This window comes from Strongylocentrotus purpuratus, unplaced genomic scaffold, assembly GCF_000002235.5.
Source record: "Strongylocentrotus purpuratus isolate Spur 01 unplaced genomic scaffold, Spur_5.0 spur5_scaffold_3, whole genome shotgun sequence".
Lineage (NCBI taxonomy): Eukaryota > Metazoa > Echinodermata > Echinoidea > Camarodonta > Strongylocentrotidae > Strongylocentrotus > Strongylocentrotus purpuratus.
Genome location: NW_022145609.1, coordinates 7556627 through 7682986, shown reverse-complemented (window position 1 = coordinate 7682986; position 126360 = coordinate 7556627). Strand labels below are relative to the sequence as shown.

Genomic DNA, 126360 nt, shown 5'->3' with positions numbered 1-126360 from the left:
AAAACCAGGGTTATACATGTAGGATCATCAATGCTGTAAGCCAGGTCATTGTCATTCAATTATACCCTTACCTTACTTCCGCTCTTTTATTGTTGGGGTTTATAACCATGACAACAACCTTTACATCCGTCAACGTTCTTTGTTCCTCTTACGTAACTAAGCTGTGGGATCATGGGCCAAAGACAAAGATATAGCTCTTTTCACATATTCTATATAGGTCCCAAATACTTGCAGACATTTCTGTGTCATTTGTATTTGTACGTACTTTGTCAATTCATACTTACAAACTATAATTGTCAAAATTAGCCAATATATTCATACATATTGATATTAAATAGCGCCTTTACATCAAACATGATTAAAGCGCTTTACATTAGTAAATAAAACAGAATAATTATTTTGCTCTCTAGGCAATACTTCCGAACTATTTCGTTTCCACTATATCATCTTCCGCTCTAGATCCTATCCTATCTTGTTTATATTTATTTATTGTGTATTTGTCCTTGTCTCCCTCTCCATTATTCTTCTGTTTTTGAAAGAGAAAGTTTCATTCTTTCTCTTCTTTCTCTCATAATGTTATCCACCTACTTCTAGATGACCCTTTTGTGGTAAAGTATAATGTCCGATGTATATTATTTCCGTCGATATAATGAACGTTTCATTTTATTTTGATGCAACAGAGATTTACATTCAAAATCAAAACTTTTACTTTCTATAATTTGTGTACAGTAATATTCATTTTGACATTATCAGCCGCTCGTTCTCTATTTTTGTTCCCTAGTATTTAAGATGTATGTTTTCATCATTATGGATATGTTATCATAATTTATCTCAAAGAAGGAATGATGCCGGCATACAAGCAAATGGCGGAACAACATTGGCAGATAGAGAGAGAGAGAGAGGGGGGGGGGAGGGGGGGGGGGGGGGGGGGGGGGGGGGGGGGGGGGGGGGGGGGGGGGGTGAGGGGGGGGGGGGGGAGAGAGAGGGAGAGAGGAGGGAGATAGAATTTGGACGTAGTCTGTACTGTATTTTATTATTATGCTAGTTGTCTATCTGATCAACCCCCCCCCCCCCCGTTCAGAACGTTTCTTTAGTTCTTTAAAAAAAAAATTAAAAAAAAAAAAGTATAATGTCCGACCAAGGAGTTATTTCCTTCGTCCGACGTATATTAGTTCTGTCAAAAAAGATTGTTTTATATTAATTTTTTGCAAAAGAAATGTTTTTATATCCAAACTCTTACTTTTAACAATTCTTATTTATATGTCGAAACGTGCTTTCGGAAATCGCGGAACAGAAAACAGTATGAGAGAGATGAAGTATAATGAACGGTTTTTATAGAGTGAGAGAGAGAGAGAGAGAGAAAGTTGGGCACATCGTTATATAGTCTGTACTGTATTTATTAGTATGCTATTTTGGCTCTCCTTTCACCTCCCTCCCCCCCCCCCCCCCCCCCGTTCTGGATTCTTCTTGAGTTTCATTTGATTATGTTTATATATTTTCGCAACATTATATTGTCCGACGTAAATTATAACAGTCAATTTTGTCTGATAAACTATTTCAATTAAATTTGATGCAACAGAAGCTTACATTGAAATAGTTTACTTTTTATAAACTGTGTATTTTCTCATAAAATCGAGTATCAAAATAAAAAGAGATAAATAAGAAGAATAGGAAGAAGGAGAAGAAGAAGAAGAAGAAGGATGAGGAATAAGAGTGACAAGGAAAAAAAAAGATACGGAGGAGAAAAAAGAAGAACAAAATAAGTAGGTAGAAGAGGGAAAAAAGATAACGAAGAAAAAAAAACCTACAGTACGGAAGAGCTGAAAGAACTTAGAGCACGACAGATTGCCAAATGATCTGCGCATGCGCTAAGTTCCTGCTCGTCGAAGCGACTGGCCAGGCTTTAGGTCGCTTCAACGCACACGCATTGTTCCGCGCGCTGAACAGTCGCTCGGTATTGTACGGCAGCGAAGGAGTCGAGTTTTCGATTTTTAATCTCGTTTGTGGGGTGGCTATCAGGCTGAATAATTTCGGAAGGAACGGGTTAATGTGTGAATACATATGCCTTATGCAGTGTGAATATGATATATGAGAAATCAGCTATTTTTGGAATGTGCCTATAGAAATATTTGTAAATATCTGTGGTATAATATATTAGGTATATCTAATTTGAAGAGGAAAAAAAAAGCAACAGTGTATACAACTATAAATAGTTATTAAATAAGATTGTTTTATTCTTTTTGCCTACAAGTCCATTTTGCTTTTCATTTATTGTATCAATGGGTTAATTCTCGTGTGTTGCATTTTCAAATAGAAGATATTAACATTTTAAACTATACTATTAAAAGTGCCTTAAAACTGTCTGTATGTGAAAAGAAACAATTTAGATGGTCTTGGATGTTTAATACTCCTGTGAAAGAAACTAAACATGGTTAGGTAATTAGAACACCAGTCATTAAAACGGAATCTATTAATGTACTGATGCAGGCTGGTAAAAAGAGAGTATTGAATACAGTATTTGAGAATGTTTGTGAATGTGTTATATTGAAGCAGATAGAGTACACAGAAATGATATGAAGAAAGTATTTATAATAGAATTGTCTATTTAGTAGAGGGTGTATTTTGAGTTGGTAATTTATGGAAGGAATTGATATACATGTACCTGTATGTGAATACTGTTCATGTATTTATTTTGACTGTGTATGCTGAATGTATGTTTAGGTTATCCTAAACATAAGTTGGGTAAAATACAGGGCATTGTTTGTCAAGTGATGGCACATTTTGATACTTAATTCAAAGTAATTACTGTGTTCATGCCAGACAGTGTAGTGCAACTGGTCATTATTCATTAATACCAAAAATCAATACAATACACTTTCAAATGTATAGGAGAATCGGCTTCAGCTTCACAGATATGAGAATACAAATTTGTATCCTGTGAAACATGCCCGATGTTCATTAATTTACTAAATAACTTATTTTGCCAAAGGACTTTCATCTAATGAATTGAATTTAACATGACTAAACATGATTAGGTATTTGATAATATTACCCTCATGATTTTATTTTACTTATGTTAATAGTTTCAAAGACTTTGAAATTTCACATGTTACAGTCATATACTAACCTGCGATCTTGAAGGGATATCTGTTTTGTATGGAGGTAGATCTTGCCAATTTATTTCTCTAATTCAATTTTTGTCTCACAAAAAACAGTCACACATGCATTTAGTAACCCAGGTATATTATCTTGAATTGAGCTTGCTGAATTCCTTTCTCTCTACATATTTATGATGATGTTTTATCTATAACAATAACATTATACTAATGCTAATGAGAACTTTGACTGTTCATTATCTTTTATTGGTGGTGCAATTTCGGTAACGATTCTAGTATAAAAGAAGCATTTTATGCCTAGCATAGCATGTTACACAAAGATACATTCCAAAACAAATGAAATTAAAGCATGTATAACACCCAAGTACATCACAAGTTGTATCAAATAGAAATAGTGACCCATTTTAGCATTGCCTATGTTTCATAATTTAATCCATAATAAGGGTATGCTGGCACTATAACAATGGGTCAAAGGTTAACAATGGGTCAAAGGTTGTATCCCTGTTTAAAAAACAATGTTTACTATGTGTTAATGAAATACATGTGGCTGTACTCTGCAAAGCAGATGGTGTTAATAATGATTTATCGGTTTCTCCCTCAAGATGAGAATGTGTGCATGAAATGATTGTTGGTTTAGTGTAGGATTCATGATCTGATAATCCAGTCTATAAGATATTAAAGAGACTTTGGTACTACAACATTGAAGAATAGCAATGGATACAGACATTCTGAAGCTTTTTGTCTCACACTCATCAGAGTTAATCGCAAGATTGAACTGAAAGCCTAAATCAAATGATTTAAAAAGAAGCTGGGAACATATATAAAAGGCTGTGATTAGCTGCTAGAAATCACAAGCAAATAGACTTAATGCCAGTCATTCATTTATGCCATCTACTCTGAATAGTGCAAGATAAAAAGCTTTAGTATGTCTGTATTTGTTGCTTTTCTTTGAAAGATATTAATTCTACATTTTAGTATTGTTTCTCCTACCCCCTTGCCAGAGAATACGAATGAGTGTTTTATGTGAATAAACACAAATGATGGTGCATTATTTAGATTTGCAGTGGTGATTACTCACAAAGAAAAACATTACATTTTGGCTTTTAAAAATCTATATATGCATGGTAAAATATGTTTGTTGATGTAAAGTAAGATTGCACAGCATGTATATATGCACTATTAATGGGGCACAACACTTAAGAGAAGATTACATTTTGTGCATTAAAGATTATATATTTTTAAAACAATCATTTAAATTATTGACATACAATTAATCATACATGGATGTAAACTTAATAAAAATTTCTGAAGTAAGGTCATATTAATCCTTATAGCTTACATTTCTGTTTATAAAACAAGGAAGTGATTAGTATCAGAGTGACCACGATAAACTTTGTACATGCCGGTGGTTTGTACTATGATATACAAGCCCTCTAACAAATGGATATAATTTGTGCACACTTTAAATTGATAACCAACTTGTAATTTTTAAGAAGGGTGATAAAATATTATTATTGTGACCAAGGTAACTTAGTGATGGCAAACAATGCGGGAGTAGTGTGTATATTTTTCCAGCTGTGAGTAGTGTTTTTCCTTAGTTAAAAATAACCTTTATTTTGATATAAAATTGGAAATATTTGGAGTAGGACTAAGATTGTTATTGTACTAAGGTTTACATGTGGTTACAGCAAGCCCACCTTTCTTAGGAGTTAGTGAATTCTGGTTTCGAATTTTCTTATCATTTCGATATTAACTTAAGGTTTGAACCGTTAACTGTTTAGTTTGAATGAGTGATTTCTTTATGAATTATGCATGAGAAAAAACATTAATTGTGTAATAATGTTACAATTTTCTTAAACCCTTGAAAGCTTGTGTTTCATGTGCTTAGAGCTTGAAGGGAAATAACTTATGTCTTATATACTTCAGTTTATTCCCTTCCAGCTCTGAGGGGGTAATATGTCACGTAAAATATGTTGTCTTTCTGACTTTAATTTCAGAATTGTTATGTGTCTTTCTCTGTTTCCATTCCAAAGAAAAAGCTATCCTTATATGAAATACCACATGTTAAATCTCACCTTAATTAAATGTAGGGCAATGCTCTTTTGCTTGAATGGTAGGCCTTTTTTAGTACTGGCTATTGAAAAGGAAACTTTGTTAATACCAGAGTCACACCGCAAGACTGAAGCCAAACTGCTGACATACTGTACAAAAGAAAATGACGTAATACAACATGTATGCCTACAGCCAACAATCTGTCGGTTTGTAATCGGTCTAGCTTCAGTTTGGCAATGCGATTGAAGTATATAAATTCTTATTAAATATGACTGCTGTGCAGTTTGTTAATCCTGCTTGTTTTGTGATGGTGTTAATGAGACGGTGCTCTTCATACTTAAACTGGTAGCTCATAATTTTAAAAAACAGTGTGTGTTCTCAAGTTCCCCTCTCAATATGAGTCAGTGTTATAAGTTTGTAGTCCGGACTGTCTGTATATTTTGATTTATACATTTTCAAAACATTTCTTTTTATTCTGAAATAGCTACTATTTTTGTCTGGAAATTAGAAGATAGGATGGGGTAATAGCCTTAAAAGATTTCTCAATTTGAGAAGTATAGCAACGCATACAGATATACTATAAAATATTTTTTCGTCTTGCACTCATATCTGAGTATTAAATCACAAGAATTTTAGAAGTTGTCTGAAGTATAATTTAAGTTTAGCATCAGTAATTGTATCATTTTTCTGTAAAAAGATTAAAACTTACAAAATGAAGCTTGATTTTAACCTTGTTCATTTACAGCCTCAGCTCATCTGTTGCAATAGGTGGTTGCAGTTATTATTATTATTTTTTCCTTCAAAATCTCTTCATTAGATATATAATACCTTTGTTTTTCGTTGAAATGTCATAGACAAACTACATGTATTTAAATGTCTTGGTGCAGAGCATGATTTATGCTAACGCCAAATGAAAAATCTGAATAAGTATATATTAGAGAATTGTAATATGAATATTTCAAGAGCTACTTATTGCTTCCAGCATAAGAAGTTGACGAATAATTTGTCGTGAATTGTTGCGATGGAAAGATTTTTAAATTGCTTGATCGGAGAAGTTGACATGGCATTGCACTTGATTATTGCCTCTTGTGTATAAACTAAATAAAAACTGATCATACTATATTGTGTGTGAGAGGGTATGATGATAATATTATATGTGCAGAATTCTAATAAAATTGCCTCATTACATTTGTCATTGCAATATCTTCTTTTATTGAATTTGAATTGCTCTGCATGTATGCAATGAGAGCTCGAGAGGGTGGATGGTTAAGTAAGTTTGACAATTGATGGTGTTCATGGTGATTATGATGGTGATGATTATGATGATGATGATGATAATGGTGATGATTATAGGACGATGGTACGAAATTGGTGATAATGATGTTGATGATCATATTAAGATTCAGGGCAAAACATTGTGTCCAGATAGGTGTAATATTTCATAAACCTTTAAGGCTAAATTTATAAATGACGATCAACTAAATGGCGGTTGATGATGCAAATCCCCATAATCTGAAGCAAATAATAGTGACAGCTTTATTGTTGAGCGTCCGCAGCATCCCTCTCGTACCATACCGCTTTATTGTATTCCATGGGAAGGGGAATAATGTAATAATAGTCCACGCAAAATCCTTCTAACATTTTTGCAAATTTCTTTAATTGGAGGTAGAAAAATGGCCGGGGGGGGGGGGGGGAGGAGGGGGCATATACTTGAGCGAAATTTCAGCTGTTTAGCTATTAGTAACTTGCATCCAATGCGCATGTGTGAAGCAAATATAGCAGAAAAGTTTGAATGATCCAAAACGTAAAAGCCAGGCGCCAGGCTCAGTTAGCGCGAGCAGAAAAGGCGAATTAACTTAGTTTATACTACTCTATTGACAGCAAGATGTCACTATTAGAGTATGAGAATGAGATGTTTCTCAATGCATTTCAAGAAGATGGATTACTAGTGGTTGCAAGGTAACTTTTTCTGTAATTTATTAACGTATTTTTTACATTCAGTCCCACATCGCTGTAAAAAATGTTGGTTCATCTACGTGCTCGACATTACCGAAGCTACCGAAATCCCCTGTAGAATCCCGCCGCGCTGCGGGGCCAGGCCGAGCCGAAAATCCGATGCCATCAGGTGCGCGTTTCGCATTATGTGTGTGTGTGTGAATGTGACTGACGTGTGATCGACAGGGTGGGTTGGTTGTTCATTTTTGTTCAATGAATGTCATTTGTTTAAGATAATGCCTTATCTTAGGCTTACTATTTATTTAGGCTTGCTTAACTTGTTAAAGATAAACTTGAGTTCTGGTAATGCGATTGCATTGTGAAAGAAAAGGTGTGGAATGGATCAGAAAAGTTGATCATAGATCTAGACAGCATGTAAGTAGATGGTGTGTAATGCAAGGTTCTGGAGTCATCAAAATCATCATAAATTTGGCAGAGTCTTGGTAAAGTAACAATCACTTACACAGAAAGATGTATATGGGACAACAGTCATGGTGTCGGGGCTAGTACTACCCTGATTTCCTTATCTTTCTATGCTCATTACTCAGCCAGTATACATTTTCTTCCATAATTGTTTGGCACATGACATTTATTTGTAATCTTGAACATTCAGTGTAAGTTTTGTTAGATTCTTTGAGGATTCATTTTCTTTTTTTACCAGAACTCAAGTTTATTTTTAAGAATGAGGATCGTCCGCATAAACAAAGGATATCCTCATAAACGCAGACAAAATGCACTTTAAAAATAAGGATCGACTGCAAAAGTGGATTTTTTTTCATCGACGCTCAGCGGATTTCGGGCTCCCAAACCGGGTGCTGGCAATGCCTTTATGCCTTATGGGTTGTCCGCTTTCCAGAGGATTTATCGCTCACAATTTCTCAGACATATAAAGTCTCTGTACAAAGTCGATGTAAAATCCATCAAGAAAATCATTGGGGAACCAGTTTTTTGCAACGCTAATGCGTGGCTCGAAAAAAAATTCTGTCTGCTTTTACATAGATGATTCTCGTTTTTGCAGATGATCCTTTTCTTGGACCAGCGCCCCTATACTGATACTTTTTAGCTGATTAAAGAAGATCTGCCTTTTTATGGAAATGGGGAATTTAATGCTGTTCAGGTTTTTACCCAATCCAGGGGGGGGGGGGGGGGGGGGGGGTACTCGCCTAATACTGTATGAGGGGATGTGGTTTTTGCAAAAATCCCTAAACATGGAGTACGATTTTGTGCTGCAAAACCACTTTAAGTATCCCCACTTTTGGCCTTAAACATGGGTCACTATTTTCTACAGGATAATATCTCACCCATAACGCGCTTATACTAAAACTAATTACATGTAAGCCTAACTGAATGGAAGTCCCTAATAATGGGTACCACTTTCTGCCAAAATTGCTCTTAAAAATGGGTATGGGTTTACAAGATTAGCCGCACACCCACATCCAAACCAAATCTGAGTAACTGTGATACTGTGTGTATGTGATTGTATTGTTTGACAGAGGCCTGGGTATTTCTCGACTGATGCTGAATTTCCTCAAGCTCTACTGTGATCCTGGGAATCTGGTCTTGGTTGTCAACACCAACGATTATGAAGAGGTAAGCTTTTATTCTTGGCATAACAAGTTGCTTGAAATCTGTTAGCCATAAAGGACCAACAGGGATTAATAAACTTTAGAGGCTACTATTAGGCCTGTCTTTATCAGTCCGAGTTGGCCAAATAGCCTGCTACTTCTGAACCAGGAAATTAGCCAGATCACGCAGACGCAAAATAGCGGGCTATTTGCTTGAGAAATCTTCCCAAGATAGCTTGTGCTAGCTTGCAAAATATGGTCTGTTTTCACTAGCCCTCAGAGAAGATGTCTCAATCCCGGCATGCAAGTTCATTTTTTAGCTCGAAGGGTCCATCTCGCACTATGCATACGCTAACACTAAGCAAATTTCTCGAGACGTGATTTGTAACTTCAGGCTAATTACCCAGATTACAAAATAGAGGGTTATTTGGCCAATTTGGGCTGATGAAAACAGACCTATTGAGCCAAAGTGTTTTGATACAGTACTTCAACCTGTTGGTGGAACTAAATCAATGGGTTTCCAATAGGCCTGGTTTCCAATTTTATTCATGAGAGAGGATGAAACATCCTCAGCTTCTGTCTGATCTTTGTCTGCCTGCCTGTTCTTAATTTTGTCTATTTTGTAAATACATCCATTTCTGTCCCTATTGGCCGATAACGAGAAGAAAAAAATAAACAATAAATTATTACGTGCCTACTGGCCTTTGTATGAGAGGTAGGAGGGAAGAAGTGAGTTGAAGCAGGAAAAGGAAAGAAAAGGAAAAGATGGTAGAGGGATGTTTTCTTTGTTTCTACAGGAAGCAGAATATTAATTATCTTTTTTGTTCATTTGCTTTAGAATTATCTTATTGAAGAACTGGATAAACTGGGCATCAAGCCCCTTCCAAAGATCATCACCAACGAGTATGGAACTAATGAAAGGTAAGTGATCAAAACTTATGATTTATTTTAGTTCTTTGAATTTGCAGTTATTTAGGTATACAGTCGAGAGGATCTCTAAATATAACCATGAAGATTTGGCCATTGTTGTCTTCCTGGCAGAAAACTCTAAACAAAATTGTTGTTGTGAGCACATTTATTTCAGACAAGAAACTCTTTCAAATTGGGACCTCTTGCAAAAATTGTGCAGAAGTTTCTGGTTGTACTACAAAGTATTGATCAATGTATCTTTTTGTTAATGGTTGCTGTTAAAAAGTGAAATTACTTTGGAGGTATAATGGCTTTAGTGGCAGACCAAGATTCTCAAACCAGGTAGTTCCTAGGTTTGAAACCAAGGCAATGGGCTCATCCCCTTTGGTAAGGTATTAATCCTCATTACCAAGTCCCTAGCTAAGAGGACTTAAAGCCAACAGACCTGTAGTTGCTTACTCACAAGCTTGCACACACTTTCTTAGCAGTCAGGTCACTCAGGTGAAAACAACAAAAGATCAACTTACATGCCCATTGCGGGTATCACGATTATCCAATCCGCTGTTTTTGATCTCCTGCAGGACAGGTGTGTACATGCAGGGAGGAGTTCTCTTTGTATCATCCAGGATCCTTGTGGTTGATCTCCTCACAGAGAGACTACCTGCTCATCTTGTTACTGGTATCATCGTCAACAAGGCTCACAAGTAAGATACCGCATCAGCTGTTTAGCATACAAAAGGGTTGACTAATTGGTAGCATAGATCACATTTGAGATGTTGATGGCTGTTATTGAAAGGTAGTTTTCTTTGTTGTACTTTTTCCTGTTTACTTTCAAGGATGGAGAGGGGTTATTATCTGGTGATGAAAAAGTATTCACTCCTCCATTTCTTGTCATTCATTTTCATCTCCATTTTCCTATTGTTTTAAGCACTAGTTATGATGGATGTGATATTGTGAAAATATGAACATAATGTTTATCAATTTTTATATTCATGTACTTCAATCAAAAAATTTCTGTTACTTGTTAAAGTATAATTTGGTCATTTTTGTGGTAATTACAACCCTTTAACACATACGTTAATGACATTCAAAATTCCATGAAGTTCAGAGGTGAAGAATTTCTATATTAATTGTGTTGATTTTTAGTAGTTTGTAGATATTTTTACCAGTCACTTATCCCTCATCCTCAGGATCATCGATTCCTGCCAGGAAGCTTTCATCCTCCGTCTATACCGTCAGAAGAACAAGATGGGATTCATCAAGGCTTTCTCAGACCAACCCCAAACCTTTGCTGCAGGGCTGTGTAAGCTAGAGAGAGTGATGAGAAACCTCTTTGTCAGAAAGCTCTACCTCTGGCCCAGGTGAGGTCTTCAAGCACTTCTCGTTGCGCCCTGAGAGTTGCAATGGTCTATTCATGTTTTGTCTCTGTAATATTGATAGTGGGGTGTTTCAGCATAATTTATGATATTTCCGATCTTCTTTTCTGTTTGGGGCACTAACTTCTGATTATTCATCATGACTAGCGAGTAAATCTTGATGGGAAAGATTAAAAAGAATTTCTTGTTTATTTTCACCAATATACTTGCATCTGGTTAAATATTTGATGAACATTACTGGAACTTGGAAGTTTATTGAACAACCATTGAATCTAAGGCAGTAAAGATTTAAGAATTGCATATTTATGTAAATTCTTTCAAAACTGTTACTATGTTATGAGCCAAGTTATGATAATGATGCATTAAAATTTTAAACGTTCGGCAGGTTCCATGCAGCAGTACAGGCATTGATGGAACGACACAAGGTATAGTAGCTCAGTCAATCTCATTAGTCAGTCGGTCACACAATCAGGAATGATTCAAATTGTATTCATGAGCAAGTATGTGCAGTCAACTTTTATAATTCTCCACCCTCTGTTTGATACTAAAGTTTGTCCATTTTCAGTTTTTGAAATGTGTGATTGAGAGCAGATGTCATGCATCCTTCTGTCTCAAACTCTGCACTTCTCTTCTATATAGATTTCATGAGATTTGCCCAAAGGCAGCCGCTAGAATAATAATAATAATATTCAGTTCTTGTATAGCGCATAATACGTTATGAAATAACACCTCTATGCGCTTCCAAAGAACTTTGGAAATTATTACCCTAGCTTTAGCGTTATCAGCGCACAGTGCATTTCAAGGAATAATCTTACCAAGTACCCATTTACCCCACCTGGGTTGAGTGTGGCAAATGTAGATCAATGTCCTGCGGCGGGAGTCGAACCGCTGACTTTGTGATCGACAATCCGGTGACATATCCATTTGACCACATCACCTCTATGTATTCCAAGCATTCAAATGCGAGTACAGATGTACTGTACAGTATTGACAAGAAAATTTACCAATATTTTCTACCAATATTTTTTCTGCCCAGCAACTTCTTGTATTCCCACTTTTGTCTTCTCTTGTTTGCTCATGTCCAGCCTGAGGTGATAGAGCTGCAGCTGACGATGACCCCTGCCATGGTCTCCATTCAGATGTCCATACTAGATATCATAGGAGCATGCATCAAAGAGGTCAAACAGGTCAACCCATCAGTAAGTCATTCTTGCACATCACCTTGTCCTTGTCTCAATACTAAGATCAATTTGCTTGTTTAAAATCCTGGTTGAAATTTATTTTGTTCAACTTGATGATTGTGAAACACCATGGTTTATTGTTTAGTTCACTGGACTTCCATAGTGCCGTAATGGTTGCCGGTGCAATGTTCAGCACCAGGTCCCTGTTCCCCATAGCTTAGCAATTTATCATACAATTTTTTGTTGTTGATTGATTGCATCGATCACTATTTGCAATCAATCATTAAAAACCAAGTGTATGATCAATTGCTAAGCTTTGAATTGTGAACCCTGAAATGTCACTTCTTGGCTGACATGGAATTTACAAGAAGCCACTTGTAACTGATGGTTATACTAAACCTTTAGAGTGCAGTAAGTTGATTTGACTTGTAGTATTACTGACATATAAAAGTCACCTTGTAATAACCCTCTAATGTTTCTGTGTATCCTGATAGTTGGACTCTGATGATCTGACCGTTGAGAATGCCATTGGTAAGAAGTCTCTAACCAATGTCATTAGAAGACAACTGGATCCTATCTGGCACACACTGGTTAGTATACAATCACTTCCATAGCCAATGTCTGGAATTCAATACCCCAACAGCAATTTCATTCAAAAGGAAAATTTGTGTGTTCAATTAGAATAAGACATTGCAAAAACTTAAAATGTAATATACTTCTTTGTGGTACTACATACCTCACATCTCGTAGAAAAAGAATCAGCGTTATGATCAGAGTGGCCTTAATTATCTCGTTTAGAACATTTTATGTAGAGTATTACAAACCTCATACATCTTCATGTTAATTATGTGCATGAGCAGAACTAGGAGGTGAAAAGAGATTCAATAAAAACCCACCACAGTCATAGTCACAGGTAAAACTTGGTTTGTTTGAAATGTCGCTGCTGCTTTGAGTTTGTGTGTGTTGTGAGGTGGAGGAGGGTTTAGTTAAATATTGTAGAATCATCCTGTTGTGATAAAAAAAGTCTTGCATATTCTTCCTTTCTGTTTTTACTCAGTCCTCCAAGACAAAGCAACTTGTCAGTGATTTGAAGCTCCTACAGATGCTTCTATTGTAAGTATGATAGTTTTGGAGGGGTTCTCATTTAATTTCCATTTCCATTGTGTCATTAATTATTTCTAGCTCAATAGTCACAAGGCAGTCCTATATGCTTGTTGTAAGATATGCATATAGATAGTAAATATTCTGTGAAGTAGAAGTAATGAACTGAAAAATATCATGAATCTGAGGAAAAGGGGAAAAAATAAGGAGAATCTTTCATTTGCCAGGGGATGTGTTTTTTTCTTCTTCAGGCTGGGAGGTTATTGGTACCTGTATGAATATATTTTATATGACATGGGGGTGTTTCACAAAGACTAAGATTGACTTTAAGATGGATATAACTATAGCAGGCCATTCATGCCACTGTTTGCTCTCACCAATAGTACTCTCATTAGTCTGTCAAGGGAAGTACAAATCATGGTCACAAACTAACAGAATTTATATGTTTTGATAATTCATTATTAAAGTAAAAAATATCTAAAAATCATAATGGTGAGGACAAAAAGTGGCATGAACAGCCTGCCATATTTAAGTCCAACTTAAAGTTGATCTTAGTCTTTGTGAAACACCTTCTTGGTCTTATTGCTTTTAACCTTATTGAATTTGTTTGACTTGTGTTTTATGCTAATTCAAAGAAAGCTAACATGATTATCACTGTTCATTTTTTTTTGCAGCTATCTGACTCAGTATGATTGTGTGACGTTCTACAACTTTCTCAAGACTCTCAGGTAAAACTAAGAACTATGTGATAAAAAATTCAGCCACTTGCCCTTTGCAGATATAATAATAATAATAATAATAATAATGGGTTCTTGTATAGCGCTCATGTGAGTCAGATTTGACCCTCCTGAAAGATATAAAGAGCAAACTAGTTTTGTTAAAGTATAATCTCAGATGCATTATACATGCACCTATTTGCATTGAGTGGTCTGAGAGAATCTTTTTATAACGGTGACAAGAAACAGTAGCCGGAAGAGATGAATGTACATGGTCTGCTTTCTGAGTGATTCAAATTATTCTTTCCTTGCCAATTAATTTATTATTGCTTAGCATGTTATGTTAACTTGTGAAATGTAGCCATGATTGAAATGCTTGTAGTTCAGGATTTACTGACCACCGGTAGCTGGTCTGCAAAAGAGAAAGTCTACATCACATCAGAAAGAAACAGGGGGGGGGGGGGGGGGTCTCATTCCCAAGTTTCAAGAGAGGTTAGATGAACAGATATTATTTCTTTTGCAGATCATGACATTCCCGAAGGTCAATGGCGAATTGCCTAAGAAGTAGGAGAGCAAATTGTCAGAAAATTGGTAAATAAAACTAATCAAATGTCATCATCCTTGTGTTTACAGGGGAAATGAGCGTGCTATGGCTAACAATACAGGCTGGTTGTTCTTGGAAGCTGCAGAGATGATGTTCGTGGTAAGGATTCTGCTCATCAGCATACTTCTACCCTTGGGTCTACATGTTGCTCAGAGTTCACTTGCATCGTCCTTCTGCTGTTTGCAGTCCTGGGCCCCCTTCTTATAAACAGTTGCGATTGATCGAAACTTAGTCGTGATTGGTATCAATCCCAACTGTGTACATAAGAGATAGGGCACTGCACGTATGATTAGAGGACTTGCGATGGATTTGGATAAATCCAAGCTCATTATAAGACAGGGCACTGATTTAAAAACCAATGTGATGGGAAGAGCAACTTTCTTGTGCCATGAAGGCAATTTTTTGTTTTATGCAGATTTGCTTGCTATGTCTCATTCCCCAATGTTTATAATACAGTACATTTAATTTTAATGAAAAGTGGGAAAATGGTTTTTCTCTTGGACTTAAAGTCACAAAATCCCAACCCAATGACTCACTCATAAGATCATTGGATTTAATCTATTAATTGTATGTAAAATGTATATCTGAAAGAAATTGATGTCAACACAAATCGAGTAGCTGCTGAACAAAAGCCAGGTTATGAAATTCAGTGTGGAGAGATATTGTAGTCCATAGTAAATAGTGCTCCTTTTCTTATGAGTGAGTTACATGTTATCATATAAAATTGGTATGTACCGGTACATGTACAGCAATATATATTTTTGTACATCGGCAATAGGATTCTTGACGTGAACTAAATATAACAGTGTTGTACTTCCTTTAGTAACGTAATGCCTTGTATGTTTTACCTTACAGCATGCCAAGAGGAGGATATATGGAGACCCATCAGACACTAAAAACAAGAAACAAAAGACAGACAAGAAGGAGACTGCTACTAACACCAAGCAGACACAGAGAGGTAACAAGTAATATTAATAGAACAAATTTCTGAGGGATGTTTACAAATAAGTATGGCCTGTTGCACTTTTCCTTATGATGTCTATACAATCTATCTCTCTCTCTCTCTCTCTCTCTCTCTCTATCTCTCCATCTCATCTGTCTTCCACACACACTCTCTCTCTCTCTCTCTCTCTCTCTCTTTCTCCCTCTTATCATCTCCTTTCTCTCTTTCTCTCGCTATCCATATCTTCTATGTTTCTTCTATCTGTGTTTTTACAGCATACCGTAATTAACGTTGTATATATATATATATATATATATATATATATATATATATATATATATATTTAATTTTTTGCCGACTCTGTCGGCAGCAAGCCAGGTTCGTGTTAAAAAACCCACGCGGGAAGGCCTTTCATTTAACTGGGAGGTGCAGCTGAATGTTTAAGATCATTGATGTAAATTAAAAAAAACAGTAGAGGACCTAGAATAGAACCTTGTGGTACGCCATGTAATGGAAGAAAAATTGGAGGAATTATTATTATAAACTACATATTTAGATCGATTAGAAAGATTACTTTCAAACCAAGATAACAGACAAATTTGAGTGTTGTTCTAGTTTCCGAGTGGTAAGTCAACACACCGATTACTAAAACTTGAAGACATTGCCAGGCATAGCGCCAAGTGGAGGGGCATAAATTGAAACTTTTTTTTTGGTGTACCATGTAAAAGACGCACCCCCGACTTTGATTTTTTTTTGGCGGCAAAAAAGTGCGGTTAATACACCGTTAATTACGGTAATTGTATCTCTTCATTTAATCAAATCAATCATTTACATGTATCTAATTGCATGTCATTGTACTACATGTATACATATGATTCTCTGCATTGACAGCATTTTTTTTGCTTGCAAAAAGTGTCTCCTCTCATTTCATTTCATTTCTTTATTATGACCATAGAGGATAATTGTTCATATTTACATTTACAATCTTGCTTCACAGTAATTTCACAGGAACAACATATAATTGACAATCATAAGTACTTAATTAGATACATGTGAATTGTAAACACATACTTCAAGTTTTGTCTGAATGTTGTTCAACCTCGCTTTTGATTTAGTCTCAAGGCCCTGTTTATAGTATACATTAAATATACATAATCATGATGAATATACTTTGACGTATGTGTGATCCTGCTCCATATAGCCCTTTTAAGAGGGTTCTCTGTTTGACCTATTATTCTGGTGTTTCTTTCAGGGCTTCTGTTAGAGGAGAATCCTAAGTGGAGGATGCTTTCTGAGGTCCTAGAGGAGATCAGACAGGAGAATACAGGAGGTATGTCTTTAGCAATTATCTTTGAATTGGTATACAGGGGGGTTTTGTTTTAAGTTGATAATTCTGTCTTCCTTTCATTGTAACTAAAGTATATTTTTTACCTTTCATTTGATACTTGTGGACAGAAGTATTAATTTTTGACCAAACATCAATTTATTTCTGCCATGAATATTTGTGCAACTCTATTCAGTATTTGGTATTTGTATGAGGAGGATCACCAGCCCAGTGGTGAGGCTAGTGCTTTTAAACAATTTTGAAACCATGTTGATAGAGTCTTATCTAAGGCATGGAAATTCTCAATTACCTAGTCTCTGAAATAGAAGTCATAGACCCAGTTGATATACAGGTACATGACCTTGTAACATTTTTAGTAGCAAGCCTGGTAGAATAGGGACCAACTAGAATATAAAATCCATTACTTAGTTTTCTTTTTGAAAGTTTTATGCCACCTTGATGATTTGTATCTTCTGATCATTAGATACCTCAGGGCGTGTGTTGATCTGTGCCAGTGATGATAGGACCTGTGCCCAGCTCAGGGAGTACCTCTGTGATGGTTCCTATGCTCTGCTACAGAGACTCTATCAGAAGACACTTGGAGCAGGGCAGCCATTCACTGCTACTGCTGCTCAGGTAAGTCTCCTCCAATGTCCTAGTTTGGAGGGCTAGTCCAAGGTCCCATATTAACAAGTATTATTGAATTATGAAATTTAAAAAATATATATTTACATAAATTTATTTTTTTATGTTTGTCTGGTTCAAGCTCTAGAAAGGCTATGTATATATAAAGCTTGATGCAATAATTAGATATACTGAAATGTTAGATGTGGTCAATGACATAGCTTTGAAAATAGCTTGGACTGGTCCTATAACAGACAAAATATATTTGTGAATTTCATGGGAATCCAGTGTTAAAAATGTAGTTTGTGTGAATTGGTTAGTGCTTGCAATCTCTATTAATAGCTAAAATAAACACTATGATAAACGCTTTTTTTTCCTACGATCAATCTACCAACATATAGATTAATGGTCACTGAATAATATAAAGCTGTTCTTTTCAAAAGGGTTTTATTTTAGCAAATTTCGCAAATTCAGTGTAACATAATAATGAGCTGGCGATGCATATGCAAACATTCATCGTAAGCTGCCTGTGATGATTTGAGTGAGAGCAATAACTCGAAAAATATATGTGTCCTTTTTATTCTCAAAAGCATGTTCTCATGAAAAGGTCAGCTTATAAGTATTAAATCCTGAAATGAGAAAAAAAAAAGGAGATCTGCATATAGATATGAACAAAACCACCACTACCAACAACGACAAAAACTTCAAAAACAAGACAGAACAGTAGGGTATTACTCCTTTTTGTGCTTTCTTACTATCAGGCCTCTGGCTCATCAACCTCCAATGTAGGAGGGAGGGATGCCAGAGGAAGGGGCAAAGGTGAAAGGTCAGGATTAGGAAAGGTCAAGAGGAAGCGGGAAGATGATGAAGTGACCCTGACCCAGATAGCAAGGAAAGTCGGCCATCTCCAAGGCGGACAGGATGAGGACGGTGAAGGTGATGAGGTAAGCACAAAGGAAAAATTGCTGTGTTCCTGGCGGAAATGTTCAATTGATGCGCAGCCTATTAATGTACATTTCTAGAAGTTGTTTTTTATAAATAATGTTTTGACTGTTCTGAGAGTACTAGCACACAACACATTCCAAACATCACTAAAGGCTCGCTAACATATGCCACAGTTTTTTTGTATACTACATGAACGGCAGTGGAGATTTTTTTTAAGTAGCACATGCAGTGGTACTATGCTTACCCAATTGTCTGTGTGTTATGAGATATTATACAAATGATGCATGCGCGTGAGTTCATTATACGATCTATCCGCACTCGAGTTGAGGCTGTGTGTATCTATTGCACGGCGCCGTTAGGCTGAGTGCGATATATACACACAGCATCAACGAGGGTGGATAGATCGTATAATGAACGAATGAAAACATGCATCATTTTTATACAACGAAACTCCTAGATCCTTGTTATTTGATGTAGGTAAAAATAATTAATTCAAATTTGTTTCGTGACAGTATGGCTGACAAATAAATCTCAAGTTTAAGGCTTAATTTAGCGCACACATAGATATAGCAAGTGCACTTACCTCTATACCCATTTACGCATATTGCTGTGCAAGAATAGGCCCATGCACACACAGCATTAAGCGCTAACCTCTACGCGCACTACTGCGCATCATGTACATGCACTAAAAAGGCGTGAAATAGAACGTGCAATAGGCTCAGTAAATGAATCACACGTGACCGTGCATGACCAATCATTTGATAAGGATCTGGGAGTGAGTTGTATCAAACAGTTTAAAGTGTAGAATGCCTAAAACGCTTGAAACACTTCTCCGCCGAACTGTGGTGGTTTACTGCAGCATAGTATCATATAGATACTGCTTTCCTTTCATCCTTTCCGTGTATCATCTACACTTGTATTTATGTTTTTCTTTCAGGATGATTCTCAGAGAGCTAGGATACCTAGTACCAGATCAGTGGATGTTGATGATGAGATAGAGCTATCATCGATTGAAGCATACTACAACATTGAGACCACACCCATCACTGTCATACACCCTCTCCATGGTTGCAGGTAAGCTCTTACTTAAATCAGACATTCAATTATATTCATGGTTTGAGAATGATCTAAAGCCATATACATACCTGCATTCTGTTTTTGGAGAGTTGAGGTATTGTGTGCGTTTAATGTCTGCAGTGCATGATCGAGCAGCGAATTTGTATTCGCTCTTTGGTACAGATTTACCGAGTATTTACCGCTTATTGCCAGGTACACTGCCGCTGCAAGTGGGATTTCTCATTTTCGAAGACATACCGTGCTCAAAATTCCTAATTCTTATTTTCAAATGTTGGCAGGTATGCATATATGCCAAAAATTGATGAAAGTAGTCTTGCCCACTGGCTGACCAGTGGATTTGCAATGTTTGACCGACAGTTCATATGCATCATGCATGTATCCTTCATGACTTTCTTGCATATACCGTGTGAGTCAAAAAAAAGTTTACACCTAGAAAATTGCTAATTATTTTTAAAATTATCTATGTACAGTTAAATTATTGTATATCTTATGAAAGAGTGTTTTATCCCTAATCATTTGATACCATTTCTGTGCAGTATGTGTTCACGCTTGGATGAACAGGTTTGTTTAGAGTTCAAAAATCGACTTGCGCCAAAGTGATGCCTACAGTATGTATTATGTAAGGATTAGCGGAGTGAGAGAATGAATTGAATGTATCAAATGAAATGCATTGCATATGCTTTTTGCACACACGCACGCACACGAGCGCACAAATGTTCATTGATATTTGATATTTGATATCTGATATGTGTGGCATGATTAATTTAAAACATCACTTAAGCAACTTTGGCGCAAATCGATTTTTGCATTCTCGCAAACAATGCCTCCTGTTCATCCAAGCATGAACACATACCACACAAAAATGATACCAAATGATTTGGGATAAAACACTCTTTCATAACATGTATAATAATTTACTGATCATAGGTGATTTTAAAAATGATTAGCAATTTTCTAGGTGTAAACTTTTTTTTGACTCACACTGTATTTACCAAGAGCAACACAGTTAAAGGATCTGATCCTTTCTCCATCAACAAAACCAAATATTCATTTTGACAAGCGAGAATGAATCTACTGACCACCTTATTTTAGATCTTTCCAACTTGCCTGCAAGTTTGGCCGTGCAGGATCATATTTATGTCCACCAGTTCATCAAGACTTTCCATGGATGAACGTTTACAGCAGGTAGTAGAACTTGAGTGTCTTGACAGACCTAGCAGTGGAAAACATGCTAATTGTTGTTTTTTTATATCATTTCAGAGATCCCTACAGTTTGACTAAGACCCTACACGAGCTAGAGCCAAGATATGTTATCCTGTATGATGCAGAGATACAGTTTGTTAGACAACTAGAGGTGAGTGAAGCAAAAAACTACCATATAATGAAAATGATTTCCAGTAATAAAAAACCAATAAGGATTTAATAACAGCAGGTAGTTTCCTGTAAAATAAAGAAAGAAGGGAAATCATGTAAAATTATAATTGTAGCAACTTTTTTGTTCCCCCCGTTCATAACCACCTGCATCAGGGTCATTCTCCCATCCAACTTGCCTCCACTTCTCTCATCATTTAAGTGTTAATTACTTCTATTTTAACCATTTCATTATCTATCATCAACTACAATCACAACTTTTAAAGCCCCACTGTACTACTTGTAGCTACTTGCGCCCTCTCTATAGCAAACAATGCATTAGCGGTGCCCATTTATCCCCCGTGATCCTCTTTTTCTTATGTTAATTGAGAGCTGATTTGATGAGATAACCACCTGTTAGTGACCTTGCAGGGACGTCTATACCCTCCTGGCCAAACTTGTGCAGACAGACTTTAAGAAGTACCTGCCATGTCTACAGATCTCAGCATGGTGTGTAGATAAGCTAAGTTTGTCAGTGTAATCATTATCATCATTACCACTTTTGTGCCTAAAACAAATTTGTGAATAAGCGTTACATGTATCTTGTTTGTTTGTACAGGTATTCAAGGCCTGCAGACCTAACCATCCTCTCAGAGTATATTTCCTCATCTACTCTGGATCCACTGAAGAACAGAAATACCTCACATCACTCAGATATGAGAAAAGTGCCTTTGAGAATCTCATCAAAGAGAAGTCTGTGAGTAATACACTGTTTAAGTGGCTAATGGTACAGGGAGGAAAATTGTTCTGATGTTTTTCTTGTCAAAATACTTAAAATACAAACTTGATATCTGTAACCCTTTGGATGAGCTTTGCAGACATCTGTTTTATTACATGTATACATGTATACGTTTTGCTGGAATAGCAAGATTTTCCTTAGTTTTGACACATACATATTGCTCCAATAAGCTGATGAGAAGCTGATCAAGAAACAGAAAACTGCTTGCCAAAAGGTAACCCTAAAATGGATGCAAGGGTTCTTATACTTATGGAGTTGTTGTGAGAAATTGACAAGATGTGGGATGTCTACAAATTGTTATTCTCTTTGTGTAATTTAGGGCCAAGTAAAGGAGTAGTTTCTTATCCTAAAATTTGAATGCACAAAGGAAGGATGGCTGATATGAATGGGGATGGGGTCTAGAGTGGCCATCAATCTTCCAACTTTCTTTCAAACCGAGTGTCCACTTCTGGCTCTTTTTATGCTGGAATATTTCTTTTCTTTAAAGATACTTTTTATTATTTTCTCTCAAATCAAATACATATTGTATAAATCATTCTTAACAAAACTGGATACATTGTACATTGATAGTTTGGATTAAACGTAAATTGCAATAAAAAAAATTTAAAAAGGTACATTTTCATAAACTGTTTAGAAAACATTTTCATATATATGATCAAGAATATTAAAGTAAACTTGAGAGAATTTTTTTTGGAATATAATGAGAATATGATGAGATTTTTCATATCTCATATTTTTGTGTCTTGTCTCAGATTTTTTTCATCATTTATTTGAAATGGTAAAATTAACCATCCTATTATTACACAGACCATGGTGCTTCCTGCAGATATAGATGGGAAGGACGACAGCGCTCGTGAGCTATCACGTGACCCGGCGTTACCGTCGGCGTCTAGCTCAAGGAATGCAGGGGGTCAAGCGATGGTAACGCAAGGACAGAAAAAGGTTTGTGCAACCTAATTTAGCACTGGGTGCTGTTCTAACTTGAATAATTAGACATAGTGACAATCAATTGCAGTTCACTTCACCATTTGCTCCAGGTGTTTAGTATCCCAAAGTTTTGATTCGACAGATGTTGTCAAGTTTGTGCAAAATTGACTTTTTGACAAGTAGTCTTTTCCAGATGTTTTACATCTGCACTGCGTGAATGCTTACTTTAATACATAGATCTTATCTACTGTGTTTGTTTAGTATATGAAGTTTGAGATTAAAATTCCCAATCTGTAGGGGACAGTACCCTTCGCATATCAAATCAATGCAGTAGATAAAAAATGTGTAAATCAACATTTGCTATAAAATCATTAATTATACCAAATAGTCAAATGTGTTTCCTGCACTATAAGCTTTAAAAAAATGAATGGATTTTGGTATAAAACACAATTTCCGTAGATTCCAGGATTATGGTATAGAACACATTTTCGATAGATTCTAGCCCGAGTTACCTTTCAACAGGGTAAAACTTATTTTTGTTGATTGCAGATTATTGTTGACATGAGAGAGTTCCGCAGTGAGCTGCCATCTTTGATTCACAAGAGAGGTATCGACATCGAACCAGTCACCATAGAGGTAAGTCCAGTAGCTGTCATGAATTCATTCTTGATTGATATTTATTGCAAGGCATTTAAACATCTCCGGAGATCCAGAACAATTCATGGAGAAGGGGGTCGTAATGCACCAGGCATCTGTTTGTGATTGATGTACATTGGTCTTGAGGACTGTTAATGGGTTTACCTTGTTGGAACTGTACAAACTAAAATATGCCTTTCTCTATGTTCAGGCCCTGTGATTTGTTTCCTCAAAATAACATTTAACCTATAAATACAGGATTTAAAGGTTTTCACATAGAATAATTTAAATTAAGCAACTGAAACAAAATCTTCTTTATTTCCACTTTGATATTTAGTAAAGCAGTATCCCTTTCCCGATTAATATCAAGTCAAATTTCCTAATTAGAATGTTACTATCAAGTCAAATTCAATAATTTCACCACTTTTCATATTAGAATCCTATTATTAGTAGGTATTGTGAGAAAGACCCTGGTGTAAGTTTTGTCCTTTTTGAATGTCCAGGTTGGAGACTACATATTGACCCCTGACATCTGTGTGGAGCGTAAGAGCATCAGTGATCTGATTGGTTCGTTGGCCAATGGTAGACTCTATAACCAGGCTCTATCCATGACACGATTCTACAAGAGACCAGTACTACTCATCGAGTTCAACCCTAATAAATCATTTGCTCTCCAGGTTTGTATGGACACTTTTTTTAGTAACTCTGTTTAGTGTGGATATAAGGCCCTATTTGATACCTTGGTACTATAAAAGCAGCTCTATAAAAAAAAAAATTAGTAAAAGTGAGCCATGAGATTAAAAATTTGAAAGGATGAACATCAAAGATGGAATGCCGTGGCACAGATAATCTGACAAGATTGAAGAGCACCATCTAAACAACAACAACAACAACATTTTGGCTCCTTTTATGTTTGACTTGGTATATTTGAATAGTTTTTGTGAAATGTTTAAAATGCAACAGAATTATTTTTTTTAAGCTGTAGTTTTTCATGATTTCGAAATTTGCAGTGCATATACAGATATTTCAAACATGTTTTTAGTAGCTGCATGTGGGTGTAATGAACCCTGTTGGTCATACTTCTAATTTTCTCTCTTTTACATCATAAATGACAATGAATTGAAATTAAATCAGTTTCTTTTTATATAATATTCTCTATATCTTACTAGACCCAGTCTACCATGTCCAATGAGATCTCGTACCAGAACCTATCCTCCAAGCTGACGTTGCTAACGCTTCACTTCCCTAAGCTTCGTATCCTGTGGTGTCCCAGTCCACACGCTACAGCAGAACTCTTTGAAGAACTCAAGGTAGAAAGAAACAAAGCTCTACTCTATTTTAGTTATCTTCCTATCTGCCATAGCCCTCATGAATTCTCTCTCTCTCTTATGCTTTTTAATCTGGCTCTCATTTGTATCTCATTCCTCCCCCCCCCCCCCCTCTCCACCTTGTAGTCCCCTTTCCCTTGTAGTCCCCTTTATCTTTAATGTTCCCTCTCCATGTGTGCATAGTCGTTGGTCTTCAAATTTTCTAAGGTTACAACATTCCATTTTTTCCCAATGTGCTGAAATATTTATCCAATTATAGCATTAATTTTGTTTTTCATGTATATTTATAGATCACAAAATGAATACCTGTTAGTCTAATAGTCTTTAGAGTGTAAGCAAATTTTGGTTCAGTTATATGGGCATTGTTTCAACTAGTTATTATACTTTGCTTAAGGGTAACCTTGTAGAGATAGTTGTGGGGAATACTCCAATAGCATGCTCTAGCAAAATTCTTTTGGTGATAAGCGCTTTATAAGCACCGTTTTTATTATTATTATTATGAGAACACTTCATACAATTCATATGTTCACACTTGTGTAAGAATTCCTTCATTTCACAAATCAGAAAGCGGTGACTGTATTTTCATGTTTTCAATATTCATATGAATTGAACATTACATTCAAGATTCTAAATCTATCGTTTTCAGATTGGAAGATCCGAGCCTGATGCTGCCATAGCGGCTAGCATCACAGTTGAAGAGGAAGGAGCAGGAGAAGGGGGTGACGAATCATCCCCTCTCACCAAACAGATGTACAACCATGCTCCTTATGATATGCTGCTTAAGCTACCAGGCATCAACATCAAGAACTGTTGGTAGGTAGTACGGGCAGTCATAGAAAGCCATACATGTAGTATGTTATATTTCAGATTTGGTTGGTAAGCAAGTCCAGAAGTAATTGTCACACTCAAATTTCATGATTTGGTTGATTGGGACCAGTATTACTTGTCTTCTTCCTCCATGGCTATGGGCCCCTTACCCCTTTTAATGAAGTAAAGTTTGTTAAGGCCATCACAAGCCTTACAACTTGACTATGTAGGAATGTTTAAATTGATGGCATTAGGAATTTCATCAAATGTGAATTTTCTTACTGCTCGAAGTACAGAAGTGTCATATAAATAGTAACATAGAATTATCAGTGGGTTTTGAGGCCGTTGGTTAGGAAATGTAGTGACATAAGGAAGGCATACTTCAGTAATGATCTACACGTCCATTGGGATCTTGGTCAGATAAAACTTATATTTTCAAAATTCTGTATATTATCTAATTGCAATTAATCCCAAAATCCAGTCATAGTCATGCCGTAAGGTGTGCATTTGTTTTATTTCTTAAAAAACTATGTTTATTTAATTGTTTTGTATTTTGCAGGCGGATCATGAGGAACTTGACGGACCTGACCGAGCTGGTCTCGCTGTCTCAGGAGCGACTAGGTGAGATCCTAGCCCATCAAGGGAATGCCAAGTTCCTCTGGGAGTTCCTGCACAAGGAAGGAGGAGGCGAGGCAGAGGGGACCACCAACAAACCAGGTGGTGGAGGGGGGAAGTTTGCAGGGAGGGGTAGGTTTGGGAGGGGCGGGCGAGGGTTTGGCGGGAGTGGAGGGAGAGGGTTTGGTGGGAGTGGTAGAGGGAGGGCAGGAAGAGGAGGACGAGGAGGGAGATGAAACTGGTTATCTCTGAGATAATGAGGTGAATGTTTGGCCAGGTTCCCCATCTTCATCATTCATGTGATACATGCGCAACATCAGATGCAGGTATCTGTCGATCAATGAATTAATGCAATATGATGCAAGAAGTTTTTATTATTCTGTGACACCAGACACCATAAGAGTGCACCTTGATACACAAATCCTTTCACAACTACATGTATGATGATGAATTCAAAGTCTTTCAACAGATTATAGCTCTTCATTGAATTGTATCTCTACACCTTGAAAGGCTAAGTTTACAAGAGCTTTTGTATTAATATTTGATAATTAACTGTACATGCCAGGAGAAAATGTAAGTATCAATGGATCCAAGTTGTATTGATATTATTGTGTATTTAATCAGTGGATCTCATATTTATCAATTGTACAAATATAGAGTACCATACATTACTAGGTTCCAGTACCAGTTGCGCATTAATACAAGGTTTGCTCTATTTTTCTGCTATTCATTCATTCATTCATTGCCCCCCCCCCCCCCCCCCCCCATATTGTCTAGGTCATTGGAAATACTTGCTTTTTGTTGTTTTTCCCCAGTGTATGAATAAATGACCAACACAGACACACGTTTTATTGACTTATTCTAGAAACGTTGGATAATCTTAAATTTATAGTATAATTGTTTATTTAGTAAAAGAAAATGATTGTAATATTTATCTTTTATTGTTTCTAAAACAAGCTTTTATTTCAACACAATTTGTAGTATCATACATATAATTATGCAAGTATGATAATGAAATGATGTATGATTGTGTTCGCATAGATTAATAAAGTATATTTTCTTTGAATCTTTGTCCCTTGTCTGCATTACATAATTTTATCAAATGAGAGAGAGAGAGAGAGAGAGAGAGAGAGGGAGAAATAGATAGAGAGAGAGAGAGAAAATGAGACAGAGTGTAAGAGAGAAGCAAGATGTGGGTGGGGGGGGGCGGAGAGTAAGAGACAACATAGGAGAGAGAGGAATGAAATTGGGAATCCAATTAATTAACAAATATGCTGCTTGCCATGCTGCATAATTGCACCACAGTGCGTGCAAATTGGAAGTTACATGTAAATAGCAGGCATTGTGTCAAAGGTCACATTGTCTGTATAAGCCAAAACACATTCATTGCATCAACAAACAACCAAGAGAAACAGATGATTAGCATGTGTCCCTTTATTCCGTAAGATCACTCGTATCACACATCCAATACATTGTTGCCGTTACCACAGGCTCTGGTACAAGGCTTACAGAAAAATAGAGCGTTTTCTTCGAAATGTGCACCACAATGACGGCCATTTTGGAACCTCGTTACTACAAGCAACATAAATTTAGAGATCCACTAGAAGGGGAGTTATAAGCTCTAAAAATCATTCCAATCTTTCCAAACATACATGCTTTTGTTTTCTTGTTTTTTTTCCTTCTTTTATACACTAATACAATGGTGACAAGTGGCATACTCGAGGCTTGGATACATAAACATTAAAGCTCCTTCATCTATGAAAAAAAAAAAGAAGCCTTCTGATCTTAAGGTACTAATTACAATAAATTACTAGTGATTTTACGAACCAAGAAGGCACCATTTTTTTTTTTTACTTCATACTCGAGCCATCTATGAGATCACTTTGCAAATCATTTGAATAACGAAACCTATACAGTGTATGTATTCTCCTTCTAACTGGTCACCATATTTTCCTGTGGATATCCACATTTGTAATCTTTCTTTCTCATATCTCTCTGTCCTCACCGTTTTTATACATCAGACTTCTTTCTCTGTTATACATGTATCTTAGCAAAGACACAGTCATCGCCCGCCTTATTTGCCTAACAGATTTATCAATTACACAGTTCTCACATGTGGAATGTACTATTTAAACTAAATAAGATGGAAATTTGTTACAAGATTTATAAAACTAGTGCACTGGACGAGTATAGATCACTAACATCAAAATCAAAATAAAACCAAGGCATATATCTTCGCCTGGGTGGCAGAAGGGCATAAGTTTGAAAATCTCTGAAAATAAATTGTAGCCGTGTTCTACTGTAACATTTCTATTAGTCTTTAAGTTTAAACCAATTTTTGAGATGGAAAGCAGTTTAAATATAAAACAAATCTTTCAATGCAAATAATTTGAAAAGTAGTTTAAGAGTCGCTCGCGAGCTAACGCCCTTCTGCCAGCCAGCCCTTCTGCCAGTGACAAATGACAGTTTTTGTTATAAGCTAGTGAAATCCTAGCTTCTGATTGGTTATCAGCAGATTTGTCATTGAAAAGAGGCTTTGTGAAACGGTTCCCTGGTAATGAAGATCAATACATGCTTTAAACACTTTTTAAACAAGATGGACATAAGGTAGAGATCAAATGGCCAGTGTAAGCTCGTTTGCAAGAAAGGAATAAACTAACATGGGTTTTATTTTATAATTTAAATGTCAAGAGTTAACATAGACCCGTAGGATTTCACTGACAACTCAAGCTAGGATTCTGCAAAATTGTAGAAAAAACAAACTTCTTTTACCTGTCTAAGAATGTTCCTTTTTGCCTTTACTTGTTTACATCTATCTAATTTATAATTCCTAACATAGCTACTTTGTGAAAGAACTGATAGAAAATGATTGTATTGACATCAGGTCTTGACTAAATCATTAAAACACCATGCACTACCAATACAAAAAGAATAATGACATCACTAAATAAAAGGACTATTTACAGATGAACATGTAGGTTTGTTTATATGATGGAGTCTGAAATTGACTGCTCAAGAAACTATTTCTCACTTGCAGTAACCCAGCTCGTGTAAACATTAATAATTTCCAAAGAAATAAACACTAATAATAAAAAAACAGGTAATAATATAAGTTAATTTGCAAGTTCACAAAGTTACCTCCCCAAAATTGTTAAAAGCTGTCACACTCTCTTCTCTCTTGCTCTGAAAGATATGTTCTCCAATCATCGTAACTTACTATACAAAGATTACATGCATTCATCATTTCTTGCCTGTAACGGGGGATGCACCCCCTAACTACCTACAAGACTAGATTACACATGTTTTTACATTGCTCCATTATCGTTTCTTGCCTGGAGCGGGGGACGCACCTCTAGACGAAGCCCGGGATGTATCTGGCGTGTTATCATCAGCATCAGTGTCTGAATCGGCCTGTAATGATAAATTGAATTTGTTTATGTCAGTGATATTAATGCTGCAACAGTATTTTTATGTTTTTAGGGTGATTACATGAACCAAATAAAGAATTACCAAACAGAATCAACAAAAAAATATTCATCTCTATTTTTGTCAACAAATTTAAACAAAAACACGAGAAGAAATTTAGCTCCATGAACAGTAAATGATTTACCATAATATGCTGTACATCAAATGGTCTTGTCTAAATGATTTCAAGCAACACATTAATTAAATCTCCAAATACATTTCATATTGTACTTTTTGCTACAAATATGCAGAGCTATGGTAAGTAGAGTTTATATATCAGTGTCCAAAAGTAGAAAGAGGTAGAATATCTGGCGCATTATATCCAGGTATACCCAACAGCTATTTCTACAGCACCCTCGGCCATGCACTGGCCATGGAACGTTCGTGTTTCATGGCTGGGGGAGCTGTAAAAATAGGGTCAATATTAAATTGTTAGACAAATGATTATCAATATGATTAGCTTTCGTGCATATTTTGGATGATATCATCATCACCTAGTTACTACTCACATCATCACTTTGTTGCTGGCTATCCTGATCAGACTTGCCATTATCATCAGACTTGCCATCATCGTCATCATCATCGTCGTCTACCTCATCGTCACTATCATCATCACTGACGACGGCTTTGCGTGGTGGACGACCTCTCTTGGCAGGTTTCTTGCCCTTGTCTTCTCCTTTGCCCTTGCCACCTTTAGTGGTCTTGGGTTTCTTTGCTTCAGCTGCAAGGTTCAGATTAATACCAATTGGAAATGTCAATACTTGTCGGTACATGTATACGTACTGCATCTAGGGGTAGCATTCACATGAAGTACCAAATAATTACAAATACAACAATTTTGACAGGCAAAAAAAGAAGGAAGAAAAATATTACTTATCCTAATTTCAGACACATGACTAAATTGTCTTCAGGGAATCATGCAAAAATGAATGGTAATAATACTACCAATAATAATAATAATAATATAGTATTAAAGGTAATACAAAGTTTTGGTATGGGGTCATGAATTTGGTTCAAATGAACGTATTGGAAGCATATGCGATCATTCAGTATTCAGTGATCGTTGTCGCGGTTGAAATCGAGTCTAAAGTTATAAAATTATAAATAATAAACTGTTTATGTTGTATAGTGCCCTCTCAAGGCCAAGATATTAATTAAGCTATAAAACAATGTTTCTTGACTAAAATCGACCGATAAGCTATTCCCGGTCGGTAGTTATATATAAAAACTACATAATTCTGAAGTTTTCAGGGTCGCAGCTACTATTGTACGGCCGTATTCCACGTATCAGCACGGCTCGCCGTATGCACGCGCGTCTCGACATTACCAGGGCGCTGACATTTTGCGCACTAAATTTCACATTTCTGTGCGTGGATACGTTCTTTTTCTCTTCTCATCTCATGCATATTCATTCCCCCCTGAACAACTGTCGAATCGATAACCAGGATTTTTTATTGTACCTCTAGGTTCAGTTAATCAAGCTCGTTCCAAAACTATATTATTTGTCCATATTTGTTTTTGCCAAAATATTCTAAATGCGATCTGAAAATGACCTTATTTGTCACTTTACGACACTTAAAATTCAAGGTTTTTTTTAAGTTGTCATGGCAATAAAATACAATTTTTTTTAATGATCTCATGTATATATTTTGATTGCTCATCATTTTCTCCTCAAATTGATCATTTAGTTTTACAAGTCTCGTTGGGCAGATTTTAAGCTACGAGTCCTCAAAGATAAGGTAATTTTTTCCAATTTCTCCTAATTTCACACCTTTCACCCGAAATCGTAGTACATTATTGAATATGGAGCAAGATACGAGAATTGATAGTTATCATACAATTTATTATGATATTTCTGATGATTTAATTACCTAGTTTTGCAGATTTATAACGTGAAACAAATACTAAACTGAGTTTGAAAATACAACAAAAGCAGCTGATTTATATATTTAGCGTGTACGCGAACACGTGTAGCCCGCTTCGGTCAGTGTAGTGTAACGCCACCCTACCGTTGTGTGAACAATCCCACATGCAGATAAATGTGTCTTGCGCACATTTGGAAGCATAAACACAAGTTTAAAAAAATATTAAAAATCGCTCGAATTGAATTTTATCATGACATTTTTAGATTATGTTTCTTTAGAATGTTGTTTTTAGATATGCACATGTCACAAGATTTTTTTTCTATTAGATTAAAAGAAAATCAAATATTTCTTGGGCATGGTCAGGGGAAATTTTTTATCGCCTGATGTGTGTTATGTTATTAACTGAAGCTGAGCCAGGTGTAGACCGAAAGCTTCAGTCTCTATAATCGTCGGTTGTTCCACTGAGACTACGTCTGGCTCATTATTAAGTATATATCTCTATGGTCTGGCTCCACTAGATAACCGGAGGTCTAGTGGAGCCAGACGTAGTCTCAGTGGAACAACCGACGATTATAGAGACTGAAGCTTTCGGTCTACACCTGGCTCAGCTTCATTTAATAACATAACACACATCACTCATCAGGCGATAAAAAATTTCCTTATCTTTGAGGACTCGTAGCTTAAAATCTGCCCAACGAGACTTGTAAAACTAAATGATCAATTTGAGGAGAAAATGATGAGCAATCAAAATATATACATGAGATCATTAAAAAAATTGTATTTTATTGCCATGACAACTTAAAAAAAACCTTGAATTTTAAGTGTCGTAAAGTGACAAATAAGGTCATTTTCAGATCGCATTTAGAATATTTTGGCAAAAACAAATATGGACAAATAATATAGTTTTGGAACGAGCTTGATTAACTGAACCTAGAGGTACAATAAAAAATCCTGGTTATCGATTCGACAGTTGTTCAGGGGGGAATGAATATGCATGAGATGAGAAGAGAAAAAGAACGTATTCACGCACAGAAATGTGAAATTTAGTGCGCAAAATGTCAGCGCCCATCTAATACTGGCCGTGCCGATACGTGATTCGCTATTTGAAATTAATCAAAATTTACCGGGAGCACCGGTAAATTTTTATATTCAATTTTTCTCGAAAGCAGAAGTGTTTTAGGAGCTAATTTTTTAGTACTTATAATACATCCACAGGGGCATCCAAATATATCAAAATTGTAAAGATTCACTATTCACCCAATTTTCAAAATTTCCCAAAACTTTGTATTACCTTTAATGACTGCTTTGAGAGAAATAGTTGTTTTTATACGCTCAAGGGAAGGTTAGAATTGTGCTATTACCCGAGGCGTGCCGAGGGCAATAGCCCAATTGTAACCTTCCCGAGAGCGTATAAAAACAACTATTTCTCGAATATTAAAGCATTCATTAATACTTTTATATGCCAAAAAAAAATAGACTAAAAAATAAAAAATAAAAAACAAAAAAATTTTGTCGAAGATGGGATTCGATCTCTTGCGTACAAAAGGTGATGTAACTAAAATCAGCGCCTTAAACCGCTCGGCCATCGCGCTCTGTCACCATATCTAGCAGTTTTCTCTAATATATACATTAAAATGGATTGAAAACGGCTTCGCGTGGTGGATGCTTCGCCGCTGCTCCATTAAACGGGCCCTTCTTTTACTTTTACTTTTGCAATGCATATTGGCACGAACTTAGATCAAGATCTATCGGCAGATGTTGTTTTTTTTGTTTTTGGAAGTTTATTTTCGTCTTCATGTCAACAATGCAAGATAAAATTGTCGGTAAAATCGATCGAGATTCAATTGTATTGAAATTACCGACCAATTCTTCGCACACGTACGGTATCCTCGATCGCTCAGACCATTTTTTAACATGTAAACCTATGGGGTAACCATGGAGACTGAACTATTTTCCCGGTAACCATGGTTACTGGGATTTTAGAACTGTTTTAACCATGGTTACTGGGAATTTTACAGAAATAGTTAAAGTTCATGAATGCAATTTCTTAAGTGAGGTATATAATATGTCTTGTTTACCCAGGGTAGCCTCATTAGTATTGATACTGCTCTTCCTGAGAGCCCTGCAATCTTATTATTACTCCTGCTTTAGCCGAGCTACCATGAAAGGTGCTCAAGCATTCAAGGAATTTCTTTCATCCTTAGAATATAAATAAGGGTGAAATACTTATTTTGGAAGGAAAAACATGTTTTTAGTACTTCATAACGTAAGCCTTGGAGAATTATTCCTTGATAATAAATGTTTAAATTTCTAAAAAATGTCAACATTCATAAAAGTCTGAGTCATTTGAATTTCTCTTATCTCTTTTAGTTTTCTGATCTAAAGATCTTCCACTCCCGGCACCATGCTACAAAAGTTGATTTCTTGACTTACGTTCTTCATTGTCATCGGTGTCACTTTCACTCTCACTCTCTGACTTGCCGCCCAGCTGAGGAGGCAGTCTACCAGTCTGTTCTAGACATTTGCGAGCCGTGGTGAAGACTGAGTGTAGCACTATGGAATCATCGTAGATCTGAAATACAAGAAGTCACAACAGTCATAATATGACATAGAGTGGCTGCTCACTTTCACAAAGGATATCACACAAGTAGACACGGACTCACCATGGAAATCCACAGTAACACCCATACATTGATTGATTTATTGATGATGATGACTAATTTTATATTTGTTGTTATTTAGCATCACCTGTGCCTGGGAGGCAAAAAAGCATACTGAATCAATATAACCCTTGGGGTGTGCAGGTGGACCACTACACTAGGGTCCATACATGAGCCATTCATGGGTCTATATTTATTGAAAGTCCAATCAAGGACTTGGTTTAAAAGCCTTGGGAAATCTGTTTCAAAACAACTATGGTGTCCACTAAGCTCCTCCTGTACATATAATTTAAAGTAGATCTAATCACAAATTGAAATTCTGTAACAAGTGTGTAACACATATTTGAGAAGAAGAAGCATAAAATGATATGCAGATATGAAGACATTTATGTTTTTACAATCAAAGAATGAAAATGAATTGATCCACATGGTAATTGAAAGTAGAAGCATGATTCAGACAAATGACAATGGCTACTGATATAGAATCATCAATATCTTACCTGTGATCCCTCCAGGTTATAGATCTGAGCATTCTGGAACATGAGTACGGTGTCCCTCTCCAGATCATCCAGACAGCGATACTTATGCTGCCTGATCCTATCCTTGATCTTCTTGAGATCCATGGGCTTGGTGATCAGCTCGTAGTAATCAGGTAGGATTCGCTTGGGAGGGAGCTGCATGAATGGATGGGCCAGAGGACGACCAGTACTGAAAGGAAAGAATAGCGATATAAACAAAGATGTTATTGCTTCCAATGTTACCTTAACTTGCAAGTTACCGATTCAACCAAACATGTACAGCTGTTTAAAGTATTCTCAAAGATTACTTGGTCTTGTATTTTGCCTGAATGAGATATTATGTTGTTTATTCTCTTCTTCATACGGAGCCCGGCACGGCTTGACCCTACATTCAGGACACCAACCCTGCACATTCCTTTGTGGGGGAAGGGGGACGGTTGACAAAAATGAGATGTATTTGCTTTGCTGGTTCTTTTCACTTCAATCAATAATAATATACCTTTTTTAAATATGTGTGATAACAAAAACATGGAGTACTTACTTGTGAACATGAGACCCCCCCCCCCCCCAAAAAAAAAAAAAAAAAAAAAAAAAATCCATTCATAATGTCAAACAATAGAAAGATTTTAACAAAAGAATAAGAGCATGCTGCATGAACCTACTTGTCTTTGTACTTGGACATGACCTCTACCAGTTTCTTCATGAGTTTGGTGAGATGCGGAGGATTAGGGGACGGCTTCTCTGCTGGAGGGCGCCCTCTACGTTTCTTGGGTTTCTCAACCTCAGGATTGTCCCTCTCTTGTTCCCTCTCCACCTCTCTCTCCTGCTCTCTCTCCACCTCTCCCTCTTGCTCGTCATCGTCGTCGATGGGACGCTTGCGCTTGTAGCGACGCTTCTTCTCCTTCTTGCTCTCCTCAATCTCATCCAAGTTGCCATCTTGGATTGCCTGCCGATGAGAAGAAGAAGACAACATTAATCAATTTGTTCAATGATATTCACAGCTTACAACACAAGTGTAAAAGAAACTGCAACTGATATTATCAAAGGTAGCCTAAAAGCCCTAATGCAAAATGTTTAACATTGGAGTGTATCAAAAGATAAATCACAGGAACTTATTGCCTAGCTGCTCACTGCAGTCAGTTAGACTCCAATGATCAATATTTGTTTTCTTTTCTATCACTCTAAATTTTGCACGACCAATTATTTATCTTTCTTCAAGCACCAATGAATTTGCAAATATATTGTGATTGTTTAGCCTCCCATAAGTGCAAGGTAAAACAAAATAAAAGAATTATTGAGTGTTCTGATGCAAAAACACCTAAGATGGTCCTCGTGATCTATCTTACCCGAAGGAATTCTTTCTCTGTGAGTGTATCACTGTAGTCTACATCCTTCCTCTGTCTAGAGCCCCGTCCAAACAGCTTCTCTTCCTCCTCCTCAAAGGTCAGTCTCTCCACATCCTCCTCATCCTTGACCAGCCAGCTAGGAAGCTCATTCACCTCCATCAGACGTGGCTTGCGGTTCGGGTCACGGGCCTCGTTGCGCCGACGCTCGATGTCCATCCGCTGGTAGATCTCAAATTCCTCTTCGGATCGGGCGATCATCTGATTGACTGTCTCATCATCAGGGACTTCATTCTCCTCCTGCAAAAGTACAAAGTATCTCGATGTTACGCAATGGTGCTAGACTTTACCTCTGATCAAAACATTTCCGTGCTAGAAGAAAGGTCATCTTTCACAGACAATAAATTGGATAATTTCCTGCCTGACACAGTGCAATATTATTTTATGTGATTCCCAAATAACAAGCTAAGAGACCAGTATGTGGCTTATAAAGTTCTACCTTCATATCTTCCTTCCAATATGTCAAAACGATCAGTCCTAGCTATTCATTCCCTTATTTAATAAAGTGCTTATGAGAACCATAACTCAAGAATACATTGTAGTTTCCAGCTACAACAATGTATTCCAAGTAATAAAAACATCCTCTGCTACATACTATACATTGAAAGACTAAATTACAGACTAATAACACTACAAATGTTTGAACAGGAAGACATCATTAGCCATAAGAGGGTGTTCTTACATCGTCCTGATCAGCATCCCTCTCCAGCAGAGCTCGTAGGTACGCCCTTCTCTCGGAGTTGGTAGACTTCTGGTCAAACATACCAGCCTGGATGATCTTACTGTCCATGTTCATCTTCCACCTGGCTGCGGCCAAGATCTTCTCCTCCACGCTCTGGACGGTCATCAGACGCAGGACACGGACCTCGTTCACTTGACCGATACGATGTGCACGGTCCTGGGCTTGGAGATCCTAGGAGGCAACAAAAATTATTCTCATTATCAGATCAAGTCCGTGTTTTTTTTTTAATATCAATGAAACGAAGGGATGCCAGTTAGAATTGAAAATCACCTAGAATAATCCTAAACTATGGTCTGAAAATAACTCGCCGGGGCCTGAATTCAGGCTATTGCCTGAAAACTGGCATCCCTGTAGATGAATACGGCAACAACAAAAATCATCATTGAAAATAGAATACTTTGAGGTAACTGCACTAATTTATTATTTACATCAACTCTGAGAGGTATTTTTTTAAATTTCATTGAAAAGGTTGAATTTCATGTGCACCTTATGTCTGACACCTCACAATTCTTGAAGCACAAATTATAAAGAAAACATTCAAAGATGCTTTAATATGCAGTAGAAAATTCTAAAGTTACCTGAAACACTACTTATGTATAACTCAATTACATGAAATTATCACTTGTATGGTCTTACAAGATGACAAACATTGAATTGAACACATGGGACTGACCCCAAGACCATGAGCTATTGAGTGTCTACCTGATGAGGATTCCAGTCACTGTCAAACAAGATGACAGTATCAGCAGTCTGAAGATTGAGCCCCAAACCACCTGCCCTGGTACTCAACATGAAGATGAAGTACGGGCAGTTAGCCTCGTTGAAGGTCTGAAGAAGTATGCCACGATCATCAGCCTTGGTCGTACCATCCAAACGCAGATACTTGAAACCTGTTGGATAGAAATAACACTCGTTATATTAGCTGGTCTAATCAACCATCTACAGCTCAGTGGTAAAGCAGTGGTCTCATATTCAGGAGGTCCCAGGTTCAAAACCAAGTTGAGGAACTAGTGCTCTTTGGTTTGGCATTGAGCTTCATTATTTAGCCCCTTGTTGCAGCCAACATCAAATTCTGTACAACTTTGCAGGAATTATGAACATGTCACGTATGTCCTTTCTGTTAAATTTAAATGTTAGCAGTGTCCTAATATTCAAAGTATGCTAGGAAACCTGTTTACTTTCTAGAATTCACTGACAGACACTATTGAGTGACTGACTGACTGACTTTTTCTTTGGTAAGTTTGGTACATAAAATGAGCTGTAAAGGGTACATTGAGCATTTGTCTACATCAATAACCCACTACTTGTAATGGCCAAAATCAAACGGTTTGAATCTTTGTGCAGCAAAAATTTACGACCATTCTGTAAAAGGGTCTGAAAATCAGACTATCACTTACGTGATTGCAATCACTTAAGTCGATTTGACAACTATTGGTTGTTATTTCCAACTAAAAGCCATTTTCAAGCCCTTTCGTTTCTAAATCAGTATTGTCGTTGGAATTTAACCTTTTCATTTTTTTGGACAGCAAATGGGACCTTTAAAGCAGTCAGTCCCAGGCTGTTTCCTTACAACCAGACATTTGCTTTCTTAACAGTAATATAAAACAACGTACTTACAAACCAAATCAAACAAACATGAAAGATAGAAACTGCAAAGATAAACAATTTTAAATGAATAGATATATCCTTCTCTTACCTCTGTAGACAAAGAAGTCTTCTAGGATGGTCATCAGAGTGGTCATCTGACAGAAGAGCAAGATACGATGACCAAGAGCCTTCAGCTTGGGCAGGATGCGGTCAAGCAGTTCAAACTTACCGCCCACTCTGTACAGGTCAGGGCCAGAGATGATGCCACCGGTCACTCCAAGATGCTCAGAGAAAGATTCCTGGGGGAGAAATAGCAAGATAATACAACAGGGTAACAAATACTAACATGTACTAACGCAAGTGTGGAAATGAGTACTAGAAATACACATGATCTTCTAAGTTCTTTACATCGTCCACTGTAATCTATAAGACGGAACCTTTGTTTTTATTACCAACACAAAACCACAACAAATACTCTGTATATTACATCTAAATGTATATGAACAGAAAAATATAAGTGTGATACAAGGTTATTTCATTTTATGCCCAAAAGACTTGGGTGAAATTTAGGTTCTTTGTATATCCAGTTTATAAAATGTATTAACATAGGTCTGAGTTTATGTTTAGACACTGTCAAATTAAATCAATAGTACCAAGAATATCAATATTTTTTCATTAACGAGAGATTTCTTACCTCGATATGTCTGAACATGAATGGATGGTTACATATCTTCCTGAGCTGCATGATGGTGTTTGTCAGCGCCTTGGTACCACCACGTCCCTGGTTAGAAAAAACAAGGAATTAAACCATCTCATGAGAATCCTTCATTGCTACTAACACTACACTCCCATTTTCATAGTTTGAAACTAACTAGTGAATAAAACCCCTGTATGATCACTTTCACCATCCACAATGTGGTATATGGTATTGCATTTTGAATCATAAGATTTACACTTATACATAAGGTTACAAAGTCCTTCTCACTTTTGAACCCCCCCCCCCCCCCCCCATTCATTCTTGCGGTGAAATTTGGCAAAAGATTGCATGTAAGCTTAGCATCTTGAGCATGTCTCCTAAACATATGGCTCTAGGTGTATCCAAAATTCTGGAAATGATGTGTTAAACAGAGACAGAAAATTGTTGTCCCTGATATTAATGTATAGAAGTGTCGTAGTCGAGTGGTTTAAGCACTTGACTTGAAATTCAAAGGTTGTGGTTTGATCCCCGACATGGCACTAATGTCCTTTGGCAAGGCATTTATCTTCATTTGCCACACTAGACCCAGGTGAGGTAAATGGGTACCTGGCAGGAATTCATTCCTTGAAATGCTGGAGTGCTGTAATGGCAGCTTGGCTAAAGCCGGGGTAATAATAAATGCGCCTCGGAATAGAATTTTTAGATAGACGGCGCTATAGAAATGCCTATTATTATTATTATTATTAATAACCATACAAGGCTAGAACTATCAACAGAGGACTGAATAGTGATCTTCTCATCCAGATTTCTCTTCGACAAAAATGGTTTCTCTAGGGATGAAATACAGTTTCAGCAACCAGTAACTGTGTCTAACTTTGTCTTTATAGTTTGATGGTTTCTAAATAACTGGTAAATCAAAATCCACAAACCTTCTTGTCTTTCTCTGAGCCATCAGTCAGCATGATTCCCTTAGTCTGCATGTGTCTGTACAGTAACCTCTGCAGAGCTGACATGTCACACTTGATCACATACTCAACCTGTCAATAAGAACAACAGAAATGGAAACATAAAAATTCTATTCAATGTCAATGTATATTTATATCAATGCTAGGGATGGGTTCTAGATGATTGAGAGCATCATGTACCTATATTTCATAATACTTAAAATTAACTTGGCACAATGGGAATTAGCCCTGTGGCATTAGGCTGTATTCATTATGGCGGGATAAGAGTTAATGTAAAGTGCATAGAGAATAAATTATTAATTATTATGCGCTAAATAAATCGAAAGATATTATTATTATTTTTAAGCCATGAATTCAATTGTGACAAAAGGATTGATGAATTGTGCTAAAAAAAGGTCTCACTGATGCCACACGATGGTGTCATATTACTACTCTGATGAAAATAATAATAATAATGGGAATTCCATGCTCAATTTTATGTTTCCTCAAAGGCTAAACGCTGATCACGATGAGCACTGACCTTCTCTGGGAGTTGTGATTCCACTTCCCTCTTGAGACGACGCAGAAGGAACGGCCTAAGAACCTTGTGAAGACGACGGATGATCAGGATGGTCTCTTCCTCATTCAGCTCAACCTATCAACAGAATCAAGAGATGAAATCAAAGTTGCAGACAATTCACAGAAATAAACACCGTTTTCTAGATAGTTAAGTCATCAGGGTAACTTTTCCCTTACTCAACTACACCTAGCAAAACCTGGACGTTTAACGATGTTAAATCTGAGATCCATGACCCTACATGTACGTGTTATCAGTGTCTGTGATATGGTTTAATATTGATGCCCTAAAAAATTGCGCTTCAAAATGATCATGAAGTGCCTCAAAAAGTAAAAATCTTTGAGTGACCGCTTTTACCATACTCATTTCCCCAATAGACTGTAGTGTTATAAAAAAAAACGTTAGGAAAACAAATTTTGAATTTTGATTTCCAATCATGAATATCTTGATAATCAGACAGGTGATCGGCTTGTAAAAGTCATGGGATTCCTAACAGACCTAAAGGTTTCTTTATGATTGCAGCATGGGCTAAATCCAGGATTTTATTTCTAGAATCTGAGGTAATGTTACCAAGTCACTTTAAGTCATCAGGGTAACCTTTTCCTTACTTAACTACACCTAGTAAAAACCTGGAAAAAACATTAAAGTTGGTCTTGAGTACACTTTTTTAATACATACAGAGACTCATTCCCCATCTTACCTTTTCTCCGGTAGCTGCAAAGGGAGCATTGAACCACTGCTCAAAGGTACTGCAGGACTTGAAGATGCTTGGTAGCAAGAAGTTCATCAGGGCCCACAACTCGGGCAGTTTGTTCTGCGGAGGAAAACAATTAACTTGATGAACACTGGTAATAGTTACAAACTCAGCAATAATCAATTTGTTACGTCCATACTAAGTTAGCAAGATATTGTAAATCCTGACAAAGCAACAATTGGAAAAATAGAATCTTATATGAGTTTACATTTGAAACAACTCAAACAGTTTAGAAAAACAAAGTTAGAAGCTTCTCTTGCATTCACAATTAATGGCAACATTGGTGAATAATCTACATCAGGAATTTCTGACATTTGCTCCTTGATTTGACAAGAGATTTCAAATAAATAAAATAATTGCATTCACAATTGATGGCAACATTGTTGAATAATCTACATCAGAATTTCTGACATTTGTTACTTGATTAGACAAGAGATTTCAAATATATCGATCAATAAAAATGTGGGAAAATGTTACCTTTAAAAAAAAACATTATAAAGAAATTCATGTTTAGGTAATCCTTTCTTTAAAGACCATCAACACTACAGTGAGGTCACTGACAGGTGGCTATCTCATTAACTCAGCTCTCAACTAACATAAGAAAAATAGGATCATGGGGGACCAACAGGCACCGATTGGGGAAGTTTTCTATATAGAGGGAGCAAGTAGCTACAAGTAGGACAGTGGGGCTTTAAGAGCTGCAATCTTTGCAGGAGGTATTACCAACGATGCTTAACATAAAAGAAGAAATATTTAAAGTCTGTCAGGCTACCTGTAATGGAGTACCAGTGAGTAAGAGTCTATGATGAGAGCTGTAGTGAGTGTTGAGAATCTGAGTCAGCTTACAATGATGGTTCTTCATACGATGTCCTTCATCAACGATCATATGCTTCCAACGGAGCTGAGTGACAAAGAATGGATGGATGCCAAGAGTAAAGTAACATGTACAAATTACCATCATCGAAAAATGTCACATTTTGTTGTTTGGGAAATAAATATACCATGTGCATGAGCAGAAATACACAATTACTTAGCAAAACTTGTGCCACATTTTTCATAATTATTTTTTAATTCAAAAGTTTAAAAAGAAAAGCAAATTTCAAATCTGCAGATTGGCACATCTTTACATCAACAATCTCAATTTAACAAAGAACTTAATTAATTTACTATTGAATTTTTTCCCCAAGGAAATTCTGCATATGAACTGTTTTAAAAATACATGATTTGAGATAGTTCAGAGTGTCAGTAAAGCTCCAACAGTGTTGCCAATTTGAAGAAAAAGTGATTCATTAAACATTGAAAGATCCCTGTCACTGACGGGTGAAGAATTTGTATTATTTGTCAATATTCAGAATTGGGTTTTTAGAACTTCCCTTTTCCATTATTGTTTAATATTTTAATGTACTTATATATATTCTAGCAAATGTATGTGTTCTTGTAATGTGATTTTTATGGAAATGAATAAATTGAATTGAATTGAATTGAGAAGATTGTTAATGATTGAGTCACCTTGGAGAGGAAGCTTTTATCCTTCATGACGTACTCATAGGTGGTGAGTAGTACGCTGAACTTGGTTGATCGCAGGGTGAGGGCAAGAGTACGTCGGGTTTGAGGAGAGCCCTTGTAGACTATCTTGTGGACCGTCGGTCCCCACTTATCAAACTCAAGCACCCAATTGGACAAGGTTCTGCAAACAAAACAAGGCAAACAGAAGTACTGTGAAATTAATCTGTTCTAATCTTTTTCATTCAGTCCCAAGACTCCGTTCTAATAACAATTATCTCACTATCAATGCTATCTAAGAAGACTTGGTATTTACTTCTGGTCATGCGATTGCATTGTGAAAGAAACGTTGTAGTATTGGTGTGTACTGCAAGGTTCTGGAATCATCAACATAAGAAATTTGGCCCAGTCTTGGTAAACATATTCTTTCACATGATTGGTAATAAGAGCTTCCATTTCATTTTTTGAAAGGGGGGCGTTTCCAAAACTGGTCTTTACCTTTAATGAAACACAACTGGCTATCTTTCACGTCAAATGATTTTGTTATCCATCCAGTTTTACCCAATGCACATCAGGTACTTCAGCTTATGTGCTGAGAGCCAGATTTGCTGTCTCACACCAAAGAATAATATCTGTCTTCATAGATCTACTCACTATCTTTTAGTTCATTTTTCATCTGATATTATATATTTGACTTTCTTATTTCATCCCCAACAAAACTGCCTCTTAGTAAAGAAGTGATAGTAGTAGGAAAAAAAGAGACAATGGCAGGAAATAGAAAGAGTAAATATATACAGTTAACTTTGCAAAGTCAAATCTGTTGGGACCACAAAAAAAAGTCGAAGTTTGACTTAGGAAGTGTATTTCACGCGTTTTGCATAGTTTGGTCAACAAAATATATTTGATTTGATTCATGCAGAATCAACTGTGCTAAGAAATGACAAAGACAGATGTAGTGGTGTTGACTTACGAGAGTGGTACAATGACGAGGAATGGCCCCATGACTTTCTTCTTCTCAATCAGATGACATACAAGAGCAATGGTCTGGATGGTCTTACCCAAACCCATCTCATCGGCCAGGATTCCATTCAGATTGTTGTTATACAGAGATACCAGCCACTGAAGACCTTTCACCTGCACGATGGTGGTCAAAGACACAAGCAAAACAAAATACAATGATAAACAATTACATATTAAACAAAACAAAAAGAAAATGCAAATAAACCTACAAATTACAATACATATGAAATATACATCAATGTGAACAAAGTTAATCATCAAAAGTAATTTTGAATAAATGTGTCTTGAGACAAGTTTTGAATTGGTTAACAGTCTGGCAGTTTTTGACATTTAAAGGTAGTTTGTTCCAAATTTCAGCAGAAGTTTTGCAGAAAGAGCGATGACCATAAGAAAGAGTTGACACTGAAGTAGACACAAGGTTAAATTGTGAGGATGACCGGCAGTTGTCAGGTACCCTCGAGTTGAGAGTTAAGTGAATGAACTAGTACACAACAATTGAAATGGTGCGAACCTACCTGGTATTCTTTGAGTGTACCATTGACAAGCATCTCAGGTTGTGTGGTCACTATCTCATTGATGGAATGGGCCATGTTGTAGTAGCCAGCTCCACCAGCCTGTTCTATAGACTTGTACTCGTCATCGCCCACTGAAGACTCCCTGAAGAAGAAATATATATATATATATATATATACAGAGGATTATACATATATTCTTTGATAAAAAATTAACAAGTTATGTAGTTACGAATAATGCACTTACTGTAAAAAAAAAAGACTTTACTGCCCTTAAAGGTAAAGGCCAGTATTGGAAATGCCCGAATTTCAAAAAATGAAATAGAAGCTCTTATTACCAATCATGTGAAAGAGTATGTTTTGACTAATACATGATGATAAAAAAATTGCTGGGAAACCGCCTACTAATTGATATATTTGGTAAATTAGTTTATTTATTGGTGTGTGAGAGATAAACGCACGTGTCACGCACGTGTGCGTAGTCCCATATACATCTTTCTGTGTACAGTGCTTGTAACTTTACGAAGACTGGGCCAAATTTCTTATCATTCTGATGATTCCAGAACCTTGCAGTATACACCAATACTTATGTGCTAAATGATCAACCTTTTCTGATCGATTTCACAACGTTTCTTTCACAATGCAATCGCATGACCATAACAGGTCTTTATCTTTAAATACAAAGTATCATTTCATTACCAATGATCTAGCTAAGCTTCCTAGATAAATTATGATAAATGTTTTGCTAAAGAGATTTCTTTAGAGCTTAAAATTATCCACTGACACAAATTGTGATCATATTCCCAAAAGGACCAAATCCTACGGAGAAACATGGCTCAAAAAAATTGAAAAAATAGAGAAGTTGACTGAACTTACTGTATAATATCCTTGGCTGTTTTGCCGTAAAGGTCAGGTCTAATAGTTTCAACAGGAACTGGTACCATCACCTCTTCTTTCTCCTCATCTTCTTCTCCTTCGTCCTCTTCCTGAATCAGACAAACAGGAAAACTCATGTTGAATGAAGAAATCTTTTTGATAAACATGTAATTAAAATACGAGATGAAATAATAATCATATACCTAAAATACAAGCAACAATTTCACATAGGCCACTTTAACATATTTCCCGAATACAAAATATGAAAAGTAGAATATATCTTGTGAAGTTGCGGGTCATTAATAGCAACTATCTATATCTCAACTTAGTGGCCTTTATAATCATTTTCTGATTTTTTCCTGCAAAAAATTATAAAAAGATTCATAATCTAAAACTCCGCAAATTGAATATCTACACCTGACAAGGTCGAGGTGGCCTGAAATTGGAATATATTTTTGAGACTTCCCAATAGAACAATTGGCAGATTTCACATTTGTACAACTATGAATGTAATATACAAAAACATTAATATCATTTATGGTAGTGCCCCATCAGATCCTCCAATTTGGGGTCATGTCTTGTACTTGTATCACACTTAATTTCACCAATCTAGACAGCAAAGGAACAAGGATGAAAATAGGCCTGTCTTCATCAGCTCGAGATTGCCAAATAACCCGCTATTTTAACTATCCCGATCATGAATAATCAAGCTAATTTTCGTCTTCATCAGCCCTCAGTTAAAATTAGCTGGATATTCGGTGAAGATAATCATCCCAAGATATCTTGGGCTATTTTGCAAAATAACCCGCTATTTGTCCGGTGCGTCTTCACCTGACCGAAGAATCGCACTATACGCGAACGTATCTTGAGCTAATTTCTTGAGGTCGAGTCTGGAGTTGATGAAGACGCGATTAGTAACTTCAGGCTTATTTCCCAAATCTGAAATAGCGGGCTATTTGGCAATCTCAAGCTGATGAAGACATACCTATTGACATTTGAGGTGGAACCAACCCCGCCCGCCCACGACCCCTTTCCTTACATCTTCAGATCCACTCTCCTCATCATCGGAACCTTCATCTCTAGGAGCTACAGCATAGCCAGGATTCATCTCAAGCCAAGCCTCTAGCTGACTGGATCGAGGGGCAGCCTCACCCGATAGCACCTGACCAGTCTCTTGGTTCATCACAGTCACTGGCATGTCACTCGATTGACTGCTTTCATCAACCAGCTATAGGGATGCAAACCATTCATACAAACAATTAAAATTTCATTTAGTTTGTGAGACAATCAATTCCTTATCACGTTTCAATCAATTTACAGCTTTCTTCTATTTGTACCTCTCGTTACAATAAGCCCCCTTCTGACATCTAGTATTGCCAAAAGAAATATGAAGCTCTCCATCTCCTAATGTCTTCAAATCCAAATTAAAAACATATTTGTTCAATTGAGAGATTCTATTTTTTAGAATTTAGTATAAAAAAAGGAGCTCTGAACTAGCACAGCTGAATATATTTTGTATAAAAGCTGCGCTATATAAATTTATAATTATTATCATTATTTTTACAACATTAATGGTATACTATAGCATAATTTCTTTTGCTTTTGTATCCATTCCATTCTTGTTACGTTGTATAAATAACTGAATAGGAATCATAGCTCAATTAAATGAACATAGCTTCTTGCATGCCTTGTCTCATTGCTTTGTTACTAATACACCACAAATCTCACAGACTGTCAGGTTTGGCATAATGTTCTGTTCTTCTCCTATAACAAAAGTGGTGATGTCACATGGAATTTCAGGAAGCATTTCAAATATCTCACCATCTTTAAGAGACCTTTCTTACAAATGTTCCAGACAAAAAGAAATTATAATATATATATATAAAAAATATGTTTTTATAGTTCATATTTAGATGAGAGATATATTCTACAAATCTTCATTATATGACAATACAACATAACAGTAATTGTGTATTCAGAAGTATTAGAAAGAGAACAAATACATGTTAATTGAATATGATGCTAAGAAAAGCCCACAAAGCAACTGAAGTTGAAAAGAATTTGCAGAAACTATGATCATGATTTCATATATAATTAAGGTATATTAAGAGTACTTCATAGAATTTTATTATTCCTATATAAATGTACACACTTTTGACTAAATAATAATAATAATAATAATAAATAATAGTGAACATTTATAATGCGCCATGTCTGTCAAAAATGACACTCCTGGCGCAGCTGTGTGGAAGTTGTATAATTGTGGGCAAGAATTCAAGAAAGAAAGTAAAATACACATAAGTTACATAATGGTGTTTGTTAAATGACTAAAGGAATGATTTGTTAACGAGTCAGAAGTAAAATGGTCAATTGAAGAAATTCAGAGAGAAAGTAGACGTTTAAAAAAATTGAGTGGAGAATAAGAAGAAAATAGTAGATAAATAATTTGAGCAGAGAAAAGGGATGATGTTAAGTATTTTCATGAAGAATTAAAAAATGAAGAGCAAAGGTGGTACGCAGTATGCATATGTACATTCAAGAGAGTTACACAAAGTATTACTAAAGATGCAGATAGATGACTGTAGAGAGCAGTGTATAAATACATATATATATATATATATATATATATATATATATAATATGATTATGATGCAAGTACGTTAAACGTCATTGTACTTTCGAGTAAAGACATTCAGCTACTGACCAAACAGCAGGCTCAGAGTTAAAGGGCCAGTGCAGAAATTTAAAGTCTTTTTGGATTCTTATATTTATTGCAAGATCAGAAACTTTCCAGAAAAAATAACTACCGGTAGTGCCATATTCATGGCAAGATATTTTCTTGACATGCAATAATTCAGTGTAGTTTTGCAGCATGAAGCTGAACACAGATATGACACAATTATAAATTGTGATAAATTCTGGTTTGAGAGTAATTTCTAAGTCAGTCAAGCGTAAAGCAAGCCTCATAAGGATGATGTGAGCATGAAATTTGAATACATGTGTGTTTATATGAGATGGATGGAGAAGTAGCAGGAGATTTTGTGATGTATGAACTCACCCCTTCTTTGAGGGCTTCACTGGTAGTTGGTTCCTATGGTAACAAAGGGAGGGGTGGAGGAGGAAAAACAAGTGTGGATGTGTTTGTGTGCAAATGCTATCAACAGGACATGAAATGAATTCAATGTTCATTCATTAGGCCTTAATAAATTTGTATTCAAACATGTTTTAGTTGTGTATTTAGACTCATAAACCAAAAGAATAAAAACAAATTATGAAATCAAACAAAAAAGTAAAACCAGTGATGGTCAATGGCTCAAAAAATATGTGCACTTTCAAAAGCAAGAATAGTTAATTTAGTTACTGCTTCATTTGAATAAGTGACTCAGGCCATCACTGTGATGTAGATTGAACTAGAAACATATATTTTAAAAATAATGAAATTCTTGGCACAAAGTAATCTTTTAACATTTTAGCACCATGACAAAAATTAAAACAAATTTATTAAAATGATATTTCACTCATTCATGAGGTTCATTCAAAAGAAAAATTTACACACAGCAAAAATTCAAAGTAACAAAAACACGTGTGCCAGTTTAGCATGCAAAATCTGATCGGGAATAACATGAAATAATATAAAAAGTTTGCAGCATAAAGGCTGTAATGAAATAGGGGGCAACTGCCAACACATTTTTACATGAACATATTATAATTGTTAAAACAATAGCAACTTCTAATTTTAAGTCATATCAAACGATTGATTTGAGAGAGACAATCTGCTCTTTTGTAACTGCTATTTGATAAGTGTTAGTATGTCTAAGAAATTATTTTCATTATCCCGCAATGTCAAAGCAACTTCGTACAAAGCCGGATAATTTACATCCACTAACTCGCTTAAAAAATGACAATTAGGCTGGAAGCAAATTAAACAGAATAGTAAAAATTACAATCTTTAAACAAAATTGGGACATGCCAGAAGAATTAACCTGTATTGGACTACCTACATGTAAGTCTGAAACATTATTCAATAGAAAAACAGAAATTCTACACTGTGCTGAATAATGAAAGGACATTAAATATTCCAAAGTTCATGAATTTTGAAGGAGTACTACAATGAAGAAATGAAAGTGAGAGAGGGATATTGTACCTTCTTCTTCTTCCTTCTCTTCATCTTCTTCATGACGTCCTGATGCTGTCTGACCAGCTGGGTCAAGCTCTCGATGTACTGGTCAGTCTGGGTCAGCAGGTAGGCTAGACGCTTGTCTTTCTTCTCGTCAATAAGCTTTCTGTAACCTTCTTCATCTTCAGCCTGTGGTAATAGAGCACAGATAATAAGGGTATCAATAATAGGTGTTCCCACCAACACTTGGGGTTTGTAACATGACATTGAAAATGGTGACAGGAAATAGACTGGAATAAAAAAAGACTTCGTCTATCCTGATGGACCTAAAAATCATCCATCAATGTTGTTGTTTTAGTCTTAAAGGCATGTGTCATTTATTATGAATATTTACGAGTACAGCATAGACTTAACTCAAGAAGTCCTGTTACATCTCTTGTAATGTTCAAAATCATTAGCAATTTCCTTTCCTTAAATGGAGTAATTTTTCTCAGAACATCTAATACTCAAAATCATTTCAAATTTCTTTCAGGGTAAAAATCATTCATTGCATTTATAATCAGACCAACTGACATTGCAATTCTTATTGCAATTTGTATTCTGTTCTAATTGATAGTTTTCTGTTGGCTAGAGGTTTACAAATTAAGGTGCTAAATAGTTGTTTTTTCCCCGTTACACACCTTCTTTTTGCAGTATTGTGTTAACTGTGTACTTCAAATGTAAAACATAATTTTTGAGTTATCTAACCTCAGGAATAAAAAAAACAAGAGGATATAATGTGAAACGTAGTCTTACCATGAGGCGGCGCATACGCTCTTTCTCAATCCTCTCGCTCTCCTTCTTCTGTTCTCGCTCCGTGTTGGCATGGTACATCATGACAGCCTTGTTACACTTGGAGATCTTGGATTGTATGCCACGATGGAACTCACGGAACTCCTTAGCATGCGCGATAACACAGCTCAAATATTCCTGTGAAATCATAAATAGAGAATTGGCTGATCATCTAGGTATTCAACAAAAACAATTCAAATATTCCTATTTAGGAATAAAGAAAGAGGTGGCTTATCTATGCATTCATCACAGTAGTGTTATCTACATTTTCGTGCAAATCTGTCAAATAATCATGAAACAGACTGTCTGGTTATTATCTTATCCAAGGTATTCAACAGAATAATTTCATCAAGAATCCATGAATCTAAAAGTAAAGCAGCATTCACTGCAAATGTACTTTACTATTTAAAACTGACCTATAATTGAGCAACAGTCAAGGGTTTTGACAAAAGATCCACAATTATGTTATCTGTATAAATGATTACATTTTAAAGCTTTTTACAATAGCATCTAATACCAAGCTATAAGCATTTATACAACTCACTCCCAGATCCTAATCAAATGATTGGTCATGCGAGATTGAGATGCGCCTATTGCACTCATTTTCATTAAAAAGGAGTGCAATATTTTCCAGTACTATTTAACTTGTTTTCAGAGCGTGCAGTAGTGCGTGTAGAGGTTAGAGCGCTTAATACTGCGTGTGCATGGGCCTATTCTTGCGCAGCACCATGCGTAAATGGGTGTAGAGGTAAGTGTCTCCGGCTATATTTATAATTATGTGTGAGCACAAATTGAGACATATTAAAACTTGAGATTTATTTGTCAGCCATATACTGTCACGAAACAATCTTGAATTAATTTTTGTTACATCAAATAACAAGGATTTAGGATTTTCGTTGTATAAAACAAATGATGCATGTTTTCATTCGTTTATTATACGATCTATCCGCCCTCGTTGATGCTGTGTGTATCCATCGCACTCAGCCTAACGGCTTCGTGCTATAGATACACGCAGATCTCAACTCAAGTGCGGATAGATCGTATAATGAACTCATGCGCATGCATCATTTGTATAATACCTGTCACAAGATATTGTATTCCAATGGTTGTATTGTAGGATCCTAGTATACACTAGGTACTCCTTGTATAGTGCAACAACTAAAGGAGAGCTGTGCATAAACTTTTGAAAACATTTGTTAGCTAGTCTATCATACAAACCTGGTGTTTCTGTCTGCGCTTGCGTTCCAGCTCCATCTTCTGCTGTCTCTCCAGCCTCTCTGTGATGCGGGCTTCCCTCAGGGTCTGTTTCTTAGAGCGCTTGTAAGCCTTGATGTTTAGAGCCGACTCTAAAGTGGTGTCCTTACGCATGCAGGCCACTACATCCTGGCGAAGCTGCTTCTGGAAGTTGAGCAGACGAAGGGCTCGGAGCTCTATGGTGGCCTTCACACGCAGGTCCTCGGGGAGGTTGCCGGGAAGGGTTTGCAGCTCCGTGACGCGGTATGAGATGCGGGCAGCAACTCTGGAAAAAGACGCAAAGTTTGAAAAATTAATTTACTTCTTGAAAAACTGAAACTGAAATATTCTGTTATGATAATAATAAAGACTAATTCATCTACCACAAAATAAACTAGAGAGTCTCGCTATGACTTGATAACACTACATGCTGCTGAAAGCAGATATCACGCTATTCTTACCAATATCAAACGACACCAAATTATCAAATTAACAAGAAATGTTAAGAGCTAGAATAAAATACACACTGACTTGAGAAATTCTAGTTGAATCTTAGAGTGGTTTACTAATGAAAGAAATGGAAAACACTATTCCCTAATATCTATATTTGATTGAGATTATGAGCTCCAGTAAGACTTCACCTGTTCTCTCTTTCCTGAAGGATCTCCACAGGGTCTAATCCCTTGGGTTTGGCCACAGGCACCTGTCTGTTCTGCTTAGCCAGCAGCATCCCTACAGTGGTGATGTTTGAGTTAGGAGGAGGGAGGGGCTGCTGTGTCTGAGCGCTGCCTCCTCCTGGCTGCTGCTGCCCAGGGAACGCTCCTGGAGCACCCTGCTGCGAATGCTGCTGCTGCTGTTGCTGCATCTGTTGAGGCATCCTGGGGCTGGATAACATGTCACTCATGTTAGACGGGCCCTTGCGGTGTTGCTGATTGCCTGGTTGCTGTTGGTTGCCCCAGGGTTGGTTGTGAGATGACATGTGCATCTGACCTGGCTGACCAGGCATAGGACCTTGGCCACCTCCTACACAGAACATAGAACAACAATGTCTTTAGAGGTCCTTTCACGTCCGACAAAATAGTGTCAATCTCTATGTTTACTGTCTTCACTGAATGTTATTTCATGCAGTTTATAAGGTCACAGAGACCATGTTACATCATAATACAGTAGCTACTATTTTAATTATTATTATTATTATTATAACATAATACATAATACAGTCAAACCTGTCTATAGCGACCGCCCAAGGGAAACACAAAAAGTGGTCTTTGAAGACAGGTGGTCTTTGTAGAAAGGTTCCTTAGTAGATGTTTCAATGAGAACCCATTTTCAAGAGGAACAAATACTGTGGCCATTGTAGACAGGTGGTCTTTGAAGACAGGTGGTCACTAAAGCAGGTTTGACTGTAGTGTCAATCTCTATGTTTACTGTCTTCACTGAATGTTATTTCATGCAGTTGATAAGGTCAGGGAGACCATATAACATCATAACATAATATAGCAAACATTCTTAATTGGTAACCAGTGAGATGTGTGATAAGATATACCTCTCTATAGAAACAAACCTAAGTCACTACCGTATTTTCCGGCGTAAAGGCCGCAGTATTTTCGGGTGAGAAAAAATCAAAAAGTCGGGGTGCGGCGTATACGCAACAACAACAAAATTCAGCGGTCAAAACATCACGTCCATTTGCACGTATGGGACTATAGGAACGGTAGCATGACTAGACAACGGTACAGGACAATTCTAGAATAACTCCACACAACTTACCGACAAGTTTATGTTGCATAGTTGACATGAAGACGAAAAAACTTATTTTTCTAATAAAATCTGCCGATAGATCTAGATCTAAGTCCATACCATTGCATCTCCAAAAAGTAAACAAAGGGACAGGCCGTTACTTACGGAGCTAGCTGCCGCGCAACGCAACTGCGCAGGTCGAAAAATGCTATTTCAGATTACACCGCACATCGAGGAAGGGGTATTGTAGGATACCAAATCTGCTTACGATACAGTACTAGCTTAAAAGTCGATGAAGATCTGCTAAATTATGATCATTTTTTAGGTTAACTTCTTGTTGATTTATAAGAATATTGATGAATTTGGTATAGTTTGTAAAAAAAAAAGAGTGTTCTACAAGAAAATTACGATCATTTTGTTTGGTCCATTTTTTTTTTCTCTTTTTTTTTTTTTTTTGTTGTTGTAGTTTTTTTTTTCCTCTACGAAATGTCAAAGTTGGGGGTGCGGCCTATACGGCGGTGCGGCCTTTACGCCGGCAAATACGGTACAACAAAACCAGATATGTGGGTTCCATGTGTTAGTTGTTGGAACCTTTATGTAGCTACAATAACCATTCTATCTGTTACATAGCCATGAAATATAAAAATTCAGAGTATTTAGTGATTAGAGAAGTGAATAATGTAGGAGACATTATCTAGTAGGACTGCGACGAGTAGTCGAATGCTCGAGTACCCGCACTGTTGACAACTACTCGAGTACGATTTCTCGTACTCAAATATTCGGCCGCAAAAAAAACACAAAAAAAAAAACGCAACTAAATATAAGAGCAACAACAACAACTATGATTAGTATTTCATCTTACTCATCTGCTGTTGGTACTGTCCTTGGATGGCCATGCGCAGATGATCAGACAGAGGTTGGTTACGTGAGAGGAACTTGTAGCCCATGATCTGTGCCTTTAGCTGCTGGAGCTGGACCGGTGTGAAGGGGCTAGGCCTGGCTCGCTGGGGTCCGCTGTGTTGCTGGTAGCCTGATGGGGGCATGTTACCCGAGCCCTCCATATAACCTTCAAGGACACAGATTAGAATAGAACGTGACATGATTTACAATGAAGTACAGATTCATTTTTTAAGTGCAATCTAGAAGACATACCTAGTCATGGCATGATCAAGTGTGTCAAACTACTAGAGTAAAAAGTAAACTGCCAAATTCCACAAAGTTTCTAAAAATTAAAACATTATGCATTGTAATGCTTTCCTCATCTGATGTGTGCATATTCTACCAGTAAAAAAAAAGGTACATATCCATGACTTGCAAAAGGTAATTACAATTTCCTACCTATTCCGATTAAATGATGATACGCCTATCTCTTTGATATTGTTCACTCTTCAATTGACTCTTTATTCGCACATGAATCTAAACCCCTGGACGGCCTTATCATTTAATAGTAAACTGTCCTACATGTGCCCGATGTCGACTGTGACAGACCCATTTGTTCCATAGGTTCAACAAAGACAGTGAAGAGTTTAACTCTTTAGACATCATTACAGAATCTCATAATTCATAAAAATGATGGAGAAGATATGTTACCTCCTCCATTTCTGCCTGGTGGTCCGCCCATATTGCCCGATGGGGGCATGGACTGCTGCTGCATGTGAGCGTACTGCTTAGCTTTGTTAGCCATAGCAACAATCTGTGGGTAGCGAGGGTCGTTCTGTAACCCCTTCTCTTGCATCGTCTCCAAAGCCTGAACGTAATGGATAAAGGAAAGTCATCAAGACAGTGCTGTGTAATGCATTATGATGTTGATTTACTGATTTACAAGAGAATATTTTGTCTTAATGGGTGGGTATATAGTCGTTCGTGAAGTAGGCAACTTGGCGAACAACACACAACACCGAGCCAACAGGAATTACACTCCCGTTCGTAGGTCTGTGTGCTGCCCTCTATATACCCACGTATGAGCAACTTTGATGGGGTTAGTATAAGAGAGCTTGAAGTAAAGATGGCATTGTAGTATGGAACAGAATACTCTGTATATATATACAGATATTTAACCATTTTTATTAAGATTTTAAAGACAATTATGCAGAGTTTATGAAATTTCAAAAAATGTAGAACTAGGAATGACACAGCAGTCCTCAAAGGATACATCTGTAATTCATGAAAATATATTAACATGCTCAACACCCACTGTATCTAATGGATAGAGTGTACATATAGATAACTCCTGATGTAATTCACCTTGATAAAATGAACAGTTAATGGAATAAAATGACCAAGAAGTGGCATAAAAAGCTTGCAAATCAAAATACAAAGAAAGGAAATATGCATCAATATCACAGAGTTCTTACTCTTTGTAGCATGGTGTAGTTGTTAGGGTTGTAATTCTGGTTCATCTGTTGAGACTGTGATCCATGTGGGCCTTGTCCTGGTCCAGAGCTCTGCATAGGGAAGTTCTGAACAGGGCTTGGACCTCGTTGGCCATGTTCAAGCGGGTTCTGCATAGGCCCATGACCAGGCATGCTCCCTTGGCTTGGCATAGGCTTGGGACCCTGGTGTGGTGGTCCAGTGTGTGGACCAGAAGGAACTGGCTGTCCTCCCTGGTGAGGTCCAGGACCAGAGTGTGATGTTGGCCCCTGATGAGGTGGGCCTTGGTGACCACTGGTTGGATGTTGAGGTACCTGGTGCTGTTGCTGGCCCTGTTGAGCCTGCATAGGTGGACCTCCTTGATGGGGTGGTCCTCCTTGATGGGGTGGTCCACCCTGGTGCGGGCCACCTTGATGAGGGGGTACCTGATGAGAGCTAGGTACCTGATGAGGTCCACTTTGATGAGGAGGACCCTGGTGCGGCGGGCCCTGGTGCGGCGGGCCCTGATGTGATGAACCCTGATGGGGTGGGCCTGGGTGAGGCCCCCCTTGATGTGGTGGGCCTGGGTGAGGGGAACCTTGATGTGGGGGGCCCTGATGGGGTGGCACCTGGTGGGGTGGTCCTTGATGCATAGGTCCTTGATGGGGTCCTCCTTGATGCATTTGGCCTTGGTGAGGAGGTCCCTGGTGTGGTGGTACCTGGTGTGGAGGCCCCTGGTACTGCTGCCCAGGACCCATCATACCATGTCCAGCCACAGACCCACCTAAGAACAAGAAAGACAGAAACACATAAGAAAAGAGATCAAATCACCAACATGAATGCTGGGTTCAGAACGTGTTCTGTGACTGACAGCCATCTCTGTGTCCAACTGATCACTCAGGAAGGGTTATTTTTGTGATTATATATTCATGTTCACAAAGACACATCACAATCCTAATAGCTAATGAGACAACAATGAATCTATCTATCCATGCATTCCATCTCAGGTTATGCAATTTTTTACACACATGGAACAACTGATCCTTTCATAAATTCTGTTTTTTTTAAATAGAATGCATGTGCTTTTATTGTAACCGGCTATGATATGCTTGGTATATTTCCTAAAATCCATACAGCAATCAGACCTATAATATATTATGAACTATTTTATTGACCTGTATTCATTCCCTGTCCACCATGTTGACCTCCATGTTGACCTCCGTACTGACCTCCCATATAGCCCTGGTTAGGAGGGGCCATTGGGTTGTGACCAGGGCGAGGACCTAGAATGGGTAAAATGATATGCCATAAGACAATTCATTTAGAACCAGATGTCATTATCATAGTCCTAATATTCTTGAAATATGTGGAACTTGCCTAGGAAAGTCCAAGGTATAAGATCAATTAGTCTCCCATACATGACAAAGACTTATGATGTTATGAACACAACCGACATCAGAAATATCTTTTTCCTTGATATTTCATCCAATCCATTCAGTAAGAACCATAAATGGGGTCTGTCACAAATGGGACAAATTAGCTTGCCAATTTACATTTAAAGTTGAAAACATGGACATGGCTGATGAAAACTGAGCCTCTACTGACGAAACATGACAAGAGTGATCACGTACCTTGATTCATCATCTGTGACTGGTATGGTGGCATAGGTCCTGGACCAGACGAAGGTGCGTGACCTCCCATGGATGGTGGTCCCTGAGGGGGCATCATGTGCCCCTGACCCCCCTGCATGGGGCTCATCGATGGTGGCATCATATTACTATCTCCCATTGGGCCTGGCCCTTGCTGCATGCCACTGGGGCTAGGACCGGACATTCCAGGGCCTGGACTTGGTGTCATCATTGGGCTATTGCTTGGTCCTCCCTGCATAGGGCTTGGCATAGGTCCTCCTTGTGATTGCATTCTAGGGCCTAGAGATTTTAAAGAATAAGAGGTCATTACAACAGAAACTCTTTTTTTGGAAGAGAAAAAAACAAGTTGAATGGTTCATATACATATAACAATATACCAGTTGATTTCATTTCAGAAAGGAATTAACAATGTTTCAAGAAAAAGAGAACAAGTAAACTAAATGTATGTGATATTACAGAGATATAAATTAGTAATAAGCTTAAAACTGGCAGTAATTTTGATGAATAAATATAAAGTGAAATAATTGAAACTTTGAGTAGTAATGCATTCATCTCAAATCATGAAGGTTAATAATTTCACTTGTTTGTTCTACAATAAATACGGTAGGTGCTCTGTTGACAATTGATCTGGCAACCAAAACTAACTTCAACCCTGAACCAACTACTATACCTAACCTTAGACCTACCATAGCCTAAACCCAATCGCAACCCTAACCCTACATGTATATATCTTTGGTGAAATAATGCCCAGGGCAAATGTGGGATCACCACAATAGTGTGTACCTGTTCCTCCTTGCTCGTAGCCCTGCACTGGTCCTGATCCTGGTGGACCACTGGGTCCTGTTCCTGGGTGATTCATGTCTGAACTCATGTTGTTGTCTGCTATCTGGTTTGGTGCAGGCATTGGGTCATCAGCCATTGCTCAGCCTGCAAAATAGGCATATCCCAATCAAAATCAATTATACAAAATGAAATGATCCAAGATGACTTTTATATATTTTTTTAAAATCAAAATAGAATAACTTACATGTACATGTACAAATAAGATGGAGGTTGAAATATGCATTTTGTGCCACTACAAGTAGGGCATCTAATCGCGCACTCGGTTTTGTGTGCTAAAACGCTTACCATAGAAAGTGCTTGGATCCCTATGCAGTCTATGTGCATTGTGCATTCATGCAAAATTGGTCAATGTTTTTATTACCAAATTGTGATTCAAACCTACATTCTTTGTGATGCACAACAAATGAGGTGTGATATGAAAGAGCAGGTTTGTCTTCATATGCCCCAAAAGGGGTCATCTCGGAACTCTAAATATATCTTGATCAAAACTGCAATTTAAACATTGCTTACATCGTAGCTCAGAGATTACCCACTTTTGAGAAATGACCTCCTGAGGGTTAAGTAGTTCCAGCCATAATGAACATACATGTTGTATATCTATACGCCTATTTCTTTGCTAGCCCCACACATACAATTAGTTTGAAAATACCCTTCCCCTTGACTCTGCTCAGCCCAAAACCATGGTGACAGTGCGTAGAACCTGCACATGCAACCGATCATCGGATCGTTGGCCGCTCATGTGAAATTGGATAATAAATTCTGATCGCCGATCAATGAAAATGATCAGTGATTATTGTCAAGTTTTTGGCTAACCAAGAATTTTCTAACCGTTTTTCCATGAAAATAAGACATAAAAAGACAGGATTTTAAAAATCAACGCTGAAATGGTATAATTATATAGAGCTGATTCATTGCTTCGTGACAATTTACATTCACCTCAAATGTAATTAAATTGCAATAATAAAGTTGGGAAAAACAAGGAATCGATCGGATCAGTTTTTCCCAATTTTTATCATAAATAATGGTCTGTTTTCATTCAAACCTTCAAATTATCTTTCATTGTACATCAAGCATTGAAGTCACTACCTTAGCACCATTTGCTCTCATCTGAACAATGTTACTTTGTCCCTTTAAAAGAGGAAAGAAGTAACCTAGAAAGTAGAAAGAAGCGAACTTTGAAGGGAAAGCCGAGTTTATTTTTGCCTCATTTTTGTTTTGCTTTTCGCAATGTTTGCTTTGTGAGAAATAGGATAGAGGTAGGGTGTCTGAACGATTTTTCAATTTTCAATTTGGGATCGTTTTTCACCATTTTTGTTTGTTATTTGAATAAAAAATGTAATCAGAATAATACATTTCAAATTTCAAGTCTCACCGATGTTTCTATCAAAAGATACAGCCCCTCCAAAACACTGGTATATTCATATCATTTTGGTCAAAATCGACGAAAAAGACGTCCACGCAGAGTGTTGTTGTTTTGCTAAATTCAGACAAACAGCTGTATCGCGTGATATGCAAGCGTATGCATATCGTATGCATGTTGCTAAGCCAATGCGAGACTTGCAGCTTGAGCCACGCTGTCTTCGCGATATGTGCCATTGACTAGTACGTTCGCGCCATAGAACCCGAAGGGGAATACACGTTGTAGTCAATGGCAATATCGCGGAGACAACGTGTGTTGTCTCCGCGATATTGCCATTGACTATAACGTGTATTCACTTCCGGGTTCTATGGCGCGAACAGCTATCCATACTTTCATTCACTATTCGCGCAGATGTTACGCGATGTAACCATGGTTTGGACTGAGCGGAGCTCACGCCTCCCTAATTAGCTGATTCCAAAAATGTGGGAAGGGTATTTTTAAACTGTTGGGGCGAGTGATCTCTTGGGGCTAGCGAAAAAATAAGTGCATATATATTTTCCTTACGTCTAGCCGGACATAGGCCCGGGGGGCGCAGCTCAGGAAAGTGGCAAATTTTGGAGCTAGGATGCAAACAACATTTAAATCGCTGTTTTGACCAAGATATTTTTAGAATTTCGGGGTGCGCCCCCTTGGGGAATATGGAGAAAAACCTGCTCTTTCATATGACACCTCATTTATTGAGTTTCACCTTCAGGATCACAAGCCCCAAAGGTTTGAATTTCAATTTTTTTTCATAAAATCATTGACCAATTTTCATGGTCGCGCAATGCACGTAGACTGCATAGGGATGTGTGCAATCTCTATGGGAAGTATTTTAGCACACAACATCGGGTGCACAATCAAACACCCTAATATAGATTCTAGGTCTACTATTACTAGACTATGTACACACGTGAGGCTTTGTTTATAATACATCACACTTCACGAAGCAAATGGGTGCAAATTAAGGCATATCACCAAGCTAGCTTGACTTTATTTTTCATTGCTCAGCTCAACTCAGCTCAGCTCAGTCCCATTCATTCATTCACTCACTTTTCCAGCTGTCCTCTGCACTGCAAATGCAATGCTAGTTGCTCGCATAACAGCCATTCGCACTCGACTCACACACACACACATTAGCCATAGACTTTTTCAATGTCACAGACACACATTCACTCGGCTTTGCCCAATCTTACCATTTTCAAACACGGATCATGCCAAATCCTTAAACATTTGATAGATATTACCTCCAAATTTTGATTTTAGCATATACAAAGATATATATCAGGGTACTTTAAATTGACAAAATATCTCTTACCGATTAAAATCGACTTTTAGCTGCCCGCGACCCGGATTTCTCGCACAAACAATCGCAGTGGCCGCAGCCTTTGTTCAGTAATTGTTCGGAATATCCAGAAACAAGCGGATTTATGTCGGAATTTTTCGGCAATTTTCGGAAACGTAATAGCCAACGTGCCAATCTAAAGATCTGCAAGTGATTTGTTAAAATTATTTAAATAATAAAATAAATACTAAAAGTGATTATGAGATAAAGAGCCAAGGAGGTATAGATCTAATTATTATGTGTGTTTTTAATTAGTATTCGCAGTCGGTTTAAATCTGATTTCAAAGAACCTCGAAAATATGAATACATGTTTGTCCCCCATGGAAGAGGCATACTAAAGTGTTTTCCACCATTTTATGTTACTTCCATATTGTTCGTTTCAAAGGTAAAATATGTCCTTTACTCATATTTTTGATCTTTTTCCGTGCACATTTAAAATTTACAGACATGTAATATGTGATTGGTATATGTGATTGGCATGGTGAAGTGATTGGTATCATAGGAGGTTGAAAGGAATTAAAAAAATTAAACAAATAAATAAACTTGCTGATTTAAAGTTATGGCACTGGATGGCATTTTATGACCCTGTTTTGCTTTCTCAAATATTGTGAAAGAAAAACAGGTAAATACCTGGGGTTTTTTTTCATATTAAATATGAAATTTATACTGAGGGAATCGATCTCTTTTTGATTTGTTGAGATATAATTCAAGATTTCTAAATGAAACTGTGTAATAATCCTACTTTAATATTTTTGGAATAGCTATAAACGCACATTTATATATGTCCTTTAATTTGTTCCATTTCATTTCAATTCATCTCAAGTTTCACCTTCTTGATATCATTTGTCCACATATCTTCGATAACAATTTAATTTTAAATTATGATAGGGCAATATAACAATATGAATGCATTTGAATTAAAAAAGTTGAAATTTATATTTGGAATATGTTTGCTCGCCCGTAAGAATAATCTGAGTCATGACAAATTATTACTATTATTATATCATTTTTTATTGATCGGTAATCAAATTCTAATTTGTGTCTATGTTTTAGTGTCTTATATGTTTATATTCGGCACCAGCCAGTGAGGAGAGCCTCTCGACAGGATTCCAAATCCTTTTAGACAATCCACAGGCTGGTAGGCCTACCCGTTATCTTTTTCTCTGTATTATACCGATGTCTGTGTTACATTGTATTCTCCTGGATATTAAATAAAGTTAAAGTTAAATTAAAATCAATATAATCTTGTAAAACATTATTTACTTTTAGAATTACATTTCAGATTATAGTTTATTGACCATTTTCAAATAATCATACAGAAAATACATGTACCGTTTCTTGTGAGAATAATGTGTTTCATAAACCTCAGTAAATTTCACGATACACGTATAACACCAGGGGCGTAAATCCGTACCGAGGAGTGGGGGGGGGGGGGATGATCGGCGATAGCCATCACATACTAGCACGAGCACACGCCCACACTAATTTACGCAAGCGCGCGCGATCGCGCACGCACAAACACACAACACACACACACACACACACACGCAAACGCACGCACACACACACGCACACACACAAACGAACAAACAACAAACAATATTAGAGAAAGAAGACGATTCGTTATACCGTTCTCGTCTCTTAGTCCTGGTCTGAATTCAGTTCCCCCCTCCCCTACCGCGCGAAGCGCGGAAGCTATAACGTTTCATTAAATCATTAGAGAAAGAAGATGATTCGTTGTACCGTTCTTGACTTTTAATCCTCATCTGAATTCAGTTTCCCCCCCCCCCCCTCCCTCCCGCGCGAAGCGCGGAAGCTTTTACGTTTCATTAAATCATTAGGAAAAGAAGACGATTCGTTGTACCGTTCTAGACTTTTAATCCTCATCTGAATTCAGTTTTTCCCTTCCCCCCTCCTGCGCGAAGCGCGGAAGCTTTAACGTTTCATAAAATTATTGGAGAAAGAAGACGATTCGTTGTACCGTTCTCGACTCTTAATCCTCGTCTGAATTCAGTTCCCCCCTTCCCTCCCGCGCGAAGCGCGGAAGCTTTTACCTTTCATTAAATCATTAGGGAAAGAAGACGATTCGTTGTACCGTTCTCGACTTTTGATCCTCATCTGAATTCAGTTTTTCCCTCTCCCCCCCCCCCCCCTCCCTCTCGCGCGAAGCGCGGAAGCTTTTACGTTTCATTGAATCATTAGAGAAAGAAGACGATTCGTTGCACCGTTCTCGACTCTTAATCCTCATCTGAAGTCAGTTTTTTCCTTCCCCCCCCCCCCCCCCCTCCCTCCCGCGCGAAGCGCGGAAGCTTTTACGTTTCATTAAATCATTAGAGAAAGAAGACGATTCGTTGCACCGTTCTCGACTTTTAATCCTCATCTGAAGTCAGTTTTTTCCTTCCTCCCCCCCCCCCCCCCTCCCTCCCGCGCGAAGCGCGGAAGCTATTACGTTTCATTAAATCATTAGAGAAAGAAGACGATTCGTTGTACCGTTCTTGACTTTTAATCCTGAATTCAGTTTTTCTTCTTCTTCTTCTTCTTCTTCTTCTTCTTCTTCTTCTTCTTCTTCCTTTTTTTTCTCTCTTTTTTTTGTAATATCAGGGGGGGGATAATTGTACAGGCCATCCCCCCTACTTCAAGCTAGGGGGGATGCAGCCCCCCCCCCCCCTCCATCCCCCGGGATTTACGCCCCTGCATAACACATGGCGGTCCCTTTTCCTTCGACAAATTCCCATTTGTCTTTGCAATAAGTGTCCATTTTCCATTCTCATAAGGGCCCTTTTTAATCTCTAGTAAGTGCCATAGGTACGAGGTCGAGAAGTGCCTCATTTCACTTTTGATTAGTGCCCCCTTTACCTCTGATAATTGTCCTATTTAAATCTGAGAGATACGTGCCTCACAAGTGCCTTTGTGAGAAGTGCCCCTTCCCCTTTTAATAACTACACCCATTTTAACTCGGATAAGCGCGCCTTATATTTTCACATGTGCCCCTTTTCCTTTCTAATAACCGCCCCTTTTCCCAATGATAAGTGCCCCATTAAAAAAATCCCCTCCCCCTTCTCATAAGTGCCCCTTCTCTTGTAAATGACTCTTTTCAGGTACAAGAAGTTACTCCTTTTCACTTCAGATAAGTTCAAGTTCAAGTTCAAGTTCAAGTTCATTTATTCAAAACCACACAAAACATGATATAATCTTTTACATGAAAAAGAGACTGGTAATAGTACATCATTAAGTGAATGGTTTTAGGACCCCTGTAGAAGCTAAGCTTGTGAGCGGGGCCCTATAGTCAACAAAATACATACATTAACGATATGGCAAGGTGAATAAAAAGAATATAATGTTTATACAAGGGATGGAAACAAACTAAGCTACAGAATATAGAACACACAAAAAAATATTCACACACACGCGCGCACACCCACACACACACACACACAGTCCTTAGTGGTCTATAAGCATTTGAGAATGAGAAATTATTAAGATACAAAGTAGAATTATGTCAGTCTTCCAAGTAGGTACGTTTTAGATAACCTTCTAAACCTAGAAAGAGTTGTACTATATTTTATATCATCAGGCAAACTGTTCCATTCTTTGATGCAAGAGATATGGAAAGAGGTCAGAGTGATATTTGTTCTTGCAAAAGGCTGATGAATAAGACCCCTTTGACGTGTATTATAATTATGAATTTGTGAGTTTGTACGGAATAAATCTTTTAACGTACATTCATGAGGCATAAACTGAAGTTTATACATAAACAATACGCAATTGATTGACACAAGTCCACTTAGTGGTAACATTCTTAATCGAAGGAACAATGGAGAACTTGGATGTCTATAATTAGAATTAGTAATAAGCCTTATTGCCTTCTTCTGCAATACTCTTAACTTATCAAGATATGACTTAAAAGTGTTTCCCCAAGCAACATTACAATATGTCAAATAAGGAAGAATAATACTATTATATAATGTTATCAGCACTCTTTCAGGTAAGATAAATTTCAATCTAAAAATGACACCTACACTTCGAGACAACTTAGTGCATACAACATCTAAATGATTCTTCCAAGATAAATGTTCATCCATAGTTAACCCTAAGAACTGAACATTTTCACTAAGCGCAACATCATGGCCTCCAACATTAAGAAAAGTAATACCATCTGGAAGCTTTTTACCCTTTGAGCGAAAAATAACACATTTGGTCTTTTGAACATTCAACAATAACTTATTACAACAATACCATGCATACAGTTTCTGAATCTCTTGATTTGCAATTAGTAATAAATCTTCAGCCTTCTTATCAACCAGCAGCAAGCTGGTATCATCAGCAAACAGGGAGTATGAGAATAATGTTGACGAGTGTATTATATCATTTATATAAATTAAAAACAACAGGGGACCAAGAACAGAACCCTGAGGTACACCATATTTAATAGAAGCAAGTTGGGAACTACTACCATCCACCACAACAAATTGAGTCCTGTCAAACAAATAGCTTTGGAACCAAGACAATGCTACACCACGTATTCCATAATGCTCTAGTTTCCTGAGGAGGATACCATGGTCAATGGTATCAAACGCCTTAGATAGATCTAAGAACATCCCCAGACAATACTTGTCTCTATCAATAGCTTTTATGATATTACTTAATAAATTAAACACACCCATTTGTGTGGAGAAGTGCTTACGAAAACCGCACTGCTGAGGAATCAAGATATTCTTTTTAGATAGAAACTCATTTAAGCGTTTATAAATTATAAGTGCCCCCTTCACCTCCGATAAATGCCCCTTTAAAATCTGATCGGTGCCCATTATCTTTTAACTAATGCACATAAGAGGACCCTTTTATTTTTTTTGGTGGGGGGGTCTCGAAATTTGACAATTTGACATTTTGTTCCGTTGGGGGGGGGGGGCAAGGTCACCTTTTTTAGGTCAGCCATTTTAATTAAAAAAAAAAACTCAAAAGGTTTTTTTCCCAAAAAAAACATAAACATAAAAAAAACTCAAGGGGGGGGGGGTAACCCCCACCCCCCTGCGTACGCGCCTGCATTCAGCTATATATAATTATTCAATATAGGGATGTACTTGATAAAAGTGCAAGAAATTAGAAGATTTAATTATTTTGGTGTTGTAAGAGACATATCCCCCCCCCCCCCACCCCCTTGTGCAAAACTGACCGTATAAGTAGCTAGGAATACATGTCACTCAAAGAAAAGGTGTCCAAATGGGCAGGCGCGTACGCAGGATTTTTTCAAGGGGGGGGGGGGGAGGTTAACAATTTCAAATCGGGCCGATAAATTAGAGAATAAACTAGTGATAAATTAGAGAATGGTTTTGCCACGCGTACCGCTCGACTGTAGTTCATCAAAACTTAGTCGTATTTTATGGAGGTACAAGCAAAGTCAAAGTGAGTTTGAGGCATGAGGGCACTGCCATAAATAGTTTTAGTTCCACCTGATGCAAAGAAGACTTCAAATTGGCAGCCTCAAGCAAGACGTTTATCAAAAAACTGAACAGAAACTTCAACTGATCGGAATTTTCCGGCGTTTCAAGTCGCTTTTGTAAATTTTACTGAGCTCTCATAGTTATTTTTTAAAAGTATATTTATACACTTAGTTAGATTCATTACAAACATATAAATTTTAAAAATTTAATCCGTGAAATTGCTATCTATTCTAAAATATTTGATATATTAACTTAAATTATTCGATTTATTACTTTTGACACCCGCATTAATAAATACAACTCCTGGAAAGGATTCTAGGCTCACTTTATAGAGACTGTGCTCCTTTCTCAAATTACATTTTATACACGAAAATGCAACTTAGATCACCTAGCGAGTGGTTACAATCTGTCACATAGAGTTATTATGATATGTTTACAAACTTTGAAACGGACCAGTTTTAGTCATCGAAATGGCTGCCTTTAAATCTTGTGACACACTTTCTAAGGAAAATGTTATGTATTGGCTGAAAATGGCAGAAGAGTGGGCTTCAATTAAAATGTTGCCGAATATGCAGAATCACGCGAGATCGTCGCTAGCAAAGGAAATTTCCCAAAGCAATGACCAACTTGGCCTCTTCCTGTCATCGGTGCACAGTCGATTGAGTGCCGTGAGTATCCGCGATTCGAGGCTAGCCGAGGGATGCATTCCCATTTGCCATTGGCATTGGGGCATGGATGCATTTGGATGCATTTGGATGCAGGGGGTGGCTCACACAGGCTCGTGAATGCAGTGGCAGACAGGCATTGCCGACACATCTCAATCAGATGCTGGAAATTAGTCATGAGCTGTCAAGTTCTAATTTATTATTTTAAGATGATGAATTTAATAATTTGTTTTTAAAGTCTTAGATCTAAATAGTAAAGACAAAGAAGTTACTGTCTTGAGTTACTGTAAATGTGAATGCCAGATAATCTTGATCTCGGGTGAATGACAATGACATGTCAAAACTAAAAACTGGAGCAATACTTAATGAGAAATAAGAGATTGACAAAGGCTCTGTTCTGCTTTATGCTCTTCTTGGAAGGAAGATTTTTGCCAAGCCTAGCTACAATTAGACCGAATTTTCCGTCTCTTTCGTTCGTTAGCCTCTTATTGGGGTAGGGTCGGCTCTCTCTTTAGAGACGGAAACCGTCTATACACATTCCCTTGATAACGCCACGGCCATTTCAGGTCGTAGCGTTTTGCCCCCAAAATCCCCCAAAATGTCATTTTACCTTGTGCATATCCACATGTAAATTAGGCCTAGGCTATAATACATCGGTTCCACTTAACAACTTGACTGAAATAATCAGTTTAATAGTCCCTTTTTAGGAAATTACGGGTCAAAATCGAAATCCATTTTGAAAATCTTTTTCAACATGGATTTCGATTTTGACCCATAAATTCCTAAAAAGGGACTATTAAACTGATTATTTCAGTCAAGTTGGTAAGTGGAACTGATTTATTATAGCCTAGGCCTAATTTACAATATAACATGCACGAGGTAAAATGACATTTTGGGGGATTTTGGGGGCAAAACGCTACGACCTGAAATGGCCGTGGCGTTATCAAGGGAATGTGTATAGACGGTTTCCGTCTCTAAAGAGAGAGCCGGCCGACCCTACCCAAATAAGAGGCTAACGAACGAAAGAGACAGAAAATTCGGTCTAAGCTACAATGAGCAAATAATTTGACCTTGATTGTAGAAATCAAAGTATCCAAGACTTAGATTGTTTTATTTACAAACAAGGAGCTTAACATTTCCATTTTCTGACTTTTTTTTTTGTCTCTTAGGATGGCATATCACAAGTTTTAAAGAATCATCCTAAACTAGGTCATTTACTGGGTCGTCTCTTTTCTTGCCATCATCTCATAGCTGAAAGTAAGTTGCATCATACTACATGTATCTATACATAATCTATCATTCACATCAAAGCAACCACCAAGAACTATACTTTCTATGTAACATGTAATCTTTGGGTTATTTTATCCAGATGTGATATTCATGGGATACTTTTGAAGAGATATAATAGAGCTTAGCCTTTGAGAACCTATACCATTTCAAGATGAGACTGATTTTTCCCCATTGATGTCGGGCACTTCATGACTTACAATAGACACGAGAGATTAATTAATATTGTGTTTCGTTTTTCCATGTGAGTGTTACTGTGTAGTTACATGCTTTTTTATAACAAGGAAAGTAATTTTACTGAATAAAGCAAAGTAATAGTAACAAAGACAAGAGAATTTCATATCAAGATTTTGTGATTTGATTTTTCAAAGTTTTTATCAAGTGAGTTTTTAATATTTTGCAGATTGTGAAATGTACAGTAAGCTCCTTAGCTGTGTGCAATCACTCAGAGCCCACCATCCCCAAGATGGAATGGAGAAGAAGGCAAAGGACTGGGCAGAGGTAAATTTGAAAGATTTGTTTTGCTATTCTTTTTTTTCTCCTTGAAAAGTATGTATTTGCTTGTACACTCTAGATATGTGTATGTAATCTGGGGCCTAAAGATTTATGCCCCATTCAATGGACTAGGTAATTGAGTATTAATTTCTTTTGAGAGAACACTAGCCCAGCCTAATTGACTCAGTTTTTAACCTTGAATCTCCCAGTTACAATCTAAAGCTGATGCAATCTTGTAAGTACAGCCAAACCTGCATTAGTGACCTCCTGTCTACAAAGACCACATTGTTTGTTTCCCTTGAAAGTGGTTTCTCATTGAAACATGTACTAAAGGAACCTGTCTACAAAGCTGTCTACAAAGACCACTTTTTGTGTTCCCCTTGGGCGGTCGCTTTAGACAGGTTTGATTGTATGTTTTATGTGTCAATAACGGTAAAGATTTTTGTATCATGAACTTTCTTTTCCAGTCTCAGATCAGACACTCTGCATCCTATTACCATCAAAAGAACCCTGCTTCAGATACTGCTGAGTCATTGGGATACTCTGCATTCGAATACAATATCATGTCATCTAACAAGGTAGCAAACATGTTGATGCTTTAGTCATAATTATCATTATGGTTAGTGATGTGAGCATTAGCAAGCTACACAAAAATCACAATCATTATTCTGAATCCATAATTACTAAATTTGATGTCTCATAAACTAGTATTTTGGGCACTTTATGTTTTGTTGAATATTGAATACGGTAAGGAGGCTCGTTTGAAAACCTGACTTTGTTGATGTTTTTCCGTCGGTTGTGTTTACCATAGGGTTAGTTTTCTGTGGGTTTCTTGTAAAGTTTCGTCATCTATAGCCAAGTAGTTGTAGAAGGCAAGCCCCCCCCCCCCCTCCCCTCCAACAAAATTAAAAAATGAGATTATCATAGCAAAATTGAAAAAGCAACCAACTTGCCATTATGTCATGTTCATATTTTTACATATATTACTACTGTAGTTAATACTTCTGTTATGTTCAATTAAAAGAGTTTCTACCCCTGTTTGTTTATGCTTTGTAATTGACAGCTGATTGAATCAATTCAAAGAGATCTTGATCATTTGATAGCAGAGCAACATCATTACATCCATAGGTAAGACAGACCAAGAATATCTTACTCTCTTCTCCCGTAACATCTTAGCAATTTTATATTACTTGAATTTGATTTAGTCCTCTAGAATTACTCCTAGTTCAATCCAGTCCCTAATGTCTACTAGTTGTGAATGCAAGTTATTGTCTGTTTAACAAAATGACAATATTTTGATTGGTTGAAAATCAAATTGTGTTTAATCTTTTCAGTTGCATTTGAATGTAACTTTTTATTCAAGAGGGCCAAGACTAAGTTTTAAAGTTGTTCCGTTATGATGTCTGACTTATATGCATAGTTAGTAAACCAAAGACCTCTCTACTCACTATCAGTTCTTTTTTATTTGTGTTGTATAAAAGAATAAAAGATATATACTGCAGTAACGTGTCAGAATACTGTTCCTTCTTATTACATTTACCAGAATAACACTAATTTCTAGGCTATTTTTTTTAAAATTTATTCACTTTTCATCCCTTCACTTGAAACCAGTATCCAGGATGATGATATAAGTATTGCAGAGCTATCAGACATGTGCCTTCCACTGGTAAGGAATGCATCCTCTGTGGGACTGGTAGACAGGGTGCTTCTGCTGCACCCCAGGTCTGCAGATGATCAGGTCTCAGATCTTTTCTTGGAGCGGGTCACCCAAACACAGGCCTGCGCTTATAATGCAGGACAGGAAAATGGTTGGTTGATTGGCAAAATCTTAATCATATGATTCTACTTAAAAGTTTGATTCATAGGCCTGAATTCACAAGATTTGTATTCAAACTGTGGTCTAAACTATGGACTATAGTCTTCTCCATAGACTAAAATGAGCATATATATTCCCCATTCATAGGACCCACAAGCACAAGATTTTATTGCTGTATTTTTCCCTTGTTTTCACATTGTTTTAAAAGAGTAAATGAATAATTGAATTGAAATGAGGACACACATGTTCTATGCTATTGGATATTTAGACCAGAGGTTAAGATAAAGCTCCTTGAAGAATTCAGGTCATATACAGTAGGTCATTGTAATGCATAAATTGGATCTAGATGTTGAATGTTTAAAGCAAGGAGTATTGATAATCCATGTTAGTTTCCTTTGATTTTTAGTGCATGAATAGCAAGATGTACATAGTTCAAAACAGCTGTAAATTTTGTTCTTGTATAGTTGAGGAATAAGCAAATTAAGAGTGGAAGCTTAGGTAACTGTGTTGACATTCTTATTAAATATTATTTTGTTCTTATCTTTGTAGTACTACCTGTCGCATCGTATCACTATCGACTTCTATATCAGTTGATCTGTTCATTTTCTTTTGTTTTCTTCATCTTTTCAGAGTTCTGTCTGACAAGAGAAGCTCTTACATCACTATGGCTGCAATATCTTCCAGCTCTGGAACAAGAAATTCTTTTACTTCTACAAGCTTTCTGCCAGCATGCTTCTAACTTAGCAACAGCTGATGCTCTGAAACTCATTCACTCCAGAGACTTGGTGTGTACTAGCTTGCCTTCAGATGTTAGATTGTTACCTTTTTTACATACAGTTTGTGAAATAATTATGTAATGTTGTTATGATTTCAAAGAATTTTGTTTTTAAATTTGTGGTAGCTGCCTAGTTTCAATGTTAGGTATCAATTTTTCAGTGGGTTACATTTTTGAGGTGGTAACTTCTTTTGATGGGTAGCTTTTTTCAGTTGGTAACTTTTACAATATGTTACCACTTTTTGAGTGGCATAATAAATCCAAGTATAATACCATGTAGGTCATCTCATTTCTTTTCATTAGATCATTTTCTGACAGAATTCTTTTATAATTAGATTTTATGATAGTGACATGAATATCATCTAGCAAAGTGTCCCCTTTTATTCACTCACCCTATAGCCCAGAGCCTGTGCAGAGCACAAGATCATATATGAAGCTGTAGACTCCTGTGTACAGCAAGTTCTTTGGCAAACAAATGGTAGCCATACTGTGATCCAATTTGTACACTTGTTTCAAGTGGCTGTCAATGAGGCTATTCAAGAGTTGAAATCCCCCCAGGTAAGAATAGAAATATGTAACTTGCCTTTTTTTTCAGAAGTCATCAATATTGCAATCAGAATTGGCTTTGATAAATTATCTTGCATTTGCATGTGTTGAGAACAAACTTGGAAAATCCATAAAATTGTATTTAGATCCATATGCAAATGAAATTACGAAAACTCGTCAGTCAATGTTGGACAATAAATATAGTACATCTAGAACTACTAGTACAAATCTTACTACACGAAAAGTCTTGAATTTTCCGTACTTATTTGGTCATGTCTGTGTATGGCCTCTGTCAATTACATGTTTTATTGATTTTTCCCGTTCAAGAGAATGGACAATTAGATAACAAATGTACAAAACATGAGGATTGGTACTTGCATGACATTACAGTAACCACTTTGACATTCCAAGCATCACTATTCTTCAGTTCTTACATCTGTTCACCATTTTTAGTACCTTTTTTCTCATTCTCTTCATCTAGTATTCAGTGCACAGACTGTTTCCACAAAGACTGTGTCCATTGGTGAACCTCCTGACAGTAGACCCAAGAGGTAGGAAGCATTCTCAAGTTTGACATCATAGTTGAAAAAAGAGATACATATACTGTCAAGGTTACTTATGAAGTAAATTAGAAAGTACTGTAAAATATGGTACATACAGTTTAAAGGTAAAGACCAGTATTGGTAACGCCCCAATTTCAAAAAATGAAATGGAAGCTCTCATTACCAATCATGTGAAAGAATATGTTTTGACTAATACATGATGATAAAAAATTTGCCGGGAAACCGCCTACTAATTCATATATTTGGTAAATTTATTTCTCTCATGGTCGTGTGAGAGAGATAGGGTAGTCCCATATACATCTTTCTGTGTATAGTGCTTGTAACTTTACGAAGAATGGGCCAAATTTCTTATCATTTTGATGATTCCAGAACCTTGCAGATGCTAGATGCTAGATGATCAACCTTTTCTGATCGATTCCACAACGTTTCTTTCACAATGCAATCGCATGACCATTACTGGTCTTTACCTTTAAAGAACAATGATACTTTGTCAAGATTGTGTTCTTGAAACTGGAAAGTCCATGGTTGGAAATTAGTGCACTAGTTTTGGAGATACTGTTCTAAGAGAACTTGGTTTCTTACCAGATCCTTACATCAACGAATCAAAAGAATAGTGATGAAATTAGTACCATTAACTTTTATTAGGGGGCTTGTCATTCTTTTTTTTATAAAGATTAATAGATTCAAGGAACTAGTGGAACCATAAGTATAAAGAAAAGTGGTCCAGAGCAAAAATTCATTCTGTGTAAAGAAAATGGCTTATGGTATAAAGAGGAAGATACGTGGCATCAGCCTAAGGACTTTACTTATAAATTTCTCGCTGTGTGCACTACTGCATGTTCATTCTATGTTCAATTAATCAATCATTCAATCATTCAATCAATCAATCAATCAATCAATCAGTCAGTCAACCAATCAACCATTCAATCAATCAATCAATCAATCAACCAATCAACCAATCAATCATTCAACCAATCAATCATTCAATCAACCAATCAACCAATCAATCAATCATTCTAGATCTACCCCAAGAGGCCCATGGGATACATCTAACCAGCATCCAGGTCACCTTGAAAACCACCATAGATGACCCGGTGGTGTCCAACAACCCTCATGAAATGTACTCAGTCTGGATGACCATGGTCAAGTTCCTGCAGTGGTACCATGCTGCAGTCTACACCCTTATCAGAGGTGACAGTGGTGGTGAGAGAAGCGGCACTGCAGATGCTTGTCTGGGACTTTTAATCTGGTTTCATCACCCACTCTCATTTGGAAATTGTGCAAGTGATGTCAAGGTATGTATAGATTACAGAAAAGGTTATAGTTTACAAGTAATAAACAGCAGTGAGGGCAATAGTAAAAAATTACCCACACAAGGTACTTTTGGAACAGTCTAACATGACCGAGACGATAGCCAAGGGTATTTTGACTGTTTTGAAGGTACAGTGTGGGTAATTTTACAAATGCCCGAACAAAATGATGTGTATTATTTGTTTATAAAATGATGTTTTATAACATGAATTTGATAATGACCGGTCATTATTCAAATTACGTGTTAGGCAAAATAAATGCCTCGTCACGCGTACGCTTTCAACCAATCATTTGATTTGAATCTACGTCATCATCTTATAATTTTGTTTACTAGCAGGCATAGACTTGGGCTTAGGGTCAAGTTATGGTTAGGTTTAGTTTGAGCCTGTATGTTTGATTATTCTGTAGTTGTTCTGATATTCTAAATAAAAATGGATAAGTCTTCGGGTTGTATGCGTATGATAAAATATCTACAGTGTGATCAAACAAAAGGTACTTGTTCTGTTAGTAGGGCTCCACAATTTTTATGTGAAGGAGTCTTTACAAGCATTGTGGAAAACAGAATCCTGTGATATCTTCGAATGGAACTAATGTTAATAAACGGGTCTCTCTGAGAGGACAATTTAAATTGAGAACAAAGTGTTAAGGCAATATTTGAAATGTTTATTGGGGAAATAAATTCATGAAAATTGTGATGTACCATTTTGTTTTGATGCCAAACTGTCGTACTTTATTTTCCACATCTTTAGGATAGCGTGTATCACCTTATTCGCGATCTTCATTCATGCTTGAAGGGAGAAGTATTTCAGAGAAGAGATCTTGAGCGGTTGTTTTCAAGCCTAGACAAGCAGGGCAGCATCACTGAGAATGATCTACCAGTTAAGCTCATCATGAACCTTGTCATGTCGGCTATCCTGCGAGCTACTTCCTTATCAACAGATAATGTATTAGACATAATGGACATGGTACGATGTTGAAATAATTGCACTTTCTAAAATTACAAAAATTATCTGTATTGAGAGCTACGAATATTATCATCATTATCTGACTGTTAAAAACAATCTGAAAGTAACCAACTGTTTTTAAGATTGGACTTGACAAATTGATCAAATGGTCTGTTATGGTTGCGATTCTACCGCGATGTCAGGAGACACGAGAGAATATGAATCGTACCTTACTTGGCCAGCTAAAGTCATAATGTAAGCTATCAAAAGATTTTTGTTTACATGTACCGGTATATGAATGTAATTATGATTTCTTATCTCTTTCTACCTGTTTTCTTCCTCACTTGTCAGATGTGTTCTCAGGGAATTTCTACCAGTAGCAGCAGCAAATCCAAGCTAGCTCTTCTGCAGAGCCACCTCGATATCCATCAGACATTCATGGTGTCAGGAGTGGGATTCAAGGAGTCACGTCCTGTACATGTGAGTGAAGCTATCAGGACTCTGCAGGACAACACATGAACATAGGAGCCCCAAATCCTGCAACAACAATCTGTTATTATCTTATCATGCTGGATGTCAGGAGTGGGATTCAAGGAGTCACCTCCTGTACATGTGACTGAAGCTATCAGGACTCTGCAGGACAACACATGAACATAGGAGCCCCAAATCCTGCAACAACAATCTGATTATCATCTTATCACGCTGGATGTCAGGAATGGGATTCAAGGAGGCTTGTCCTGTACATGTGACTGAAGCTATCAGGACTCTGCAGGACAATACTTGAACATTGCAGCTCTCAATCCTGCATTGAGGATCTTAATTGCATATTTCTATTCTCTACTTCTTGACTCCTTTGTTTAATGGATCAGGATGAATGTAGAGCTTGATATTAACAAACAACCAAACTTGAAGTGGAGAGTCTTCCTTAGTAAAGATATGTTGAAAACCAGTTCTATCAATTTCTATTAAAATTAAAATTAAAATTTCTATTAAAACTCCATATAAACTACAGTTTGTGTCTGTGTGTCCATTTTATAAGAAATGTACATCTATTGTTATTTACTGCACAATCAAAAAGATTTGAAATCATGAAAAGGTTTGTCTCCTTTAAAGAGGGTTTTTCCAAGATTTGTTATCAAAGGCCATAACAACAAAATAGTTCCATCACAAAGGCTACTTTAAGTAACATACACACCATAAGTTATCACTTATCACAGAGAAATAATCACTCACAACATGTTCATTTTTAGTGGCCCGGCTAGGCAATATTTTATTCTTTTGATTTATTATTCTCATATTTCTTTTGAAATTGACAGGCATGCACTGCACAAATCACAAATATTAAAACACACACTGTAATTCTTTTTTGTCATTTTTTTTTCTTTTACGTCAGCAACATTTTCAGCAAAAAATATACCAACGTGCGAGAGGAGAGAATAGGGCGTGAGAAAGAGAGATACATGTACATGTATATTGAGAGAGAGAGAAAGAGAGTGGGAGAGAGAGAGAGAGAAAGCAAATATGTCAATTGATTCTTTTCCTGTATGGTATCTTCAAAACGAAGATATCCCAGCTGCCTCATCTCATATGATCAACTTTTCACTTTTCCACAGGAATGTGACTTAAAAAGCAAAATAAATATTCTTTAACTGCATCATATAAACTACATTACCATGTTGCATTGTGATGTTTGGGTTCCAAATGAATTGAATGCTTCCAGAGAGAAAATACCTTGAATATTACAATCGAGACACTGAGTACAGTAAGGAGTGAATGTGAAGAGCAATACACAGAATACATTGAAGTAAAGCATGAGATAACAAACACTGGAGTAGCTTATTATGGAGAGTATGTTGGCGCATTGGATAAATCACCACAGACTGGTAAATAACCACAATATCTCGATATGCTTCCCCTGTGCACCTGGCAAGATCACATTAAAAGCTCTTGAATACATTGTAGTGCAATTGGAACGAGACTGGTACATAAAAACATATAACTTTCTTTTCTTCCACATTTCGGATTATTTACAGAGATAAATGGTCCTAAAGTAGAAAAAGCTGCCTCACTACATTACAACACACAAAGCAGTGTGTCCAAGCAATACATTCCAAATAAATTTGATTCTATTTCATATGATACAAATGTTCACAAGAGAGCGGGATCGTATTCACATTCCACACATTGACAAGCAAAGGAGATTTTGAAGAAATGCACAATTAATTTGCCAAGACACATATATATTATAGTTTTTGACCACTGTACAGTAATGAACAATATTTACAAACGAAATCCAAGTAACTTGGCATCATAAATCATAGTGAATTTCTCTATATAACTGTAGATCTTGTAAGTCAAAACAATGTGTGATGCAATTTATACGCAGAAGAATAAAATAAAACTGGTACGATTCCAACTTTAAAAATGACCATGCTTTGCATGGCTTTGATGTAAGAAAACAAACTAACTGGAACAATTACAAACAATTAAAAAATCCAACAGAAAAAAATAAAAATTATATGTCTTTAACTGAATCTGAGTGTGTCCCATGAATTGATTTTCTCCACCGAGATAACATTAGACACAAAATAAAGTTGATGAATGTTATTGTCAACATTATTTACAGCGGCTCATTGTAATCAACATGAACCTATGAATACAAGTTGTTGTTATAATCATATTTAATGACTTCTGTAATGTGATTAGCATGACTAAGTACAGTATAATCTTTTGTCAGTCATGTGATTTAAAAATTATGAAATTCAGTACTAACAACACCAGTCATGCTTGATAAATTACTTCCTGAGGTCAGTGCAGGTCATTGAGTGATACATGAGTATAATTCTTTCTCCTGTATAGTCCAACACAATGAAACATCTATATGTATCATCAATCAATGGCCCACTTAAATGAACATTATAAGTACAATTGCACCTGCTAATAAAACAGCAAAAGGTCCTACTCTCCCCCTGCTATTCTTGTTTTATCTACAGATACTTCCTTTCGCTGCATACTTGATGAAGTACTTCAAGATGAAAGTCAAGGTTTTGATTTAAAGGGTCAGTATGAGTCAGCGTTTTGTCAAGGTCATTTATTCTACAACTAGTTTGTCCATCGCGTGAGACAAACCTGAGCTAGCTAAACATTAATGTTTCCATATGCTACTGTCACTTTAATAGAGCAAGCACATAAACACACACATACACAAACAATTCTTCTTCTTCGTGTAGTTGTATACAAGGTAATAATACTGCCGTTTCGCAGAAATACACGTTCAAGTGCACAGTACATGTGCACTTCCTGGCCCGTTTCAGTATTCAAAAGATGTTAAATGAAAAACATGTGACGGTTCATTTTACAAAACAGTTCTCATTAAAAGCATGTGCAACATCATTTCTCCACATCTTAAAAATATTTGACACCAGTGCCAAATGTCATAAATTAATTTCCAAAAAGAAATGGAACAAAAAAAATAGAGACTTCTATATTTTGCTCCTTCTGTGCTTCAAGTGAAACCAGCCACTTGGAAACTAAATGTAATAACAAACTCTGCATGTCCAAAAAATAAATAATTTATTATGAAAGAATATACATAACTTGTGCATTTCCTATAATGTATTATCTAAATGGCTTGGTTTACACTATGAAAGTTAATGGTAATAAAGTAAACATACAAAAATAACCGACATCTTGTAATACTTTCTTGTGTATACTGTTACATTTGTCAAATCGTTTGCAGTAATGTCATCATGGCCTGCCTGGAGGGAGAATTTTGATGGCACAGAGTTTTTGGCTTGTTGATCAATTTATAAGATTCCTATGAAGATTTAGAGATAGACAGACAAGTTCAGATATTTCCAAACCTCGTCATAATGATAAGTGTTAAACTGGAATATCAAATGTATGTGATGCTCTGCAACTGTTCACAACTTCAGTAGAGATGAATTATTTGATAAGACTGTACAGTATGTATAATAATTAAATAAGACTTAAAAAAATGAAATCAAACTTCAATAGATATTTAGGTCCTTCTGTCCATAACTTTTGATAATTTCTAAAGAGAAACTTAGGATTGAAAACTATGTTGGTGGTCTCTGCAAATGGCCGAGTGATTCAATGTGGTGTCATGAGTGGGATTAATACCATTGTATCTTCATTATAGCATCAATCTGACATACTTCAGGCCAGGTTGAATACATTACTGAAATAATCTCCTTTTAATTGCCATTCAATTCTAATTTTTTCTAAAAACATGTATTTCTGTTTAATACTCTGCTTAAATACAATCATCACATGCTCAGCATGTAGCAAAGAAATGTTGACAAAACAACGAACTGCAGACTGAATACAGCGTTCACTTCTATTTTTATAATTAAATCTCTAGGATATTTTTTTTAATATCATGGTCTGTATCCTTCGAAATACTAACTTCCAATTGCGCTACACTTTTCTCATAGGTCGTGGTGGTTTGATCATGGTGCGGATTTCCTTATCAATAAGTTGACAAGACGACACTTCGATTGTAATTCATATTCGCTAGTGCCAACAAACTGACTGATAATTCACTGGACACAATCCCCAGAGGGCGCTATTCTTTACATCCTTTTAAGTTTGTCGACGAGGCGCAATTTACACCGTATGAAGTATTCACCATCCAGAGATATATTGAAGATCCAGCACCGCTGTCGTGTTGATGACAGCCAATGAATGGAAAGATCACAGATGTCCCTTTACAAAGTGGTGTCAGGAGTGGGATATGCTCTTTTGTGTAATGTTCGCAGTCTAACGGTAAGAGACTCCTAGCATTGGCACATCATACGTGCAGTCCTGATATTGATACACAAACCTACCACCAAAAGACACAGGATTTCAAGAAGGGGTCCACAGGAGTGCGAGGATTCAAGCAGAAGTCTGGTATGGATGTTCCTTCCAGTTCTTCACACAACCTATCCTTCAAATATTGACACTTCCGCACAACATTGTTGATCTTTGCTCATATCCTGTTTAACCTCACATATGTCCCACCAAGTATTTCTTCACACTTCATTATACAACCTTCGGTACTCTTGTTCCTGAAAAGTTAATGACTGCTTTTAATTCTTTACAGGCAAATCCTTGCTGCATCTTACTACGGCAACCAATGAAGCGATGTATCTCGCTCAGCTCAAGCAGGTCACTCTTATCAACATCGAAGTCAAAGATTTCAGCTTCATAACATGACAATCCTGTGACACACCTCCACCATGAGGCTTCCAATAGTTTGTTTTTCGCCTGATCTCGGATAAATTGCAATACTGGCAACATGTCTTGATTAAGGATTGATTTAAGTTATCATATACAATAGTAAACTACTATATACACACTGTACAACATTGGTAACACACAAGTTTGACTTGAATCCACATAAAATTTCCTTTCTGATTAATATTGCACTACTTTTCGTTGAACCTAGAGTCATAACTGGGATATAAAACATCAGTAGGTATACTTCTATATTAAAGTTTGGATAACCTAAATAAAGAGAATTTCAGAACAGTGGATTGTTGGAAATGATTAGATTATTTCACACCTTGATAGATACAGATTATAGATTGACCAGCATCAAAGTGATACCGTGTATTTACTTAATAATTCTCTTCATTTTCTAAATGAATTGTCATTGGCAGCAATATTCCACATTTTAAGTAGCCCAACTCTGAATACATATACAGTGACAGTTCATCATATAAACTTTAAACTCCAAGACTGAATGGTTTCCTGCTAGTCAGAATATTTGAATGTTAAGCCATTAAATACTTACAGAATTATTCTATTTCCATGGACTTTAATAAAGGAGCCACCAAGGTTCCCCTAGGTGGTGGGCTGAGAGTATGAATATACCTGTAAGCATATTAAATTGCTTGTAATGAAATAAACATTACTTGCAACATACCCAAAAAATATTTTTACAAGAGCAGCATACTATTGTTGTAAATTGGTGAACAAAACCTAGTCTAGCATTCATAAATATAAGAATGGAATAATCTGTATTTCAACTACTCAGCTTGGCTGATGATACTCTGATGGGCACAAGTTTGTCTGTTTGGGGATACACTACATTTATCTTCCATTGTCTTCTAAAATTAGACCGGGAAATTCATTTATAATACCAAGTAGGGATACCCTCTTTCCTTTCAATGATATAATTAAAGACAGGGAAACAGTCATTCATGCACATGCACATCATAGCAACAAAATATATTTCAGTTCACATGTGTTGCAGCTTGTATTTGCACCAACAAATGTCCAATTCTTCAAAAGAGGGAATCAAATAAACTATGACACAAAAAGAAATGGTTGATATAAATATTTGAAAAGAAAACAGAGCTCCTTCAAATTGATGAAATGATTAGAAAGTGGAATGTACAGTAAAATCTCTGGCGTCCATGGACTTTATACATTGTAGGTGTAGGGCACCTGAAGCCTGAAGGGCGCTGGCTCATTTACTTGAACACAGAGTTAACCCCCTTCTTGCGCTGAACAGATGATTTATCCTTAAGTTCTCTATTGCAAGACTATCTGGGTGACATGCAGATCTATAGAGGGTGAGTTGGAAAGTGTGGTCTTAGGTACACCATTTTCCAGGTTCGACTACTGAGACACCATTACCAATCTGTTATCTACCAGTTTCCTTTACAGCAATGCCTTTCATATACCAATCTCCTTGAGCCTCAATAATTGGCTGAACTCAAGTGTATGTGAGAGTTGATTTTTCTTTAGGTGTTGTAACTGGCTGTTGAAAAAGAAATTTGAACTCGTGTGTATGAATTTGGAATTTTACAAAAAGCCTCTTAGCAGCAAAAAAAAAGTTAGTCATTGAAATTCTGATCTTTCTTGCTTTATGAAGACATAGAATAGAGAGGTGGTTTCCCTATTCAGGTCTTTGTTTACTTTTCCTAAGGCAATAATATGAATGTCTGTTGTTATAGCTTCCATTGCACATCATTCATTCTTCTTTGACAAAGTGAATGCTCGCTCATCTGATTTTATCTTTAGGTAAAAACCCATCAGTTGAAGCCATTGCTTCGGCCCTATTGCACAGCTGAAGGCTTTTTCAGGGATTGCATCATAATCACTATAAAAAAAAACTAAAAAGAGAAATAATAGAAGGTTTCTCTTATTCAACTGATGTTCTTTATCTAGTATCATCATGTTAAAAACAGGAAAATCCCAAATGGTGCATGCATTGGTTGCTAATCATTACAGATTCATTGAACACGCCATCATGTAAATCTCTACATATCATGGACACTAACATTTTTCTTTAAAAATCTGAAAGGGGATTTTTTTTTTTTTCTAGAGAAAAAATTGGCAAGCTGCAAGACTATAAGCTACAAAAACATTTAAATCATCAATACTTCAAGGTTTTATTTTTAACTTAAGTAGCAAGATATTGAATCTCCCCAATTTTTTTTTACAGGGTCTATACTAGTCCTAAGCTTTAGGGCCGTGTTGGAATACATTTGTGGGTGTTTATAGAAAGCAGGTTATTCAGCGTATTTTGATTGTAGGGATCTCGATCCCACCGCTGCCATCCATTTAACATGCAGAAACTTCAAGATTCTCTGAGTCCCAGTTGACCTCGGACCACCCATTTAACATGCAGAAACTTCAAGATTCTCTGAGTCCCAGTTGACCTCGGACCACCCATTTAACATGCAGAAACTTCAAGATTCTCTGAGTCCCAGTTGACCTCTGAGGAATCTGACTCCTTCTTCTGTCTGGCTTCTCCTTCAGGAGGAGCTGGGCCATCGTTCAGGTCATCGTTGCTATGATAACAGCTGTCTTCCTCCTGGTTATCTGGAGCGACTGGCTCATCTGACGATGGTTTGTCGGATGATGGCTTATCCTCGGACGCCTTGCTGGCCGTGGAGTTGTCCGAGTTCTCTGTTTCTAGACCTGCATGTATGTATTGAAGAAAAGTAACGACAAAATATTGGGAAAATGAAAGAAAGGAATACAGGAAGATTCATTTGTCTTTCTCTGCATAAACAGGTATCTAATACAGTGAAGATTGTACTTCATCCAACCACAAAAGTGATTATACAGCCAAATTTACAAATATATCATAAGCTGAGTTTATAAAACAAACATTTCTCATTAGCAATTTATGCTGCAACTCAACTTGTAAATGTTTTCAGCAATGCGAGAAGTGGATGGTGAGGTTATATTTAAAATACAATGCAAATTATTCAAGCATCAAGAAAAAAAACAATTATATTGCCACAAAATGGTAATGGGCTAACTAGGACTGTACCTCTCCTGACTGGCCAAACTTCTAGGAGACATGATAAGAGTTCTATATGTTTCTCAGCGCAGTCTACAGATTTCTCCCTGGAATCTCCTCGACAGATGTCAGCTCGTACATCGGTGGCACCACGCGACCCTCGACCTCCGCGTCCGTCTTCCTTGCCAGAGCTCATGAGGACAGGACCAAAGCAGACAGCAAGGTTGTAGGGAGTCATCTTGTTACGCTCGCTGTTGACGATGACGTTCTTGAGGTGGTCCAAGACGTACTCCACTGTCTCCTGCTATGTAGAGAGAACAAGAAAGCAATCAGTTGGAGTAAACTCAAGAAAGTATTGAGACACTATTGACCACTTCAAAGACATTTAGAACTTTAGATAATCATAAGGAAACCCCTGCAAACCATCCTTGGGACAGTTAATGGACAAGTAGCAGTCTCAATCCAGATGAGAATTTCTACTTAATATTGGTTCTCTGACTGAAAAACTAGAATCCTACTGGGAGCTTCAATGATACATAAAGGATCTCTGGGTGCTCAAAAGGAAATAGCAACAGTCTAAAAAAACATATAAAGAATCCCTTCAATCCACCAATTAGATGCAAACATTATCATGATACCAATGAAAGGTATGTCTTAACATTTCAAAGCTCAACACAAGTATTAATCACATTGTACTTTTTTTTTTTTTTTAATTGTAATTACTTAAAAAGCTGGGGGTATTCTTGCCAAATATGAAAGCTTATTGTTTATTTTGGAGAGCAGGGGTATTTTAGCCAGTGAAATTTTTTCTGGTTTAGCATTATGCCTTTACATCATGCAAAAATATCCTTTCAGGTCTGCAAAACTTTTGTTCATTTTCAATTTTCAAAGCTCCCATGAGTGAACAAGAGAGCAATGCAGAATTTGAATAATCATTTTGATAATGTACATTCATTTTAAACAATTCAAGTTCTTTACTATAAACAATAATAGATAGAGTAAGAGACGGTATATTTTCCATGAAAGTACATTTGAAAACAAGGGAAAAAAGGGGATGTTACATTTTTACAATATTGAGAGGTTATATATCCTAACTAGAAGAAGCCTTACTTTGTAATGGCCCACAACTTCCATGACAGAGAGGGCATCATCTCCATTACAGACTGGATCATCAGGAGAGGCACCAGCCAGTACCGTCATGACTCGCTCTACCATGGCTGGTGGCATCAAGGGGTCTGGTAGCTCTCTCAGGTAGTCCTTTAATACACCTACAAACACATCAGAAAGAAAATCAGACGAATAAGATTATTATTATGCATCATAAAAATGCATTACCCTGGCAGTATCGTAAGGATTCTCTCCACTTCCTTGGATGCATCAATGGTCTGGTAGGTCTCTCAGGTAGTCCTTTAATACACCTAGACAACACATCAGAAATAAAATCAGAACAATTAGATTATTACTATGCAATATGCATCAAGGTTTGTGGTTTACAAATTCATTGAGAACCATGGCAGTATCGCAATGATTGCATCCACTTTCTTGGATGCACCAAGGGGTCTGGTAACATTCTCACACCTCACATTACTGTATAATAAAAAAAATAACAATATTTATAAAGCGCAACATATCCATCTCTAGAGATGCTCAAGGCGCATACACATTACGTATATACATTATAGATGTATAACACAGAGCTCAGTGAATACCTGCAGGACTTTTGTGGGTCGCAGTTGCCATTCATTCACACGTTAACAAAACACAGAAATTTTGTTAAGACGGTTTACTACATAATATCTGAACAAACCAGAAACCTGCATAAGCCAGTACAATTCATGGTGGTGTAATCTTCATGTAGCTCTATCCATGCAAATGACTGATTCACATACAATATGATGAGTATCACAAATCACATCTGAGATTTTTTAGCATGTCCACTATCTACATGTACCTTCATATACATATGTATATTAGAAACATGCCAAAACATTCTTTCGCAGTCTAGAAAGAAACAAATTTTCCCAATTATCAGTTTCTACATCTATATTGACTAACAAATCTCTATTGTTAACTTGTCATATCGGTGAAAGCAGTTTTCTCGTATTTCATTAAACTAACCCAATTAAAACAACACTGGTAGACTTGGTAGATATTACAGATTTCTGCTCCAAGAGATAATCTGATGAACAGCAAGCACTCAGCTAATGCACATGTTCATCAACTCTCATTTAAAGGGTGTTCAAGGGATTTGAAAAGTGAATATCTTTAAAAGGCCAAAATGCTTTAAAAAATCACAATTGGAACTTACTAAAAGTATGGTGGCAAAACAATAATTATTAGCATAATTTCTGTAATTTCTTTTTTCTTTCTCATATTAGAATTTTGCAACTGGCTTTATTTATTCACCCCATTTGTTGGGTACTTAATGAGGGCTTTAATTTTTGCTCATAGAGAGCAAACTACTGTCTTTTGATCTGAAATTCAGCACATATACAGTACCTTTAATAACCCATCTAGCTGCTACAGATAAATTTTGAGATCACTTTTTTGAGAGCTTGCAGATTCCTGATAGGGGCTTTAATTTTCTTCCCTTTTTAGCCCTTGATAAACTGATGATTGGATCGAAATTAGATTGTTATTAATTTACCCAAAATACTTTCAAGATTGTACCCTAAAATGTTAATTACGATCTCAGCATGACGTACAGGAATAAAACGTTGATATGAGATTATTTCTTTGTTTTCTATGGTTTGAGTCCTGTGCAAGGGATGAGGGAAAGGAATGCCTTTAATACTCAAGGGTACAATGTATATTAGACCTGATTACGTGAGTTACACACTCATGCCAATGCTAATTATTATAATTCGTAAACCAAGTATTTTAAATACAGGAAAGTCTAGCATAAAAACGCATTATACATTTTCAACCAAGATTTGCTTATAAAATATTGAACATCTACTTTAGATTTTAGTAAAATTCAAAAAAATGCATCCATGCCTTGTGTATAACTTTTACAGTACAAAGTACAAACAAATATACTTTCTATTTGTTCAATGAATATGTAACTCGCTATGCAGTGTTGATTTCATCACTATATATTCCCATCCATTTTTCTTTTAGGGAGAGAGTGTTTTTCACTAGTATCTGTATTAGCACTTGTTGCTACAAATTAAGTACATGATGTATATCTCCAACATTATAGAATCATCACATATTTTTTATTTCAATACTTCTTCTCTTCCAAACAAAACCCTCCTGGTAAAAGGTTGTGAGTTTGCATACCATTCTACAAAGCAACAAAAAAATTACTAGGAATACCCCCAAAGAAACAACCACTTGCTAGCATATTCTAAGGCTGTGGGAAACCCTGGTACGTATGGGGGAAACATGTGTACCGCACTTTGCAGCATTAATGTACGGCGTGTAGTCCGTGCATACTGCCAACACAGGATGATAATGTAATAAATGAGGCTGGGCTAGCTAAGGCAGTCTCTGACTGACTATGCAATATGCATACTGATAGATACACACACAGCATGCACAGAGAGAGGCTATGGCTTCCTCAGGCATGCACACACTGTACATGTATGCCTCTCTCACAACATGTACATATTGTAGGATGCTTTTTCTTGAGCAAGCATTGTAGTTCATTGTGCACAGTGTATGCAGATAACAACTTGTCTTCATACATGTAGCATAACTTACTAACAGTTCATATAATTCCTAGTTCATAAAGTTCCTAAATTATCATTTAAAGAGCATATTATAAGATTTGTTTTTATCCTTCAATATATTTCAGCAGTTTTTCCCCCACCACCTCCACCCCAAAAAAGAGAGAGTGATACAAATTCCTTAACTGGAAGACTTTTCTCTCCCCCTCCCCCCCCCCCCCCCCCCCACCTCAAAATGTGAATCGTACATACTGTTACATTTTTATTTTCATAAGACATCACATTTGAAAAGCATTAAAAGTGAATCATGAATATACTCTATCAAATCTAATTCCCGGATCTAATCTACAAAATGGTCAGTACAAAAAAACATGTTTAAACAAATTTAGGTAATTTTGGTTAATAATAGAAATAACACTTGCAAAGTATGTTTTTTAGGTCATCTCTTTAGATATTTTATGATGGCTATGTGAAACATTTGGCAGATTATCTAAGTATGTGCAAAGAGCTTTACAAATGCATTCATGTATGATGCCTGCACTCAACCACAGTGTCTGTTCAATATAAATAGGTTATCATCTACCGTAGATACATATTCAATCACACTCACAGATGTACATAAACTAACACGATCTTCCCATGCTTTATACCAAGCATACATGTATTTCACTACAAGATGCAGCATGATAAATCATTGATTAATCTTAACAGAAAAATCTAGCAAGCTGCATTAAAGAAGTACAAGAACCAATGAAACATTGTTGTGAAAATTTGAACAACATTGGTCATTGGATCAATGATCTGAATTTTTGAAAGGCCATATCATGAGACAATTTCAAATTGGCAAATGTCGAGTAATGTCAATGTGATGTTTTGTCAGATGACTTTCTTATTTCTTACACACAAAATGTTTTCAAGATCAACCTGAACAGGACGTTTGCCTGAGGGAAAACATAAACAAATATATAAACAACAAACCATACATAATTGTATCTGGAGTACATCCTCAAAGGGGAGAATTAAAGTTTATGATATTTTACAGCAAGTGAAAATGAAAAAGAGGAGTTATCCCTAAAAACACTGTAGGTCACAGTCTAGTATGCCTATTTTGCCAATTGATTTAATAGGTTTAGTGATCTCAGCTTTTAAACCTGCATCTACTTATCGTTCGTCTATAAATCTTTCAAACCTTTAAAAACAAGTAGATGCCCCACATCTTGTCCAAAACTGGGACCTCTACATGAAGACACACTGTATTAAAGTAATTAGAGTTATCCCACTTCTGGCCCTGAAAAGATAAAAGGGAAAGATATTCTACAAACCTGTGATGATGTTGATGTCCGGATAGTTGTCATAGGAGAGATCCACCAGAGCACTAGCTGTCTCAAACTCATCGTGGAGCTTCTTCTTCTTCTTAGCTGATCCACAGACTCTGTAGATCCCAATCACGTTGATCCCTCGCACCTCAATCTCATGAACACACTTCTGGACTAGGATCGGTATTAACCTAGATGATCCTTCCCTCCGTACAACCACGTCTAGAGGTACACCAAAGAGACCCCTCCTGTCCAGGGACGGTACCCTCTTCAGGGTCGCATGCCTCTCTGTAAATGCCATGGAAATGTACAAGATTCCGCGGGGTTCCATGCGGATGGCTAAGTTGTAGGTGTCGTCTTTTGATTTTGCATGAATTAAGATTTGCGTTAACCTAATGAGCGACTTGTGGCAGAGTTTTTGTCGACCTTCTGGGTTCCAGCCATAACTGTAGACCATGATACCCATGTCCTGCGCCCTCTCCAGGTCAATCTCAAACCTCTCATCCCAGCAGAACTCATCCCGCCCTGTCACAGTGGCTGTCTGTGCCTTATGGACGGAATCAATCTCTATCACACAATACAAATCTCGCAGCTGGTTCCGTGAGGCCAACGCCGGTGCCATTTTCCTTCCGCCCGAGAGGTGCAACGCTAAGATTCCCGAAGATGGTAGATGGCGATTACGTGTCCTTGCACTCACATCACCTTTGATCTTGATGAATTGTGAGATATCAATGTCTAGTTGTTTGCTGCTAGAGATTTTTCGTGATTTCTTGTCCGGTGATGGCTTTGGTACATATTTACTGCTGTTTTCGTCTCCTAATGATTCTGTGCTTTGCTCTGACTTCTTGCCAGCCAGACTGGCCATGCTGATCTTCCGTCCAGGACCTACATTGCGTAACAGAGCTGGTAGACGCTGCTGACTGAACATCTCTAAGTAAGTGGAACGACCACTCTGGCCAGACTTCCTAGAACGACCTCCACTTGATTCCATCTCAGAAGCTCTTTGCTCATCTGGGTTTGATCTTTGTCTTGTCATGCGAGGATCTGTGCAAGGGAATAGAAAGAGGACAGATTGGTTATTTTTTGCTGAATCACTCTGTATTTTTTCAAATTTTGAAGATTCTTTTTCTTTTATCGAAGCTTTCTCTTGAGTCTTGAATATTATGTGGTAGAACCATTTCAATATTCTTGTACATTCAGAAGTGTAATTCACCACTATTTTAAATGAAAAACAAATTATTTCATGCTGTAAGACGTGGATGAGAAACAACACTATTTCTTTACAAACCGAAGAGCTGACTCTTATTTTAAATTTGAAAATTGTGACTCTGTACTGTAAGCTGGGTTGATGGATGAGTAAAAAAACAGATCTTGATTTCAATCTCTCAGAAGTTTGCTTTTCTCACAAGGATTATAGCCTACACCCATACCAAAGGTTTGTATTTAATGGAATGTGACTCCACGTGTATTAGGTGTTACGTACTTCATCCAACATATTGCTGATTATTGTGTACATTCAAGCTAGTTGGAATTATCTTACATTGCGCTTCAAATAAAAAGCTTATATGCAATTGAATGAAGTGTTTAATTCAATACCATTTCACTTTAATGCTCATATAAATCTATGTTGTGCAAATATCTAAAAGAAATGGGACAGGTTAGGTCTTATAAATATACATGACATCTGTTCAGAGCCAGAAGGAGATTAACTCTTTAATAACAAAGATGTAATGCCCTTCTGACTCAAAACAGATGGTGTATTATAAAAATATACAAGAATACAAAATAAATAAAAAATATTAACCACTGTCATAATAGGGCAAGCTAGTACATATAAACAAGTAAAATACATCACAATAACAGGTACAGAAAATAACTCTTTACAACCATGTTATGAGTGTTTGTCATAGGAAATTGTCAATTGTTACTTGGATTAGTGGAACAGGATGCTACCTGTAATAAGGCAATGACTTCTGTTTGTTTTGCTACCTCCAATATGCTACATTGTATGAATGACTGAATGTACAAAGATTTTAAATATATAAATATATATATATATATATATATATATATATATATATATATATATATTATATTTTTTTTTCATTTCTTTTAATATATTTGTATTATTTTCTTTCTTTTGTTCAACAAAAAACACCGGGTAGGCCTTATATTCAGAGTCACAGAGTCCCTGTTTCAAGAGGGAGCCGTGCTTTAAACCAAATAATACAACAAAATATAAAACATAAAAAATACAAGGTAATGATAATTCATGCATTGCACGTAGTCAGTTTTGATTGGGTTTTTTCAGCAAGTGGAGAAGTTTGAAAGATCATTCTGAGTGAAAATTCTGTTCTTTAAACTTACAATCATCATTAAAAACTAAATCTTGTACATGTATATCGGGAAGCTTGATATCAAGTTGATCTGAATAAATTAAAAACTGAATGAATAATCATAAATGGAAGAGCATAATTGTGTTAAATAAGGATTATCAAATCTATATTCAAAGGAGAAACAATAAACCATGTCATCATATTTCCTAAGCCAACTTTGGGCTATAAAGTAAAGATTAAAACAAAAAGAAGAGATCTTTTCCCTATAATTTTTTAAACGTGCATAAAGAGGAATACAGATTTAGGTAGAAACCTTACAACATATGAGAATTGATACTTCAATGATTAAGATAACAGGTAGTCACTATTAAATATCATTCCATGCTCTATATTCCAATGCTTGATGAATCTTTTATCGCACTTTGTATCATTTAAAACCTGACAATTGCAATTAATGTCATCCAAATCACTTAACAAGGAATCCATACTCTGTGAAAGTACATACAGTATGTACTTCATTATATAAACAATCAACCAAGTCCAATATTTTAACACTTCTCAAATATTTACTTACTACTTGCATGGTAGATAACAATTCAATCCAACTCCAGTTTCATTATAAAAAAGTTATTGCATTAACTCCCGGTAGCTTCCATCTCTTTGTCTAGTCTCTACCTACAATGACTATTATTACATAGGAGCAGGTTGCACCTATCCACTTAAAAAATATGGAGCGCTAATGACCCTGTTTTCACAAACTATGGATCCAACATTGAGAGAAGTAAGAAGGTTCTATTTCCATTATTTTAATGCCTATGAGATTTTCATACATTTAGATGAGGGAATCATAAGTTTAGTTTTGCATTTCATATAAGTGATGTTCATATATAATCTAATATTTTTTAATTCATGTTTTAACCTGGAGGCAATAACAGCGATTAAACATGCTCCCTTTGCCTTCTATTGTTATCATTTGTAAGAATATCTGCCATTCAAATTAATGAAAAAGTATGCATTTTTAAAGAAAATGAAAGAATAATATAAAGGCCAATAATAGAAAGTATTGTCACATAATAGAGTGTATATGTATGTTGTGATTCAGACCAATCTAACACTAGACTATCTAACACAACAGGATTAAAGGTGGTATCGGAACCGTTCTTGCTCATGAAAAGGGGGTCTGGATGAGGATTTCCAGGACATAACTACCTATATCCTCCTGTGGTTTGACTCTGTCTTAATTGTGTGATAATGGCACTTATGAATCACTGTCAGAAGCCTACAGCTGGGTCCTGGCTGCTAAGGGTTTTAGATCTTTTCTCTGGAAACTGCATCTTTCATCTCGCAAGGGGTGGATTTCCTTCATTTACTGCCAATCTTCTTAGGGGTAGCAATATTTACATGAATCATCCAACATATATATCCGCAGATATAAGACACCTGATGCAGCCTTAGATACTGAAGATGATCTTTGTTCATAGTAAATAAGTTTCAATACACTTTGGTATAATAAACAAACTCTTCAAAGTCTTTTTTTTAATAACACCTTCATGACTGGCTGTATAGCCCTTTGAATATTTACAAAAGGAAAAGGCAGAGGAGAAAAAGAAAAAGAATAAGAATAAGGAGAAGGAGAAGGAGAAGGAGAAGGAGAAGGAGAAGGAGAAGGAGAAGGAGAAGGAGAAGGAGAAGAAGAAGGAGAAGGAGAAGAAGAAGAAGAAGAAGACAACGACGACAAAACGATGACGACGACGAAGAAGAAGAAGATGATTATGATTATGATGACAATTATAGATAGGGTGATCATAGTACTTGCTCTATAATATATGTCTCACAATTAAAAAATCAGTGAATTACAGCAATTTAATTTACATTACATTTAGTTATCTCAAAACTGAGCTCTTCTTCTATTGGTGAAACTTGTGTAATGGCAAAATATTCATACCCTCTTCAAATAAACAAATCAGTGCTGTGCTACATTACTTTAATTACATGAGAACCAGAAGGGCGTTAACTTGTAACACTTTTCTTTGAGTTAACACCCTTCTGGCTCCAAGCACACATCTTGTTAATATTTCTTTATGGCACTGTGGAGTTTCAATATTTGGCCCTTTCCCTATTCTCAACATAAAGTTTTTGACTTTTAGTGAATCAAGAAGACCACTCCACAACAAGTAGATGTGTACTTACATGAATGCAAAATAATTAGTCATGTCAATGTAATCAAAGAATGGCAGTGAGTTGGATTCATATTCATAAATGATTGATGAAAACTCTTCAAGGGCTGAAAGTAACCTTGGCTGAAAGTGGAGTGTATGGTTTGGATTGAAAAACGTTCTTTACATTTATATTGCAGGTTGCAACCCTTCATAAGTTCATAGCCTTTAGAGGTTCACTGTTCATACAATGTGTGTTGTGAGATGCACCTGCATTCCTTTAAGTGACTCAGTAACATTGCCTTAGATTCTGAAACAAAATCCTGGATTTAGCTCATGCTGCAATCATAATCATAAATCTTAAGGTCAGTCATAAATCTTAAGGTCAGTCAGGAATCCCATGACTTTTACAAGCTGATCATCTGTCTGAATATCAGGATATTTATGATTGGAAATCGAAACTTCATTTTTTTCGTTTTCCTAACACTACAGTCTATTGGGGGGAAATGAGTATGGTAAAACCGGTCACTCAAAGATTTTTACTGTTTTAAAGCACTTCATGATCATTTTGATGCAGTTTTTTTTAGGGCTACAATATTTTGATGCACTTTTTTTTTAGGGCTTCAATATCACACCATATCACAGACACTGATAACATGTAGGGCCATGCATCTCAGATTTAACATTGTTAAACGATGCCTTTAAAGCTTATCTGCCGTAGTTTACAGGAGGGATTAGACCGCTCTGCAAGGTCACTGGACAGGTGGTTATCTCATCAACTCAGCTCTCAGTTAACATAAGAAAAAGAGGATCATGGGGGACCAATGGTCACCGATTAGGCATTGTTTGTTATATAGAGGGCGCAAGTAGCTACCAGTAGTGCAGTGGGCATTTAATAGGATGCAAATCAAACTTTTTTTCTGAAATAGCTAAATTACAAACAATATCTGCATGCTAACAAACACAGAATAAGAACTGCAGTCTTAAACCTACAATCACCAAAAATTATGATGCATAAAGAATTAGAGATGGCATTCCAGAACTAATCAGAAAATTAATTTCACATTAATTTTTAGACAATTTAAAATATTCCAATGGAATGTACGCTATTGACGTCATGCTATTTAATTGAAGGTTAAATGAAATATACATTTGCTGTTGGAATGTGAGGTTGTTGACTTTGCCACACCTTTGTAGTGTCCTTATCAGTAAAGTACATATTGTGTGTTTGGAGCTAGAAGGGCATTATCTCATATACTTGGACACAGTTAACATCCTTCTGACTCTGAGCAGATGATATCACTAATCTTATAACATGGTCAGTATTTGCACTGAAAACAGGATATAGCATTATAGGTGTGCATGCTGTATGTAACTTGAAGCGAAGGAAAACACTCTGGGACATATATGTGAATAAGAACATTTGTTATGTGCAATGCAGGAAGGCATGATAACAAAACTGCCTTTATCTCCAAATTGTTTTGCATTAATTAATTAAAAGTTTTTGATGCACCCATTCGAAACTAATGTATTGCTGTTAAGGCAAGTTTATTTGGAGGCACAAGAGTATTCACTGAATTAACTCCTATCATTTTTACAGAAAATTAACGCTCCAATGTATGTTGTAACATCTTTGTTTTTCCTTTCATGTTTTCCAGAATTTATTACAAAGTGAAGAACAGGTATTGTATCTATCTCTCCTTGTGTCACAAATATATTAAATTATTATTCACTGACTTCAGTATTCTACAAGAAAACATTTAAAACATCAAGTAAAAAATCTTTATGCTATATTTGTAGAGTGACTGGAGGCGGAGCCCACCCTCCTGCCGATACCCTAGGCCTGTCCTCATCAGCTTGAGTTTACCAAATAACCCACTATTTTCAGACTTCGGATATTTTCCCGAAGTTCAAAACTGCATCTTCACCAGACCGATACGCTCATCACAAACTAGCTCTGATGGGCGCAAATTAGCCCGCTATTTCCTAAAAAGTGGGATATTCTCGAAACAAGACCAAGATTTCTCAGGATATTTTCTCAATTACAACTGCGGGCCAATTAAGATGGTTTATTTGGCAGGTTACTTGGCAAACTCAAGCTGATGAAGACAAGCCTCCTTCTGAAACTCCATCCAGTGTTTTAGCACTCACGATTCACCTAAGGAAGGTTAATTCTGTTTGTTCCGTTAGCATACCTCTCCGTGACCTGAGTCACTGTGCACACACAGACAGATACAGACGTGGTCAAACAGACTTCAGTAATGGAGACAGGATTAAATGAAATAGTCTAGCTTCAAATTCTACACAGAATGAGATTTAAAGATACTGTTTCAGATTTAGACATGATGATGATGAAAGTAATATAATGTACCAATTTGTCACAAAAGGGAGAACATCTCTGAATGTTTTAAAGAAAACACATTATTGCTCAGTACTGACAGCAGTAATCTTGGATTTTTTTCAGAATTTCTATTTGTACCATGGTAAAAAAAATCAGTTTAAAATCCTAAAACTAACTCATTACAGAGTTAATTTCTTTATAAAGAATAATTGCACCAGTGCTGTCACTTCCTACCTGTATAATCTTGCTTCCAAAATCATTTCAAAATATGATGCACTGCACTTTTTTGTAGGTGCATTATATTTTAAATGTTTGGGCCATTCCTTCAATAACATTTCCATAATCTTTTCATGTTTCCATCTTCTCTTCATATTTTGTGTGTATCACACTACCTTTGATTTTTATCAGATAAAGTAGATCCGAGTATTGATAATCTTCAATTTCATTTAACATTTCTCAGTAATCATTATCCTCATTTCAAGTCAGATAATTCAGCTGATATCTGACAGGACATGTCACTTTATCATTTCATATACATCTCAGATTCTGGCCTAGCCACAATTCCTAAACAAAATACGTTTTTATCTTACCTATTCGTTTCCTTATGGCACTGATCATTCCCCGGTCAAATGCCTCTTCTTCCTCGTTAAGAAAAGAGATAAAATTCATCTTCAACATGGTGACAGGTAAATTTAATAGAATAGTATCATTTGACATGGGGTGACAAAAAGTAACTAAGAAAACAAACAACTCACTAAATTTGTCTGCATAAAAAAGGTCTTCCGACTACAGGTATTTTTCATATGTACTTGTCAGTCGGTCATAGAAAACAATTAGATACAAGAGCCAAACTTCTATTTATTAACACTTGATACAGTGATCTTCTTTATGCTTTAAACTAAAAACACAATGGTTACAGGGGTTCTATGATAGAGAATAGTTGAATATCAGCTTTCATAAATGATAATAGTGTTTGAGGTTTTAATTTCCAAACCACTTTAGAAATATTTTCTACAGATTATTTTGATCAAAACATGTTAATATTAAATGGACTTTACAGCTGAAATAGTAGGCTCTCACTGATTTAGACAATTTATTGAGTACAAAATAAACATTTTGTACACTTGCAATCACTGGAATGTTTTGATGGGCTATGTTTTAGCTTATATTTCAAATGCCAAAGAGGAACAATACATAATATAGGATGCAAATAAAACTGTGACTGAAAAAGAAAATCATCAGACAAGTATCGTAGCTTATAAAGTTACTACATAGATGTTAATTTTCTTTGCTAAATTATCTTGAAAGAGTATCCTTCCTTACATCATAGACGAGGCATAGGCACACATACAAGCTCCTCTAGTACGCATATTGTGTCTGTGTGCATGCGAGGGTGTGGGCTATGTGTGTGTGTGTGTGTGTGTGTGTGTGAGAGACTAGATGTGTGTGGTTCGAGATGGGCTTCCTCTGTACACATAATGCAGCACACCCACGTATCCCCATAAAATGTAAATGCAGCAGAAGCTTGTTGGCTTCGGCATAATAAGAGAAAGTAGTAGGAGAAGACGAAGATGAGGGGGGGGGGGAAAGGCATCTATTTCGAGCATTCCGTATTCTCGGCAGAATTGTGTGGAGGTTCGCTCTTTTCCTCTCTATCCTCTCTCGTATTCTCTCCATCTCTCTTTATCTTTCTCACGGATAAGATTTGTCGATGCAGCGCCTGTTGAATGTATGCTCTAGCACTGCTTCTATGCTATTAGTCCTAAATGCGGCTGACAGCTTTTTCTGCACAGGAGCAAATGGCATATTTTACAATGGCATGCACACACCTCTTGTGCTTCTTCACTCGTTTACTTTGCTTTCTCATTCGTTTTGAGAGAAAAAAATCCTAGAGTCTCTATAAAGTTGATTACTAGTAAACACTTTTATGAAAGTATTTAATGAAATTATGATGAGACATTCAAGTAATAAAAGATGTTATCTGATTTAAAATGCATCAATGTACAAGTACATGCATTAACATGTCTCATTCTCCTTGGCTCCCTCACCACCCTCATACCATAATTCCCTTTTCTTTCTTTCCTTATTTCTCCTTGAAATTATTCTTCTCGATTTGACATATCTCTTGTCTTTTAAGTGCTTTTGCTGGAGGAAAAATGAACTTAAACCACTATTTAAAAATTCCTAACTCTAGTATACATGCTTATATGTACACCCTACTCTCTCCTTGTAAAGTGTATGTTCCTGATATCCAAAATCTATATGTACATGTATTTGATTCTGGCTAATCACTCATCACTTGCAATGATATTACAGCTATATATACAACCAGTGTTTTTTTTCTGAACATAACAGAATATCAAGACTACATGTAGATGCCTACCTGTTGCACAATTAGATAATACATAATAGAGGTGTCATGGTTTAGTGGATAGTGGATACCTTGTTGGACTGTGGATCTTATGGTTTGTGGTTCAAGTCCCGCTGTGGCACTAACATCCTTTGTCAAGAAAATATTCTATATTTGGCTCTTGCCACCCAAGTGTTAAATGGGTACCAGTAGGAAGGAATTCCTTGATTGCTGTGAGTACAAAAATTGGTAGCCTAGCAGATCCAGGGTAATATTGGAGGGCCTAGAGCACCTTGCGTGGTGGATATGTGCGCTATAAAAATAACCAATATTATTATTATGACATATCTTAAGGGTACTTTAAAAAAAACATCTACCTCTGCTTGATTTGAAGACTTTAAATTACTCCAAATTGACAAAAAAGGGTTCCTTGTTATGGACCTCAATAAGAAAATATGACAGTCAAATTGCATTTCTGTTTTTCCCCATGATTTTGAAATTTTGAAACACTGGCTCCATGCATGTACAATAGACATGAAGTGACGGTGCCCTTATAATATTCTGCAATTTGTTAGCAGTATTGGACTATTGGTAGCATACATAAATCCTGCCAAACCAACTCAATATAATTATTGATCATACCTATTGTGCTGCTTGTGAGGTATGCAACGAATGGTATGGTAGCATTTTTATGATCGATGATAATCAAGGTCATTGGTGACTAATTGCCTATTAATAATGGTATCAATACGACCCAAGATTAATAGCTACCGTAAGTCTGTGTTTAACAGGCTTTAATCTGGCACATGTACAAGGTATTACTGTTTGAGGTGAATAGAGCATGTAACAGGTGGTTCAGTGAAGAATCGGATGTATATTTTTACCTATTTAATATTAATCTGCATTTCCCAAATATCAATCAGGTTGCATTTTAAACAAAAATGAAAATGAATAAAGATTCTAAAAGGCAGGCTCTATCAGATGGGGTGATACAGGACTTTAGCGAAGATTTGCTCATGATGCAACTTTTATTCAGAATCAATTCCAACTGTCAGGTAAGTGCTGATGGCCATTTACAATGATTTGAGCAATATATATGCAAAAGAATTAATGATGACAACAGACTTAATCTTGGACATCTTCTAGTTCCAATCAAGGCTAAAATGGAAAATTCCTAGGATGTCCGAACTTGAAGGGAATTTAGGGCTTCAATGTCACTTTGGCAACAACTTCTTTTAGAGCTCTGCAAATGAATACTTTATTCACAAGTCTAGTTTTGTTTCTTGCTTGCAAAGATATGTATATTTTTGGCCACATATAGTTTGTCTGTTTAGAGCCAGAAGGCATTAACTCTTTGTTAAAGTATATCATTTTAGCCCCTTCTAGCTCCAAATAGACCCCCCAAAAATCACATGGTGGGAATTTAAGATTCAAATATAAGGTGCAATAAATGTATCTTTACAAGGCATATCTTCTTTACCTTTAAACAACTTTTAGAAAATCTTCTGGTGTTGAGTTTATTACATTTCCTTTATTGCAATCATTGCACATTAAAGTTCTGTTAAAATTCCAAAGTAATCTAAGAAATCCTTTCATTTAAGTGTCACTTTTGAGCATTATTTCATTGGATGATTTAGGGATGGTACTATAAAAAAAATTCTCATTTCCCCTTTTTTCTTTGATGTTGTTTTTATGAAAATGGTTAAAATAAAACTGCCCAGTTATCTAAAATGGTAAAACTGTTATCAAGATATCATAATTATAACCCTGCCTCTAATCTTAAAATTGTTCACTATTTTCAGGAATAAAAATTAATTTTGTTTTAAGTATACCATAGTGAGTATTGCTTGTCTTCCTGAAATGCAACAGATGGGTCATCAGTTGTAACTTAAGTTGTTGAAATTCTCAACATTTTATCAAATGAAAATTACCTAATTGTGCCTGCAATCTGAAAAACAGTGTAATGTCTATTTCTTATACTATATAGCTGACATAAATGATCATTCTTTCTCCAAAGTCAAACAAGAATTCAATCATACATGTACATGTTTATCTCACATGTATGTGTAGTAAAAGTATGCCAAATTACATCATCTGATGATCTGTTTTCACATGTGCATTTTCTTGGTATCCCAGTATACTAGCAGGTGGTATCAAGTTTTTATCCATCTCTGTGTGTTGCACACAGCCACTCTTTTCTGCATACATACAACAGTGAGTGTGACTTAAAAACATGCAAAGCTGAGCTCGCTATCTGTACATGTACATGTATTGACCCTAAGAAACAACACACACTAAAAGCACACACACAAACTGCTCCTTGGATCCATGCAGTGTAGGTGTAGTCAAGCTGCGTTCTAAGGGCTCCCTTACTTTACAATGCAGGTACACACATTACACCAGCCAGCCATTCTATGCATTCGATCCGTGCATCATGAATTCCCTATACTAGAGTAGTTTCATATCCAATGCAGATTGTATACTCTCTGTCTCTGTGCAGGCTTGGCGTAACACACATGATATATCCTCCCTCTGCTTTTTTGAGAGGAAAGTAAGAAGGCAGATAATAATCACAGAATGGATTCTTAGTATCATAGTATTTTCCTAAATGAAATGTGTTTGAAATAAGAGGGCAAGTATACATGTAGCTTTGTGAAATTTAGAGTATTTCAATTTGAAAGCAACAGGGCATAGTGCCATAATAATTTTTACATCAGTTTATGGTCAATTCCACACATTCAAAGACCAATAACTAAAGTAAAACCCAAAACATTTTAAATGAATCATTCCTTTTTGAGACAGAGTTTCCTCAGGTAACATACTTCATTGTAATTTGTTGTCAGACTCGAATCTACCTCTTAAAAATAGAAAAATACAGTGTAAAAAAAATCTCTCAAAATGTATAGCCTGCATATAGTTTGATCTCAAAATTTCATGGCTGCACTGAACAAATTTTAATACCCCCCAAAATGGACAAAGGAGCTGTAACTGAGCCTAATAAAACACTTATGGCACCAAAAGTGAAGATAATAAATACCACATGGAGATTGAATTTAGGCTCTGCATGTAAATATTACATGCTATCTGACTGGATATCTGTGAGAGAGTGAGTGATATAATATTGCTAGCTGTGGCTTGCATACTGTACATAATATAAACAGCATGATAGACCTGTTGCGCTGGCTTAGCACAGCATGAAATCAGTAGGACTGAGCCAGAGTAGTCTGTGTTGCAGAATTGTCTACCTCGAAATATGGTAGATTGGTAGATTATTACTGCACATCATCTGTTGGGCACCAGATGGGTTGTAATTCTTTGTAAAAGTAAATAAGCTGACACCTTCCTATAACTCTCAGCGTACATTATGTACAGTAGAACATGTACATAAAGGCCATCCAAGGGAAACAGGAAAGCTGGAAGATCTGTAGACAGATGGCCTTTCAAGACAGGTTCTACAATTAACCATAATTCTTTCTTGGGGAGACAAAATGCATAGCCAATAAAAGAGATGTGGCCGCTATTAAAGACAAGTTTCTTGTACTTTATTACTAGAATATGGTGAATGACCACTGTCAAATGGCAAATAAGCATATCTGCAATGTCTTTTTTGTTTCTTCATCCTTTTTGTTTGTTTGTTTGTTTTTTATATATTTTTATACTTGAATGCAGAACTAAACAGCAAAGGATCTTATGTTTCTTCTAGACTATCATTGAAACTAAATAAAATGCATGTCCATGTATGTATACAAGGAAGCTTCATTCTATCTTGGATATCTGTTCAAACAAGTGTTCTATTTATAATTTATCTGTTTATTTAGGAGTGTTTTCACTCCGGATGGAAGCTATTCAAATGAATCATTAAAAAGTTAATTAACATCCCATTTACATGGTTGTCATAATGTATGCAGTGAATAAACTGTACGCAACTTTTTAATGCAATTTGAGCAGAGATGTTCCCCACTGCTGGCATGACTTGCATGTCTAAAAAAAATTGTATTTCTCCCTATTTCAAATGTTGACGGAAACATGTAGAAAACGTTAAGCATCAAAGTTACAAGTATACAATAGCTAGAATCATTCTTGATAGCTACATGTAGTATATGACATTCTTGATGGCTAGAATATTTTATTCTTAGGTGATCTTAACTTTTCATAAAACAGAAGAAAGTTAGGTAAGACTCGCACATTGGTACTACTTATTTCATCAAGGGAAGAAAAAGAAAGGAAACGGATGAAAGAGTCATTTACAAAAAGGGGCATGGCACAGTTGCATCATGCACTTGGTGTATTGCAATCTACTGAGGAAAGAAAGCTTCTTGATATTACTAGCTACCACCAAACACTTAGCTCTTGTCTGTGCACAAAATTACCTAGATTATTTAATTTAGAGAGAGCCCACGATCCCCCTGCGGTTTGAAAGCAATCTCCTGCAATAATCCACTGCCTCCTATTCAGCTAGCCCATACCTGCTAATAATTACACTCAAAGAGGGCAGGGGTAAGCCGGATAAAGGCATATAATGAAAGAGGAGTCTTATTACTTTTCTCTGATAATGGCACTACTACATTAGCAGTCTGCAAATAGACTTGTTTGTTATTTTTTTTGTGTTGTGTAATCATAATTTTTTATAATGATTCTAAAAATACATGACAGTTGTAAAATACTAGATTTTTATTTAATATCTGATGCAAGCATCTATTAAGCATACAATTGTAAATTTTTAAAACTATAGTTTACAATTTTTTTAATTTAAGAAATTAACTAAAATGAATAAAGCACAATAACATTTTAAGCAATAATATATACAAATGGATGCAGGTAAATGGTCGATGTAAAATCATGATAAGAATTTCAACTTACATGTAAGTTTGATTCTCAAAGTATTGAATTTGGAAAAAATATGTAGGCTAATCTAAATACATGGGAACGATGATGTTTTTAAACTTCAGTCTTAACATTTTAGTAAACAAATATCTGAATTCTGTTAGTGTCTAGCCATATAGGGTTATGATTGAAACCACCTAGTATTGTGTAGAAGTGTTAAGGTGTAGTAGGGTAAGGGTACCACTATTGAGACAATAATTCAATTCCTAAGGCTGAAATATACATGTACAGTTTGTACAGATAAACAAGGGTCCTATCTTTTCACAGCTCTGAGATTGAACCGTATTTAATAATCAAAAGTCCTCCAACCCTTTGCAGACTTCAAAAACTCATATCTCTTCAGTAGTGATTGAAGTTTCTGATATAACTATGAATTCAATATCAAATAAAAGAAAAGAGAGAGAGAAAAAAATGTGAGCATCATTTCATTTAATCCCTCCCCCCCCCCCCTCCCCGTCCCAGCCACAAACACACACCCATGAGTTCACACAGATGGGGGGGGGGGGGAGATAGATATAGCAAAAACAAAATCATAGAAAATCTCACCAACCAATATAATTTGCAAAGAAAACAAAAAAAATCTTTGAGGAAGAAAGTAAAAAGGAGCAAAAAAGGGAGAGGGACCAAAATGTGTGAAAACATATTTAGAGGATGAACGAATGAGGATTGGGAAGAGAGATATTACACTAAGAAACCTTCCCGAATAACTCTGCGTTTATTAAAAGCCTTCGACCATGGAATGATACTGACACAGGCCATTAGAGAAACCATTTGCTGCTGATAGTTTTTGCTTTGACGACTCGCCTCGCCTTATATCAGAGCTTGAACTGCGTGAAGTTCTCGTGATACGCCTCGGGTTGCCCTCAACTGACGACCGTTCAAGCTACACGCATCGAGGCCGATGGCTACTTCTCCTACCGATGGAGTGACGTCAGGAAAGAGGACAGGAATTATTAAATTCCCTCCAGCATAAAATTGGGCACAGCCAACTGTGACTACTGTGAATGAATTTGGCCTCAGAATATCATTTTCATTTTCCAAATGTACATTTATACTTCATGCACTTGTCCAGCTGATTTTTTAGAAATAATTTTTACGGTGTTATGTACAGGAATACACTACACATGTGACTTTTGTTTCATTCTGCAAATAATTCAATCTGCTTTTTTGCTTGACATACAAAAATATTTATTTTACAGTGTTCGCTTATTTTTATTAAAACATCATAATACTTTTGCTTCATTCTGCAAATAATTCACTCTCCTTTCGTGCGTGACTTTAAAAATACTTATTTTGATTAAAACATCATAATATTTACACGTAAACCTGTACAAATATTTTGGCTACATAAAAGCAGGGGACACGTTCACATGTCTTTTTATTACAATATATTTAGCCTGCTTACAAAATATGACACACTACCATACCATTTTTCTTTTCAAAAACTATTGAGAACTGATGTTTTTCTTCATTGTAATATGTCTTATTTATATTAAGCACAAAAAGTATGATTTATAAAAAGCATTACATGTAGTGTCAGAAATCCCCAGCCTTCTTATACAATGCCAAAATGTGGTCAAAAAATGATTGTACAGCTAGACACAGTTCTGTTTTACCAAAAAAAATGGGAAGTCCCCCCCCCCCCCCCCCCCCCCCCACCCCCAGCAGCAAAGCAGCCATCCAGATCACATCTGAGCTGCTGCCAATGTTGCCACCTCCACATTTGCCCAATGTACATGCACCTACTATGAGAATCTACACAGATGCTTCCCCCCCCCCCCCCCCCCCTCTTTAACTCGCCCCATAACGTTCCAATTACTGGCAACATTCCTGATCAAACAGTTTTGTATGAGTCATCGGATGGATATAACGGGGAAAAAAATTCCCAGGACATTCTACTTTTGTGCAAATACTAGCTACATGTATCGAAAGGTGTAATTCATTTCCAAGTGAGCAGTGGAGCTTTGTAATTTGAGGTGTCACACATACAGAGCATTAATCATGGAATATGGACTCTCTACAAGTCTACATACATGTACATGAACAGTGTACTATTCTGTAATTTTTTTCCCAGGGTACTGTAAAAGAAGAAATATTTGCGGTACATAAGTTTTTCGTGAATTTCGCAAGCGGCAAGCGCGAATTTTAGAACTCGCGAAAATATAAGCATGGCTTCTTCTGCATGTTATGAACAGGCTGAATTGGGTGCAACGCGAATTTAAGAACCCGCAAATATGTATTGGGGTAGCTCAGCTCGAAAAGTTAATCGCGCGAAAATAACAGTGTTTACAGTAATCCACACGAGTTTTCAAAATGTAAACAGCGACAGAATAAAATTCATTCTTAACCAAACCTTTTTTATGAATGTTAGTAATAATATCCAATTTATGAATGGCTCAAATTGCATCAGAGAGAGCATATCAAAAAAGAGGGGCATTGAAGCAAGCAAGCCCTAGACCTCAGCCACAGGGCACTTCACATACATGTACATCAGTTCATACAGAACTCTGTTTTGCCCCCTCTGCATAGACGAGTTAGACACACTTTTTCCAAGGGGGGGGGGGGGGCTGTTATCTGTACCCCAAATATCAATTTTCCATTCTGCTGCCCCCAAAAAAATTATCTTTCAGGTCCCTTTCCAGCTCCACCACCTCCTTTGCCTGTCCTCTAAGCTCCTCAAAAAGTATATTTAATTATGTAAAATTTTCTGTATTTTACAATTAAGTCACTTTCATCTCATTTGGGGATTTTTTTTAAATTCATTCATTGTCAGAAACTTGAATTTCATCCTGTAAGTTGGGTGTATTACTATTTCTGTTTGATAGTAAATTCAATTATTGCACACCTAGGCAGAAATGGTTACGAGGTGAAAACATGAACACAATGGATAAAATAAAAGTGCCATAAATGTACAGTTACCTACAAAATCTTGAAAATTGTAAACGGCTGCAGTTTTTACATGAAAAAATCCTTGGTTGGAACTCAATTTCAGAGCAGGAACTGCAATGTAGGAATTATGCCTTCAAAATGAATATGAAATACTTACAAAACTCACAAAAGTTTCTTGTGGGCAACAGTTTCTGTTTTTTTTACTACAAGCAACCTCTTGAAAATCTATAATTCTCTCTATTTCTGGAAAGGACCATGAATACACATGTATGTATGATGATGTGTGCGTAATGTGTACACATGTAAATGTATAGAATTGGGTGTTGAGTCTCAGTATTACTATTGACCCAACCAAGCAAATATAATTGAACTTTGTATGAGGTTTCACAGCAGGAACCATTGAGGTTCATTACCCAACCCAGTCAGCCAAGACATATGGGCCTGGGAGCTCCTCCACAGGTAGGACTAGGTCTTACTAGTCCTTTAACTAGACCCATTCAAAGCTGGGTCTAGATATCTCAAGAAACCTAAGACAACCATGAACTGTACATGCAGGAGATCGTTTACGCAAAGGACAATATCTTGCAGTCTTTCAACTTGGACCCATTCTAAAATAAGGTTGCATGTAGCCTGTAGGTCAATTCATTCAGCAAGAAACATATCGGTATGGTAGATAATCAACAAAAAGGATTGGTCCTTCAACTAGACCCATTCAAAACTTGGGGTAGCCTGTAGCATGTAAGAAATCCTACACTGTACACAGGATCAGACTTGGTTCATCATCATCATCTACCCATCTTCAAGGTGCTCCTGGTCCCTACACTCACACCTACATTGGTGATCTTGCCTTCTCTGTCTGAGCTCTCAAATTTTGGAACAATTTTCTCATCTTTGTACACGAATCCCCCTCTTTGAACACCTTTAAACACCGCCTAAAGACCTACAATGAAGTAGATTTTAAATTAATATTCAGACAATCCAGACCTACAGTAGCTCATTTGACTGCAAAAAGAAGTCTGCAAAGATAGGCTGCAGCCTTTGCCTCTTACAATATGCCTTCAAATTGCTTGCATTGAGATCAGTGGTTGGTCAATTAAACACTCTTTCAGTGGGGTGTCTCAACTAAACACAACTCTATGGGACGCTGCTACCAGGGATATGTGAGTTTATCCCTGCTGCTACAATGTACCTTTGACGCATCTACATGTACATGCTGAGTTCCAACTACATGTTTAGGCCTATTTAGCAACACAGCTATGGAACACAAAAACGGGGAACTGGGAAAAATAAATTTCTAACTGCATCAAATGCTGCTATGTTGTTCTTTGTCTGGTATAAGGTAAAATTAATATTTGAACATTTCAAGATTACAGTCAAAATCAGGGAGAGTGCGGAAAAAGAAAAAGAAATCAAGGAACTTGACAGATTTTTTCCTATAAATAAAGAAGCAAACCAAGGCAAATTAAACCCGTTTTCTAGGCAATTTGCTTAATAGAAACACGATGTTTCAAATAATGGGAATTATAAATCATGTCTGAATGCTTATATTGTGTTTGAGGCTTGTGAAATTCATTTTAGAATTCAAAGTACATTGTACATGTACTTTCAAGTACCTACATGTACATGTACATGTATTTTTCACTGTAGCAAATACTAGATATTCAATGATATCAATAAGAGACAAGAGGGAAAGGCCCCAGATGGCAGCCTGTCATACATTACTGCTTCACAAGGTGATGAGATGCTCGTTCAGCTGAAATCATGCATTTGATGGTTTTAGGTCAATATTGAAACTATCTAATGTTGTGTGTTCAGACTGATGACAGATGTATTGTAACTGTGAAAACAAAAAGGAAAACACATGTTCAGACCAGGAAAGACAGGAAAATGGACAATCACAAATTTGCATGAGATGTTGCAATGCTGTCATTTGAATTGACTTTATACATTGTACACATCAAAAATCATTGTACATAATGTAGGCTGAGGGAGGGTATAAGGACATCCCTCCCCCCACACCCACCTCCCACCTTCCTCCTCCTTGGATTGAGAATGGAGTATGGATACAATAATGTAGGTAGATGCAGAGGACAAAAGAGTTGAGTTAGTATATTCCAGACCCCACCCAACATTTTGTACTGTCATTGTGAAGCGGTCATGTTCATGGTTCATGGTACCCTTTGGTTGAAATTTGACATAAATTTGGTATAAAAAGATAGGGGATCTGTGGGAATTCTGCCCCCGGCCCTTTTAAGATTTTAAAAAACAAAAAAAACAGAGTCACACGGGCGGTTCCGAACGAACATGACCGTGGTCCGAACTTTGAGAAGCCCTAATATATAGAAGATCCTCAACGTCACGACCAGGAGTAGACCAACCCTCTTTTCATATTATAAGGTCTTTGAATTTTACCCTTTAATACACCAGAGCGTGACTCTAACCAGTGCGTGGGAGGTGTGGCCCCCAAATTCAAACTCTAGACAACAATAATTATTTTAACAGAGAGCTTTGATCCAAATCGGCGGACCCTTTAAGAAAAGTTTGATGGTGAACCACAGACAACTCATTGTTGATCTGGTGATAGTCCAATAGAGTTTAAAGAGATCAAAATAACACTGATCTTGGCCTAGCGATGAACTTGAAAGAAACAAGGTTGGACAAAGGACTGGGTAGATGGACTGTAGGAAGCCTGCCTCAGACAGACCATGGGCTGTCCAGTCTAACGCCTTTGTAAGGTTATATGAAGGTCAAGCTCATGTCTCAACAAGACAGATTCTGTACCATCACCGCGGCACACAGGAGTCATCTATGGATTGTGTAAAGTGCAGCATCTTCCTCAACATCAGTATTTGGTGCAATATACACATGTGGTCCTAGTATTGTACATCTAGAATGATAGTTGATAATGCAGCATTAATACCATATATTCATCTGCAGTTTATCATACTGATTTCCATTCCCTATCATCTACATTGTATCCCTTCCACTCTTTCTTCTCCCCTCATATTCCTGTCCCCTGCCACCCCCTTCCTCCACCTCCCCTGCTATTAAACCCTCTTTCCCTCTTCCACTTTCCCTTGCCTCTTTCCCAATTCCCCACCCCTTTTCTTCCCTCATCCTCCTCCTTGTACAACATTGTACATGGACTGGACATCCAGAGACATCTATTAAAATCATCTTCCAAAAGCAAGACTGGCATTAACCCATACCGTTTCAGAAATTGAATGCTCTGCAACATGTAGCTCTCCATCAGCAGATGAAAATTCCTATTTTCATGCTCCCCTTTGTTTGTATTTAAGGGTTTTGAGTACTAAAATGAGCACCCTTGCATTTTGTTGTTGTAACCAATCAGGAAGTTATCAGTGATTGAAAACCAAAAAATCAGGCCAATATTGGTCAATCAGGAAATTGTTCCTTGCTACATGTTCAAGTATTAGCAGTTATACGGGCATGACCTTTACATTTTTCTTTTCCAATCATCTGTCCATGCAAAGATTTACTAACACTTTGATGAGTCATCATCATCATCATCATATTTTTCTGGTGTTTGCGATATAGTACCTTTTCTTGGGTTGGGAGCTCTTAAAGTTCTCTCTACAAACAGAAGAAAATGTAAAAATAGAATAAAATAAAAAAGAAACTAAGGTTGATATGAATATCGCTATTGACATCCTGTTTTGAAAAATGTACAGTACATGCAAACTTGCAAAAATTTACTAACACTTTGATGAGTCATCATCATCATATTTTTCTTTTGTTTGCGATAGTACCTTTTGTTAGGGTTAGGAGCTCTTAAAGTTCTCTCTACAAACAGAGGAGCCCCTGAATATAGAATGAAATGAAATAGAAACTAGGGCTTAGATGAATATCGATGTTGACATCCTGTTTTGAAAAACGATTTACATTGTACATGTACCTGGAGTTTACCTACAATGTTTAAATTAATTTTCATTACAGCTTTTCATTATAACTATTAAACAACTATAATTACCATCATCAACACCATCATCATTATCATCATCATTATCATCTTCATCACTTTCATCCTAACCATTGTCATTATCATATAATAAGCTTGCTGCTCAAAGATAATATTTTGAACTTGTTTTTCATCACATATTCTGTAGTTTCATTTTGATTACACTACCTACATGTACATGTATATGTATATATTGTTAGTATTAATCTACATAAAGCGATGCTTTAGAACATCACAGAATTATACATTTCCATTATGTGCATCTAGCGTACACGCATGTTACGTAGTGAGCAGCTTGGATGCATGCATGCACCAAGTTATTATGTACGGCGGACATTAAAATGCGACACTTGAAACAGATCCCAGCATCCGTTGACCTTTGGTATTTACATCAATACCTTACTACTGGATTTGAAACCAGACTTTTTGCATACCAAGCACAGCACAGTAATCTCTCAGAAAAACCGAGACATTGCCAGGACAGCTTTCGAACACAATACTCAAAGCTAAAGAAGAAGGCTAACAAAGAGGGGTGAGACGTAGAATTCTAAAAAGATATTCTCTCTCATTTTTGCACATACCTGTACACAAGCGTCACACACTATTAAAATAGAAATTAAGATGAAGAGATTAATGATTAAAGGGATTGGGTATCTTTGCCTCAGATTCTAAACAAAATCCTTATGCTGCAATCCCATGACTTTTACAAGCCGATCGCCTGTCTGATTATCAAGATATTTATGATTGGATTTCGAAATTTCAAAAACTGTTTTCCCAACGTTTTTTTATAACACTACAGTCTATTGTTAAAAATGAGTATGGTAAAACCGGTCACTCAAAGATTTTTACTATTTTGAGACACTTCATGATCATTTTTAAGCGCAATTTTCTTTAGGGCTTCAATATTACACCATATCACAGACACTGATGATAACACATAGGGCCATGCATCTCAGATTTTTTAAACTGGAAACATTGTTAAATAAAGCTTTTATGAATAGGTTCACACCTTCAGACCCACCCACAGACATAAACGGTATTGTATTCAGGTGTACAGGGGGTGCGTGTTTGCCCCTCAACCCCTTTAATGTTTGTTCTTTACATAGGGAGACATTTGCATAACAATTAACCCATTCAATTTACAGTTAGCCGTTTAATAGACCCCTGGCATCAAGCTCACAGTAGGCACTTTCGCACCCTTCCAAACCAGGCAAATTTCTTTTGATGTAGAATTCAAGTATCATGTGCAATCAGAAATCTTGTGTATATTTGAGGCAGTGGGAATAGAACCGTGTGTCATGAGGTTGCCCCCTTTTGTTCTACATGGTGATTTTTAGCATTAAAAAAAATTAACAACACAATCCTTTCTGTGGAGGGAGGGAGGGAGGAGGGTGGGGCAAGCTAATGACAGATGACCGTCATGTGAATCTCTAGATCAGGCTAAATACAGAATTTACTCAAACTACAGGTTCAGGTAACAGGGATAAATTGTAAATGTTAAAGGTCCAAGATGAATGCAGATTAACGGGATCATAAGCAATGTAAAAGCAAATATATATTACAAGAACAAAATTGGGCTTGCCTTAATATGGGAAATATTCCTCTCCAAGATGTACCTAAAGCTGAAGGCATGTCAGGTGAATCTGTATAATGACTTTCTATCATTCTATGACTACAAAATATAGGTCTGAATTAGAGTCCACAAACTACAGGGTTTTGTTAACAAATAGGAGAGTGTGAAAGCATCTCAATGAGTAACGCAAGGCTCAAAATTTAACAAAAGCCCATGTAGAACCGGTACATAGGGGTACATGTATTGTAGGGGCCCAAAAATTTCAGCTCTGGATCCCCTAAAATCCAAAATTCAAACAGAAGATCCATGCTCACAGACCATGGCTAAAATGTCAAACTGGACCCTGTGTGAACATTTAATGTGGAGTCCTACAGTGTAGGTAACAGGACTAAAACACAAGACATTAGTTTGTGGTTTCGAAGTGAGAAATCAAAACACTTTCACTTCATTAGTATCTTGTTTTTTAAATGACCAGACAAACATGTAAGCAAACTGTTTGATCAATTATCTCTGTTTACTAAGGGTAAATAGAGATTAGGGGTCTGGTCTGACAGTTGGGGAACTTTGTCAGTACAGTCAATGAGTAAGCACAAACTGCAGAAATTTAGCAGAATCAACCAAATTTGGGGCAACAGCCTTGTCATATGCCTACCAGTACATTGGAGGAGTGTAAAGGATCACAAACAATATTTTAAAATGTTCGTAGGGACTCTTTGGAGTTTAAAAAAAAGAGATTTCTGTCCAGAAAATAGCCAGTTATCTTATTTTTCTTATTTATAGATGTTGCTTGGTAGGACAAACATTATGGCTTGTCCTACCTACATGTAGCAACAAGCAAATATTAAAATGCAACTAGATGGAATTCGACTGCGCGCAGTCGAAAATGATGCCTCCGTTATAGAGCAATTTTACAAACCAAAACAGAAAAAAAAAATTGAATTCACGTTCAATGGTAATCCATTGACAGGTTCTCAGAATATTGTGATTACAAGCAATTTCTCATATACATATATGACCCTTTGATCTTTGACCTCATGACCATAAAATCTACTCAGTTCATTGGCTCTGCAAGATGTTCTGAGTTAAATAGTAATCCATCTGTCAGTTCTAATGAGAATGCGTTCACAAGCTATTTTTGCATACATAATGGGCCCATGACCTTTGACCTTTGACCTTATGAACCAAGAATCTACTCAGTTCATTGGCTCTGCAAGTAACAAACATGACCTAATTTTGGCATGAATCCATCAATCGGTTCTTGAGATAACGCGATCACAAGCTGTTTTTGCATTCATAATGTGCGCTGTGGCCTTTGACCTTTGACCTACGTGCTCCAAAATCTAATCAGATTGTCTTCCTATGGTGATACACACTATCATTAAGTTTGAAGTTTAAATCTCCAGTGGTTCTTGAGATATTATGATAACAATCTCAATGTATGGAATTTCATAAGTTGACCTCTGTGACCCTTGACCTTTGACATACGTGCTCCAAAATCTAATCAGATTGTTTTCCTATAGTGATACACACTATCACTAAGTTTGAAGTTTAAATCTCCAGTGGTTCTTGAGATATCATGATAACAATCTCAATGTATGGAATTTCATAAGTTGACCTCTGTGACCCTTGACCTTTGACATACGTGCTCCAAAATCTAATCAGATCGTCTTCCTATGGTGATACATACTATCCTTAAGTTTGAAGTTTAAATCTCAAATGGTTCTTGAGATATCGCGCTAACAAACTCAATACAAGGAATTTCATAAGTTGACCTCTGTGACCTGTGACCTTTGACCTACGTACTCCAAAATCTAATCAGATCGTCTTCCTATGGTGATAAATACTATTCCCGAGTCTTAAGTTTAAATCTTAAATGGTTCTTGAGATATTGTGATAACGGTCAAACGGGACGGACAGACGGACGTACGGACGGACGGACGTACGGACGGACGTACGGACGGACGTACGGACGGACGTACGGACGGACAACCCGAAAACATGATGCCTCCGGCACCACCTTCGGTGGCGGAGGCATAATTATTCATATGAGGTGAATAAACAAAATCATATCCGGGCACAGTATAAATTTTGTTACATTACGAAAATGGCCATTTTGGATGAGAACAAAGTTCTATGAATTGAAATAACACTTGATCCAATTTACCTCCACAATACTTTGCAAACTTCAATGTCTGGGAGACCAAATGGCCAAATAACTTGAACCTCCCAAAGGCAGGCCTGGACTGATAGACTACAACTTCCACTTTCCCTGCCACTCACTCACTCACTCACATGCCACACACCAGCTGTCTGATACACATTCCTACTTCATTGGAATAGATTGCATAATAGCTTGACCCCATTACCAGGGCACTATGACATGATACCCCAAACTATTTCCACTTCCCTGCAGCTGATGGAAGGATGTCAGGCTAGCAGAGTGAAGCAGTCTGTGACAGGCAGCTGTTGATGGACATGATCTACCATCACTGCTCCAATCAGTCATTCTAAACAGTGCTTACTTGTACATGTAGGTGTACATGAAAGTCTGTTTAAAACTTTGATAAGATCTATCACCTTTTTTGTCAGATATTTTTATGAGTATTTAATTAGTAAAAGGCAAAGTACTAAAAATTCCAAGCTGCTGTAAAGTTATTTGATCTATCTCTATAAAGTGAAATATACAAGAAGAATAAGGGTTAAAAAATGTCATGCATCATTAGTTCTATTAAAGGTAAAGACCAGTTATGGTCATGCGATTGCATTGTGAAAGAAACGTTGTGGAATCGATCAGAAAAGGTTGATCATCTAGCATCTGCAAGGTTCTGGAATCATCAAAATGATAAGAAATTTGGCCCATTCTTTGTAAAGTTACAAGCACTATACACAGAAAGATGTATATGGGACTACCCTATATCTCTCACAGACCATGAGAGAAACAAATTTACCAAATATATGAATTAGTAGGCGGTTTCCCTGCAAATTTTTTATCATCATGTATTAGTCAAAACATTCTTTCACATGATTGGTAATGAGAGCTTCCATTTCATTTTTTGAAATTGGGGCATTTCCAATACTGGTCTTTACCTTTAACTCAAGTGACAAATGTACTATTCAAAGCATGAAAACAATGAACAATGTTTCTGGTAATTACATTTGTATGCTTGCATGCGTCTTTCAACATTTTAACAACATTTTAACATCAGTCATTTTTATAGTCATGTATATTTTATTCACATCTAAAAAATTTAAGAATGAAGCTGTATTTCTTTTTTTTTCAAGGCCTAAAATAAAGATGAGCTTCAAGTACATGTATCTGAGACAGAATAATGTGGAATATTCAAAATACAAGAAAAAAAGCCTTGCACTAAAGATGTGCTTGTTACAGCTTTCAAAACAAACATGTGGGCCTGCACATACATTGTAGAATTCAACCCAGAACACTCCATATACCGGTACTTCTCCATATACAGGTGTACATGTTTATTGCATGTAACGTCTGCATTCACTTATTTACAATGCTTCAGGACCTAGAATGTATAGATCTGTTATTGATCATACTTGGTCTGTTAGCCACCAGCAGTGCTCATTCAACAAGTGTGCATAGAACTAACAATGGTTGACAATAGAGCTGGCAATGCATTGCCTAATCATCCCATGGCTATTTTCATGGGGTGACCACAGAAAACACATCCAAGGCCAGGCAAACACCCCTTTAAAACCACATCCAAAACAAAATGGTGATGCAGAAGACTATAAAATACCAACAGCAAAAAAGATTATCATAAACCACACTCAAACAAAATGAGTTGATGACGAATACTATAAAATGCACCCATTTAGAAGTTTAAAACCTCATCCAAAACAAATTTAGGTGATCAGGAAGACTAAAAAATACAAAAACATAGCATGAGATTCAACCACATATTGTACAGAATGAATCAGCTGATGATGACTACAAAATACATTAATAGCATGAGATTAATCCCACATGCAAAACAAACTGAGTAAAAGAAAACTAGAAAATGCAAAAGACAGCAGCAGATTCCATAAAAGTGAAAATGATCTGAACAAAGTCAGTGCAGATTAGAGTTTATCCTGTGCAAGAACAAGTTGGCGAATAAATACTATTAAAATAGAGCAAGACTTACTCAAAGTAAGGAATGTTCATTAAACATTTAGAATGATCAACAAGTGATTCTACAGTAACTGAAAGAAAAAAGGGCAATAAATTCACTGTTAATTAATTTTTTACAACTTCTAAACAAATGTGTCAGTCATGCCAAAGCCAACAACTGAAGTATACAAGACATGTCTAACTTTTAAAAATAAAGAAAAAATATCAACTACAAAAATTTATAATGCTTTACACGTACATTACTAGGAAATGTGTCAAAGATAAGTGCAATTTCACATTAAATGCTATAAATTAAGAAGTCAACATTTTGAAGATTATTATTTCCTTATTGGTAATTTATCAAACCCATTTCAATTGTATAGCTCCTACCATTACTAAAAACATTAAGAGTGTACTTTCATACTACATGTAACATACATTTATTTGGAGAGGTCAATGAATTCTGAAACTCATTTGCAACAAACATGCCAATTTTTTTGACAAAAAACGAAAAGAATTCATTTTCAATGAATCAGTTGAATATCTGCACCCCCTTACAAATCGTACTGACAGTTGATGATTGATGGTTTATTGTGGCATGTTTCACAAAAAATACAAAACCCTACAATATTCAGTCATTTTCTTTGGTTCATTCAAGTCAATTTGTTCTCAAAGTGCATTTTATGAGTTCATTCCTATTCATCATGGTATCATATCAGGCAAGAGCCTACAGTTGCATTTCATTTTGTGAATACTATCATTACTACGAATAATGAATATCCACAGCTCATTAAATCTTTAGAGGAATATCTTCCACAATGACAGCTGAAATAGATGTTTACTCAGCGCAGGGTGCAAATTGTGACAATACAATCTTCACAAAAGATGATCAAATTTATGGTAAAGAATGGTACCCTGAGATACAATTGGAAATTCAATCAAATAAAATTGTTTAAACTGTATTTTGTGGGGTTTACTTTTATATTTTTCCTTTTTCACAAAGATTTCTTAATAGTTGTTTATCTAGTGTAAGATACAAATTGCTACCTTAATAGCAATAAACTTAAAGCATCAATACGAACATGTCTGTATACCCCTGATTCTTGGGTGCAGGGACCCTATCCTTTCAATCAATTTACCCCAAAACCAGAATTAGAGTTTGCTTATCTTCTCATTTTGCACATAATATATATTAGCTAGTCAGTGTATAAATCAAGCAATGTTAGGAATTTCTGATTATCATGCCATCCTAATGCTATCCTGCTATAGATTAGATCTTGTAAAGAGTTTATTTGTTGACATGAAATCATCATTAATAAACAGGACATACAATGTAATATTGATATCTCATAATCTCTTGATCTCTCCTTCTCCAACTCTTTCCACTCTCTCCCCTCTATCTCTCTCTCTTTCTCTCCCTCCCTCCTCTCTCTTTCTCCCTTTCTCTCTCTTTCACACACACACACACACTCTCTCTTTCTCTTTCTCTCTCTCTCTCCCTTTTCACTATTTTTCTAGATTCCTAGGTCTTGTATGCCAATTACATAAATGTAGCTTTAGTGGGTAGATATGTACATGTATGTAAAGATCTTCAAAAACAATTTGTATCAGTATTCTTAATTTTGTCTGTGCATAATGTTGTCGACAGACAATACCCCTCAACGAATCTCAAATCTCTTCATGCGACTGCAGTATGTACCATGACAAGGTCTTGCGAATACGCCACCATCCCTACTGCAGAAGCCCTGAGATACACAGCAGCATGCACTGTCGAGAGCCCTGTCATCTCAAGACGCTCGCCCTATTGTGCATTGCGCATATCATGCACACAGCAGCACGCATCAGCTTGCTACTGCACATAAATAATGCAGGGTCTCTTGCTAGCGGGGCAGATGGAAGGGGCCTACAGGACACATAATGAATTGTACATCAATGCAAATTATGCACCGTCCTGTCAATACTTCTTCTGATCAAGTGAAAACTGCAGATGGGAAAGGCATCAGGTGGATGGGGGAAATAATAATTTCTTGTGCTACATGTATCATTCATGTGACATGAATTTGGAAGATACAATAAATGTGTGCTGGAGATGAGAGCAGAATTGCTCTACAATTGTCAATTAACAATTTTGCAAAATATCCATAGTGTATGACATACATGAACATCAGAATTAGCATTACAGGCCCTTTTGTTTAATGTAAAGACTACTGTAAAGACTGATGTAATATTATTAGCCTATAACAAAATACCATTAGCTGGGAGTTTGAAGGATGTTTATAAAAGATATCATTCCTATCAAGCCTTTTTAATAGCTCTTCTGACGCCTACATGTAGCAAAAAGAATAGCTTAAATTGCAAATCAAAAAGGAAAACTGTAATGTATGCACATCAATGAAATATCATTTTCTTATTATCATTTATTCTAAAAATGGATACATCTTTTGAGGATTGCACTAATCATTCTGCCATAGGCCTGCCTCTCATTCTTAATACACACCTGTACAGTACATGGAGACCTACATTACATGATGACTAGAAAAATGAAGAATATTGATTTTGATAATGGGCACTTGCAAAGTTGTCCAATAGTATTAAATTTACAAAAATGGAAGCCCTGTTCATTTTTACAATAATGTTTAATTAAACATAGATTGTTATAAGTATCACTATTAAGAGTACGAGTAATTTAACCAAAGAGTAATTTCACTATTAGAGTAAAAATCACCAAACTCCTTTAAAAGAACTTTCAAATCTATTATTTTTTCACAGATATAAGATATTACTTTATATATCTACATGTATATCAGTTCTCATCATATCGAAAATAATTTTTCACTAGACTTAACAATATAATTCTGTTTTTCTTATTTGATTTTCTTTTCTTTTCTTTTTCTTTGTAAATAGTGTAAATAGTTCACAACCCTTTAGGAATTTTATTTGTCATATATATATTTATATAGTCTATTTAATATTTGAAAGGTGTTGTAATGATTCAAGTTCTATTTGCTTATATTTCATCACCTTTGTGTGTTCATTCTAGTTTAAACAGTATAATAGTTGCAACTTGTCTTGTGAAGTAAATTCAAATGGATTGTAAAATTGTGAACATGCATGCATGCATAAATAAATACATAAGAAAGACAATGAGACTACAGGCTACAATGATAAAGAAGTCTATATCAGAACTTTTTAAGAGTTTTTTTAATTTTGAGTAAAATTATCTAAAGATATTAGCCACACAGAAAAAGGAAGACAATTATGCTCTTATAAATATACCATTGTTGCATTTTTCTCCTTTTACTATCACTTTCAGTTTATCTGTTTAATTTATAAATGTATTGTACATGTACAGTAGGTACCACTACTCTTTTTTTTTCTCTCTCTTGGTTTTTTCTTTCTGTTCCTACATGTACATATCCATCACTTGCATAGTATGAGCAAAGCACTATTACTGACAAGACTTAACACATCATGATTCACTTTTCTAGACTGTATTAATACTTACCGTTGGGAGATTTCGGCTGTTTCCTAACTGCAGCACCTTTAGTATCATCTGCCCAGTTTGAAGCTACAATATTATCTGAAGAGGAGGAATGTCTCATCTTTGACACCGCATCACTTGACTTGACTGACAACAACACCTTGCCTTCATCCTTATCTCTATCATCCAGGAGGGAGCGGTCTGGTGGGATGATGGTAGAGTACGGTCGCTGCTGATGCCTGTGAGATGATGTGCTGCCCTGAACCGGAGCACTGCTCCTCATCCCGTGCATGTTCTGGAATGAGGAACTCAGTGATTCCTCAAAGTCCTCGTCAACAAAGACCATGGAATCACTGTCTTCCTCCGTCTGAATGCTGGGGTCAAACGATCCAGGTCGGCTCAGACGCGGAGCATGTTTGAGATTGATTTCTGATTGGGACTCTGGTAGCAGACTAGGATCTGGAATTGGTCCATCATCGATGATTCCGGTCGTAGCGCTGCGATTTCTTGACAGCACACGCTTCATGACAATGTCTCTTTGACGTGATGGTTCTCTGTCTCCTTTACCAGACTTGCTTGATATGAAGTCCTCCTTTTGAGGGCAATAAGCACTTTGTGTGCTTGTGTATTCTGTCTTTGAGACCCTTGTCTCTACCCTACCTCCATCATCAACTCTCCTGCTCAGCTTGTACTGTGCAGTGATGTCTTGTTCATTTTTTACAGCTTCAAGCATGGAAGAGGATCTAGGAGAAGATTGTCTATCAGGATCTAGACCTATAATACTACTTAGTGCAGCAGAATGCCTTCCTGGGCTGGCGGGAAATGAGCCAGATTTGTCATATCTAGCAGAATGTATTTGCGAGCTGGAATGTCGGTATGAACTCCGGCCAATTTGTCGGGATTTCAGGGTTATCAGAAGGCGGGTAGGAATCTGCATGACCATGTACACATCATCAAGGGACTTGAAGGATACATCTACATTATTAACATATAAAATTTCATCTCCAACACGAATCATGCCAGAATCTTCAACAAGTCCACCCAACATCAATCTTGACACAAAGATTCCATCCAGTCGTTCAAATCCATCTCCCTCTCGAATGTAAAACCCAAGTGTTTCACCTGGAATCTTCAGGATTTCTACAGTCCGTAAGAGGAATGCACCACCTTGAATCTCTCTCTCCTGTATAACACCGATTTTAGGTTTTCCACCATTCATTCTCCCGTCTAAATGGCTTACAAGTGTCATGTTATCAAACTCTTCAGCCCTGGAGAGATCGGCAAAATGTTCTCTCTCCGCTGCCTGGATTGCCTGCACGGTATCGCTAGTGATCCCGCCGACATGACGAAAACCTGCCGGTCCATCGATTTGCATCTCCCTGATCTCCGTGCGAATTCCTTCCGCCGAACTCGAATGACTTCTCGTCTGTTTCACTGCTGATTTTGTGTTTGAAGTGACCTCATATGAATTGCTACTCGCTCCTTGGTTTCTGTCAGACATCTTGAAGATTGTCGGCGAATTGATCCTAGAAAATATGTTACTTTTACACCATTTTCAATGTTTACATGATGTCATATTTCGAAGTTCGGTCCAGTTCGAGCTCGCACCGGCGCCTTGAGATTTTTTCATGTGTGTACAAAATCTATGGGCCCGATTTTCACGTGAAATTGGTATGCGGAACATATAGGCTTGCAACCAGCACATATTTGTGGAGAAGGTTCGTTTTTCATACTCAGGGCTATTGCGCGGCTATATGAATTATTAGGCCTTTTACAAACAAACGACTGGAAATACAACTGGATTACCTAATTCGAGTCCTCTCGATCTCCTCCCCATCATCATCATCTCTCCATCTCAAATTTTAACAATAAGTGTATTGGGCCTATATAATTTATTTCTTTACAAGCTCTTTCTCTTCCGATAAGCATGTATAGATACAAACACTTTGTAAAATATTGAAGAAAGCATGAACAAGAAAAAAAAGACCGCGATCTGAATTTCATGATGGTGACAGACAGGGATTCATCCACTCATTCATCCATTAGTAGGCCAATGCCAGCAATATTTCGAATAATTAGGCCTATACAATTCAATTTAATTAAATTAAATTCATTTAGTTTTACTCTTTCATATATCATATTTAAAATGATGGTATATTTTAACATATTTACATATTAATATACATAATTGTATATTAATTTGCACAATAGAATAAATTAAAAATAAAGGGAAGGAGGGCTAAAAGCAGAGCTTGTATAGGGTGTAGGCCCCCTGTAAAAGTAATTATTGTGAATTATTATCATATGAGAAGAAGAAAAAAAGCAATAACAATAACTGATTCAGTAATAAAAACCTACAGTGCATTACATGAATACAGTTCCAAAAAAGGTGACATAACTTTGAATGTGTTTCATCTTTTTTTAGTAAGTATTAATTATTAGGAAGGTCACAGTGGCGGATCCATGAATTTCTTACCGGGGGAGGGGGCACAAAATGGCACGGGGTGAAATGGCGCTGAATAAGCGGGGGGGGGGGGGGGGTAGTGAGCACTAATTTGTTTTTTGGGGGCGGGGGAGGCACGTACCCCCCTGTGCCCCCCCCCCCCCCCCTGGATCCGTCCCTGGGTCAAATCACAATGCACGTAACCTTTCGGTGCCTTTTTGAATACATGAAACAGTGATACAGCTGCTAAACAAGTCAGCAGGTTTGGTAATCATTAATTTTGTAAGATAGTGACTGTAACAGTTGTAAGCGCACTATTAGTATTCTTTTACAAAAATAGATTACTACTCATATCAGTCGTAATGGCAGCAATGTTCAGCATTTTGTTTTCAAGGGGGCACCCCGTGCTAAATCCATTACCAAAATATTCAGTGTTTTGTCCCTCCTATAAGGTCAAGGTCTGGATCCGGGGTCTGGGTATGCTTATGCATGAAGAGAAATTGAACTGAATTACTTCTATATTTTGGAAAAGTTTAGAGAAAACTTTAGTTTTTGCAAATTATTGTAGACCTATAGGCCTACAATTTACACAAAACACGATCGCAACTATTTTTTTCGAAAAATCAACTCGAGGAAAATTTCAATTCATAGATACCCAATTACATCCTATAGGAATCATGTTCGGATTCAGTATGATGTCATTGTCATGTTCGCACCGATTTCAAAAGGTGACGCACAAGAATATATTTTTCGAAAGTTATTGCGTGCGATCGGTTATTTGAAGGGGAGCTGAACAGGCCTACTGGCTGAAAGTTTTTGGGGTTGTGTTGTGTTGTGTGCCTTTTTGGTTGAAATTTTTGGTAAATGTCGGGGCATTTGAAAATGTGGTAACCAGTTTTAGTCATGTCGGTACATTCTCAAAATTGTTCGGCTGGATTATATACTTGTCGGCAAAATTGACCTCTAACGAGCCTGTATTAAAATATAAAAATAATAATAACAATAGCCTATATAGAGGGTGAGTGGGTTTAATGGAGGGGAGGGGGTTCTCTAAAACTGAATACAAGTCATGTAGTAAAGATCGAAGGGATCGAAAAATAGATTTGTTGCCTCTTTTTCTCTAAACTAATTTTCTCGATTATACCCCCTATAGTAATGAGGAATTTAATTTTGTTTATATCTTCCTTCAGGAACTCCTATAGCCCTCAGTGTCTTTGCTTCTTTCTCTCTCTCTCTCTCTCTCTCTCTCTCTCTCTCTCTCTCTCTCCCTATCTCTTTCTCTTTCTCTCTCTCTCTCTCTCTCTCTCTCTCTCTCTCTCTCTCTATTTCTCTCTCTCTCTCTCTCTCTTTCCCTCCCTCTCTCTTTCCCTCCAGAGGTGGGGGCTTTGCCGTTTCTCGCCCCGCCCCTTATAGATCTGCCTATATGCACCTGTGATCGAAGAACTCAATGTATACGAAACGGTCATTCTAGAAACACCTGTGTTGATGACTTTCTTAGTATTTGTTTGTCATCGACTGGTTGATAAATAGGCCATATCTTACACACATATACCGTTCTGATTTCTATTAACCAAAAAAGAAATAAAAAGGGGAACAGTCCGGCGTATTTTAAGAGTTGGCATGCAGATTTCGTCGGCCGGACAGCAGGATATTTTCATACCATCATCCTTTTCAGAAGCTATGAGGCCCTGAATGAAAAAAAGTCCTATCATGTTTGGTTTATATAAGAACGACTTCATCTACAAAGAAAAGTACAGTTACAGCCAATATCTATGACCTTGTCAATGACAATAAGTGAATAGGCCCCCGGGGAGCGTAAAATATTAATAGTTCACTTCCTTCCAAAACTCGGGCTAGAATACCATTGCACTCGGGTAACAAATCCATAGATGGAAACATTTTAAAATATGGTGGGGTAGAAATAATGGGAAAGAAATAACTTTGTGATTTTAAAATAAAAAATCAAGAACTATTCCTTTAGTATTCATTGTCAATTTGGATGCCTTTTGAGCTCCGGAGAAATGAGTCTCTTTTGGATTTAGCACCCCCCCCCCCACCCACCCACCATCTAGACCCGCTTGGCTCTGAAAATCGAGAGCCGTTTTTTTTTGGGGGGGGGGGGCGACCTGCTGACCAATGAAATCATATAGTTATGCGACTAACTGATCCCAATCATTGAACAAGACTACTGTCTTTCTCCGAGTGTCAGTAATTAAAAAATATACAAAATAATGTGTAAATGTATTTGTGCTTGGGAAAAAGACACGTCTCCCACTTTTTCTTCTGGCATCCTGTACCTGGCATGCGACATGTCATTATTTTTTTTTACACGCATCCATTTATTATTAATTCATACTTTTCATACTTGAAGAATTACAGTTTACACCGGACTATTTAATAGAGGATAATTACTAGTTGTTTTTGTTAATAGTTTTTTTTAAATATAAATTAGTACTCGGAAGAATAAATTAGTAGTAGTCGGAAGAATAAATATTATTCAATACAATTAATTTGGACGTCTATTTACAAAGAATTAATTATATAATGTGATACTTTTAGTATATATTTCATAATAAGTTCTAATTTTGTAAATTATGTGAATTCTATTTTTTGAAATGTGAAACAAAATATAATATATATATATAATAAGTAATATATTGTTTTCCACAGGCGCGTACGCCGGGGCGGAGGGGGGGGGGGGTTAGGGATTAACCCCCCCCCCTAATATTTGTTTAAAGATGAAGTTGAGTTCTGGTCATGCGATTGCATTGTGAAAGAAACGGTGTGGAATCGACCTGAAAAGGTTGATCATCTAGCATATAAGAATTCGTGTGTATTGCAAGGTTCTGGAATCATCAAAATGATAAGAAATTTGGCCAAGTCTTGGTGAAGTTACAAACACTGTACACAGAAAGATGTATATGGGACTACACGAACAAATGGCGTAAAAAACCTACCCCCCGAGTTTTACGATGAACATGACATATTTAGAATATGAAGGCATTTAAAGAGCCATGCTTTTCATGGAACATTTCTTATCTGATGTTCTTCCACACTTGCATAATAAGAATGATAAAGTTCACAAATTATTTTTGACCTCTTCCCACAACTCAACATTCTCTTTAATGTGTGGGTTTTGGAGGATACCCCCCCCCCCCCCTCCCTCAATTTTGTTCAAGTGTAAACAAAAAAATAAATTTAAAAAGCCTTTTTTTGTGGTGCTAAAGGGTTTAATATATATATATATATATATATATATTCCCAAAAAACGACCTTACCCCCTCCCCCTTCCTCCTCCTTCTCCCCACTGAACGAAATATCGGTCGATATAATTTTCCACTTTCCGTGGTTTTCTATCATTATAACGTCTTTTAATCGTCTTTCATAAATAAGGTGAGTTTTCGGCTCTCCTGTCATAACCCATCCGTGTGGATCTCATTGTAGCTGTGTGAGAAATTTTTATACCGCCATCTACCGACTTTGTTTATACAGTATTTTGTAACACCAAAAAAGAAGAAAAAAAAAACTCGATTTAGCTTAGACCTCTCGTTCCAGTCTGTGAGGTGAGATTAATTTGCTTTCCTTTGTTTTTCGGAAATTTTAAGCCATATATTATAAGTTTATATCGTGGAATGCTTGTCGGTGTGTGGGTGTCTGATCTGCCTGACCATCTCACTTTCATCTAGATCTAGGCCTAGTCCCGAGTGTGCATTTTTATGTCAGTAAAAAAATAATTAAAAATTAAAGGCTCATTTCTTAATTAATGGACCAACACATTGATAAATCTGTAGGTAACAAAAATTAAGTTAAATCCACGAGGTTTACTTATTCTTCTGTGCTAAATTATTAACAGTGCATCTTATTCTTTAATATAACAAGCAAAGCAGGGTATCAATCATCAATTTGTTGCGTCCTCTCTGAGCTGAGGAGCTCTGACTTCCGAGTCTGTAGAAAGACTGAATTTTTATTTTAAAACTGACGATGATGATGGTCCAATGATATTGATGCCATGGTAATATCAATGGAGAGGATGATGATATGGAGAGAGAGAGAGAGAGAGAGAGAGAGAGAGAGAGAGAGGTAGGAAAAGAGTTGACAAAGAAGGGTTGAGAAAGAACAAGAAATAATTAAGGAAGTGAAAAGGAACGAGGGAGGAAAGAAAGTGAGACTTGGACATTTGTTTCTTTATTTTCAGTGAGATTTTTTAAAGATTATCAGTGTCAATCATTTCTTTTGAACTTTTTCTCACAAGGATTACATGTATCCGTTTGGGATAATATGTTCAGTACTTAATATCAGTATGTACAAAGATTTTAAGTACTATGTCCTCTCGCTCTTTCTCTTTCAGATTACAAACAGCAATGGAGGCATCAAGATTATGCAGGTGTATGAAGGCACTCTTGTTGAATAGATTTCCAGCAAATATCTCATATTCACTCAATCTTGTGAGATGTAATTCTAACCGAGCAGCTATTGCCAAGACGAATCGCAAGGTGTATTCCCGCATGTACCCTACACTGGTGGTCAACACGGATGGATCAACATTTCGCATCAAATATGGTGAACCAAGGAAAATTTTAAAGGTAGCCTTTAATTATAATTACAAAGAAACTCTCCAGAACTTTGAACAGTGTAGTTCACCTTTCCTCTTACCAGGCCTGATAATTACCTGATTTAAATCGGTTTCCAATTTATTAATTTTTTTTTTCTTCCCGATTTTCCCCATATTTTCTCCAGTTTTCCTGATTTTTTCCCCAATTTTCTTACTCAAAAGGGGGAATGTTGTTAGATGCCATTCCCCCCCCCCCTGAATCCTCTTCTTCATTTTTTTAACTCAAGGGGGGGGGGGGGGGGGGCATGGTCGAGGTGAATAATTATTTTAATTTTTTTTTTTAGTGCTCACTGTCACCCCTGTCTTACAAAGGCAGTGCTAGACCTCAAATTGTATTGGTGTAGAAATGTTATGTGCTGTATTTCTGGTCACAAGGAATCAATGACCAAAGATGTGAAGACTTAACAAAAAAGTTCTTTGGAGCCTTTATGGAGATTTGCTTTAGTGAATCTTTGGCACAAACAATGTACATGTTGATCACATTACTCTAAATATATTAGTATGTGTTGTGTAATTCATCTAGCAATTTATGAAGATTTGCTCTCCTTTGTTGCCATAGGCATTACCGTATTTCCTATTTTGGAGAAAATTTGATATTTTGCTGATGAAGAAATGTGGAGCACCAACTTAACGTTATGTCAATCATTTTTCTTTCTTTCCCTGCAGCTACCTGTAGATGTCAACATGTTAGCTGCTGATGAAAAGAAGATTCGCCTTGCCAGATACCAGCCCAAGAAGAAAGTCAAAATAGAAGATGATTTAGACGATAACTTTGATGCCAATAGATACAAGCATTTATGGAACAAGAAAAAGTAAAGACAGACTCTAACTGAGAAGGAAACAGTGGTCAGCTTTGATGCACAATTGACACAACCCTTTTGTGGGACACAGCGCAAATCATTACCTAGAATTAATTGCTCCCAATTGTGCCGGTTGTAATTAAATTCATATGAACAGGATCTCTGATGGTAGAAAATGCCTCCAGACTTCAACAAGGCTATCATTGATGCATCTGTGTTTAGAGTAAACCTGCGAGTTGAAATTCTGCAGAAGGCAAGCATTTGCTATGCAAAAAACGGGTTTCTCTACATGAAGCAAGGACATCAAGACTTCTGAACTGCTTTGTGGAAATAAATTCAGTGAAAGAAAAAATATTTTGTACATGCAGTTGTAAAATGTTGAATACAAGTCATTAAGTTTGCACTTGCAAATTCAATAAACTTCTGATTACTTTGTTAGCTAAACTTTTTTTGTTTCAGCCCATTCTTGCAATCTTTTCTGTTTTGTGCCATGGCAAAAGTATGCCCTTGCGAATCAAAGATGGAAGTCTAAATAGAGAGAGCTACACAAACACAAAGTACACGTTTTTTCTTTTCTTTCCCCTTTCGGAAGAGGCATGCACATTTACAACTGCTGCAAAAATAATGTAATAATATTATTTATGTAGAACGTTTTTTTGTTTTAATTTTAGTGTTCAGGGCCAT

The 126360-nt window shown here is 36.7% G+C and overlaps 5 protein-coding genes across 8 annotated transcripts; 3 read left to right on the top strand and 2 right to left on the bottom strand.

Annotated features, from left to right (window-relative positions):
- Positions 1-6960: 6960 nt before the first annotated feature.
- LOC588601 (DNA repair endonuclease XPF) lies at positions 6961-26226 on the top strand. Its single transcript, XM_030996685.1, has 24 exons — positions 6961-7127; positions 8657-8753; positions 9567-9649; positions 10219-10341; positions 10828-10998; positions 11399-11438; positions 12099-12212; positions 12689-12784; positions 13252-13307; positions 13970-14023; positions 14645-14714; positions 15471-15573; positions 16811-16888; positions 17367-17518; positions 18268-18450; positions 19389-19525; positions 20789-20882; positions 21498-21635; positions 22485-22619; positions 23154-23240; positions 23744-23917; positions 24410-24550; positions 25215-25381; positions 25935-26226. Exons 1-24 carry the CDS (start codon positions 7054-7056, stop codon positions 26224-26226), a joined length of 2859 nt encoding a protein of 952 aa, XP_030852545.1. The 5' UTR covers positions 6961-7053.
- A 2616-nt stretch (positions 26227-28842) lies between these two features.
- Positions 28843-60709, bottom strand: LOC589355 (transcription activator BRG1). 3 transcript variants are annotated; one of them, XM_030996986.1, is made up of 31 exons: positions 60593-60709; positions 57816-57959; positions 57015-57311; positions 56559-56666; positions 55389-56167; positions 54625-54781; positions 53897-54100; positions 51936-52317; positions 51280-51580; positions 50026-50199; positions 49258-49419; positions 48172-48204; positions 46153-46341; positions 45114-45223; positions 44241-44382; positions 43676-43839; positions 42712-42889; positions 41975-42103; positions 41149-41262; positions 40413-40526; positions 39857-39964; positions 38925-39011; positions 38340-38529; positions 37346-37533; positions 36584-36814; positions 35845-36141; positions 35161-35444; positions 34481-34688; positions 33754-33892; positions 29965-30176; positions 28843-29401 (listed from the first exon to the last, which is right to left on the bottom strand). In XM_030996986.1, the coding sequence occupies exons 2-31, from the start codon at positions 57949-57951 to the stop codon at positions 29309-29311; spliced, it is 5910 nt and encodes a 1969-aa protein (XP_030852846.1). In that variant the 5' UTR covers positions 57952-57959; positions 60593-60709; the 3' UTR covers positions 28843-29308. The 3 variants fall into 3 exon arrangements, with proteins under 3 accessions (XP_030852846.1, XP_030852847.1, XP_030852848.1); XM_030996987.1 differs by lacking the exon at positions 48172-48204; XM_030996988.1 differs by lacking the exon at positions 56559-56666.
- Positions 60710-66433: 5724 nt separating this feature from the next.
- Positions 66434-75821, top strand: LOC105441142 (Fanconi anemia group C protein-like). Its single transcript, XM_030996365.1, has 12 exons — positions 66434-66728; positions 67895-67982; positions 68416-68513; positions 68975-69085; positions 69571-69635; positions 70119-70315; positions 70954-71108; positions 71498-71656; positions 72126-72195; positions 73228-73502; positions 74268-74483; positions 74814-75821. Exons 1-12 carry the CDS (start codon positions 66531-66533, stop codon positions 74979-74981), a joined length of 1800 nt encoding a protein of 599 aa, XP_030852225.1. The 5' UTR covers positions 66434-66530; the 3' UTR covers positions 74982-75821.
- A 2862-nt stretch (positions 75822-78683) lies between these two features.
- On the bottom strand, positions 78684-119450 carry LOC590613 (rho GTPase-activating protein 100F). 2 transcript variants are annotated; one of them, XM_030996363.1, is made up of 7 exons: positions 117846-119450; positions 95139-95186; positions 87722-88759; positions 83839-83996; positions 82759-83032; positions 82195-82400; positions 78684-82138 (listed from the first exon to the last, which is right to left on the bottom strand). In XM_030996363.1, the coding sequence occupies exons 1-7, from the start codon at positions 119320-119322 to the stop codon at positions 82097-82099; spliced, it is 3243 nt and encodes a 1080-aa protein (XP_030852223.1). In that variant the 5' UTR covers positions 119323-119450; the 3' UTR covers positions 78684-82096. The 2 variants fall into 2 exon arrangements, with proteins under 2 accessions (XP_030852223.1, XP_030852224.1); XM_030996364.1 differs by lacking the exon at positions 95139-95186 and having other exon boundaries at positions 78684-82400.
- A 4303-nt stretch (positions 119451-123753) lies between these two features.
- Positions 123754-126120, top strand: LOC764162 (39S ribosomal protein L55, mitochondrial). The gene is made up of 3 exons (XM_030996362.1): positions 123754-123827; positions 124613-124847; positions 125543-126120. The coding sequence occupies exons 2-3, from the start codon at positions 124626-124628 to the stop codon at positions 125690-125692; spliced, it is 372 nt and encodes a 123-aa protein (XP_030852222.1). The 5' UTR covers positions 123754-123827; positions 124613-124625; the 3' UTR covers positions 125693-126120.
- The last annotated feature ends 240 nt before the right edge of the window (positions 126121-126360 follow it).

Excerpts from the sequence above, each read along its gene's own strand:
- LOC105441142 (XM_030996365.1), top strand. The coding sequence starts at position 66,531 with ATGGCTGCCTTTAAATCTTGTGACACACTTTCTAAGGAAAATGTTATG. Across the intron at positions 68,514-68,974 it reads AGGCAAAGGACTGGGCAGAG|TCTCAGATCAGACACTCTGC; the intron begins GTAAATTTGAAA and ends TTTCTTTTCCAG. Across the intron at positions 74,484-74,813 it reads TATTAGACATAATGGACATG|ATGTGTTCTCAGGGAATTTC; the intron begins GTACGATGTTGA and ends CTCACTTGTCAG.
- LOC590613 (XM_030996363.1), bottom strand. The coding sequence starts at position 119,322 with ATGTCTGACAGAAACCAAGGAGCGAGTAGCAATTCATATGAGGTCACT. Across the intron at positions 95,187-117,845 it reads ACAGCCGAAATCTCCCAACG|AAGAGGCATTTGACCGGGGA; the intron begins GTAAGTATTAAT and ends TTAACGAGGAAG. Across the intron at positions 82,401-82,758 it reads AGTTTGGCCAGTCAGGAGAG|GTCTAGAAACAGAGAACTCG; the intron begins GTACAGTCCTAG and ends ACATACATGCAG.
- LOC589355 (XM_030996986.1), bottom strand. The coding sequence starts at position 57,951 with ATGGCTGATGACCCAATGCCTGCACCAAACCAGATAGCAGACAACAAC. Across the intron at positions 54,782-55,388 it reads ACTACACCATGCTACAAAGA|GCTTTGGAGACGATGCAAGA; the intron begins GTAAGAACTCTG and ends CATTACGTTCAG. Across the intron at positions 33,893-34,480 it reads ATAACCTGGAGGGATCACAG|ATCTACGATGATTCCATAGT; the intron begins GTAAGATATTGA and ends CTTGTATTTCAG.
- LOC764162 (XM_030996362.1), top strand. The coding sequence starts at position 124,626 with ATGGAGGCATCAAGATTATGCAGGTGTATGAAGGCACTCTTGTTGAAT. Across the intron at positions 124,848-125,542 it reads AACCAAGGAAAATTTTAAAG|CTACCTGTAGATGTCAACAT; the intron begins GTAGCCTTTAAT and ends CTTTCCCTGCAG.
- LOC588601 (XM_030996685.1), top strand. The coding sequence starts at position 7,054 with ATGTCACTATTAGAGTATGAGAATGAGATGTTTCTCAATGCATTTCAA. Across the intron at positions 12,213-12,688 it reads TCAAACAGGTCAACCCATCA|TTGGACTCTGATGATCTGAC; the intron begins GTAAGTCATTCT and ends GTATCCTGATAG. Across the intron at positions 23,918-24,409 it reads ATAAATCATTTGCTCTCCAG|ACCCAGTCTACCATGTCCAA; the intron begins GTTTGTATGGAC and ends ATATCTTACTAG.